This window comes from Girardinichthys multiradiatus, chromosome 13 (genome assembly GCF_021462225.1).
Source record: "Girardinichthys multiradiatus isolate DD_20200921_A chromosome 13, DD_fGirMul_XY1, whole genome shotgun sequence".
Taxonomy (NCBI): Eukaryota; Metazoa; Chordata; class Actinopteri; order Cyprinodontiformes; family Goodeidae; genus Girardinichthys; species Girardinichthys multiradiatus.
The window spans coordinates 6,957,460-7,060,043 of record NC_061806.1 but is presented as its reverse complement, the minus strand read 5'-3'; the positions used below and the strand labels follow the sequence as shown (position 1 = coordinate 7,060,043).

General features: G+C 40.3%; 1 protein-coding gene and 1 long non-coding RNA gene across 2 annotated transcripts; both read left to right on the top strand.

Annotated features, from left to right (window-relative positions):
• The first annotated feature begins 34,659 nt into the window (after positions 1-34,659).
• Positions 34,660-100,222, top strand: si:ch211-57n23.4 (immunoglobulin superfamily DCC subclass member 3). Its single transcript, XM_047383111.1, has 14 exons — positions 34,660-34,850; positions 48,245-48,550; positions 53,729-53,873; positions 54,197-54,327; positions 55,392-55,529; positions 55,644-55,802; positions 67,253-67,418; positions 67,817-68,067; positions 68,163-68,327; positions 89,390-89,578; positions 93,749-93,862; positions 93,966-94,092; positions 95,783-95,897; positions 97,245-100,222. Exons 1-14 carry the CDS (start codon positions 34,811-34,813, stop codon positions 97,317-97,319), a joined length of 2,121 nt encoding a protein of 706 aa, XP_047239067.1. The 5' UTR covers positions 34,660-34,810; the 3' UTR covers positions 97,320-100,222.
• A 1,179-nt stretch (positions 100,223-101,401) lies between these two features.
• On the top strand, positions 101,402-101,922 carry LOC124878829. Its single transcript, XR_007040865.1, has 2 exons — positions 101,402-101,789; positions 101,860-101,922. It is a non-coding gene; the product is annotated as an uncharacterized LOC124878829 (long non-coding RNA).
• Positions 101,923-102,584: the final 662 nt, after the last annotated feature.

Below are 102,584 nucleotides of genomic sequence, written 5' to 3'. Positions count from 1 at the left end.
TGTCCGAGCCACCTCAACTGGCTCCTCTCGATGTGGAGGAGCAGCGGCCGAGCTCCTCACCCTATCTCTAAGGGAGTGCCCGGCCACCCTACGGAGGAAGCTCATTTCAGCTGCTCCGGGATCTCATTCTTTCGGTCATGACCCAAAGTTCATGGCCATAGGTGAGGATAGGAACGTAGACCGACTGGTAAATCGAGAGCTTCGCTTTTCGGCTCAGCTATCTCTTCACCACAACGGGGGCCGCACCGATCCGTCTGTCGATCTCCATTCTTCCCTCACTCGTGAACAAGACACCGAGATACTTGAACTCCTCCACTTGAGGCAGGAACTCCCCTCCAACCTGAAGAGGACAAGCCACCCTTTTCCGGTCAAGTACCATTGCCTCTGACTTGGAGGAGCTGATATTTATCCCAGCTGCTTCACACTCAGCTGCAAACTGCCCCAGCGCATGCAATTTGTCAGCTGCTCTACCAGAAAAAACAAAACATTGGATTTGTTTTATGCAAATGTCAAGGACTCATACATCTCTACAGCAAGACCTCCTCTAGGCAAATCAGATCACAATCTTGTTTTTCTCTGCTCGAAATATAAGCCCCTTGTTCAGAGGCAAGCTGTAATAAAGAGGACTGTGAGAAAATGGTCACAGGAAGCTGAAGAAGCTCTGCAAGGTTGCTTTGAGGCTACAGACTGGGACGCACTGTGCCAGCCACATGGAGAGGACATCAATGCCATGATTGAGTGTGTAACCGACTATATAAACTTCTGTGTGGATAACATCATCCCCACCAGAACCGTGAGATGCTTCCCCAATAACAAACCTTGGATCACCAATGACCTGAAGGACCTGCTTAACAAGAAAAAAAGAGCCTTCAGAGAGGGAGACAGAGAATTATTGAGGAGTATACAGAAGCAACTTAAAGTCAAGATAAGAAACAGCAAGGAGGTGTACAAGAAGGAGCTGGAGAGCAAGCTCCAGCAAAACAATATCAGAGATGTGTGGACAGGGAGGAAGAAGATCACCGGCTTCAAGCAGAAGGATGATCTGACCGATGGAGGTCTGGACAGAGCCAATGAACTGAACACATTCTTCAATAGGTTCAGTTCAGAAACAAGCTTCACATCCTCCTCTCCTGCTCACAGCCAAACAGACATTCCATCTTCCTTTGACCCACAGGACCCACAGCTGTCCAGTAACACCTCACATTTTTTATCTTCCACCTCAGCCCTAGACCCTTCTGCTTCTACATGTTTGCCTTCAACCATATCAGAAGATGCTGATGCTTCCTTTGATTCCCCCTTCCACCTGTGTGTCTCAAGAAGTCAGGTGAAGAGACAACTGGAGAGACTGAGTAGGAATAAGGCTGCAGGTCCAGATCATGTCAGCCCTAGAGTCCTGAAGGCCTGTGCAGAGCAGCTCTGTGGGATTCTGCAGCACCTCTTCAACCTTAGCCTGGCCCAGAAGAAGGTTCCGGTGTTGTGGAAGACCTCCTGTCTTGTTCCGGTACCAAAGAAAACTCACCCATCAGTCCTCAATGACTATAGACCTGTTGCCCTGACATCTCACATCATGAAGGTCCTAGAGAGACTCCTGTTGGCCCACCTGAGTAAGCAAACAGTAAACCATCAGGACCTCCTTCAGTTTGCTTATCGCTGTGGAGTTGGAGTTGAAGATGCCATCATACACCTGCTTCAACAAACCCACTGTCATCTGGACAAGGCCAGTAGCACTGTGAGGATCATGTTCTTTGATTTCTCCACTGCATTGAATACAATCCAACCTGATTCCATTCCTTTTCACTCTGTACACCTCAGACTTCCAGTACAAGACAGACTCCTGTCATCTGCAGAAATACTCGGATGATTCTGCAGTCGTGTGGTGGATCATAGATGGACAAGAAGCTGAGTACAGGAAGGTGGTGGACCGCTTTGTGGCATGGTGTGGAAACAATCATCTCATTTTGAATGTGACTAAAACAAAGGAGATGATTATAGATTTTAAGAGAAACAGGAATAAGTCAAAAACTATTTCTATCATGGGAGAAGAAGTGGAGGTGGTGGAGGAGTATAAATACCTCGGTGTTCACCTGGACAACAGACTAGAGTGGAGATGCAACTGTGAAGCCATCTACAAGAAGGGACAGAGCAGACTGTACTTCTTGAGGAAGCTTAGGTCCTTTGGTGTTTGCAGCAAGATGCTGCATATCTTCTATAAGTCTGTTGTGGAAAGTGTGATCTCTTCTGCCATCATCTGCTGGGGAAGCAGCATCAGAGCCAGGGACTTAAAAAAGCTCAACAAGCTGATAAAGAAGGCTGGCTCTGTTCTGGGGACTCCTCTGGAACCTCTGGAGATCATTTTGCAAAGACGGATTCTTCATAAAATGAAGAACATTATGGAGAACTCTGAGCATCCTCTTCATGAGACTGTCCTACAACAACAGAGTGTCTTCAGTCAGAGGCTTCTTCACATCTGCTGTAAGACAGAGCGCTACAGGAGATCCTTCCTGCCCACAGCCATCAGCATTTACAACGGCTCTTTGAGGAAACCTTCATAATATGACCTATAACAACATTTAATTTCCCTTTGGGATTAATAAAGTATTTTTGAATTTGAATTTGAATTGAATTGAATTGAATTTCCACTAGGGAATGCGTGATGGCAGGATTGAGGAGATCCTCAAAGTACTCCTTCCACCGCCCGATGATGTCCTCAGTCGAGGTCAGTAACTCGAGGGGCACTGCTTCCCCCTCCTGAGGCACTGGGCGGTTTGCCAGAATCACTTCGAGGCCAACGGGTAGTCCTTCTCCAAGGCCTCAACGAACTCCTCCCAGGCCCAAGTTTTTGCCTCTGCTAAACTATATATTTTCCATCCAAGTAAATACAGCCACCTTATGTTATGGGTCTAACGCTGTTTATTAAATAAAAACCAATAAAGACATCATCATTTAAAAGTAACAGCCTATAACAATAATGACATCCCGTTTGCTGATAATCAGCATTGGTTTCCACAAAAACTGCGGCAACCGCTGTGGCAAGCTTTTACGGCCGGCTCCCTCCGGCATGCTGTATTCTGACATGCTTTTGCCGGCCTCAGCCACGAATTGAGCTTGGCCCTGCTGTCTCAGCGCCACTCCACAGATAAAACTCCACCCCCTCATTTGAATATAAGAACATGAAACAAAAAGAGCTTGAAATGAAAAACGGGGTTAAAAAGTGAAAGTCACTGAAATACATAAAGTAGCTTTACAAAATAAAAGTGTCACAAAATAAAACTGCATTATGAAATAAATGTAATTAATTAATAAATTAATTAATAAATCTTTAAGTAAATTAAATAAATCTTGAAATGAATTAAATAAAATAAGATGAACATTTCTTTATTTCTTTATTTCATGGACTATTTATTAATAATTTATCAATAGCAGTATTTATTTATTTTATTTTATTTTGAATGAAACGGCTCTCCACAGTGGTCGCCTTGGTTGATGCGGTTTATTACAATTACACCGAGAAGGACCTCCTGCAGCAAACAAAAAGGGGCGGGGACGGACCACACGACAGACCCATACCATGTTTGGAAATGGTACCATTGCACTCCAGGAAATGAAGGGGGCGCTATTTCCTATACCAGCTGCGTTATGTCACCTTTTTTTTTTTATCTTTATTGATTCCGGCTGTTAAAACATAATAATAATAATAATAATAAACATCTCACGTTTTTAAAGAAAATCTTGATTGATTCCGGGCATAGTTAAAAGAGAACTATGAAACAATAAAATACAGGAAAGGGCTGTTTAAATGTAAAAACCACACACAGTTTTTGGCCAATTTCTAAACATTTAGATTTTTACAAAGTCAGGCATGTTTTTTGTTTTTTTTCGAATACTAATAAAAACTGACGAGTGTAAGTAAAACAGTGTTAGCTATGCCTATATGGCTAGCCTATTTGGAAATGACTATACTGTTTCCTTACTGTAGAGTGTGTTTTCATTTATATATTTTTTAACACAAATGCTAAGTGTTTCTAAATTATAGTGTAAACACTGAATCAACATGGATCATATGTAATAAATTCCTATAAACATGTTTGCTTTACAAAAGTTAGAATTAATAATCAAAAATTACAACCATTCAACACAGTTTATGATAGAAAGAATGACTTTCTGATCATAAATTTATTTGAAAAATATGTCAAAATGATTAGATCTGTACCAGAGCTCTCACGTTTAACAAAAAGGTCAGAGTGAGATTATGTCTGCTGGTGTTAAAGTAACTACAAATTAGACGTTTTGCCCGCAGAAGCAGGATTTATTATTCAGTATGATAACATTTTCTGAATACAGTCATCAGAATATAACAAAATATTTCAGTTGGACATACTCAACAGCACTCTCTGGAATTAAAGCATCTAATGATCACAGAATTTGATTTACCACTCTTTGGCAGCTGTAAGCGCTCGCAATGCAGGGAGGGGGGCGTATTTCAGGCGGACAGAATGTCACGTCCTACTGCAGTCATAGTTTCTGATAGTCTGATTTTGTTGTAACACTGGCATTGGTCCCCATTGTAGCAACAAGTAATCATTTTAGCTCAAATTAAGTGTTCAAGCTTATACATTCTAGCCTGCCCACGGTATTTCCTGATGTTCGTAATAATAAGTACAAGGGGAAAAACCCAGATATCAATAAAATGTCATGATCTTTTATAATTTTATGTTTTTCCCTTAGGTTAGTTGAATATTATAATGATAAAACAAAGAACAAAGTGAAACATGTTTTTATTAACTAACTACATCAATATAAACGAATGTATATGAGAGAATTTAAGTACACCCTTTCATCAAACTTTTTGACTTCCGGTGGGGGCCATGTGGGCGCCATGTGGTTGCCATGTGGGCAGGAGGTCACGTGATCAAGCAGGTGGTCCAAGGGGGCGTAACCATGGATGCTGATTGGTTGTCGTCATTAGGGCGATACTTTAAATGAGTCAATTAAAACACAGGGGTGTGTTTGTTATAAATAGAACAAGACAAATATGGTATTATCGGAAACTGTTTGGCATCAGCACCAATTAAAAATAGAGGGGGTGTGTTTGTAAGCATCGTTAAACCTTGAATAACCCAATGAAAACAATAGGGCGTGCTTTAGTGTTTACTTTAAATACTCTGCACTTTAGATGCAGCATTCGTTGGAAAAAAGAACACCCGTTCAACAATGGCTAGAGTTAAGAGAGTTTATCGTCAAGCGGAGGAGAAACGCAACGCGTGCCAAGATGATGATGATGAACAAGCAACTGCATCATATACTTCCTCAACGGAGATACCTATCGATGATGAACAAGCAACTGCATCATATACTTCCTCAACGGAGATACCTATCGGAATTCCCATCATGACATACTCTACCGATGATGAGGATCCAACATCAACTTCAACAACCATGGTTGAAAATCAGACCTCGGTTCGGCCAAGAGGTATGTCAGTTCTGTGCGAAACCCCAGTGACCGTCTACCAGTATTCATCCCGTGAATTGAATGCTCCTAAGAAATCAACATACTACATCTGCAGGGTACAAAGACCCCCGTTCGACACTCTGCAGGAAGAATGGTCTTTGGAGCCATATGGCCTGGTTGGCAGCTGGGGTTATATTTTCATGTATGAAATAGGAGAGCTTTGCCTGTATCAATTGGATCAAGATGAGGTATTTAATGGATCACTGGCTCTGTGTACACTCACCCACAGCGACTGGGCTGTGTTAAAGCTTGCAATCCCGCACCTTAATGATAGCCCTGAAACAGTCTCAAGGCAGGAGAGGGAGGAAGAAGAAGAAGAAAATGAACTGTCTCCTCGACCTGTAAAACGGGCGAGAATGTTTCATATACCATCCGATGTTGAAATAGCTGAGAGAGAACCTCTTTTTAGCACAGTGTGGGGGTCAAAAACCACAGCAAATGGCCGCTGGACTTTTCGGGCAAGCAGACGCAGGAACAACCGGACGAGTCCCTCAGATCTGTTTGTGTTGGAGGCTTTCAATCAGGACTGCAGCGTATTCAAGACAATGCTGGCTCTGCCGTTTGAAGCTTGGGCAGAGAAGATGAGTGAAATTGGACATCGTCTTTCCGACCTTTTCCAAAAGTCACGAAGTTGGATCGATGTCATGTCAGTGAAAAAAACGCTGACGTTTCCTGTTTTACGTTTAGAACGAACCCTCTTCTGAGGACACGCCCCTTCCTATGATATATATACGGGGGGATAACTGCAAGCTCACAGACACTGAGAATCGTATCATGAGAATGAGTGGACCGACACCATACAGGGATCTCTACAACCACCGAGCAGAGATCCACTTCTCTCCTGAGCACGATGAAAGTTTCAACATTGGACCATATCATCCGCCTTCCCCTGACCTCTTCTCACCATCCACCTCAACATCCTCATTCTCAGAGAACCACTTCAGTCCTGCATCACCTAAATGGATACAACATGAAATATCTACCGCTTTCTCCAGACCTCTGCTCACCATCACCGCTATTCATGGCTGAGTCTGTAGACGCGAATGTCCTGCCAGAAGACATGAAGGTGGTCGTGGAGGAGGAGGTAGCCACCGGCTACTCACCCTCTACCGAAGCCCCTACACAAACCCTGGAACCGATGGAGGACCCTCAGCCTTCAGCAGAGGATGAGAGTAACCAGGAGGACGAAATTGACGGTTGGTTCTCAACCACCCTCATCAATACGGTGAAAACAGCGATACTTCATTTATTCAACATAACCTCTTTGAACTATCTCAGAGAAACCTGCTATGGATGTATAACAAACCACCCGAGCCAGCGTCAACACCATTGCCTGGAGGTATTGGGGGAGGATTATTACCAAGTCAACTTTCAACGCATCGTACGACGACTCGTAACCCCCAAACACGTTCCTGCTATTCAGAATCTTCTGGTACTTCGACGCATACAAGCGGATGACTTCAGAGTGAAGACGATTGCCAAGACGGTTTTATATGAACTGAAATCGGTACAAGGCATCCACAGTGCAATAGCGCACGTTTATGATCGCATGGTCGAAGAGAAACACCTCAAACAACTTAACTCTGTTTCAGAGTGCTATGGACTGACAAACTGATCTCACATGTTTGATGACTTGTTGTATCATTTTTTTTTTTTTTTTTTTAGTATTCTAGTACTTTAATTAATCTGCATTATATGATTTTTCTTCTTTTTTCTTTTTACTATTAAATACAATTAAAGTAGGAACATAGTAACCTTTCCTAAAAGTGTTGTTTAAAAAGCTAGTAGTGTTTGAATTCATCTGCATTAATCTGCATTTTATCTGATTTTGTTTTCTGGTTGTTTTTTTTTTATATATTAAATACAAAACAATAATAATAATAAGGATAAATCTACCCTCCTGTGTGTTTTTTCTCATTATTTAACAAGTAATCGGCAGAGTGAGCATAAGGCAGAGATGGCAGGAAGACGGCTGATGAAGAAAGTATATTATAGCCCTTCAAATCCGGGAAGTTTTGGGGGTGTAGATAGGCTGAGGAGGGTTATGCAAGATGAAACGGGAAAGAAGGTTGCGGTTGAAAAAGTTAAAGATTTTTTATCAGGAGAAGATACCTATACTCTACATAAACCTGCAAGAATAAAGTTCCCGAGAAACAGAGTTTTTGTCACCAGACCATTGAGGCAGTTCCAGGCTGATCTCTGTGACATGCAAGCTCTGGCCATGGAAAATGATGGTTATAATTATTTATTAACAGTCATTGACATCTTTTCAAAAAGGTACGAGTTTTGAAGAGGAAAACAGCCGCTGAGGTGGTAAAGGCATTTGAATCAGTTTTTACAGAAAGTCAGATCCCCAAAAAACTTCAGACTGATGCCGGTAAATAATTTTTTAACAAGAAATTTAAGGTTTTAATGGACAAACACGGTATTGAACATTTTGCCACAGCGAGTGAAGCCAAAGCTTCAGTGGTCGAGAGATTTAACTGCACATTAAAAACAAGGATGTGGAGATATTTTACAGCTAACAATACCCGGCGGTACGTCGATGTACTGCAAAACCTAGCTAGAAGCTACAACCATTCCTACCACTCCAGCATTAAAATGAGCCCTATGGAAGTGACCCCAGAAAATGCCTTTCAAGTGTTTCAGAATCTGTATGATGTCAAGTCCAACAGATATTGCAAGGACTCAGTGACAACGTTTAAACAAGGGGATCTTGTCAGAATATCCAAGGTCCGTGGAGTGTTTGACAAAAAATACGAAGTTTTACGGATGAAGTGTTTACAGTGTATGAGCGGATACCCCGATCTCCTCCTGTATACAAACTCAAAGATTTGGATGGAGAACCTATCGAGGGTTCCTTTTACGCTGAGGAACTTCAAAAAGTAAAAATATTTAACGACAAGATGTATCAAGTGGAAAAAATATTAAAACGACGTACGGTCAAGGGAGTCAAACAGGTTTTTGTAAGCTGGAAAAACTGGCCTGAGAAATTCAACAGTTGGATCAAGTTTGATGAACTTCGAAACGTATAAAAAAGGTTTGCACTAAACCTCACAGTTGACACAGCATCATGAACCGTCAGGTAGAGGATGATGGCTTTTACGTTACTCTTCCATCTAATGCTAGCATGGAAGTGTTTAAAAATAATACCAGTTCAAGTTTCCGTGTAAATTTAGCTCAACATATTGATTTAGAAGGCCAATGGATGGTTGCATTAGCCGAGATTTCATATCCTCATACATGGCATAATTTACCGGATTATGATGCCTACTTTGAATGGAGGAAGGTTGGTGATGTGGAGATCAATACGCAAAGGATCAGAAGTGGCTACTATAACAGCGTTATTCAACTCGAGACAGAGATGGAAATGTTTTTCAAAAAATTTAAATCGGGTTTACGCATTAAATTCAGCAAAGTTCAAAAGAGATTTGCATTTCAAGCAAACAGTCCGTATGAAATACGCTTCTTCAGCACTCTAGCTTATATGATGGGCGTGAAACCAGGGGAATGGATTCATGTTTCTGAACCAAAACTGGCTCCTTTTCCGGCGGATATAAAGGCCGGTTTCTATCACCTGTACTGTTACAGCGACGTGGTCAGCCCTCAAATAGTAGGCGACACTTTTGCACCTTTACTGCGGACCGTCAAAGTACAAGGCAAATTCAGTGATATGATTACTCTGACGTTTAACCCCGCCCACTACCTTCCAGTCTCCAGAAGACATATTGAAAATATCAATATAGAAATTAAATCGGACCAAAACGTTCCTGTAAATTTCGTCTATGGAAAGACCGTCATAAGACTACACTTCAGACCGGTGATATCACAACGTAGCCTGAGATAAATTTTATTTGTATAAACTATTCCAGAAATATGTATATAACCTCTAAGATTGATTGGTTATCATTCATATTACGCTGGTCATTCAACACTGCATCAAGCAGGCAAGAGAGAACATGGCACAGCTAAGTCTGAGACGTGATCCAAATCGCTTTGTAAATTACTATGTAAGTCAATCAGGCGGTAATCTGCCAGGGTTTTATGGGGCCCCGGTCATGTACGGACGCGGAATTAGATCATTATTTTCAAAATTATTCCGCTTCGTATCCCCTCTGGTTAAAAAAGGATTTGCAATTGCAAAACCCCATCTTAAAACGGCTGCATCAAATATCGCTTCGGATGTCATCGGTAGAGCCGTGAGTAAAATGAGTGGTTCTACACACACCGACGGTCAAGAAGGTTCAGGAATTATGGTTTTATCCAAAAGACCCAGAACAAGACCCCCTGGTGATCGTTTAAGGACGGTTAAAAAACAACGACAAACGCGAAAAAGGAGATCAGTCGCAGCTGACAAACGAAGAGGAAGGAAGTCATCCGCAAGTTTTGATATATTTAAATAATGGCTCTTTTACATAACAAATCATCAGAGTGCACGCTGGCAGAGTTGGACTTATTTTCTGCCCCGATGACGCAGCTATCGATTGAAGATAAAATTTACACCGAGATCCAGCCTTTATCAGCAATCACTGATGGAGGGCCGATCGAGTTTTTCATTCCGGGAGACGGAGAAAAGTATCTGGATCTCAACGATACGCTGTTGCATCTCAGAGTGAAAATTACTAACGAGAATGGAACAAACCTGCCAGATGATGCACCTGTAGGGCTCATCAACTACCCGTTAAACACCATCTTCAGTCAGTGTGACGTCACTCTCGGAGATTGAATGATTTCACAATCCAGCGCTACACATCCATATAGAGCCATGATTGAGACATTGTTAAACTTTTCTGAGGATTCTTTAAAAACCCAGTTTAGCTCTGGTCTTTTTTATAAAGACACTGCAGGTGCTCTGAACTCTATTGTTACAACTAACGGCCCTAACCAAGGTCTTAACAGCAGAGCAGGCTTTACGGCAAATTCCAGGGAGGTACATCTCCTAGGCCCCCTGCATGCAGACATATTTTTCTGCGAGAGACTTCTTTTAAACTCTGTTGACCTTAAAATTAAACTTACAAGAGCCAACGATGCCTTTTGTCTCATGGCAGCAAGAGACTCCACTTACAAACTCAGGATATTAGGAGCATCTCTTTTTATCAAAATGTTTACTGTCTCTCCAGCTGTACGACTGGGGCACGCTTCAGCTTTAATGAAAGCAAATGCTCTGTATCCACTTTCACGTGTGAATGTAAAAACATATTCCATCCCTGAAAATTCAAGGGTATGCAACCAAGAGAATCTTTTCTTAGGCGTCTTTCCCAAGTATGTGGTGATTGCGTTACTGGATCATGACGCTTTTACAGGAACACGCAATCTCAATCCGTTTGACTTTAATCATTTTGATATGGAATATTTAGCTTTGTGTAAGGATGGCAGACAAATTCCTGCTAAAGCCTTCCAGCCCAATTTTAACCAAGGTCATTCAGTGAGAGAGTATTACAACTTGTTTACGGCTACAGGACGACATCTAAAAGATCTTCCACTGAGTATAACACGTCAGGAATTTAATCAAGGATACTCTCTATTCACATTTAATCTTAACCCGGGCGAGGACACAGATGCTCTATCTCCAGTTTCCAGTGGGAATTTAAGATTGGAAATGCGCTTCAGAAACCCGTTGCCTCATACCACCACGCTGATCATCTACGCTTGTTATGATTCTATTTTAGAGATTGATTCAAAGAGGCGTGTGCTGGTGGATTATTATTAATCTAATCAGGCATGAATAATCATGAAATTGAGAGCCTGATGCGTCATCTGCTGGGAGATTTGTTTTGTGGTGTATGGCCGTGCGACCAGCTGCCGCTGCTAGCTGACAAATTCCCAGGGCCGGCCTACTTTATTGTGAACACACATCCTTCACACATGCCTGGAGAACACTGGCTAGCTCTGACATTGGGTGAGAATGGTCAATCCAGCTTTTTTGACTCTTATGGATTCTCTCCGGATTTCGAGTTCTACCCGTCAAGCATCGTAACATTTTTAGAAGACAGATCCTCAAAAATATTGTATCATAATAATCAGCTTCAAAACACTCTGTCCACCGTGTGCGGTCACCATTGCATTTTTTATCTATGTCATAGAGCGTGCGGATTATCAATGCAGCAAGTGTTGTCAAAATACACCGGAGATGTGATTAAGAATGATTTAATGGTATCTAACTTTGTGAAAAAATATCAGAAATGTGTCATTAATCAAAGTTGTACATTTTATACTCACAGAACATGCTCTTTGGAGATGTTTCTGGATTGTTATGGAATTTAAAATGTCTTATTTATTTTTTTTCATTGTTTGTTTTTTTTTTTTTTTATTCTTATGATTTAATATTTGTGTAATGATATCATATGTTAGTGTGTGAAGTAGAGAACAAAGCTAGAGTTGAAAATATAATCAATAAATATTTTATTGAATAAAAGAAATAGGCTACATGTTTCATTTTCTTATAACGGTTTATGGTGAAAATGTAATCCATCGGGGTGGTAGTGTCGTCTTACGAAGAGACCTTTTTGATCTCCCATCAGCATTTTTTGGATCTTCCAGCTCAGATCTCGACCAGTAGGGAGAATGAGTTATCTGCCTTCTTCTTCTTTTTCTTCTCTGCTTAACGCTGGGGGGTGTACCCCCATTTTCAATCGATGTACCTCTGTTTTGAAACGTCTATATTCTTCACGAGCATAAGGGTTAATGACTGAAGATATAGGGATGTTTACTTCTGACATGGAGTGTAGAAAATCAGACCATCCTCGGGTTTGTGATGCTCCAGATTTTTTAAACGGAAGCATGAGATTTTTCAACAGATCAATCATGTGGGACCCTTTTATAACATTTCCTTTAAATACAAATTCACCTCGCGAAGTCCAACTCTCACTTCTTTCGGATAATTTCTTCAAAATGTACTCGGCATTTTTACGGTTGTGTTTAGGAAGGCTTTTCAGTACTTCCGTAAGAACCTGATCCTTAGGGGCCTCGTCCTGCCCTGGGCCTTGTTTTTCTTGGGACCGCTCATGTTCAGGAACCTCTGTGTCACGCTGCAGCGTTAAACTGACCCGCTGTTTTTCTTCTTTGACACCTTGCTTAAGTAAAGTCGGATACCTCTGAAGAGCATCGTATTTCTTGATTTTTTCATAAGAAGTCAAACCCGGCTCGTTTAATATCGCTCTCATTTCAGCATCCAAATTCTCATCCGCCGTCTGTCTGATGGACGTGTCTGACTGGGTCAGACGCTTGAATTGATGAGGTGAAATGAGAAACATCTTCTGCGATGTTCTGAGAGACATTATCTCCTGATGATTCCACCCACTAGATCACCGATCAAGGGTGCAAGAGCCGTTAAGATGGGGAGAATAAAACCACCTCGTTGCTTTTTGAGAGCCAACTGTTTAGTTTTTATCCCGGTTCTTTTATCACCCAACAATCTGATGATATTTTTTTGTTTCTTCAATTGTCGGTGTTGAGAGGGTGATAGTTTAATGTTACCTTTTAGGATATTCAGTGCAATCTCGCACAGAGCCTGAATAAAGTCGGGAGAGCAGTGTGCGAGAATATCTTTATGTTTCTGTGGACAGGCCTGGTACAAAGCTCTGAATAATGGTAAATTTCTTTTTATACGCGCAGACATGATGACTTACTTTGTTCTGGGCACGTACACAGCAGGCCACTGCTGAGGAAGTATCCCCGTTCTCAGTCTGAAATGTTCTGGGCAGGTAGGCGTAAAATCGATGATTAAATATCTATGAGCTTCTCTCGTTGCGTCTTCAAAACTCTCCAAGAAGAGACCCTTTTGAGATGGAAACATTTGGCGGGCTAGTATATTCAGCTGCAGCTTATCTCTCGGGTTCTTAAACAACACCATATAATTACAGTTCAAACTAATAGTGCGACTGAACTTTCCTTGATGAAAAACATTCTGCATCAACATCATAACACTCATATTACGATGGTGACGAAACTGGGTAAAGACCTTCATCACGTTTTCATCATCTGAGGCTTGACATCGTCTAGAATAATCAGATGATTCTGATCAGGAGGAAACAGGTTTTCATCTTCAAAAGAATGAGGCAATCCTTCCACAAAGGTAATATTTTTATTTATCTTCTGCAATTCAGCATACATGGGTTGAAAAGATGTGTAAATCCATACAATATTTTCTGGAACAATATCCATGACATGATTACAGTTTTGTAAAATACTTTTTACAAAGAAAGTTTTCCCGCAGCCGCTGGGTCCAACTATCATACATGAGAAAGGTGCTCTAAATCTAGGATCAAAATCAATCTCCTGTAAATCCATGTGACTTTTTATTTTATTTCTTCTTCAACTCTAATAACCGAAAGGCAGAGTTGTCCCGTCAGAAAAAAGACATCTCTTATCATACACCAGTCGAAACTTTTTAAGAAATGTCGCGTTTGTCAAACGGAATCTCTTTTTATCCCTCCTGATCGTGTGTTGAGGGATTTCAATGACACCCTCACTTGACCCCTGTAAGTAGCCCTCGACCAGCCCTTTGATGCTGTCAAAATTGACCCTCTCGCTGCATTCATGCGTCTGAGTGATGCCTTTAGCACGTATCACTACTTTTTTACGGTTTTTAGTTTGGTATGCATAACTCTTGGGTCCTGTCGATGCAAACTCCGAAATGCTGTCACCATCTAACTCGTCAGTAAGATCACCCAGATAATTCCCCAATTCCAGAGGAGTTTCACCCCTTTTTGTCACATAAATCAAACTGTCCGTGTCAATATAAATCAATCTGTCCTGTAACTTCTCCACGCTGCTGAGAAGTTTTAAACGTGCATAAGCAGTGGTGAATGCTGCTATAAACACATTATTTGTCTTACTTGGTGGATATATGACACGTTTACTAAAATTCCACTGCACTACACACATTTCAGGGTTGAAAAAATGAAAATAGTTAACCCTGTATTTACTTGAGAACATGAAGCTGAAAAAGTCTTCAGGGTTAGTGATGACTGTGGTCTGAGACAGATCACTTCTTTGCGCAAATTTCCCCCAAAAACTGTTTAAACACAATTTTGCAACCTTCCTTTTGGCAGGATTCATCTCGATTTTCTCAGGGTCTAATTGGATGCCCTGATGCTGTTTGTAGTCGCTTATATACTTTGACTTACTCTCCTGATCCACTGCTTCAGACGGATAGCCTGAAGCCTCCTGCTTACCCTCTAAAAAGCAATGAATGTAACCTTTGAAAATTGTATCACTTCTCTTTTCAAAATGCCACACCTCTGTGATTTTAGCAAGACGATAACTACACTCCAACGTTTTACAGAGTTCTACACTCGCCCAAACTCCCGTCAGAGCTCTGTCCTGATCATTATGCATGCAGGGACCTGATTGGTTATTTATTTCAGCGCATGAGCGGCAGAGAGTGAACACAAGTTTACCTTGGGATGTTCTGTAAGGTAAAACAGGGAACAACAGGTTACGTGGTGGGTAGACCACAGCTTTGATTATACCGAAGTAGCTGCTGGGGTAATCAAAATCTTTGTAAATTATGGTGGGGTGTCCGAGGGGAAAAACGCAGTTGGCGTTTACATAAGGGTACAGAGATGTGTAATCCACATAGTGTACAGTTTCATCCGGTTCCGCTGTGTACCTCAACCTCATAGGACAGGTGCGTCCACCATACAGAGCATCCCGGGGGTATAGCGGTTCGGGTGCATTAACTTTCTCAAGAAAGCTGATCACCCCTGGGTCTGATTTTTTCATTTCAATCCACTCATGCTCCCATATGACTTCAAGACGAAGGCCGTACACAGTTTGTAACACCTTGCTTCTCTCAACAGTGGCTGCGTAAAACTGTTCAAATGTGATCCCTCTCAACGGACACTTGTCATGAGGCATGTAACACTTTTTACAGCCGTGGAAAAAACAGCCGTAAAATTCAAACGCAACTTTGACACCGTTAATCTCTGCATACCCATCCACTGAATATGGCCCGATTTTCTTTTCACCCCTATTTAATGCATGCTCGATAAATATGGCTCTGCTCTCTGCAATCCAGCCGAGCCATTGAATGGACGCACTGGAGAACGTTTTACTGCTACGTCTGTAGTCCAGAGGTGATGGAATGGCTAAGGTTTGAGGAGGAAGGAAATTGGTTACAAAAACCTTCATGCAGGCTGATGCTATTGTGATACTTTTAAACGGATCCACACTTGTCTCCTTAAAGAACTCGTCTCTGAATTTTAAGCATCCTTGAAAAAGAATTTCAACGTCATTTTTACAATAACGAATAGCTTCTTTCTTAAAGTCAAAGACCTCTTTGCTCGCTTCTCTGTACCAGCTGCTAAACACCTGTTGTTCTTGAAGACTCATGCGTTCTACAGCGTAGCAGGATGTAGGAGGAAAAGGCCCCACATACTGGAGACGTTGTTCAGAGGAAAATAGGTGGGGAAAAAAAACCTTGCTTTGATCGGTAAAGCCCAACGCTTTCGGCATGGCACTAAGCTTCATGCACATGAAGGACAGGCTATCAATGTATTTTAACCTGTAATCAGGGTCGGTTAAACAGAGAAGTTTACTTCCTACCATGACGAGATGAGGTTTAATGCCTAACTACAGCATTGCTGTGAGAATCAGGTAACCATCATACCCCCGCGCATTGTGCGCTATTAAGGTGAAGCCTCTGTACTTCGGCCTCCTGAAATGCAGGATACATTTTTGGGTGCAATTCAGTCCATAAGCGTACCATTCATCACCTTTCAACGTTTTAGCACAGACCAGAAAGGGGGTATGCACGCCGCTCTCATTGACGAGGCATTCGAAATCATTAAAAATCAGTTTATCATCAAGCTGATTAATTGCACTGCAAGGCAGAATGTAACACTTATGATCATCGTATGTAATGTCTAGGCTGGGGGGTACATTTTCACCGCAAATACTGCATTTTACATTACACACGTGTGGTTTATTCGGTTTACTGATTGGAATAACGTATATCCGTTTGCATACTTTACACAGTTTTACCAACTCACAGTCACTCATAGGTCTGTCAGCACTATTTCTGATGCGCGGTTCCCTGTGTCTGCTGAAACATGAGGAATTACGACAGATTCTTTGACAGCCTGCACAGCTTACAGGATTGCTAATCTCTTGCATACATTTATATGTTCGACACACTGGACAATAACCTTCACAATGGTGTGTATTTGCATTATCATAGCTGGTGTAACAGTAATTACAAATATATCTGCACCCCATAAAACCTTTGAGATTTTTTATCCCATAGTAATGACCTTGAAATAACAGCAAAAACAGAGGGTTTGAACGATCAGGGAAACTGGTCTCAAATTTACACAGAGCAGTAGAGCCCGTGGTTCTGTGAAACACTACAATTTTTCTCTTCAGAATGGTTTCAAATTTACCAATATCACTAAACGTAACTGCTGTTTGCTCGTCGAGGCCTGCCTGATGCTGCCATCTCCTCCCCAGTTCTACAGCACGGTGATCTGTGAGCTCAGGATCAGAGACGTGTGCGAGGCTGATTGCAAAACATAACTGATTACCGGTATTGTTTATAATATACAAATGACGCATTTTCTTATTAAACAGTTCACAGTCTAACGTTCCTGCAGCTTTACGCTTAGAACCTCCTGCTGGGTCATTAACAACCTGAAGAACAAATTCCATGTTATTATCTACAGGTATATTTGCATTCGATTGTACTAAATCGTCGAGGAAGTTTTCGAAAGCAGGCAGGATCATATTTCCATCATCTGTAACAGTAAATGTGATGTGACAATTGAGATTTTCACCCACTAATTCCAGCTGCACAACGCCGTTACGTCTGGTTAACGATCTCGCAGCGTCGGCTAATTCAATGATAATACGCACGATGTCTGTATAGAATGCGGCTAAATCTGGAACGTTACTTGGACAGGGCGGCGGTATGGTAAAAGGTCTCCTTATTTCATGGTTATTAAAATGTTCACGTTCAACCACGGCTGGAGGGTTTCGTCCTATTTGATCAGAACTAACTGCTACGTCCGTATTGAAATGACCCCCGTGCTGATCTGCGGCGTGTGACGTAGAAGGATTCTGATGAGTGTCAGGTGGATCATTTTGCTCAATACTGAGTGGACAAAATGCTCTATTTAAATCATCAAGAGCCTGATTGATTACGTTTAAAACGTCACCGTGCTGATGTTCATTTATTACATTTTCACTGTTAGCAGGAGATGCATTTAAAACGATGTTATCTGCTACTTCTGCATTAACGTGAATTTCGTTAAGTTCATTAACTAAATTTCTTATTTCATCCAGGGCAAGTCTGATTATTTGATCAGAACTAACTGCTACGTCCGTATTGAAATGACCCCCGTGCCGATCTGCGGCGTGTGACGTAGAAGGATTCTGATGAGTGTCAGGTGGATCATTTTGCTCAATACTGAGTGGACAAAATGCTCTATTTAAATCGTCAAGAGCCTGATTGATTACGTTTAAAACGTCACCGTGCTGATGTTCATTTATTACATTTTCACTGTTAGCAGGAGATGCATTTAAAACGATGTTATCTGCTACTTCTGCATTAACGTGAATTTCGTTAAGTTCATTAACTAAATTTCTTATTTCATCCAGGGCAAGTCTGATTCGGTTATCCATTTCTATGAACATAAGAAAAAAAAATAAAATAAAACTAACCTACAGAAAAAAACAAAAACAAAAACAAAACACAGTGATCAGTTCAGTTTAAAATCACCTTGATGTCACCAAAATGCTTCTTTAACAGAATCTGACATGCTGCCAGAAGCGTTAATGATGAGGCCTTATTACGAAGATTCCGTGAGGCTGTAGAGACTGTCTTCCTGCGCTGTCCGTTTCTGTAGCCAATCTGTCCTACCATCAACGTTACCTCTGTAAGGAGAATGAACAAAAAATAAATAAATAAATAAAAATATGTATATATATATATATATATATATATATATATATATATATATTGAAATAATCACATTAAAGCTGGAAAAAAACCCAAAGGAATTCAAATTAATTCAGTATGTATGTATTAATTAAAACGTACCGTTCATTAATCCACTCACTAGCGTTGCTCTGCTTTGTAGCGCAGAGAGTCGCTGTCTTTTGGCCGGGGTTAAATATTCTGTAAAAACAGAAGACAATAAAAGTTATCTTATGCTGCGCAGCACAGCGTTCATAAATAAAACGAAAAATAGTTTTTAAAATACACAAGTTTTGTTTTTAATCTTACTCCGATTCTTTGCGGTAAAACCTCCAGATTTCACTTCTTGTTGAACTGAAACGGTGCCTCTCTGCTGAAAGCTGTCTTGATCTTTGAAAAGCGACCTTCTGGTGGGCGGATTCAATGTGGCATCTTTGGATGTATCTGTAAACAGGTTTATATGACATTTTATTGAACTATGCTTAAAATACATATATATTGTTTTTATTTAATTTTTATTTATTTTTTCTACCCTGCTGCTGCTGCTGCTCGACAGCTGTGTCTTCCACAGAGCTCTCAGTCGAATCTGTAAACAGTTTTTATCTGAGGTTTAAAATACATTCACTCTCAAAGAAAAATAGCTGGTTCCTAGGACTTACTTACTTTCTGGTGGTGCCGGTAACTTATCCGGTGTGTCTTCAGGGGAAATGATGATAATTGACGGAGGAGTATTCAAAGAATCAGTTTTAATTTCGGTGTTAGAAGAAAGTTCAGTTGTGGTTGGGGTTTTTTCTTGTTTGGAAATAATTCGCCTTCTCAATTTTGACTGTCGATTCCAGCCACTGAACCCTCCAACTTGATCATTCGGGTTTACCTCTCTCATCAAATCTATAAATTGAAACATTGTCAAGGGTTAACTATAATATATATATATATATATATATTTTATTGCATTTAACATTTACTTACCATAATCTGATTGTGTCAAGATGAAATCATCAAGGTCATCAGCGGGGGGTTCTATGACAAAGAAACAAATATATATATATATATATATATATATATAAACAATATATATAAACAAAATTAGAGAACATTCACATGCATTTAATGATTTCTTAAAAATGAATACTTACTTACTTACTTACGTTTAAAGATGTCATTGTGCTTTTGTGAATTATCAGAAGTAGAAGCCACAATTTCCGGGTTTCCTGAAATATTTACCGACATTTTTTCTTGTCAGTACTGGTATTTTCAATGTAACAAGTGTTCAAAGACATTCAGCATTTGAAGACCCTGACCCTGAGGTTAGCCAATGAAACAGCCCCCGAACAACATTTTACACACAGTATTTATACCAGAACGTGACAGTGTTATCTCAACTGCAAAGACTATGTTTTTAAGACCAAAACCTTTCTTGAGTTCAAAGGTGATATGGTTATCTAAGGAACAGACCTAACTGCCCCTTCCTGACATCGCCCCTAACAGATGGATATAGTATAACTGTAACTCCCTGAAACCTTTTACTCTAAGATGAAAAAGTAAATGTTTTAGAAAAGCTACAGGTAACTAAAATTATCATTCCTTTTTTCCTAAAATGGAGTCTCTCATGATTAAAAAAACAAACATATCATTACTAGTCAATTTATAACTTGGAAACAGTATACTGAAGTTCTTTTTTTTTCTGTTAATCTCATATTTATCTTACCTCTTTCAGCTGCTTTTCCAGTTCAAAGGTGATATGGTTATCTAAGGAACAGACCTAACTGCCCCTTCCTGACATCGCCCCTAAGAGATGGATATAGTATAACTGTAACTCCCCTGAATAACCTTTTACTCTAAGATGAAAAAGTAAATGTTTTAGAAAAGCTACAGGTAACTAAAATTATCATTCCTTTTTTCTAAAATGGAGTCTCTCATGATTCAAAAACAAACACATCATTGCTAGTCAATTTGTAACTTGGAAACAGTATACTGAAGTTCTTTATTTTTTCTGTTTATCTCATATTCGTCTTATCTCTTTCAGCTGCTTTTCCAGTATGTTGACGCAGAAGCTGAAGGTTTTTCTCGTTCCATCGATGTAGTGAAGCACAATCTTTTAATTTACTTTTTAGGTCTTTTCTATTTTGAACTGATTTAGACTGGCTCATATATTCAACAAATAGGTCCTGCTGTAAAGCAAAATTAACTTACAATTCTGTCAGGTTACACAGTTCATTTATTAGGATTTCATGTGATAGGTCAACATTAAGTTGATTATACCTTTAAAATATAAAAGGATGCATGTCTTTTTTTGTTTTTTAGATGTATTAATGCCTGAAAAAACATACAGATTATTAATAACACCCTTAAACACACCCCTGTGTGTTTTAATTGGCTCATTTAAGGCCTTCCCCGTAACACCCTTAAACACACCCCTGTGTTTTAATTGACTCATTTAAGGAGTTTGCATGTTCTCCCCGTGCATGTGTGGGTTTTCACCGGGTACTCCGGCTTCCTCCCACAGTCCAAAGACATGCCTGTTAGGTTAACTGGTCTCTCTAAATTGCCCTTAGGTGTATGAATGAGTGTGTGCATGGTTGTTTGTGTGTTGCCCTGTGATGGACTGGCGACCTGTCCAGGGTGTACCTGTCAGACGTTTCCTGTAGTTTTTGACAAGAATTTGTTGGGACCCCAGCCATGGGTTACAACATTAAAGGCCAGTAAGAACTTTTCTGGAAATTTCAAAATAAATTGCTTTAACCTACTTCCAGCACAGATCAGGAAGAGGAGGAGTCAGAGCTGGAATCTTTAACCCAAAGACACCGTTTCCCCTCTGTTTGGACTCATTCTGGCTGTGGACAGCGGCTAATGGTGGGAGCAGAGAACGCATCAGCTGGAAGCCCTAAAAACACGCGGGCGAGTAAGGCTTCTCCTTTAAAGAACCCTTGGATCCAAAAGTGACTACGATCATGCCGATCGTATGCACCAAAGTAATGATTTGCTGTTTGAGTATCCGGCATTCATTCATATGAAGGGTGTAATAAGACAAGCGTGGCTTGACTTTTCTTCCTCCAGAAGCAGCGGATTTCCCCCATGGCCTGGAGAAGAAGCGTGGGTGTGAATGTTTTATGTGTAGACCTGAGGGTTGGAATCTGTGACTGTGGGTGCCTGTGTTTGTGTCAGGTTGGGTGTTGGGCTCTCCTGGATCAACTTAGGTCCCAAATCAAATGTGGAGCCTATTTCCTCCCCGCCACACTCCCTGCCGGTGGCTGGTGTCTGCCCGCCGGTGTACTTGTGTTTTTCGGTGTCCATGGCTGGGTCTTTTGCTGTGTGCCGGCTCACTCCCAGTGGCTGCTTGCCGGGGCATGGGCACCTGGGCTCTGTTGGGCCTCTGCTTGGGGAGTGATGTGTCCTGGGGTGTTGGGTCTCTGGGTCAATGGCTAAATCTGCTCTGGCGCAGACGGCTGCCGGTGAAGCCTGTGGGCTCGTTGTTGCAGCTCCCTGGGGCTCCTGGACTGTGGCTGCTGGGTGGTTCCCCTGGGACTCTCCCCTGCTCTTCTCTGGGTGTGTTGCAGTAGTCCCCGTTGGGGTCCTCCCGGGGTTCCCGTGCTCTGAGGGACCTTCAGATTTCTGTGGCTCAGATCTGCTCCATGTCCAGTGGGGCAGGTCTGTGGCTCCTCACACTAGCTATTGCATATTTGTATGGAGAAACCTTATATACACAAGCATGCTCACACCTACACCCACAGGTGTTTGGATTCAGGTGTTAACAGATACACAGATGTTCTATATTGAGCCAGAATTACCATCAAATACATCACTCATTCAGTAGTACCATGGACCTTTTGGTGTTTCTGCAGGTGTAGAAGCCGTCTTCTAGGGTGCTATCTCCTGACCTCTCTCTCTTTCTCGTTTCCGTCTCTGTGTCCTTTGCAATGGTCGCAGAAATAAAACTTGAATCTGACAAAGGTAATAATGACTAAAATTCTATGAAAATTAACAAATGAAAGTCAGACATTGCTTTTCAAACATGCTTCAGCAGAATTATTTTAAAAAGTAAACTCATGAAACAGACCTGGACAAAAATGATGGTACCCCTGAAAATAATGTGACCAAAGGGACATGTTAAATCAAGGTCTGTCCATTAATTAGCATCACAGGTGTCTAAATTCTTGTAATCAGTCAGTGGGCCTATATATAGGGCTACATGTAGTCACTGTGCTGTTTGGTGACATGGTGTGTACCACACTCAACATGGACCAGAAGAAGCGAAGGAAAGAGTTGTCTCAGGAGATTAGAAAGAAAATTAAAGACAAGCATGTTAAAAGTAAAGATTATAAGACAATCTCCAAGCAGCTTCATGTTCCTGTGACTACAGCTGCACATATTATTCAGAAAATTAAGATCCATGGGACTGTAGCCAACCTGCCTGGACGTGGCTGTAGGAGGAAAATTGATGACAAAACAAAGAGACGGACAATACGAACGGTAACAAAAGAGCCCAGAAAAACTTCTAAAGAGATTAAAAGTGAACTTCAAGCTCAAGGAACATCAGTGTCAGATCGCACCATCCGACTTTGTTTGAGGTAAACTGGACTTAATGGGAGACGACCAAGGAGAACACCATTGTTGGCAACAAATTATAAAAAAGCCAGACTGGAATTTGCCAAACTACATGTTGACAAGCCACAAAGCTTCTGGGAGAATGTCCTATGGACAGATGAGAAAAAACTGTAACTTTTTGGCAAGGCACATCAGCTCTATGTTTGCAGATGGAGAAATGAAGCATATGAAGAAAAGAACACTGTCCCTACTGTGAAACATGGAGGAGGCTCTGTTATGTTCTGGGGCTGCTTTGCTGCAGTTGGCACAGGGTGTCTTGAATCTGTGCAGGGTATTATTAAATCTCAAGACTATCAAGGGATTCCAGAGAGAAATGTACTACCTAGTGTCAGAAAGCTTGGTCTCAGTCGCAGGTCATGGGTCTTGCAACAGGATAATGACCCAAAATACACAGCTAAAAACATCCAAGAATGGCTAAGAGGAAAACATTGGACTATTCTGAAGTGGCCTTCTATGAGCCCTGACCTAAATCCTATTGAGGATCTTTGGAAGGAGCTGAAACATGCTGTGTGGAAAAGGCACCCTTCAAACCTGAGACAACTGGAGCAGTTTGCTCATGAGGAGTGGGCCAAAATACCTACTGAGAGGTGCAGAATTCACAACAAATGTAGTCTCAAGGCAATTTACAAATTCAATTCAATCGAATATACAGATTTCAAGTTGGGTACATACAGTCCAATTCATCCTAACTATCAAACATTGCAGTCAGATTCAATTGATTATTCAAATTGGTTAAAAAGTTTTTCAATCTAAGAAAACCCAGTAGATTGCATCGAGCCAGTGACTTACAGCATTCACTTCTCCTGGATGAGCATGTAACGACAGTGTGTAGTCACTTCCATTAACTTTGCAGCAATCCTTCATACTGAGCATGCTTGTAGCGAGAGTGAAGGGAAAAACTCCCTTTTGACAGAAAGAAACCTCCAGCAGAACCAGACTCAGTGTAAGTGGGCATCTGCCATGACCCATGGGGAGATTGTGTCAGTATCTGGGTTTGTGTTTGTGTTTTTGTGCTTGCTACATGTGCTCATTCTCAGGTGGTGCTGGAGCTCTCAGGTGTGCTGGGTGACAGGTGTGACTTATTCCACTGATTGCCAGGAGGAGTACTTAAGCAGGAGGCTGCCAGCACTTCAATGCGAGAATGTTTTGCCACAGTGATTATGAAAGCCTAAGCTTTGGATCTATGTCACTGAGTTTTCTGGACTATGTTTTTGAAAGTTACTCTGGATGACCAAGCCTGTCTTTACTCTGAGGATTCCAATCCTGTGATCTACCTTTCGTTGGATTCGCATCAAGCTGGCAGCTTCCTGTCCTCTTCGTCTCCTGAGCCAAGCCACAAGCGTACCCTGTCCACCCTCCAACGTAAGCCAACGCACATCGAACTTGTTTACTGTAACCTGAGCTCCACAGAACAGGACCAAGTGAACTCTCTATGGCTATACCTGCTTAAGACTACTGCATTCCTTGTTCATAGCACCAAGTGAACTCTCTACGGATATACAGGGATGGGGGAATGAAACTGAAACACCTGTCATTTTAGTGTGGGAGGTTTCATGGCTTAATTGGACCAGCCTGGTAGCCAGTCTTCATTGATTGCACATTGCACCAGTTAGAGCAGAGTGTGAAGGTTCAATTAGCAGGGTAAGAGCACAGTTTTGCTCAAAATATTGAAATGCACACAACATTATGGGTGACACACCAGAGTTCAAAAGAGGACAAATTGTTGGTGCACGTCTTGCTGGCGCATCTGTGACCAAGACAGCAAGTCTTTGTGATGTATCAAGAGCCACGTTATCCAGGGTAATGTCAGCATACAACCAAGAAGGACGAACCACATCCAACAGGATTAACTGTGGACGCAAGAGGAGGCTGTCTGAAAGGGATGTTCGGGTGCTAACCCGGATTGTATCCAAAAAACTTAAAACCACAGCTGCCCAAATCACGGCAGGATGACAATGCACCAATACGCACAGCGAGACTGGTGAAAGATTGGTTTGATGAACATGAAAGTGAAGTTGAACATCTCCCATGGCCTGCACAGTCACCAGATCTAAATATTATTTAGGCACTTTGGGGTGTTTTGGAGGAGCGAGTCAGGAAACGTTTTCCTCCACCAGTATCACGTAGTGACACGGCCACTATCCTGCAAGAAGAATGGCTTAAAATCCCTCTGACCACTGTGCAGGACTTGTATATGTCATTCCCAAGACTAATTGACGCTGTATTGGCCGCAAAAGGAGGCCCTACACCATACTAATAAATTATTGTGGTCTAAAACCAGGTGTTTCAGTTTCATTGTCCAACCCCTGTACCTGCTTAAGACTACTGCCATCCTCATTCATAGCCTTGTCACTTCCCATCTTGATTACTGCAATTCCCTCCTGTTCGGTCTTCCACACAAATCTCTTCATAAGCTTCAACTAGTTCAAAACTCAGCTGCCCGTATCATCTCTAGAACCCCTTCCTTCCATCACATCACTCCTGTTCTGTCAGAGCTCCACTGGCTCCCCATCAATTTCCGTATAGACTTTAAAATCATTCTTCTCACTTCCAAGGTTGTCCATAATCTCGCTCCACCTTATCTATCCCATCTTCTCAACGTTGCTACTCCCTCTCGCATTCTCAGATCATCCTCGTCTATTCACCTGATTGTTCCCTCTGCCCGTCTCACCACCATGGGGGGTAGAGCTTTCAGCCGCTCTGCTCCTCGGCTCTGGAACTCTCTACCAACCGATTTAAGGAACATAAATTCACTTTCTCAATTCAAATCTTCACTAAAGACTCACTTGTTTAGGACTGCCTTCTGCACTTGATTATTTCGCACTGTTACAGTTTAACTGCTTGATCGCTGTGTTTATATTTTTATTTTATTTTTTATTTGTTCTTGTTTTTAATATTGATTTGTATTCATTGCCAGAAAGGCGCCTATTAAATAAAATGTATTATTATTATTATTATTATAAGACCTGGATCCTGAATTTCATTCTCCCCTGGCAACCTGACCATCATAACTCAATAAGCCGATCTCAGTATCAAAATAACTATTTGCACTTAGTTTCGATTTTCCCTCCGTTACCCGTACTCATCCATTCTCTTCACTTCTCTCCTTACAGTGAGATATTTCGTTCGTTCCGTTCCTGACTATATCTTCAATAAACAATCTTTATTTTACTTCCTCCTCCTGAGTGTTCTCTGTATGTGGGTCCAAGCTATTTCGAACACGACAGAACGACAGAACACTCTCGCCATTTAACAGATAAATTATACAATGTGGGATGGGCAAGAATACATTTTTAGAATATAAACAAATTTAATCTATAATAAAAAATAAATTTACACTTAAAAACGATTGGTTACAAATTCCAACAAGTGTCAAGGGTTTGGCACCGGGGGCTGTGGCCCCTCACCAGGGTGGGTCTTTTGGTGGCTCTCGGGAGGTGACATCTGGTGGCTGCATGCGATGCTTTTGGGGGACCTGTACAGGCAGACATAGGTTATTGGCCTGGTGGCCGTGCTGCTCCTGGGTGGATCTGGGGTGGGTTTGGGGTTCCTGGGGCGTGTCGCCCCCGGGCTGGGGTCTTGGCTGGGCCTGGGGGGCTTGGGTCCAGAAGGCTATGTCCCCGGGGTTTAGGCCGTTGCATGCTCTGGCACCTGGCCCTGGCCTGGGGGCCGTCAGTGCATCGGTGTGCTTAGGGGCCTCCGAAACTGGCGGGTAGGTACCATCTTATTGCAGGTCCTCTCTCTTTCAAGGAGTGCATTCTGCTGGTGGGGAGGAGGGTCTGTGGGGGGTGGGTGTGGTGGGAAGCAAAGTCAACTTGGGTGTATAATGACTTATGTGTTCTGGGAGTTGTTCGAATGTTGGGGTGGGTGTAGGTTTTCTTTTGGGGTGGAGGTGGGTGAGGAGCGCATTTGCACAGTGTGGGCTTTGTGCACGGCTTTTGCTTTGGGTGCTCTCTGTTGCATGCATGCTGTTCTCCGCTGTATAGCGCGCTGTGGTGTTGGGGTGGTGGTCCTGTGCACAGTGGTTCCAGCCCTCGGTGTGGGTGCTGCAGGGCAGGCGCTGCTGGGCTCAGTAGTTGCATTGGGCTCCTCGGCCTTATACTGGGGTGGGGTTTGTTTGTCTGCTGGATGGTTCCTGTGGCGACTGTGGCTCAGTGAGTGCTTGTCTTGCAATCCGAGGGTTGTGGGTTCGATTCAAGCTTCCTCCTGCCACATGTCAATGTACCCCTGGGCAAGGCACTTAACCTCCAATTGCCTACCGATCTGTGTATCGGTGTATGAATGTGTGTGCATTAGTGAGTGCATCTGGGTGAATGTGGGTCTAGTGTAAAGCGCTTTGAGTAGTCAGTATGACTGGAAAGGTGCTATATAAGTTCAGTCCATTTACCATTCCTGGTGGGTGGTGTGTGCTTGTGGTTAAATGCACACTACAACAACACCACATTTGAGCGGGCGGTGGTAGGCTTGGGGTCTTTTCACACCCCCGTTCGCTGTTTGCAGTCTGGGGTCGGGTTGGGCTGGGGTTGGGGTATGGGTCTTGGGGGGTTGACTGGTGCTGGGACTGGTGTTTCGGCTTTCTAGAGATGCAGTCTTTTATTCGATTAAGATGTTCAAGCGTGTGTTCTCCCCTATGCAATCTGGTGAAGGCTACGGGCAAGTAGAAAGAGACACTACTGTTCTACGATGTCATGGGGATTTCAGCTGTGAAACTCCGCCTTCCTGGGAACTGTCATGGGGATGGGTTAATTCTGGACTTCAGAGATTTACAGAGTCTTTTTATTGTGTGTGAAGTTCAGTCTTTTTACCTCCCATGGCTGGACCCAACAACACCACACACTATTCCACTCCTTTGCCTTCCACTCCACTCCAAACAGAAATGCTCTTATCTGTTAGGGTTGACAGCTAATTGATATGGAAGCCAGAGAAATACAGTGAAATAGTGTACTGTACATTATTATGACTGTATGTTTTCTTATATTACCTTGATACTCAAGTAGAGCACAGTCTTTTTCCATCCTTGAGGCTTTATTTGCAGACTGACTGTTCAGCTCATCACTTATGTCTCCCTGAACATGGTAGCTCTCAGCATACTAAAGAAAAACATGTGAACATCAATTCAATTCAATTCAGTTTTATTTATATAGCGCCAATTCACAACACATGTTGTCTCAAGGCACTTCACAACAGTCAGGTACATACATTCCAATTAATCCTAACAACTGAACAGTGCAGTTGGAGTTAGCTTTTTATTCAAATTGGATAAAAAGTTTTTCTATCTAAGGAAACCCAGCAGATTGCATCCAGTCAGTGACTTGCAGCATTCCCTCCTCCATCATACATGATTTAAAACATAAGTCATCAACACATACATGTTTTCTGTGCTTGTGTTGCCCGTTGAAATATTTTTGTTAGATTATTTTCTGAAGTGATGGATAAAACTGTAAATAAACATTATTTCATTTATTTTATTTAGCGTATAGTGTCTGATGGACTGAATTTGTATTTGTGTCATTTGAGGTTCTTCAAAGTAGCCACCTTTGGCTTTCATTACTGCTCCGCACACTCTTGGCATTCTGTTGATGAGCATCAAGAGGTAGTCACCTGAAATGGTTTTCCAACAGTCTTGAAGGAGTTCCCAGAGATGCTTAGCACTTGTTGGCCCTTTTGCCTTCACTCTGCGGTCCAGCTCACCCCAAACCATCTTGATTGGGTTCAGGTCCGGTGACTGTGGAGGCCAGGTCATCTGGCGCAGCACCCCATCACTCTCCTTCTTGGTCAAATAGCCCTTACACAGCCTGGAGGTGTGTTTGGGGTCATTGTCCTGTTGAAAAATAAATTATGGTCCAACTAAACGCAAACCGGATGGAATAGCATGCCGCTGCAAGATGCTGTGGTAGCCATGGTGGCTCAGTATGCCTTCAATTTTAAATAAATCCCCAACAGTGTCACCAGCAAAGCACCCCCACACCATCACACCTCCTCCTCCATGCTTCACGGTGGGAACCAGGCATGTAGAGTCCATCCGTTCACCTCTTCTGCGCCGCACAAAGACACAGTGGTTGGAACCAAAAATCTCAAACTTGGACTCATCAGACCAAAGCACAGATTTCCACTGGTCTAATGTCCATTCCTTGTGTTCTTTAGCCCAAAGAAGTCTCTGCTGCTTGTTGCCTGTCCTCAGCAGTGGTTTCATGCAGCTATTTTACCATGAAGGCCTGATTCACACAGTCTCCTCTTAACAGTTGTTCTAGAGATGTGTTTGCTGCTAGAACTCTGTGTGGCATTGACCTGTTCTTTAATCTGAGCTGCTGTTAACCTTCAAATTCTGAGGCTGGTGATTCGGATGAACTTATCGTCCGCAGCAGAGGTGACTCTTGATCTTCCTTTCCTGGGGTGGTCCTTATGTGAGCCAGTTTCTTTGTAGCGCTTGATGGTTTTGCAACTGCACTTGGGGAAACTTTCAAAGTTTTCCCAATTGTTCGGACTGACTGACCTTTATTTCTTAAAGTAATGATTGCCACTCGTTTTTCTTTACTTAGCTGCTTTTTTCTTGCCATAATACAAATTCTAACAGTCTATTCAGTAGGACTATCAGCTGTGTACTGTATCCACCTCCTGTACAACACAACTGATGGTTCCAACCCCATTTATAAGACTTGAAATCCCACTTATTAAACCTGACAGGGCACACCTGTGAAGTGAAACTCATTTCAGGTGACTCTATTGAAGCTCATCAACAGAATGCCAAGAGTGTGCGGAGCAGTAATCAAAGCCAAAGGTGGCTACTTTGAAGAACCTAGAATATAAGACATATTTTCAGTTGTTTCACACTTTTTTGTTCAGTATATAATTCCACATGTGTTAATTCATAGTTTTGATGCCTTCAGTGTGAAGCTACAATATTCATAGTCATGAAAATAAAGAAAACTCTTTGAATGAGAAGGTGTGTCCAAACGTTTTGTATGTACTGTATGTGAAATTTAGCCAAATATAAAAACATATTTATAAAGAAGAAAGCATCACTATTGTTGTTATTAAAATTATGAAAACCAAAAATAACACCATAATAAAGGTGAAAATGGGAAAAGACAGAATCTGCAATAAATTTATGAAAGCCCCTCCAGAATCTTTAAGTAAATTCACATGACCAAAATAAGAGAGTTGATGTTTCAGGTTGCATTTGGCAGAAAGAACAATAAATATCCATATCATTCCTAAATTTTGATCAATGTTGTTCTCTGTGGAGATAAATTATGTTTGTAATCAAGTTCCATGCTAGAAGATCCTGTTGATGGAGTTCTAAAATTGAATTTCAGTTCCGAAATTCAGTTTTTTGTGTCACACATCCGGGTCCTTTAGGATAGCCACAGATTTATCGATCACAGATTCATTGATTTACAGTACAGACCAAAGGTTTGGACACACCTTCTCATTCAAAGAGTTTCCTTTATTTTCATGACTATGAATATTGTAGCTTCACACTGAAGGCATCTAAACTATGAATTAACACATGTGGAATTATATACTGAAAAAAGTGTGAAACAACTGAAAATATGTTTTATATTCTAGGTTCTTCAAAGTATCCACCTTTTGCTTTGATTACTGCTACGCACACTGTTGGCATTCTGTTGATGAGCTTCAAAAGGTTGTCTGGAATAGCATGCCGCTGCAAGATGCTGTGGTAGGCCTGATGGTTCAGTATGCCTTCAATTTTGAATAAATCTCCAACAGTGTCACCAGCAAAGCACCCCCACACCATCACACCTCCTCTTCCATGCTTCACATTGGGAACCAGGCATGTAGAGTCCATCTGTTCATCTCTACTGCGCCGCACAAACACACGTTGGTTGGAACCAAAGATCTCAAATTTGGACTCATCAGACCAAAGCACAGATTTCCACTGGTCTAATGTCCATTCCTTGTGTTATTTAGCCCAAACAAGTCTCTTCTGCTTCTTGCCTGTCCTCAGTAGTGGTTTCCTAGCAGCTATTTTACCATGAAGGCCTAAATCAAACAGTCTCCTCTTAACGGTTGTTCTACAGATGTGTCTGCTGCTAGAACTCTGTGTGGCATTGACCTGTTCTCTAATCTGAGCTGCTGTTAACCTGCAATTCCTGAGTCTGGTTATTCGGATGAACTTATCGTCCGCAGCAGAGGTGACTCTTGGTCTTCCTTTCCTGGGGTGGTCCTCATGTGAGCCAGTTTCTTAGTAGCGCTTGATGGTTTTTGCGACTGCACTTGGGGACACTTTCAACGTTTTCCCAATTGTTCGGACTGACTGACCTTCATTTCTTAAAGTAATGATGGCCACTCGTTTTTCTTTACTTAGCTGCTTTTTTCTTGCCATAATTCAAATTCTAACAGTCTATTCAGTAGGACTATCAGCTGTGTACTGTATCCACCTCCTGCACAACACAACTGATAGGAACAAAGTTTAAATCTGTTTTAGATAATAATAATAATAATAATAATAATATGAAATAAAGCTAAGATTAACATTAGATATTATCTGACTAAAATATATCTGTGTTTAACTTCCACCCATTGGGGAAACCCAGTGGGAGTTTGGAAACAATGTGACTGGAGTCAGCTGTTCTCTCTGCGTTTAGTGCACCTGAACCGCCCGGTCGGCTGACAGCTGGCGAGGCGAGCCGGATAGTGTATGGCAATTCAACAGCGCCACAAAACGCCACTTTTACCATGTGTCTGGTCAAAAGGTCACGAACAAAACGCAGTTTTTTCAGTCAGGACGCCGTAAAATACGGCATAAATACAACCGTTTAATGCGGCGTTTTAAGAACAACCTCAGAACGCCGAAAAAAACGCAGTTTTTCTGGTCACTGAATGCCGCTTTTTACGCGCGATGGTGTTCAATTTCCTGAGAAAACGCCATTTTTTCGCAACTTTGTTTTTTACGCCGTCTAAAACGTCGTTTTCTCAAATTAAGCAGGGCCCAGCCCACACTCTTCTTATCCAGTTAATTTAAACTCCAGCCACCCAATAAGACAAGTAGAACTGCAGACCGCACTAATTCATTACAGATCAAATCAGAAAATCAGAAAAGAGATCTGATTTTTTTTCCCTGATAAATGTCATATATTCTGCAGTACTCAGTGTCAGTGTTTGCTTCTGTTGCCATCTCAATATTAATTTTAACGTCTTTAAACTCAAAAGCAGACAAAAATCCGAGTTGCAGCTGTAATACTTTTCTCCTCCACCAGATGGGATTCGCACGGGAGCTAGTCCACAGAAACGTTATCTGCGGTTTTGTGGTAGCAATGTTATTAAATACAGGAAAATAAATCTTGTATGCTGTGTTTGGTGTAATTTTTCTATGAACAATTAGTTGAAAGATTCTTAATCTATGAGATGGCATGCATTAAGGACTGAACAAGAACCCTAAAATATACATTTTCTATCTAATACAACTCAGAAAAGGTCCTAATAAAACGATCAATACAACTATCTGGTGTTCTACAACACAACTATTTTTTTTAATATTTTGTCCTACTATAATCACAAATTCCCCTATCTCATTATATCATGCTATATATTTTCAATCAAAGCATACTGCCCAAAGAGGCATCCACATGTTGTTCCTTCTGCATGACACAGCCCTAAATAATTATCCAGGGGCTCTCTATCATTACTCATACATCTCTCTCAAAGTGCAATACAAATACAATACAGTACAGATATCTTTTCATCTACAGATACATTCCCTCACTTGTACAATAACTAGGCCTATTCTGTATTTGGTGGTTATAATCTGGTTAAATATAGGAAAATAAATGTATGTTGTGTTATTATTTTTCAATGAACAACTTTAGAAATATAAGGCTTTTTTGTTTTGCCTTTTTTATTTCCCAGTGTTTATTTCTATGATTTATTCATGAATTGTCAGAATCTACCAATACAGTGGGGCAAAAAAGTATTTACTCAGCCACTGATTATGGAAGTTCTCCTACTTAGAAAGATACGAGGTGTGTAATTTTCATCATAGGTACACTTCAACTATGAGAGACAATGAGAAAAAAATCCAGGAAATCACATTGTAGGATTTTAAAATAATTTATTTGTAAATTATGGTGGAAAATAAGTGTAGGGTAAAAGGGTATAGGGTAACAGGGTAACAGGCAAGAACCATGAGACAAGGAACTAGGGAGATACGCAGAGAATCCGACAGAGAACAATGAAAACCAGACAACTTAAATATTGAGTAAAGTGGAGTGTGAACCAATGAACTGGGAAAGGAGCTAATCAGGAGAATGTGAGACAGCTGGGGACCAGGGAACCTAAATACAGAGGGAAATGACTAATTAACATGATGAACATGGAAGCAGGGAGGTGACCAGAACACAAGTAAACAATGACTAGAATAAAGAACATAAACAAGAGGAAACCAGATCCATAAGGATATAACTAAACACATCTAACACTGGAACCCAGGAAGCAACTAAACTAAACAGAAGGAATCTAAATGAACCAAAATGAACAGAAAAGCACATGGCTAAGCCAAGAAGCTAAACAAACACATGCCTAACAGACAGATCCTGACAAATTGATGAGGATTTAGAGAAAAAAAACAAAAAAACAACTGAAAACATGACTGGAACTAAACAGATATACAAGGACAACAAATCTAACAAAAGGAAATGTCTGACAGATATAACAGAACTACAGAGCACCATGAACAAAATAGGTAAGAAACTAAACCAAAAGTGACCCTCCTGGAGAGCATAAACAATAACAATCAAAGGCAAAAAAACAAAACTTACACATCTACAAGTCATACTTCTATGGATTATTCACCCTTCAGTACTAATGGACTGTAGATAGTTCTGTAAGACGGGCATGGGATATTCTTCTTTGGGAAGCTAAAAACAGAGGTTGCACCCATTAATGAAGATTACACAAGCCAGCTCTGTAATATCGTAGTATTTATTAAATACCACTATATTACAATATTACAGGCATCAAGCATTTGTAAAGTTTAGGCAGATAGCAACTGAAAGATCTGTCTTATATTTTACTTTTAGACTCTTTAGGGGCCTCAAGTAAACCTGTGGTCTGAAATCTAAGTGCTCTGCTGGGAATATATGCAGTTGGTTTACAATAAGAAGAGGCTTGGGAATTTAGAAATATAACCACTCTGTTCTTGTCCTTGTTAATGTTGTTGTTCTTCTTCTTCTTTTTATTATTATTACATAGCATTAGTAGTAGTAGTAGTAGTAGTAGTAGCAGTAAAGCTGCTTGTGGTCAGCTGATGGGGTCAGATTTTCCGTGAAGCTTCCAGCCAAGGCCACAACTGGCCCAGCAGGAACTGGGGTGGGGTAGGTGGCTGTCTATAGGCCCCCTGTTTAAATGAATATCAATCTTTCCTCTGAGTCTCTGAGCGACCACCCCTCGATCGCTACAGCACCAGGATTGGTTCATAGGGGACTGACCTACCAATGGTCAGTGAGCTCTCCGTCCATTCACTGACAACAATGAAGCTGAATACTTACTGAGCTCTGGCCTGGCTTAGGTGTTTTCCTCATCCGACTCCCACATTAGCTTTGGACATGGTCAGCAGGGTTCTGAGGGCTAAATGCTGAACCACAGAGTACCAGATATGCTTTAATGAAAACAATATAAACTGTAGCTTTAACACAGAGGAATATACAAGTGAAGGCATAATTAACTGGCTTTCCTTCTGGTTACTTTTTGAGCTTTGGCTTTTGGTGGTTTTAAAGGCTAAACCCTTTAATGCCAAGGCAGCTGGAGAGACAAGGACCAAAATGAAACAAGTTGTCCTCCTCACATGTGTGTCAGTTTTAAGTAAGTACAATTTCATGTTTGTGCTATTTGTATTGGTATACTGTCATTGTAATTCATGATAGCATTACTATGGTCCTCATTACAAACATGAATTTGATAATGAACTTAGCCTAGTAGACTAAATAGAATTCTGTCTATGTAAAATTATAGGTAACATACACCATTTTTTATTTGGCAAAAAAGGCTTAAAACAAGTTTTCATTTTTAGATATTTTTCTTGTACAGTTAAGGTGATCTTCTCTAACATGGGATAATCATATCCTCCTCATTCATAAAGTACAAACTTAACTTTCCAAAGAACTTATCCAGATCCTGCACAAGCTTTAGAAATGTCTGAGGAGTAAGAGTTTTCTCTACTTTGATGATATCAAAACATGAAGTATATTCTTAAAGAGACACTTTCTGTGTTTTTAATTATCCTGCATGTAGACTCATGTTACAAAGAAAGTAAACCCTGCTTAATTATATGGCATTATGTATTTTGCAAATGTTTTTTATGCTACTGTAGTGTATGTGGTTTTCACAAACTTTACCATACTGGCTGTATTGTTGTTTGTTAAATAATATGTGGAATATTTGGTGTGTGGTTTTAACACTTGAGTTTAATGTTAACATGTTTAGCATTAAACACAACTCTTATGAAGATGTGATCTTTTTATTTTTAAGTTGTTTTGTATATATGCAGTGAAAGAGAATAATTGGTAGTGGGGGAAAAATAAAATGTAAGAGGGAGACCATCTTTGTATGAGAGAAGAAGTGCAGATGTTAGATGCTCTGTCTTCAACTCAGACCACAGAAGCTGCCTCCAAACTCTGACCTTTGCTTTTTTTGTTGGGTCAACAGAGCTGTCTGAGTCTGGACAGGGGTTATGGACACAATAGTAACTCTAAAAGTCCTCAGACCCAAGTGACTTGACCTTGACACCCTCATCTCCATGACATTGCCCCTTTTCTGAGCTTAAACCGAGACTTTATGAAGGATATGTGTTTATAGGGTAATCCCCCTACAGCTGCCCATGACTTTGTCCTCCTACCCCTCTCTGTCAGGCTTTGGGTCCATTATTGATTAACCCAGCAGATACATCTTTTAGTTTCAGTGAGACAACAGGTCTGGGGTCGCTAATGTTTCCTGCAGGGAAACAGAAAAGAGACAACATCTTAATCTGCACAAAGTTTGTTAATGTAAATTAGATTTAACATGAGTAAAAGTACAATTATGAAGATTCGAGTGCTATATGTGGATGTTTCATATCAAAATCAAATGCCATATTATTTTCTTTTCTTACCATGCCCACACTATTTTTTTAAGTATAATGGATGTTCTTTTTTTAGAGAGATTTTGACTGATATCATCGCAGGTTATTAACAAGTTGATATACATAATTATTTTTACATCAAGTTTAACTTTAGAAATATGAAATGCATGTCCACGACAAAATAGGTATGTGACAGTGGTAAATGACATTGCCTACTGGTACTGTTTTCATGTTCATGTGTTTCATGTTCAAACCTGGTGCTGCTGCTGGAGGGTCCTTTATGGTCCTTTCAAAAGTCTAAATGTCTGTTGAGAAGTGGCCATTTTATAATGCAAAATGCTGCAGAAGGTTGGTTAGGATACATTGATTTTAACTTGAAAATATATTGTTTTTATCTAATGCACTAAAACAGAAGCTCATATGGATTTCAAATGAACTTGTGGACATGTGCATGCAGGAATGTGCATGCAGTCAACAACAGGATACAATGGACAAATATGCAGAAACATTTACTGCCTAGGAAAGCAAAATTAAGATGGATTTCAGAAGTGTGAAAAAAACCTTCTGGAATGAAAATCTTTTTTAGATAACTTATGCAAAAGTAGCAAGTATACCTACAGTAACCTGGAACTTCTGAGTAAGTGTGAAATTGTGATCAAAAGGGAAATAGGACAAGACTTTAGGTTTTAAGCCTTAATCCATGATCAGAAAGGGTTTATCTTCTAAAACTAATTGGAACATTGGAACAAACTTGCACCTCACCTAAGTTGTTGTGGTGGTTTCCCATTCTAAAAAAATGAAATGTAGGATATACAAGTTAAACATTAATGCATAGCAAGTGAAATTTGGTAAGCATTTCTTTCAGCAGTCTTTTGAGAAAGACAGTACATTTATTCATCATTGCTAAATCAACTCTATGTAGTAATCCAAAGTTCAATTTAATTCAGAGTGTATTCAATGAAGAAAAAGGAAACATTTGCATAAAGTAATGAGGACCCCTACTCCCCCATTTTCTTTTTAAGTCTTTTTGTTGGGAAGAGGAGTTTGTGGATCAGTGAAGTTCAGGGCCAGCGGTCTCACAATGACAGCAGAGGGTGGGGAGAATACTGCAGGCTGGACACAACTGCGCCAATCCTCCCCAGTCTACATTTCCAGCCTTGACCTTGGGTGTCCTTATGACATCTGGGGGTCCTGAGGTCTCAAGCACTTGACACTATTGATATGGTTCCCTGGCAATTCTATCTCTTCATAAAACCTGATTATACTATTAGTCTGACCTTGTGAAAATACATTTTCTCAGTAAAATCACGTGTTTAGATATTCAAAAGTGCACTAGATTATTTTAGATTTTAACAATTTTTCTTTTACAAATTTTGGATTACAGTACATTTTACATCAAAAACACCAGGAATCTAGTTTAAGACCTGTTTCTAACAATAACAAGGATCTAGGCAATCAATCGAATGATGCCCTGTAAAGAAACATTTGCATTTGAAAACAAGCTTTGGAGAGTACTTTAAGCTCAAACACTAATGTTTTTAACCCTAACGAGTCACTTTGAGGTTTATCTAAGAAAAATGGTTAGGTTTTAAATCCAATCAACTTAATCTTAACCGACTTCTTATAATTCACCAAAATCCATAGTAAATGAATAAAAATGACACATAGAATAACTGTGTATAAAACCTTAACTATTCCTACATTTTCATTATTATAAGAAATTCATTAGACTATGCACCATCTCCCAGCAGTTGTTGGGTGAGAGGTGGGGTACACACTGTACAAGTCAACAGTCTACTACAGGACAACAAAGAGATATACATGACAAAAAGCATGCACACACACTCTCACATCTAAGGGTAATTTAGAGATACCACTTAACCTAACGTGCATGTTTTCTAGATACACATGAATAGTCCACAGTACTGAATATTTAGTAAGGCTTCATTGTCCATTATATTTGATTTTCATTAAAAAAATGTATTTGTATTGTTAGACTGGTAGTTTCTTTTAGTTTAACTCTTATTGAATCCCAAAGCACAAATAAAAGAGTCAACAATTTATCACAACCATTTTAAGAACATCACAATTTATGTGAGTGAAGCACACTTATTTCTTCTTCTCTACTTTTAGACTTAATTTTAGACAGCAGTACAGGGCTTTGGCCAGTTGGGGAGCTGGCAACTGGTACGGTATTCATGCTGCCACCTCGGTGCCTATCATCTCCTGCCTAACATATGCAGCACTACCAGGCTGGTGGTTTTCTGGTTGGTGACCTAAGGTTCACTGGGATGTTCTGGGCTGGCAGTGGACTGAATTGGGCCCTGCTGGGGTTTCCATACCCTCTACCTCCCTGGAGCTGTCCGATTGGGAAGGGGGCTACTGCTACTGTGCTTTGCTGCCGACCTGCATCCATGTCAATTGTATGGCTACTCTGTGGGGGTGCCTGGTGTCTGTCTGTCTGCCTGTAGTTGCTGCGACCCCCAGGAGCAAAGGCTATTTTCCCCTTGCTGCTCTTGGGCACTGATTGCTCCAATGAGATGTGCCAACTTATTATTCATCAACAAACCACCAACTCAAACCAACCAACCCACCAACCAACAAGCCAATTCCATGAATCCAAACCAACCAACCAAATCAGTCAAAGGTTTTTTGTATGGCATCTTTCATGCGACATGGAACCCAAAGTGTTTTGGAAGATTTAAAATCCAAGTCTCTCACTGCAACCAGACATACCAAAAACACATATTCTATACATTTCTACAAAAAAAGTGTAAAAGAGAAGAAACTCATGAAATAAAGAAGTGTCCGGAAGCCCGTCATCATAGTTGTCATGTGGCTTTCTTCAGAATGAAACTGCTTAGACAGTGCTAATCTAAATTACATGCTCAAAAAGCAATACTTTTAGAGTCCCTTTATGGCACAACCCAATGTAGAGATATACCAGCAGCATTGACAAACCTTCTCCAACAGAAATAAATTATGAATTCTGACCATATCTGATCCCCTACCCCCAACCTATCTGCTGACAGAGACATAAAATCTTCTCCTAGGGATGAGGAATTGGGGAATCAAGTGTTATGAGGCACTCTCAGCCCACCCAGACCTAGGGTGACCAGTGCTTACAACATCAGTTGAGTGGGAGGCTGCCTATTACAAGGAAGGCAGATGCTCGCTTCTTGACTGGAACAAAGAAGATGTTTTTTCAACTGCCATGCCTTTGTTAAATGCTGGAAAGTAGTCAATAAATATTCAACCTCTTTAAAAAAATAAAGCATGAAACAAATACATTTAAATGAATCAGTTTTGATCTTTTTTTTGGTAAAATTTAGTAAGTGTAAACAAATTATGATCCTATGAAGCAACTCATTAAAGCAACTCATTAAAGACCAAAATTGCCTTTTACTGTTGCTGGATCTCAGCCAGTGCAATGTTTGATCTCAATTGGGTCTTAGAAGCAAAGAACCTAGATCCTCTGCATGTTTACATGTAAGTGTCCCTAAAGGCTGTGGGGCATCTGACAGGGCAAAAGAAGAAACTGATGAGGTTGATACAGTACTGCAACATCGGTTTATAGACACAATACTGGAAGTCAAAAGAAAGTCATTTTCATAATTCATCTTTGCAATGAGCTCCAAGTCTTTGAGGTTGAAAGGCCTCCCGCCATCCCCCTAATCTTTAGTTCCCTCCACATACATTTTTTAATAAAATGAAAATGAATACATACATATTATTTACGATGCTTTGTTTTTTACATTGTTTTATCATCCTTTGAGAAATATTACAACAATTCTATGCTATAAGAATGGAACCAACTGTATTTTATTCAAGTCAATTGAAAAATCAACAAAACTAGAACTCATAATGATATTTTCATATTGTAATGTTGTTTAAGTCAAGTTATTTAATACATCAACAAGAAATATTTAAGATAACATTTAAGATAACATAAGATCCAATGTTTGATCTGTATCAGCAGTGGACCCACAAACCAAGCATCAGTGAGAATCCAGGAGGAATTCCTGATGATGGGTGAACAACCAGAATCTGCAGTGTGTTTTAGAATTCAAAACTCCACAGTGACATTGATGTCTCTCACTAGTTCAAGTGCAAGGTTGATACTTCACAGCTGGGAAGCTAAGCATCTTTTGTTAAGCGTTGGGGTTCTTTGAATTTGAGGACATTAACACCAAAAAAGACTGAGGGTGTCAATCAACATGGTCATGGAGAAAAGGGGACAAGGGTGAGGATGAGAGAGTTGGTAGCATGGGAAAGTCACCTCCGAGATGGATCTGAAAGGATGGGAAGAGATGGGAGGGCTTGACAGGAATTACAAAGAAGGAGTAGATGGTGCCCCTGGGTATATGATAGATGATGGGAACTTTAAATTAGGGTTGCTGGGGGTTGGGTGCAAATAACCATAGTCACAATACTATTGTTACCACTGACTCCTGATTCTAAAGAGGTTCTACTAACTTGACCCTGGCAACGCTTTTATTCATTCTCTTGTGAAGCCTAAACATTGTTGTTGTCCTCTAAGGCTGCTTTGTTTGCTTGCACTAAGGCAGATGAAAATTAAGTTGGATTTACCACCACTCACCTTACTTCTCCTGTGAGACAGGTTTTCTTCTGCACATACATTCCAGGTCAGCCCAACTACCTCTCAGTCAGTCATCTAGATAACATTTTGACACATCATTTTGCCTATTTGTGGGATTTCAGGTGGTATTGTATAAATCAATGTCTGAACATGCTTAAGTGAATAAATAATTTAATTCAATTCAATTCAATTCAGTTTTATTTATATACCACCAATTCACAACACGTCATCTCAAGGCACTTTACAAAGTCAATTCAGTCGAATCATATAGATTTCAAAAGCAGGTTCATATTTCCCAATAAACCCTAACTATCAAACAATGTAGTCGGATTCAGTTAATTATTCAAATTGGTTAAAAGTTTTTCTATCTAAGGAAACCCAGCAGATTGCATCGAGTCAGTGACATGTGCATTCACTCCCCCTGGATGAGGATGTAGAGGCAGTGGACAGTCGCTGGCATTGACTTTGCAGCAATCCCTCATATTGAGCATGCATGTAGCGACGGTGAAGAGGAAAACTTCCTTTTAACAAGAAGAAACCTCCAGCAGAACCAGCCTCAGCGTGAGCGGCCATCTGCCACAACCAACTGGGGGTTTAATAGGGTTAAACACTGAAAGACAAGGCCAAGTGTATTATATATAAGGTGAACATTAAGTTGTTAGCAGCAGCAGCTCAGCTGATGTCCTCCTTCAGGAAGGTGCCACAGCCAGGTCAAATGTAGCTTCTAGAAAGAGAAAAAAACAGAGAGAGAACATAGAGTTAAAAGCTGAAATAACAGCAAAAACACAAAATTGGTGAGTAGTATGAGAATTTAGCAGAGAGAGTGAAAGTGTTCATTATGTGCTCCAGCAGTCTAAGTCTATAGCAGCATAACTACAGAGATAGCTCAGGATAACCTAAGCCACACTAACTATAAGCTTAATCAAAAAGGAAGGTTTTAAGCCTAGCCTTAAAAGTAGACAGGGTGTCTGCCTCACGGACTAAAACTGGGAGCTGGTTCCGCAGGAGAGGGGCCTGATAACTAAAGGATCTGCCTCCCATTCTACTTCTACAGACTCAAGGAACCTCCAGTAAACCTGCAGTCTGAGAACGAAGTGCCCTGTTAGGAACATATGGAACAATCAGATCTCTGATGTATGATGGAGCTAGATCATTACGGGCTTTATATGTGAAAAGGAGAATTTTAAATTCTATTCTGGATTTAAAAGGGAGCCAGTGAAGGGAATCTAAAATAGAAGAAACACTGTGTGATCTCTCTTTTTAGTTTTAATCAGAACTTTTGCTGCAGCATTTTGGATCGGCTGAAGGCTTTTAACTGCATTTTGTGGACATCCTGATAATAAAGAATTGCAATAGTCCAGCCTTGGAGTAACAAATGCATGGACTAATTTTTCTGCGTCACTCCTGGACAGGATATTTCCAATTTTGGCAATATTACTGAGGTGAAAGAAGGAAATCCTAGAAGCATGTATAATATGGGAATTAAATGACATGTTCTGGTCAAAAATAACACCAAGGTTTTTTACTTTATTACCGAGGTCAGTTTAATTCCACGTTAATTGACTGACTAAGCAGTGTCTTTTTCAAGGATTCTGGTCCAAAGAAAACAACTTCTGTCTTGTCTGAATTTAGGAGTAGAAACTTTAAAGTCATCCAAGTTTTTATGTCTTCAAGACATGCCTGTAGTCTGTCTAACTGATTAGGCTCATCAGCATTTATGGATAAATATAGCCGAGTATCATCAGCATAACAGTGAAAATGTATCCCATGCTGTCTGATCATTTCACCTATTGGAAGCATATATATATTAAAGAGAATTGGCCCAAGCACCGAACCCTGTGGTACTCCCCAATTAACCTAGGAGTTTGAAGATGATTTATCATTTACATGAACAAACTGGAATTTGTCAGACGAATAAGATTTAAACCAGCCTAGTTTTAAAAAATATAAAAATATCTATACATAACCAAAGATATGTATTGTCAGTATATCTGCCCCAAATACTGATGACCCCCCATTCTTCCATTCTTTTTTTTTCTGCACTGTGTAAACACTTGGATTGCTCAATTCTTCTTGGGGGCGATCTCAACTTTGGTCTAAATGAAGAAATAGACAGGCGGAGTACAACAGGGACTCAGTGCAGTTGGCAATCAATAAATATAGTTAAACAGTACATGAGTGATTACGGACTTTGCGATGGATGGTGATCTCTTCACCCTAATCACAGAGAATATACATTCTTCTCACAAGTCCATCAATCTTACTCCCGTCTGGATTATTTCTTAGTCAGCAGCTTGTCGTTGACTGACATTTCAGACACTGAGATACACCCTATAGCTGTCAGCGATCATGCACCTGTCTCCTTAACTCTAGTAAATAAGAAATAAAACCCACAAAGCAAAAACTGGAGGTTTAATACATCATTACTTAAGGACGAATAATTTATTAAATATTTTAAAAAAGAGTGGACTTCATATTTGGAATTTAATGATATCCTGGGGACATCAACATTTGTTCTCTGGGAGGCTGGGAAAGCAGTGATGAGAGGTAAAATAATCTCATTCTCATCACATAAGAAGAAAAAAGAAAAAAAAAACGTATACAGGAATTTGAAGAAACCATTAAACTGTTAGATGCTTCCCAGGAAGAGGAAAAGTTGGGCAAACTACGTGAAGCCAAATTAGAATTAAATGAAATCATCGACTAAAAAAAAAAACAATTCTTAGTACAAAGACTACATATACAAAACTTTGAACATGGCAATAAATCAGGTAGCTTTTTAGCTAACCAACTAAAAATAAATTAAGAAAGAACAACAATATTTGCTGTAAAAGACTCGACAGGGAATGCAGTTTATGATCCTGAAAGAATAAACAGGACTTTCAGAGATTTCTACAAAGCTTTATAATCACCACATATAGACCAGATAATGACTTTGATCAATTTCTGGATAAAGTAACAATTCCTAAACTATCAGATAATCAAGCGATGGCACAGGATGTACCACTGGCTTCAGCCGAAATCCAAGAAGCTCTAAAAAGCATGCCCAATAAAAAGGCTCCAGGCCCAGATGGATTCCCAACAGAAAGAATTCTAGAATGTTTTGGCCCCAATATTCCAAAGAATGGTGCAGGAAACCAAAAAAAATGGCAGACTTCCGCCAAATATAAATTCTGCCAACAACACTCTCTTGTTAAAACCAGGAAAAGACCCAGTACTCCCTACCAGCTACCGACCCATATCCCTTATTAACGTCGATCTCAAAATAATCTGTAAAGCCCTCTCAAAAAGACTACAAAAGGTTACTCCTCTCATAATACATCCTGACCAAACTGGTTTTATTAAAGGTAGGCATTCATCCACTAATTCACGCAGATTACTTAATTTAATAGACTATTCCTACAGTAAAAATATTGAGACCAATATATTATCTCTAGATGCAGAAAAAGCATTTGATAGAGTTAACTGGAAATTCTTGTTTGCAACCTTGACTAAATTTGGTTTTGGAAGCTCTTTCATAAACTGGATAAAAATATTATACAGTTCCCCAGTGGCATGTATCAGAACAAATAACTCAGGAGGTCCTGTTGTAGGTGCGGTGCTCGGTGGGGTCTCCCCTGTTGCACCATATTATGGGGGGCCTATTTCCTGCCCGCCACGCTACCTGCCGGTGGTTGGAGTCTTTGCCCGCTGGTGTACTTGGGGTTCTCGGTGTCCGGGGCTGGGTGCTTTGGTGTGTGCTGGCTCACTCCCGGTGGCTGCTTGCCGGGGCCTGGCCCCCTGGGCTCTGTCGGGCCTCTGCTTGGGGGTTGGTGTGTCCCGGGGTCTTGGGTCTCTGGGTCCATGGCTGGATCTGCTCGGGTGTGGACAGCTGCCGGCGGGGCTTGTGGGCTCGTCGCTGCGGCTCCCTGGGTCTTCTGCACTGTCGCTGCTTGGTGGTTCCCATAGGACTCTCCACTGCTCTTCTCTGGGGGGGTTGCGGTAGTCCCAGCGGTGGTTCTCCTGGGGTTCCTGTGCTTTGGGGGGCCTTTGGATGTCTGTGGCTCAGATCTCCTCAGTGTCTGTCCAGCGACCATGGGGCAGGTCTGTGGGTTCTCACACTCGCTATTGCATATTTTTGTGGAGAAACCTTGTATACAAAAGCGCGTCCACACTCATACTCACAGGTGTTAAGCTTCAGGTGTTGACAGATACACAGATGTTCTATATTGGGCTGCACCTCTCACTAAGTACATTTTACATTTATAAGTACCGTGTACTATTTTGTTAAAAAAAACAAAAACAAAAACAGCTGCTGGTGTATAAGCAAGCAGGGTGTAATCTTGTATTCTCTTCATCCTTCATTCTCTCCTCCACTCTTTCCTTTTTTTCTCCCCATTTCAAAATATACTTCAATATAATTCAATATAATTCAAAAATACTTTATTAATCCCAAAGGGAAATTAAATGTTGTTATAGGTCATATTATGAAGGATTCCTCAAAGAGCCGTTGTAAATGCTGATGGCTGTGGGCAGGAAGGATCTCCTGTAGCGCTCTGTCTTACAGCAGATGTGAAGAAGCCTCTGACTGAAGACACTCTGTTGTTGTAGGACAGTCTCATGAAGAGGATGCTCAGAGTTCTCCATAATGTTCTTCATTTTATGAAGAATCCATCTTTGCAAAATGATCTCCAGAGGTTCCAGAGGAGTCCCCAGAACAGAGCCAGCCTTCTTTATCAGCTTGTTGAGCTTTTTTAAGTCCCTGGCTCTGATGCTGCTTCCCCAGCAGATGATGGCAGAAGAGATCACACTTTCCACAACAGACTTATAGAAGATATGCAGCATCTTGCTGCAAACACCAAAGGACTTAAGCTTCCTCAAGAAGTACAGTAGGCTCTGTCCCTTCTTTAGATGGCTTCACAGTTGCCTCTCCACTCTAGTCTGTTGTCCAGGTGAACACCGAAGTATTTATACTCCTCCACCACCTCCACTTCTTCTCCCATGATAGAAATAGTTTTTGACTTATTCCTGTTTCTCTTAAAATCTACAATCATCTCCTTTGTTTTAGTCACGTTCAAAATGAGATGATTGTTTCCACACCATGCCACAAAGCGGTCCACCACCTTCCTGTACTCATCTTCTTGTCCATCTCTTGATCCACCCCATGACTGCAGAATCATCCGAGTATTTCTGCAGATGACAGGAGTCTGTCTTGTACTGGAAGTCTGAGGTGTACAGAGTGAAAAGGAATGGAATCAGGTTGGATTGTATTAAATGCACTGGAGCAATCAAAGAACATGATCCTCACAGTGCTGCTGGCTTTGTCCAGATGACAGTGGGTTTGTTGAAGCAGGTGTATGATGGCATCTTCAACTCCAACTCCACAGCGATAAGCAAACTGAAGGGGGTCCTGATGGTTTACTGTTTGCTTACTCAGGTGGGCCAACAGGAGTCTCTCTAGGACCTTCATGATGTGAGATGTCAGGGCAACAGGTCTATAGTCATTGAGGACTGATGGGTGAGTTTTATTTGGTACCGGAACAAGACAGGAGGTCTTCCACAACACCGGAACCTTCTTCTGGGCCAGGCTAAGGTTGAAGAGGTGCTGCAGAATCCCACAGAGCTGCTCTGCACAGGCCTTCAGGACTCTAGGGCTGACATGATCTGGACCTGCAGCCTTATTCCTACTCAGTCTCTCCAGTTGTCTCTTCACCTGACTTCTTGAGACACACAGGTGGAAGGGGGAATCAAAGGAAGCATCAGCATCTTCTGATATGGTTGAAGGCAAACATGTAGAAGCAGAAGGGTCTGGGCTGAGGTGGAAGATAAAAAATGTGAGGTGTTACTGGACAGCTGTGGGTCCTGTGGGTCAAAGGAAGGTGGAATGTCTGTTTGGCTGTGAGCAGGAGAGGAGGATGCGAAGCTTGTTTCTGAACTGAACCTATTGAAGAATGTGTTCAAGTCATTGGCTCTGTCCAGACCTCCATCGGTCTGATCATCCTTCTGCTTGAAGCCTGGGATCTTCTTCATCCCTGTCCACACATCTCTGATATTCTTTTGCTGGAGCTTGCTCTCCAGCTTCTTCTTGTACACCTCCTTGCTGTCTCTTATTTTGACTTTAAGTTGCTTCTGTATACTCCTCAATAATTCTCTGTCTCCCTCTCTGAAGGCTCTTTTTTTCTTGTTAAGCAGGTCCTTCAGGTCACTGGTGATCCAAGGTTTGTTATTGGGGAAGCATCTCACAGTTCTGGTGGGGATGATGTTATCCACACAGAAGTTTATATAGTCGGTTACACACTCAGTCATGGCATTGATGTCCTCTCCATGTGGCTGGCACAGTGCGTCCCAGTCTGTAGCCTCAAAGCAACCTTGCAGAGCTTCTTCAGCTTCCTGTGACCATTTTCTCACAGTCCTCTTTATTACAGGTTTCCTCTGAACAAGGGGCTTATATTTCGAGCAGAGAAAAACAAGATTGTGATCTGATTTGCCTAGAGGAGGTCTTGCTTTAGAGATGTACGAGTCCTTGACATTTGCATAAAACAAATCCAATGTTTTGTTTTCTCTGGTAGAGCAGCTGACAAACTGTTGAAACATTGGAAGTGTAGCAGAGAGTGAAGCATGGTTAAAATCACCAGAAATTGCCACAAAAGCATTGGGGTTTTGTGTCTGTTGCTTAGCTGATGGAATCACCTGCAATGTCGGCAACAGCGGAAGGTGGAACGTAAACTGTTGCCAAAATAACACTGGTGAACTCTCTGGGTAAATAATATGGATGAAAACTTACTGCCAACAGTTCAATATCTGGACAGCAGAGATGACACTTCACAGTAGCATGTCCTGGATTACACCATCTGTTGTTCACAAGTACTGCCAGTCCTTTACATTTGCCGCTCCTCCTTAAATCTCTGTCTGCTCGCATGGTTAAAAAGCCCGGCAGAGAGGCACTGGAGTCAGGGATATGATCCTGCAGCCATGTCTCAGTAAAACACGTAATACTGCATGCCCGGTACTCTGGCTGGGTCCTTTGTAGAGTTTGGAGTTCATCCAACTTGTTTCCCAACGATCTCACATTGCCCATCAAAATAGACGGAAGAGATGGTTTGAACTTCCTCCTTCTCTCTCTTCTCTTAGCTCCTGCTCTGCATCCACGGCGTCTCCTTTCTAACTCATCAGGGATTTGGGGTTGTAGCTGAAGTATTATTTGAGCTTTTGAGATATTAATCAGCTGCTCCCGGTTGTAAGAAACAACCCCGTTGCCATGGCAATGCATCATAACAAATGTCCAAAAATAGAAAGTATTAAGAAAAATCCTCCAAGCTGCACAGCATCCGACACTGGAGTGGACAGTCATCCAAAAAAAATCAACTGTATCCACCACAAGAGGAATAGTTCCCAAAAAAGAATAAATCAGAATCAAAAGTAACAGAGCTAATCCAACCTGCTGCCACCTTGAGCGGCGCAATTCTAGAATACCTTTGTAATGATACCTTTCTGAAAGCAGATGAGATATAACAAACCTCCCCTTACGTATAACCTGCCTTTCCTTTTTATGATCTGCAGGTTGCTGTTTGGCCTCAGAACTGTCTTTCATGTTGGAGCCCAGTGATGTGATTGCAGTAAGGGACCGCCCTCTCATGCTGAATTGTCGAGTGCAGGGCGAGCAACCAATTACAATCACGTGGCGTAAAAATGGGTTGCCCTTACCCTCCAGCCCACGCAACCAGGTACTTGAAAATGGAACATTGTTGATCCAGAGATTCCAGAAACGCAAAGAGGGGTATAATGCAGACATAGGGGAGTATGACTGTGCTGCCCAGAATCGATATGGCATGCTGGTGAGCCGCAAGGCCAAAGTTCATTTGGCATGTAAGTACTCAACTGTGTCTGCCGAAAGAAATAAAAAAAACGTAACCATTTTATATGTCTAAAAATCACAGTTACCTGGCTACATTATTGTGTACCTGTTTATTTTGTCAGCTTTTAAAATTGTTTAGGTTTGTGATGATGATTATATAAATCATGTTTTTTAAGTTAATGATAATAAACTATAGGACGGCACGGTAGCACAGTTGGTAGCATTTTTGCCTTGCAGCAACAAGGTCCTGGATACCAATCCTGAGCCGGGCGTCCTTCTGCATGGAGTTTGCATGTTCTCTTTGTGCGTGTGAGGGATCTCTCCAGGTATTCTTCTTTCCAGAGTCCAAAAAATGACTGTTAGAATAACATATTACTGTAAATTGCCCTTAGGCATGAGTGTGTGTGCATGGTTGTTTGTCCTGTGATGGACTTGTGACCTGCCCCGCGGCAGCTGATGTCCTGTCCAATGATCACTGGAGATAGACACAATCCCCTCGCAACCCTGTAAGTACAAGGATGTATAGACAATGGATGGATGGATGGATGGATTGATGGATGGATGGATGGATGGATGGATGGATGGATGGATGGATGGATGGATGGATGGATGGATGGATGGATGGATGGATCTTAATCTTAAAACATTTTCCAGCCTTGTAATTTTGAAAGCAGTGTATCCTAGACTAGTTTTGCATGTTACCTGAAGCATTTCTTTAAAGTAGGTACATGTGGTAATATGGCAACACCCTGTTCTAGATAGTAGGTCACAACACAGTAGTGTTGCAGTCTCTACACTTTGATCCAACAAAATTACAGTGTGTTAAAATGAGCTGTGCCCATTATTTTTTCGCTTGGTCTCTAAAATAGAATATTTTTCAAACAATGTAGAGTAGAACAACTATTGCAACATCTGAAGCTGTATTTCCTTTTTTAGATTGAGTTTATACATCTCTAGACATACACAGATATTAAAAGCTATTGTCAATTATAACAATTTATGGCACTCTATAAAACTAGCAAAAACTGTTAAAGACCCAGTGAAATTGCCGGAAATTGGTGTAATTTGATGGCTGTAGGTTTATTTTCAATGTGTCTTTCTACCTAGCAGTTAACATTTCATTCAATTCAATTCACTTCAAAAATACTTTATTAATCCCAAAGGGAAATTAAATGTTGTAGTTCATTATAAAGGTATCTTCAAACAGCCGTTGTAGATGCTGATGGCTGTGAGCAGGAAGGATCTCCTGTAGCGCTCCGTCTTACAGCAGATCTGAAGAAGCCTCTGACTGAAGACACTCTGTTGTTGTAGGACAGTCTCATGAAAAGGATGCTCAGGGTTCTCCATAATGTTCTTCATTTTATGAAGAATCCGTCTTTCCACAATGATCTCCAGAGGTTCCAGAGGAGTCCCCAGAACAGAGCCAGCCTTTTTTATCAGCTTGCTGAGCTTTTTTAAGTCCCTGGCTCTGATGCTGCTTCCCCAGCAGATGATGGCAGAAGAGATCACACTTTCCACAACAGACTTATAGAAGATATGCAGCATCTTGCTGCAAACACCAAAGGACCTAAGCTTCCTCAAGAAGTACAGTAGGCTCTGTCCCTTCTTGTAGATGGCTTCACAGTTGCATCTCCTCTCCAGTCTGTTGTCCAGGTGAACACCGAGGTATTTATACTCCTCCACCACCTCCACTTCTTCTCCCATAATGGAAATAGTTTTTGACTTATTCCTGTTTCTCTTAAAATCTACAATCATCTCCTTTGTTTTAGTCACGTTCAAGATGAGATGATTGTTTTCACACCATGCCACAAAGCAGGCAACCACCATCCTGTACTCAGCTTCTTGTCCATCTCTGATCCACCCCACGACTGCAGAATCATCTGAGTATTTCTGCAGATGACAGGAGTCTGTCTTGTACTGGAAGTCTGAGTCGTACAGAGTGAAGAGGAATGGTGAGAGTACAGTCCCCTGTGGTGCTCCTGTGCTGCTGACTACCTGGTTAGACTCACAACCCTTCAGTCTCACAAACTGTGGTCTGTTTGTCAGGTAGTCTTTGATCCAGGAGATTGTTGAGGCCTCCACCTGAGTCTTCTGGAGTTTCTGACAAAACAAATCAGGTTGGATTGTATTAAATGCACTGGAGCAATCATAGAACATGATCCTCACAGTGCTGCTGGCTTTGTCCAGATGACAGTGGGTTTGTTGAAGCAGGTGTATGATGGCATCTTCAACTCCAACTCCACAGCAATAAGCAAACTGAAGGGGTCCTGATGGTTTACTGTTTGCTTACTCAGGTGGGCCAACAGGAGTCTCTTTAGGACCTTCATGATGTGGGATGTCAGGGCAACAGGTCTATAGTCATTGAGGACTGATGGGTGAGTTTTCATCCAGACCTAATTACATTTTGTACCTATAAGTACATCATTTTCTGTCAATGTACTTAAGCACTGGATATTACTTTGTTTTTCATGTTAGATATTTTGCCTGTAAACCATAAACAATCATAAAAATACATTATGAAGGTTTTATAGTACACATTTCCATTCATTTTAATTCTAATCTATGTTTGTCCAGTTTGTTCTTATAAAATGTTGGAGGGTATGACTGATGACAAAACAAAAATTACAAAATAACAAACAATTTTCATGCAACAGCCTTTTACAAAATAACCTGAAGGCAGGTATAAAAAGACACATGGGGAGTTAAACAAGTCCCATAAAAAACAACTCCTTTTCGTACTTCCTTTTCCATACCAAAACACAAATCATAAATGATAAACTGGCAAAATTAGCTGCACATGGCCCATTTGTACACTATTTGGTACAAATGGACCATGGACTTCACACTTGTTACTTAGTTGTGTTAGGATTTATTTACCGATTCCACTTATACTAGAATCAGCAAAACTATGGCATCATGGTCATCAAGAAGGAAACACAGCTATGATTTTGTTTCAGTAAATTAATTTGCCATGGTGATGCTATTTTATTGGTAGTTTCGTTGTCCAATGAGATAACCCCTCCCTCCTACTTCCCTATGTGTAAGGAGATTGCTCAATCCAGCTCTCCATCCAATGGGTCCAGACTTCCCTAAACCTGGAAGATCTTATTAAGCAGGTTTACTGAAAGTTCTGTTTAAGCTGGTGTCGGGAAATGACTCACCTAGCCTCTAACAGCCTTCATACAAAAGTCTTGTCCTTCTTCAACTGGAGGTCTGGACGACTGAGTAGCCCACAGCAGCCATTCACACTTCGAAAGTCACTTATGTTCACGGCTCCTCATTCCTAAATATTACAACTGGCTCTTGGTATATGGGCTAGGTTAATTTTAGTGGATCGGCACGAGTCCCAAGGGCGCTGTTTTAACAAACTTGGCTAAGGCAACCTTTAAAAACCTCCTAATATTTCTTAGAACCAGGCAACAAGACTTTTTACTACCAATGAAAGACCAAAAATATGGTGACTCAAATAATTGAATGTCCATGATTTAACTAGAATTTTATATGCTTTCTTTAATTAGTAATGCTTATGCAGGGGTCAGTAACAGCTTAAATTTGGCAACACATAATAATTTCAATAATAGAAATGAATCAATCAACTCAACCTGTCTTTCCCTGATGCTGAAACTAGTGAGTTTGGAGAGGCTTTGAAGACGGAGGCTCATCCATGCACCACAGGGAGATGTTTTTTCTTGTAACAACGAGTGATTTCTTGAAGGAAATACGACTTAATCTTCAGTTTTCTTCCTTTAAGTGGACATGCACTGATGCTCCAGGTTTTGAGGGTTAAACAGGAACTTTGTTGTCATATGTCTCAGAAGACAGTAGCTTCCAGAGACTGAAGAGTTGAAGGAAACCCCAATGACATAAATGAGGTTGATTCAGGACTTCCAGAAGCCTGAAACTTAGAGCAATCAGCTGTTCACCGATCAAGTTCACTTCTGTTGTCTGAATAATAAGGCTGTAGATGAAATCAGATTCTTAATTTTGAGGCACAGTCCTTCAAGGGCGCATGGGTTGATCCTCTTTTTTATGCAGTCGATCAGTGGGGCTGTGTCTCTGTTCCTTTTCCATCTGAGCGTCTTTTCTCCGTCCGAACTTGTTCGCTGGTCTTCTGAGAGGAAACAACCGCAGTTCCCTTTTTTAGCACTGCTCTTATAGTGCAGATGCCCTCACTGATCAGCCCTTTGTTAGACCTCTCAGTTATTGCGCAACATACTTTTGCCCAATACGTTATTACTCAATACTTAGTCATGGTCATTGAGACTTTCTGGTGCTGTTGTTCGGCCTTGGAGATGCTGGTAATAGCCACGCAGCTGGCTGTAGACCCATCCTCCCTTCCTTGCATTGGTCTTCAAAGGATTCGCTTTAAAACACAGTTACAAAACCATCACTTCATTCTTTTTATTCATACATCACAACTGATCAACATTATCTCTCTTTCATATATAGCTGATTTTTTTACTTTAATTATCAATCATACATCTTTTAACTTGATAATTGATAATCAAAGATTACTAATTTCATTTAATACTTGTAAAAGAATGGAAAATCATCATACATCATTTCTTTGGATACAATTGTTTATATTTCTTCAAAAGATAAGACAGATAATATGTGGCTCCACACAGGCCCCTCCAGTCTCTCAGTCCCAGAATATGAGAACATGCTTGTTTCACTCTCTACTGCTTCAACTGTGTATTTTAACAATTATTGCATGGATTACACAAAAGGATATTTATTGTACTTTTAATGTATTTAACTGCGAGCAGTTAATAAATATTGCATGGATTACATGGAAAGATCTCACCTTATTTTGACAGCAGATGGAGAATAGAGAAGGTTCCTATTGTAAGCACATATTGATTGTGGCCACCATATCATTAGAAATGTTGCTTATGTGTAAGCGGGTGCATTTGTATATGTATACAAAAGTCTGAGGGAATCACATTGGGACATTTGGACACAAAATCTGGCCAGAAAACTACTTTTATTTGTTCTAAAGTTTTTCTTTAAAAGCTCAAGTAAAACACATTTAATTGTTCAAATAAATGAATGAAATTGTTCTGTAAGTTAATCAGTCCATAGGTAATACACATCCTCTTTCCACCAGTGTCAAACCACTGCTAATTATGAAGCAGAAACTCACTTTAAACCAGTTTATTGTGTCATTTATGTATTCATCTATCCAGCTCTTCCAAAGTTCCACACTCACCCAGTATCCACGTCTGTGGATGAGGGAGGGGTCGCTCGTTTTCAGTGTCAAATAAATGGTGTTCCTGAGGCCAGCATTAGTTGGGAAAAAGATAGAGGATCGCTAAGCACTTCTGACAGCAGGTAAATTCAGCCACAAATATGTAGGCTACATTAAATCTTCTACAGGAAATGGACAATGTATTGTACCTTTAAATAAATCTTAGTCCACAAACTCATTACTTAAGACATATTATCATGCTTTTATATTTATTTCAAAGCAGAAAATAAATATTTAACTTCATTTATATATAAACAGAAACATTCCCATCAAATGCTTTCAAAAAGGAAAGCATTTGATGAGACCCAGCTGGTTTATTTCCTTGACATCAGTACACACTCTTAAACTAAAAGTGTTAAAATTAACAGCTTGAGGTGGCACATTGTTTTTTGGGCTCCTTGTCTAGGTACACTCTTCTTCCAATGGGTATCCTACAAGTAACAGGTGTAAGGAGGGCAGACACAGGGATTTTTCGCTGTGTGGCCACTAACATTGCCAACACTCGCTACAGCCATGAGGCCACACTCAATGTCACCGGTAGGTAAACACTTTTTGTTGTTTAAGATAGAAAGAGAGAGATCTGTGGGAAACAGAAAACACCAAATTGAAGAGGAGATAATTATTTGATTACCAGTATAAGCAATAAAAATATCTCAGTAGTTCCTAAGGAAGTTTTGTTAATGTGTTGACAGATTTTTTGTAGTATTAACTGAAGTAGTCATAAAGCAGTATTCCAACAGATATCACAGTCCTTCGGATAAAAAGTTATTAACCTTACATCTCAACATTTTATCTCTTTTTATCATGGTGGATTCTTCTAAAACAGGGATGAGCAATTCAGATCCCACATCTTTTAGATGTGTTACTACCCCAACTCACCTGAGCAAAATAAAAGAATTATCTCTGTCACCAGGTTCTGTATGAGCCTTCTAATGATCCATTCTTTTAAAACGAGCTCAAGCTCAAGCAAGTAAAGACTTAAAACATGCAGGACTCTAGCTGTCCTTTAAAGGCCAGAATTGTTTACATCTGCTATTTCTGTCAGTTTTGAGACAATCTCTTAAACTCATTTCAATGTTAAACTCTAAACTGTAATAATGCAAACCATGCTTACCATGGTCTGCTTTGAATCACTGTTCTATTAAATGATGAAAGGGTATACAATATATTTTTTTTCTTAATAGAAGCAACAAAATACAATATGCAAACGAATTGGTACCTTAAAGAAAAATCACTTATTATTTTACCATTTGTTCCTTTCATTGTTATGATTTTCTTTCTGACATGCCAAACTACAACCCTTTAACCTGTTTGCAGATCAGGTAAACAAGGGGTAGAGTTTATGCAGATTTTTTTTTCTTAATGTTTTATTTCTTTTAATTGTTGACCAAGAAACATATCTAGCTTAGTACATCCATCTTGGTTAACATTGTGGATTTTAACACCACTGGAGTGACACTGGAGTGCTTGTCAATTCCTTCAACAGCATTATTTCCTAATGGTTTGTATACATTACATACAAAACTGTATTATACAGTTTTGTGTCACTGTTGTATCTTACCTCAGGCACATTTGCTTATTGTGCTAACTTACCAAATAAGGTGGAGCTCCTAAAACCTATAAGGAGCCAGTCATCCTGTCTGGGCCCCAGAATCTTACCATCACTGTCCATCAGACTGCTATCTTGGAGTGCATTGCCACGGGAAACCCTCGACCTATTGTTTCTTGGAGCAGGCTAGGTAATATGGGATTCCTAAAATAGAATTTATTTAGGCAGAAAAATACTTTAAATCAACATTTTAAATCAAGCTTTACACACTATTTCTGTCTTTCCGTGCCTGTGTATCTATCAGATGGGCGTTCTATTGGTGTGGAGGGTATACAGGTCCTCGGGACGGGTAACCTGATGATCTCAGATGTTTCCCTGCAGCACTCTGGTGTGTATGTGTGTGCCGCCAATCGGCCTGGCACCAGAATGAGACGCACAGCACTCGGACGTTTGGTGGTACAAGGTGAGACAATGCAGATATTTTTAGCAACTTTGAAAATATGTGTCATGTAAATGAGAATTAAGAGCAATGAAATCTTCTTGTCAAGTACGAACAGAACCATATTCAGCATTAAACAACATATACATTCACAGTATTTTAGTCAAGCTCAAGTTTTAAGAAGTCATATTTTATCAACAGATAATTAGTAAAGTTTTCTCATTCTCACATTTATTTGTGGAAAGATGTGTGTTTGAATCTCTCATGCCCAAATTTATAAAGAAAATGATTATTCTTTGATTATTTTTAGTTGTTGTTGTGGACAAATCACCAATGTATGCTTTAGAGAAGCATACAGCCATGATGCTGCCTTAGCTTTATTACCTAAGCTCATTTGATCAGTGAGACATTCTGCATAGTACATGCTTGAACAATAATGGTGGCTTCTACAGACAAAAGGTGAAGTAGAGGGTCAACAGCAAATCTAAAAGTTTTTTTTCACGTTTGCCCCTGGCTTTTAGAGAGGGGAAGGACTCGGAGCTTGGGCTGCTGTAATGTCTGCTGTGGGCAGATGTGGACTCATCCATCATAACAATCAACCATTCATTTATGTCCATCTACTGGGTTTTAATTTGGTTTCTTTTTTAACCACCAAAGCTCATTTTTCAAAGTGTGTCTAGAAAGGAGCAGAGTAAGAATGTGTGTTAAAATGGTCTTTTTTATTGTTATTAGGCTATCACTGCAATGTGTGACCTGGAAATTTGGCTGGCAAGTAGAGTATTTTATGAACATTCATTTGACATCTTCTTTCACATTCTAAATATTGTATATAACCATAACCTGCATAAGGAATGTTTTAACAGTGAAAAGCTACATGCCTGTTACTATTTCAAAGGAAAATGCTATCCTTCACTCAAGGTTTGTCAAATCAGAACCAAAGTAATGAGCAAGACTCTTTTGAGTCTGTTTAGGGTTTAATCTACCAACTGCCTCACCTTGCCTGAAATGGAAAACCTAATGAGTGTAATAAAAAAAATATTTGCCTTTTTTCAGAAATAAATATAGTGTGCCATGCTGACTCAGCAGTTATATTTTTGTATTGAAACATTAAGAACTATACAACCGGAGATTGCTATGAAACCTTTTGATTACCCCCACAATATTGTAGCTGATGTAAAAATGTTTAGACATTTCTGAGCTTATTACCACCATTCAGTCAATACTATTTCTGATTATTTCTACAAAACGTTCATCATGCTAAAGACTTGTAAGAAAATACGGGAATGCATTTAATAATAAGGAATGTTTTGGTGCTACCGCATTTTGTTTGGGAACACTAGTTACATGTTGTCCTTCAGACTGAAAATTGTAAACTAATCATAATTCTTAAAAAATATCTCTTATATGAAGCATGTTTTTTCTCAATGTTTTTCTTGCTGTGATTTTTGTGGTACAATTAACATAATTTAGCTTTGGCTTCATGACACAATCCCTTTGTCCCTTTGTGACTCTTTGTCTAGATCAATCAATACACCATTCTGGTGACCCCAAACAGTGTTAGGCAGTACTTTTAGCATGGACAAGAGGAGACAGAATGATGAACTCTAAAATATTCATTAATTTATTGATCAGTCTTTCCTATCTGCATTAAAAGACTTGTTGTTTCGAAACATAAGCATACACAATGTAAGCATCAGCAAGTGCTAAAGTGAAATACATGGACATTGCACTAATGAAATCTGATATCAGTGTTATTGTATTCCTGACAGAAGGCAGGGATTATGATTGTGTCTAATTAGTATTTATTGCGTATTGCACTTCTTTTAAAGAAAAAAAAATAATTACAACAATTTTGAACATTGTATGATGTTAGGTATTATTTAGTCAACTCAGAGGTAAGAACGATACAGAGTCAGTTTTACTTGTGACAAGGGTAGCCCACTTTGCAGTGCAACTACAAAGTTGCACAGAAAAGAAGAGAGAGACAAAGTATTATTTATTAACTCGTACGAGGAGAACGGTCATGTTCAGTTACAAGTCCCCAACCATTCTGAACAACATCTCTCCGAACCCCCTTTTTATTTAGGATGGTCCCTAGTTACAATGAACATTAATTTCTAAAGGATGGGAAAACAACAGCTGCATCGTAAACAGGTCATAAACTCCTTTATCTTTTAACAACACATTTCCCACAGTCTCCTCCAACTTGCAGGGTCAGTTCTGCCCTCTTGTTCAGTGCAATCAGCCCCTCTTTATGACCTCCTCAACTGGACTGCTTCCTTTCTCGCAAGCTCAGCTCCATTTTATGACCTTTGCTTGCAGACAAAATTACTCACACACATCTTGAATGATTATAAGATAAAATAGTTAAAATAACACAAAAGGAACAGAATATAAGATAATAGAAAAAACTATATAAAATTTTTCCAACATCTCCCCACTGTTTGTCTTATATTTGCTCATATTCTCATATCACTTAAACAGCCACTTCTTTTAGATTTTTAACTGCAAGATCATTTTTCATGAGCACAAATATAATTACACTCAGAGGTACTTACTGACATTTAAATCACAGATCCATATAGAAATGGATCTGGGTATACATCAGAAAAGTGATCCGTCACATCCTCATCACCTCCATCATCCTGAGGTTTAAGTAACGGATACAGTTGGGTTATTTTGTCTTCCATAGGAGAAATAGCTGTGGTGATAAGACGGTTAAACAGAGAACGGAGGCAGGGTATACAACAACATCCACACAATGTCAAAATTGCAGCAAACACTGCAAAGGAAATTATTACTGATGATACTAAAATTTTATACTTCCCAAACATATCCAGCCAGGAGTCCCACATCGAGGTGTCTACTCCAGAATGCTCTTTCATTTTGCCATTTAGAGATCTCAAACCCTCTATGGATTTCGTTAGACTGCCATCAGCCGCCGTGTTGTTAGGTATAAATGTGCAACATTTTTCTCCAAAAATGGCACAAACTCCACCTCTTTCTGCTAACAACATGTCCAAAGCAATTCTATTCTGGAATGCCATCAGGGAAGTTGAAGCCAATTGGTCATGGACAGCTTCAAACCCGCTTTGTGTCCAATTTCCTAGTTTTTGTACATTGTAATGGATATAATTGATCCTGTCTACATTTCTGTTCAACGTACCCCACCAACAGATACTTGATTCAAATCTTGCAGCTACTTGATCAGTTAATTTATATTCATCTATAGCATCTATGTATGTAGAGTCTCCCTCAGTCTGCCAAGCTACTTCTCTGCACTTCCTATCACACCAATCATGTGGATTTAACACTAGATAGTCCATCTGTTACTTCATCTACTAACATAGGATATAACCATAACGTAATTAAGCACAGAGTCCTGTTACTTTTGAAGGTGATCAATCAAACAACCTGTCATCATCACACCACCACCAAATGTATCCTCTAGAGACTGGTTTAAAACACTTATTTACTTTTACAATTGTAATACACCATACTGCAATGAGATTTCCCAATTTATTACCTCTCTCTGTCATATTTATACATGTGTAGTTTCCAGTGGTGACCCATTTATGGAATACTGATTTATCCTTATCTGCTCTAATTACAGGAAAAACAGAATCCTTGTGCTAACACATTTCATTAGGATTAGTTTGATTCATTACTTCCATCACACAGAGTTGTGGTATCATAGCTGGAATTATTTGTAACAAAAGCCTGGAACCCAAACACACAACACAATCTCTTTTAGTCATGTTAGCCGCTTGCTCTACCATCAATAACCAGTTATTATTTGTTCCTGTTACTCCAGTAATAACCTGGAATTGGTCATCTGTGGTTAACTTTCCTAACATAATTTTTACTCTCTTCGCTTTGTTACCTGGATTGCATTATCAGCTTTATGGAACTTAAACAACTTCTTTTGATGACTAGCATAAGCAGTGGTGCCCCATTCTGGTGTCCAATTGTTTCTTTCATCAGCTACCATCATAGACCATGAGTTGTCTCTTCTTGTCATTAGTTAAGTACCATTTATAACTTCTATAATCCTGTCCTTTCCTTCCTCATTTGGTCAAGCTCATGAGTGGGATCAGCACCACAGCTATGGTTTTAGATTTCACACACACTTGAATGCCATAAGTATAAGAAGTTTGTTTAATGCACATAGTTAGGTTATCTTGCCTTGCTTGATTTAGCGCTACTTGTTTCATATGACTCATAACAGGTGTTACATTCTGTTTCATCTTGACTGGTTCCCAGAAGTACCAGAAAAATAAAAAAATCAATATGAGGAAAAATATAAACACCCAGCATCGGAAAGCATTGCTCATCCATCTAGAAATAATTTTGGCTGAAATTTTCACTCCTCTAAATGGTTCCAGTGTCTTAATTGTCTTCACTGACTTTCAGGTCTCTCCAGCCTCTAAATGTCTGGGTCCACCCTATTATCAGTCTATAAATCACTTCCCCTGACGGAGCTTTCAACCGAAATTATCTTTTTACAATGTGTAAGGTGAATCCAGGTTGATCTCTTAGCTATTTTTACTGCCCTGGCAGTGGTTAATAATACCTAATATGGATCTTCCCACTTAGGTGAATACCAATGCTTCTTCTTTACACTCCTTATTAACACCCAGTCTCCTGGTTTCACTAGTTAGTTTTCCTGCTGGGAAATAGAACATTTCTCATAGCTTAAATTTATTTCTGTTGGTTTCTAACATACTCCTCATATAATCAGCTAGGTTAGCTTCTTCATCTAACTCCCACTTATTTTTGAACTGTGGTCATCTGTATGGTCTTCCAAATAACATTTTATAGGGTGTTAGCCCTGAGGTGCTTGTACTATTTAGTTGGAAATAGTTCTATCCATTTAGAAAATGCATCTATAATGACTAAACAGAACTTTTTCCCTTCACTGTGATTTAACTCAATAAAATCCATATGAATTGTTTGAAAAGGGTATCTTAGTTTTGAAAATTGTCCCCTTCGTGGTCTTAACTTCCCTTGTGGATTATGTTTTACACATGCTAAACATGTTTTACAAAACTTTTTTTAATAAGACTTTTAGAATTTAATCAATATGTTATATAATATTAATATATCTGTCCTACTATTCCCCCCTGTTGAGACATTATGTAACACGATGGCTCAAATATTGCTTCCCTTTATAGGTTCTTTGGTAGGACAGGTTTATTATCTGGTCAAATATAGTTTTCATCTTTTAATGCAGCTCCATGTTTTTTCCACCTTGCTATCTCCTGTAGTGAGCTTTGTTGTTGCATCTTTTCTAACACTATATCCATTGTCACCAATGCATATCCTGTTTGTATCTTCTCCCTCTCATCTTTTTAGATAAATCATTCACATAAACTATTTTGTGATCCTGCAAATCACTTCTAATTTTTTCTTTCTTTTTTTTTTTTCTAATTCTGCAGTATTAATGCTGAAACTGCATGGGAAACTCTTAAGGTTAAAAGGTGAAACAACACTATTGTAGCACTGCAACTGTCATTTTAGGCTGCAATTACAGCTCTCACATAATATGGTTACACACACGCAACACTATCTAGTTTTGAAAGGAAATAGGCTATTGTTTTCATTTTATCTCCATGTTGTTGAACCAGAACTGAAGTCATAAAATGTCCCTTGCAATGTACCATCTGAACAAACGGTTTACTATAGTCTGGTAATGCAAAAGCAGTACTGGAAACTAGAACTTGTTTTATGTTGGTAAATGCTTCTTCAGCTTCTACACTCCATCTTAGTTCAGACGTCATTTTCAGCTCTTCCTCATACATTAATTTGTTTAATGGAGCTACTATTTCTGCATAATTTGGCACCCAGTTTCTACAATAATTAGTTAGTCCAAGGAAAGACATCATTTGCTTTTTTGTTACTGGTTTTGGAGCTTGCAATATTGCAGTCTTTCTTTCTTCTACAATTGTGCGTCCCCCTGCGCTAAGATTATGACCTAAGTATTTAACCTCATTTTTACACAATTGAAGTTTCTTTTTACTGACTTTGTGTCCCTCTTCTGCTAAATGTTTTAATAATGCTATCATATCATTTTTACAAATCTCCTCATCAGGAGAGGCTAATAGCACATCATCAACATATAGTAAAACCTGACTACCTCCTGGAGGGTCAAACTTGGCCATACTTGCACTCATTACCTGAGAGTATATAGTTAGACTTTCACAGTAACCTTGAGGTAGTCTGGTATAAGTATATCTTTGTCCCTCAAAGGTGAATGCAAACCAGAACTGACTATCTTTGTCTACAGGTACAGAGAAAAATGCATTGCCTATATCAACTACAGTAAATATTCTAGCATCCGGTCTTAGGGAATTTAATAATGTATAAGGATCAGGAACACACGGTGCTCTCTGAACAACAGCATTATTAACTGCCTGTAAGTCTTGCACCATCCGCCATCCTGTTGATGGAGCTTGTTTTTTAACTGGAAAAATGGGGGTGTTACGTGTTGAATCCTCGCATTTTATTATCACCCCTGCAGTTATTAAATCCTTTATTACTGGTTTTATTCCTTCACGAGCATCATATTTCAAAGGGTATTGTTTTACTCTGGGCCTGTATTCTGTTTTTGCTCTAATTTGAACAGGTAATGCTCCTTTTACTAAACCCACATCAGTAGGATCTGTTGACCATAATTTATCAGGGACTCCACTCAAGAACTGTTCCTCTTGTTCAGTAAGGAACATTTCTCATTGTTGTTTCGTATGCAAATGTATCCCTTCCTGCACCATCACTGTCCAGAATAATGGCTTCCTAGTTAATCCTGTGGATGCACTAGTTTCTGTATTCATTGTTGTTGCAAGCCAGTCCGTGGCATCTTTTCCCCTCTGCACGATTCTTCCCATGTCCTGCCACTTGAGTTCTTTACCCTTGAATAAAGATATGTGTGGAGTTCTCCACATTTTATAGAGCTTCTTAGTGTCTTCCGCTAACACTATTTCAGCAACCGACGTACTTTTCCCATCTGCATAAACATAAGTTACCATGACTTTTGTAGGGGTTCCTTTAGTTAATGCTTGTTTATCCTGTCCAGGAGTATTTTTATACCACATGGTAATATGTAGATCATCTGGTGTCATTTGATCTTGTAGTCGAGTAATGACATTTCTTCCTTCTGTTAGTAAAGCTTTCCCTACGTCTAGGGGTGGCTTATTTGGAACATCCAGTGAATAGTGGTAATATGGTGGTCCCATTCCTTTTAACATGAAATAATCTCCTTGACTGAGTTCTGCTTTTCTCTTTACTACAATATGTCCTTCTGAAGTTGGAATTAATGCTAACCCCAGATATAGTAATCCATCTCATCCCAATAGATTCACCGGATACTCAGGGAACATTAGAATAGATAGCTGGCATGACTGCCCATTGGGATCTCTTATCCAAACTGGTTCAGACTCACAGACTTGTGTCAATTTCCCACTAGCTGACCTTACTGTTATTTGCTGATCACTAAGTCTGGAATTTGGGATTGTTTCTCTACAGGTGGTCCTGCATGCTCCAGTATCACAAAGAAAAGTGATTGCTTTTCCATTCAACAGTAAGGTAACTTCAGGTTTAATGCTATCTAGGGAGAGAAGGTCCTGGAAATTTAGGAGGATATCCTGCCCCTGTGTTTTTAGTTTTTTGTTTTCATTGGTGTCTGAGGTACTAGGAACATTTTCACTTGTTATCTGTCCTAGATATGCTGAGTCATTATTTCTCCATTCAGGACAATCTCTGGCCAGATGTCCTTCTTTCCCACAACACCAACACCCTGAGGTGTATTGTCTGTAACTTCCTCTACTCACTCCCCCTCTCTGACCCCTGCGGTTTTGTCCCCTATATCTAAATTTCCCTCTTCCTCTATTGCTTTGATAATAAATCTGCTCATCTTCTCCTTCTTCTTGCTGAAAAAAGGTGTTACCTACTTTTGTTTTGTTTTTATCCTTCATAACTTTTTCCGCATGAAGGGCATGATTTACATAGTCTTCTAGATTTGCTGTGGGGAACCCTATAAAATGTCTCCTCACCCAGGTATTAATTGCATCCCTGGAACCAGCATGTAGCGCATTTTTTAACTGCTGTCGATAAGCTCCTTGCTCGTCTTCATCTTCTTGTAGACCACTATGTATTTTAAACACTTTTGTCAGTCTAATCCTATATTCTTCAAAAGGTTATTCCTCTTTTTGTTTCACTCTGGCTATTTCTGCATAGTCAGCTCTGCGTCTGAACCTGACTGTAAGCCTATTGATTAATCCCCTCACTCTGTCTGTTAGTTCCTGATCATTATGTGCAAGTACTGCGTCATTGTGTATAGGGTTCCAATTTCCCCTAACATGATGCCAGTCAGTTCCTGTGACTGTCATCCATACTTGTTGAACTTCCTCGCCATTCAAATGATAAGATCTCCTAAGACTCTCCAAATCTTCTCCACACTGAATGGGATCCTCTCTGGGGGAGGTTACTCCCTCCACAGCCTTTTTAACATCCTCCATTGTCCATGTTCTATATACCAAAATGGCAGGAGGTTGATTATTTCCAACGTTTGGATTGGCCACCTGTATCATGGGATATGCTTCTGTTAGACTAGGGTCCTCGTCATAAATTAATTTAGGTGCTGTTGGAACTATTCTTGGGGAGTGTGTTAAAGTTGGAGAAGAAGTTCTCCCAAAATGTCTAGACCATTTTAAAGAGATCTTATTTGATCTAGTCTGCGGTGGAGTGAGACACTCAGGTGGTGGATCCCGTGGGGACAAGCCTGGATACATAGATGAGTTTACAGCTGTTGCATGTGCCTGTGGTTGCTCATCTATCTGTGCTTCCTGCTGTTGTACTCTTTGTGGTTGTATAGCTACATTTCCTGGTTGTCCCTGTCGAGCCCCAACACACCCAGTCTCATTATCTTCTGCTCTATGAAACAATAATTGTTTCCTACAGCTTTCTTCTCCCTTTTCTTTCTCTTCCTCCTTACGCTTCTTTACTCCTTCCTCTCTCCTTTTAGCTACTTTTAACCAATAATCTACATCCTCATAACCTTCTTTTTCCATTTTTCTTGGGTCATGTTTTGTTTTTTTAATTATTGCATCCTGTAGATTAACTAATTTCTGAGAGTTTAGTCGACCATCATAATTATATGTGGTTATCCATTTATCTAAATATTTTAGTTTACTCGGATCCTGTGTTTCTATGAACTTCCAATCTTTGCATTGTAATTCATTTTTTAGTTTATTCTTACTAGCCCCTTTTCCCATGTTTTCTTTTTTTTTAAATTTAGTCCAGTATCTTAATACCTAGGGTATTCTAAATGCTGGATTTTTTGCTCAGTAGGGTGACAGAAAAATCTCCTTTTGTGGTATTTCTCACTTCAACTCTTCCGAGTGGAGAAATCTTGCCTTTGCATCCACAAAAGTTAGTCACTTTCAATCCCACTGCTTTGGTATGAGGCAAAACCTAGTGGTTTAAATCCTCCATTTATTTCTCACATGCACACATTTAAAACGCGGATTTTGCTTAGTATTTTCTGTTGTTTTTTTTAAAATACTTCTTAACACTCAAAGGACTCTGCCGTCCTGGATCACGGAATTTTCTGTATTTTTACTAATACTTCAAGCAGAACTCCGGCGCACTGCTGTTAAACTCGGAATTTTCAGTATTTTTTACTAATACTTTAAGCAGAACTCCGGCGCACTGCTGTTACCTGTTAGTGCCTAGGATTCACAGGGTTTGTTTACTTCACGCAATGATCCCCAGTCATTCGTCACACTTTTTAAATCTAGATTCAACTCACCACTTTGTCCTCTCCTCTCTCTCAGAGTTCCGTCAGCCGTCAGACCCCAGCGGGCAGGCCGAAATCCAGTCCCTCAAAGGGTCTCTGCGTGTCTTCCTGATGAAGACAGCCGTGCACACGGTCTTTCCTGGAATCTACCGACCCGCTGGAATCATCAGGCGTAGTTGGAATCCAGCTCGAAAGGACCAAATTAATGTCACAGAAAAGAAGAGAGAGACAAAGTATTAGTTATTAACTCGTACGAGGAGAACGGTCAGAGATATGTTCAGTTACAAGTCCCCAACCATTCTGAACAACATCTCTCCGAACCCCCTTTTTATTTAGGATGGTCCCTAGTTACAATGAACATTAATCTCTAAAGGATGGGAAAACAACAGCTGCATCGTAAACAGGTCATAAACTCCTTTATCTTTTAACAACACATTTCCCAAAGTCTCCTCCAACTTGCAGGGTCAGCTCTGCCCTCTTGTTCAGTGCAATCAGCCCCTCTTTATGACCTCCTCAACTGGACTGCTTCCTTTCTCGCAAGCTCAGCTCCATTTTATGACCTTTGCCTGCAGACAAAATTACTCACACACATCTTGAATGATTATAAGATAAAATAGTTAAAATAACACAAAAGGAACAGAATATAAGATAATAGAAAAAACTATATAAAATTTTTCCAACAGCTATATCCCTATTTTACTGAACAGATTAGTTTGTGAAGTTGTTGTTACTTGACCTTTTTCATAAACCACATATTCCCCTTTTACTGAATATTTTAACCACATTATTTGCTTCTAGTTTGATGTGCTTACAAGATCTGAGTTATTTTTGAAATTTTGTTTTTCCATATTTTCTCTAAAGTGCAATGTTTTCAGCAATTCATTTGCCTTGCCTTCTTCACTGTTTCGAAGACAATTTAAAGGGTTTGTGTGTATCGACTCAGTAATATCTCTTAGAGCTAAAGCTTTTTGGGCTAAAACAGATGGAGATCAAATCTATGTCTAAAATCATATGGTAATGTATTCAGTTTGGTCCCGAGGTAGCAAATAACTAGCTGTATGCGGACTAACAAAACATGTATTACTAAAAACAAGTGGAGGTTTCTATGTGGGCTTCTAAAGTAAACAGTTGTGATCTATTTTGTATATTTATAATTGGGCCCCCTTTAATTAGGTCTAAGGTAAACAAAGCATCAATTCACAAAAACACCACTGTTTGTAATGTTTGCAGGGTGTTCTCAAAAACACAAACACATGGAGGAGCTGGGGTCCGAATTAAGGATTTTGTGTGTGGTAACCAAGCACTTTACCAGCTGCTATTACTGTTTTGAAGCAATTTAACAGTGACCGTTTAAAAAAAAAAAAAACAATATAACTTGAATTTGCAAGGACTTCTTTCCTTAAAGCTCTCCTTCACTGCGACTTTTATTTTTTTATTCTCTGGTTCTTTTAGTTTTATTCTGCTCTTACTGTTTATAATTTAGAAACACTGCGAACAGAATCAGTTTCAGGGCTTCTGGTAGACTGCACATTCCAAAGACTTTGAGTATCCAATATAGAACTTTGCACTAAAACAGGTAGTAAAGATGACCTTACTATTGTAAAAAAAAAAATTTATATTTACTTATTTTTTGTTGTCTGTGCCTTGTTAAATCTCTCTCCTTCTGCCTATTCCTCCTAAGCTCCTCCTGAGTTCCTCCAATGGCCACAGTCCGTATCCAGGCCAGCGGGAGGCAGTGCTGTTTTCACCTGTGTGTCTCAGGGTGTCCCTGATCCCCATCTAATTTGGCTGAAGAATGGCAAAGTCTTGATGCCAGGGCAAAATGTCAAGTTGACAAATAACAAAAGGTAAGGAGTTGGTGTTTTAATAGTATACATCACTCGTGCTTTAACATTGCTTTAAGTTGTTCTGTTTTCATATTTTTATATCATTGGATGGGAGCAGTTCAGAACTGAGAAGCAGATCCAGCATTTAAAGACAGGGTAGAATCTGATAGATAAAGTATTTCACATCAACAGAAGAAAGTTCATAGACAGTTACATGTCACCCAAGCTTATCTGAGGAGAAGAAGCATAAGTAAATTTGCAGAATATGATTTTTTTCTATCAGCCATGGATACATTAAATATAGTAATATTTAAGCAATCGTGTGAATGTGTACAGTGCTTTGAATGGTTGGAACTGGAAAAGTGCTATATAGTACCTATTTACACTATGTACTATACTGAAAACGTACTGTATTGCAGTACTTTGGCTCTGACCCGAATAAGCTCAGATGATGAGGCTATCTACCAGTGCATAGCAGAGAACAGTGCTGGTACTAACCAAGCAAGTGCCCGTCTGGCTGTGGTCCAAGCTAAAGACCTGCCTGCTGCACCACAAGGGCTCATAGCCAGTGCTGTATCCACCAACACCCTGCAAATAACTTGGAGTAATCCGCCCACCAGCGTCACCAATAACATCATTGGATATATCTTACACATCCGCAAACTGGGCGGTGAGTGTAAGCACACAACTTGAGCATGAGTCTGAAGATTACGTTTTATAATCTAAATAGCTGTGTGTTTGCAAATATACATCTTTTTTATTTAGAGCCTGATCATATGGAACTGCAGGAGGCCATAAGTAAGGACACTTTTCAGCATGATTCAACCAACCTGGAGCCTAGCACAACCTACTCTGCCTTCCTGAAGGCCTACTCTTCGTTGGGGGCAAGCCAGCAGTCCAACAGTGTGGTTGCTACAACCCTAGGCAGTGGTAAGAACAAGGAGCCCTAATAAAGCTAGTGCTTAAAGAATATTATTAATGCAATGCAATAGTAACTTATATTAATTGTAAAAATGATAAGATGATGGTCAAATTGCTGTAAAAAGTAATCACTTGTGAGAAGACAGCTTTTAAAACTGGCAAATACCTGGAATGTATCCTGTTTAAGATAAAAGTTTTCCTTAATTACATAATTCATTTTTGTTGTAAATGACCTTATTCTCCAGATTTTTTGACTGATTGGTTTTGTAGAGGTGATTCTGTTTGGTAATGACACCATTTGATCAGAAGAACCTAGCTACTACTCACCTTCTTAAAACTTATTGAAGAATTAAACAAATGGTATCCACACATTGCTTTTGCATTTTTGCTTAGTTTTAAATTGTCATTCTGTATGTCATTTGCTGCTGCACTTCCTATGTTTCATTTATACATCCTTGAAACATTGATATGGACCATATATTATAGTCGAGTGTGTTAATATGGATAGTTGTTGTTTTTTACTCTGTATATCCTGACAATGCACACACCCATGCATTTCCATGATTTTACAAATCAATTTATCCAGCATCCGTACAGATGGAACCACAGACAGAACTGAACTTAAAAAATGGTTGTTATAAAATTGAGGATAATATTCATCATTATTTTGTAGGAACAGTTCTATTTTTAACAATTTCCCAAGATTTCTCAGATATTCAAAGTTATGTATATTCAATTTAATTCAATTCAGTTTTATTTATATAACGCCTTTTCATAGCACATGTTGTCTCAAGGCACTTTACAAAGTGAATTCAATCGAATCATAGATTTCAAGTCAGGTACATACATTCCAATTAATCCTAACTATCAAACAATGCAGTCAGATTCAGTTTATCATTCAAATTGGTTAAAAGTTTTTCTTTCTAAGGAAACCCAGGAGATTGCATTGAGTCAGTGATTTGTGCATTCACTCCTCCTGAATGAGCATGTTGAGACAGTGGACAGTCACTTAACTTTGCAGCAATCCCTCATACTGAGCATGCATAAAGTGACAGTGGAGAGGAAAACTCCCTTTTAACAGAAGATAAACCTCCAGCAGAACCAGGCTCAGTGTGAGCGGCCATCTGCCAAAACCGACTGGGGGTTTGAGAGAACTTCAAATCCTGACACCACCTCCCCCTCAACGGCCGCCTCCTGGCGGCCCAGAAGACGCTGCTTGGTGGGCCCGGAAATCCCGGATCAAAGAGGGATCAACAATGAAGGAACCCGGAACCTAGGAGCGATCCACCGGACCATACCCCTCCCAGTCAACGAGGTACTGATGTCCACGTCCCCAGGGTGGCCCTGAAAGTCCCGGGCGGGCGGAGGGGGCAAGGCCGGAGGGCAGAGCGTGCTGGTCTGAACAGGTTTCAACTGAGAAACGTGAAAAACAGGGTGAACACGGAGACTAGGAGGCAGACGAAGGCGAACAGATGCAGGACTCACGAGAGAATCAATTACATAGGGTCCGATGAACCTGGGAGAGAGCTTTCTGGACAGGGACTTGAGTGGAATGTCCCGTGCGGTGAGCAAAACCTTCTGACCAGGGAGGTAACTAGGAGCAGGCAGTCTTCGACGATCTGCATAGCGCTTGTTTCGGGCAGCTGTCTGGTGAAGCACCCGGCTGGCGGCGTTCCAAACCCATTTACATCTCCGTATGTGGTGTTGTACAGTAGGAACCGTGATGTCCTTCTCCTCCGACGGGAACAATGGAGGTTGGTATCCCAACGAAACCTCAAAAGGTGAATAACCGGTGGCTGAGGAGACATGAGAGTTGTGCGCGTATTCGATCCACCCCAAGTGGTCACTCCATTCAGCGGGGCAGGTGGATGTCACGCACCGCAGGGCCACCTCCAACTCCTGGTTAAGGCGCTCCACCTGGCCATTAGTTTGGGGATGATGACCAGAAGCTAGCGCCACGTTCGCCCCTAGGGTTTCACAGAAATGTCTCCAGACACGGGACGTAAACTGAGGGCCCCTGTCGGACAACAGGCAACAGGGGATGCCATGCAGGCGAAAAATATGTTTGACCATCAATTTAGCAGTTTGGAGGGCCGATGGCAGCTTTCTGAGAGGAACCAGGTGGCAGGCCTTGGAGAATCGGTCAATAATGGCCATAATAACAGTCATTCCATGAGAACATGGTAGACCCGTGACGAAGTCCAAGGCCACATGGAACCAGGGTCGACCAGGGATGCTGAGAGGTTGAAGTAAGCCTGCAGAGGGTTGATCAGAAGACTTACTTCTAGCGCATGTGACGCAGGCCATCATGTACTCCTTGATGTCTTTGTGAAGGGACAGCCACCAATAGCGTCTGGTGATTGCGGCAATAGTCCTACTGACACCAGGGTGAGCAAAGAACTTGGACAAATGAAATCAGCCAATCACTCTGGATCGCACTGATGCTGGAACATAGGTCATTCCAGGAGGTCCAGTTCCTGGCCCAGGATCATCAGGGAGAGCTCGCCGCACCAAGTCCTCTATCTCCCAGGTTAAAGAGCCCACAGTACAGCTAGGCGGCAGGATAGACTCGGTATGTTTCTCTGTATCTTCAGGTTCAAATTGGCGGGATAGAGCGTCTGGTTTGATGTTCTTGGAACCTGGTCTAAAAGAAATAGACAGACTAAATCGAGAAAAGAAAAGAGACCAACATGATTGACGTGCATTGAGACGCCTAGCTGACTGAATGTATGACAGATTTTTATGGTCTGTCCAGACCAACACAGGATGTTCAGCGCCCTCCAGCCAATGCCTCCACTCCTCTAGGGCCAACTTAATGGCCAGCAACTCTCTGTCTCCAACCTGGTAGTTTCGTTCAGCAGGGGTCAATCGACGGGAGAAAAAGGCGCATGGATGAAGCCTTCCATCCTGATCAGAAAGCTGGGAGAGCACTGCTCCCACCCCAGTATCCGAGCCGTCTACTTCCAGGGTAAACTGTTTCGTAGAATCTGGATGGATCAGAACAGGCGCTTGGGAGAACAGTCTTTTCAGCCAGGTGAAGGCGGTCTCAGCCTCCGAACCCCAGCTGAAGGTCGTCTTTGTGGAAGTTAGCGCATTCAATGGGGCCGCCACCTGGCTGTAATTCCTAATAAATCTTCGGTAGAAGTTGGCAAACCCCAAGAACTGCTGCAACTTCTGCCTCGAGTCAGGTACTGGCCAGTCCATTACTGCTCGGACCTTTCCTGGGTCGGCACGAACCTGTCCCTCTTCCAGAACAAAACCCAGGAAACTGATGGTTGACTGATGGACGTCGCACTTTTCCATCTTAACAAACAGTCTGTTTTCAAGTAGATGCTGTAGAACCTGTCTTGGTCTTCCTCTAGACTCCTGAAAAAACTTAAAATATCGTCCAGGTACACAAATATAAAAATATTCAAAAAATCTCTCAACACGTTGTTGACGAGAGCTTGAAAAACTGCTGGGGCATTACTTAGGCCAAAAGGCATCACCAAGTACTTGAAATGCCCCAGAGGAGTCTTAAATGCTGTCTTCCACTTGTCTCCCTGGCGGATTCTGACTAAGTGGTAGGCATTTCTGAGGTCCAGCTTAGAGAAAACAACAGCGCCATGTACAGGCTCAAACGCAGAAGCTAGCAGAGGAAGAGGATATTTGTTTTTAACAGTAATTGCGTTCAAACCCCTGTAATCTATACAAGGGTGTAAACCTCCATCTTTTTTCCCCACAAAGAAGAAACCTGCCCCTAAAGGAGATGTAGAGGGACGAATAACCCCAGCAGCTAAAGACTCAGCAATATATTTTTCCATTACTTTTCTTTCCGGCCCGGAGATGCTGTAGAGTCGGCTGGAGGGTAAAGGGGCACCAGGAAGAAGATTAATGGCACAGTCGTATGGTCGATGAGGCGGTAGAGACAGGGCCCGAGACTTGCTAAAGACCATCTTAAGATCATGATACACGGGGGGAACTCTGGTTAAGTCTGACAGTTCCTCCTCCATACCTTCCTCACCAGGGGTTGTAGGACAGATGGCTGACTGTAAACATGAATTGAGACATCCCTCAGACCACGCTTCTACCCGTAATTCTGCCCAATTTATGTGGGGATTATGGCGCTGGAGCCAGGGAAAACTAAGTACTAACGTACTCTGAGCTATGGGAAAAACAAAAAAAGATACCTCTTCTCGGTGATTACCGGACAAAACAAGCTCTAGAGGCAGTGTTTGATGGGTGATCTCATGAAGAGATAAACCATCCAAGGCCAAAACCCGACGTGGCTGGGTCAATCTTTCTGTGGAAATCCCTTTCTTTGAAACAAAATCAAAATCAATCAAGTTCAGATCACAACCTGAGTCAACTAGGGCAGATAAAACCTCAGAGTGATGGTTAACAAACAAAGTAGCCAGTAATGTGAAGCGTGGGGTCTTACTACTGGAAGATCGGTCCGTCGGTTGCCCCATCACAGCCGATGGACCCGCCCTTTTGGCCGAACCGGACAACTGGAAATGAAATGATCGGAAGCATCACAATAGAAGCACTGGTTGGCCTCTCGACGTTGTTGTTGTTCTCCAGGCAGAAAGCTAGCTCTCCCAATCTGCATAGGTGCGGTCTCGGGATGGCTGATTCGAGGCCCTAATGACACTGGTAACGGGGACAGAGGAAACGGAGAGGTTCGCTCCAACGCTCTCTCGGAGCGATTCCTCCTCCTTTCCCGTAGGCGAGAATCAATGCGGATAGCTAAATCAATGTACTCATCTAATTCTTCTGGTTCATCTACAAGGACTAGTTCGTCCTTTATGGGCTCGTTCAATGACTGGAAAAACGCCGCCTTTAACGCGCTTGCGTTCCAGCCTGAGGATACAGCTAATGTACGTAAATCGATAGAAAAGTCCGCTAAAGGACGATTCTGCTGTTTCAACGCCTACAATTTGCGGGCAATACAGGACTGATCTGAAGCTACATCAAACGTCTGTTTAAACTCCTTAATGAAATCCTCATATGACAACCCGAAACCAGTGCAGTTGGAAAACCTTGCCTTCACCCATCGGAGCACCCTTCCAGTTAACAAACTCAAAACATAAGAAATCTTACCCTCATCATGCGAAAAAGCTCGAGGTGACCGGTTAAACACCAACCTACACTGAAGTAAAAAACCACGACATCCACCCATCTCTCCGGAAAGCCTCTCAGGATGAGGAGAAGAAACATCTCGAAAAGGTGGTGGATGTTGGGCCTCCAGTGGCTCAGCAGCAGCCCCAATGGGGGCGGCAGACTCAGAACTACAAGCACCTTGAAACAGTGATACCAAATGCTCCAGCTGCTGGTTTGTTTGCAGCTGTCTATCTAGGAGGGTTTGGAGAGTAGAACTGTGCATATGAATTTGCTGACTATGTTCAGCTAAAGTTCTCTGAAGGTTCTCCGCTGGGTTAGGCTGGCCTGAGTGTTCTGTCATGATTTTTACAGCCGACTTAACCCACATGCACAGACTCTCAGAGAACTTTGTAAAAGGAATAAGTTTTTATTGAAAGATTGATCAGGAACAACAGGAGCGACGAGTCTAATCTTCCTTACTGTGAAAACACAAAGAGAAAAGATAAATAGCTGAACCTCAGAAACATGAACCAACATAAACGTATCTTACTGGAGATTCCGGAATAACCCGCCAGGGAGAGAATAAATGTCAGGAAAGGAGTTCAGCTTGCCATGCACAGACTAGATCAGGAAGTAGCCTTAGCCACTACGGAGGACTAGAACAGATCAGGTAGGATTCACACCTGGAACAGGTAACAAAGCAAGTTAGAGTTCGCAACAACAGATCCTTCAAAAGATATCCATGGTAAAAATCATGCAAAGATTTCAGAGCTGGCCAGAAATTACCACGGAGGCAAAAACACTCAGGCGCCGAGGTGTTGGCAACCTTCCTCTACATGCTTCCCAGCTGATGAGTAGTTGCACAACACCTGTCGCCTCAAGTACACTCCTACTGGCAGCACCTAGTGTCGAAAAGGTGTAAGCAGCAGGCAGCAGCACTCCAAATCCTGACACCGGTGTCCTCAAACCTTTAGATGTGTCCCTGGTCCAACACACCTGAATCTATGGCCGAATTATCGCCTCAGTATGCAGTCAAGTTCTCCAGAATCCTACTAATGACCTAATTATTAGATTCAGGTGTGTTGAAGCAGAGGCACATCTGAAGGTTGCAGAGAGAGTGAAAGTGGTCATTATGTCCCCCAGCAGTCTAAGCTTATAGCAGCATGACTACAGAGATAGCTCAGGATAACCTCAGCCATTCTAACTACAAGCTTTATCAAAAAGAAAAGTTTTAAGCCTAGCCTTAAAAGTAGACAGGGTGTCTGCCTCACAGACTAAAACTGGGAGCTGGTTCCACAGGAGAGGAGCCTGATAGCTAAAGAATCTGCCTCCCATTCTATTTCTAGAGACTCTAGAAACCACCAGTAAACCTGCAGTCTGAGAATGAAGTGCTCTATTAGGAATATATGGAACAATCAGATCTCTGATGTATGATGGACCTAGATCATTGAGGGCCTTATATGTGAGAAGGAGAATTTAAAATTATATTTTAGATTTAACAGGGAGCCGATTAAGGGAAGCTAAAATGGGAGAAATATAATCTTTCTTTTTAATTTTCATCAGAACTCCTACTGCAGCATTTTGGATCAGCTGAAGACTTTTAACTGCATTTTGTGGACATCCTGATAGTAAGGAATTACAATAGTCCAGCACTGAAGTAACAAATGCATGGACTAGTTTTTCTGCATCACTCCTGGACAGGATATCTCTAATTTTGGCAATATTACAGAGGTGAAAGAAGGAAATAAGAGAAACCTGTTTAATACCGGATTTAAAAGACATGACCAAAAATAACACCAAGGTTTTCTACTTTAATACCAGAGGTCAATTCAATGCCATCCACGATTGGTTGACTAAGCAGTTTCTTTTTCAAAGATTCTGGTCCAAAGATGACAACGTCTGTCTTGTCTGAATTAAGAAGCAGAATATTTTGAGACCTTATGTTTTTATGTCATCCAGACATGCTTGTAGGCTATCTAACTAGTTGGGCTCATCAGGATTTATAGATAAATATAGCTGAGTATCACCAGCATAATAGTGGAAATTTATCTGATGTTGCCTGATCATTTTACCTATTGGAACCATATATATATAGTGAATAGAATTGGCCCAAGCACTGAGCCCTGGGGAACTCCACCATTAACCCTGGAGTTTTAAGATGATTTTTCATTTACATGAACAAACTGGAATCTGTCAGACAAATAAGATTTAAACCAGCCTAGTTTTTTCCCCTTGATCCCTACAACATGTTCCAGCATTTCTAAGAGAATATTGTGATTGACTGTATCAATGCAGCACTGAGATCTAACAAAACAAGTACAGACACAAGTCTATTATCTGAGTCCATAAGAATATCATAAGTGACTTTCACTACTGCTGTTTCCGTGCTATGATGACCCCTGAAGCCTGACTGAAACTCTTAAAAAACATCATTACTGTGTAAATGCTCACTCACTTGATTAGAAACTAATACATACAGGGGTTGGAAAATGAAACTGAAACACCTGGTTTTAGACCACAATAATTTATTAGTATGGTGTAGGGCCTCCTTTTGCGGCCAATACAGCATCAATTCATCTTGGGAATGACATTTACAAGTCCTGCACAGGGGTCAGAGGGATTTTAAGCCATTCTTCTTGCAGGATAGTGGCCAGGTCACTACGTGATACTGTTGGAGGTAAACGTTTCCTGACTCGCTCCTCCAAAACACCCCAAAGTGGCTCAATAATATTTAGATATGGTGACTGTGCAGGCCATGGGAGATGTTCAACTTCACTTTCATGTTCATCAAACCAATCTTTCACCAGTCTTGCTGTGTGTATTGGTGCATTCTGGTACGCTTCTTTGGGGCTTCTCCACACCGTAACTCTCCCGGATGTGGGGAAAACAGTAAAGGTGAACTCATCAGAGAACAATACATGTTTCACATTGTCCACAGCCCAAGATTTGCGCTCCTTGCACCATTGAAACCGAAGTTTGGCATTGGCATGAGTGACCAAAGGTTTGGCTATAGCAGCCCGGCCGTGTATATTGACTCTGTGGAGCTCCCGACGGACAGTTCTGGTGGAAACAGGAGAGTTGAGTTGCACATTTAATTCTGCCGTGATTTGGGCAGCCGTGGTTATATGTTTTTTGGATACAATCCAGATTAGCACCCGAACATCCCTTTCAGACAGCTTCCTCTTGCGTCCACAGTTAATCCTGTTGGATGTGGTTCGTCCTTCTTGGTGGTATGCTGACATTACCCTGGATACCGTGGCTCTTGATACATCACAAAGACTTGCTGTCTTGGTCACAGATGCGCCAGCAAGACATGCACCAACAATCTGTCTTCTTTTGAACTCTGGTATGTCACCCATAATGTTGTGTGCATTTCTATGTGTTCTAGAATTGCGCCGCTCAAGGTGGCAGCAGGTTGGATTAGCTCTGTTACTTTTGATTCTGATTTATTCTTTTTTGGGAACTCTTCCTCTTGTGGTGGATACAGTTGATTTTTTTTGGACGACTGTCCACTCCGGTGTCGGATGCTGTGCAGCTTGGAAGATTTTTCTTAATACTTTCTATTTTTGGACATTTGTTATGAGGCATTGCCATGGCAACGGGGTTGTTTCTTACAACCGGGAGCAGCTGATTAATATCTCAAAAGGTCAAATAATACTTCAACTACAACCCCAAATCCCTGATGAGTTGAAAAGGAGACGCCGTGGATGCAGAGCAGGAGCTATGAGAAGAGAGAGAAGGAGGAAGTTCAAACCATCTCTTCCGTCGATTATGATGGGCAATGTGAGATCGTTGGGAAGCAAGTTGGATGAACTCCAAGCCCTACAAAGGACCCAGCCAGATCCAAAATCCCAATGCTTTTGTGGCAATTTCTGGTGATTTTAACCATGCTTCACTCTCCGCTACACTTCCAATGTTTCAACAGTTTGTCAGCTGCTCTACCAGAAAAAACAAAACGTTCGATTTATTTTATGCAAATGTCAAGGACTCATACATCTCTACACCAAGACCTCCTCTAGGCAAATCAGATCACAATCTTGTTTTTCTCTGCTCGAAATATAAGCCCCTTGTTCAGAGGCAAGCTGTAATAAAGCGGACTGTGAGAAAATGGTCACAGGAAGCTGAAGAGGCTCTACAAGGTTGCTTTGAGGCTAAAGACTGGGACGCACTGTGCCAGCCACATGGAGTGGACATCAGTGCCATGACTGAGTGTGTAACCGACTATATAAACTTCTGTGTGGATAACATCATCCCCACCAGAACCGTGAGATGCTTCCCCAATAACAAACCTTGGATCCCCAGTGACCTGAAGGACCTGCTTAACAAGAAAAAAAGAGCCTTCAGACAGGAAGACAGAGAATTATTGAGGAGTATACAGAAGCAACTTAAAGTCAAGATAAGAGACAGCAAGGAGGTGTACAAGAAGAAGCTGGAGAGCAACCTCCAGCAAAACAATATCAGAGATGTGTGGACAGGGATGAAGAAGATCACAGGCTTCATGCAGAAGGATGATCAGACCAATGGAGGTCTGGACAGAGCCAATGAACTGAACACATTTTTCAATAGGTTCAGTTCAGAAACAAGCTTCGCATCCTCCTCTCCTGCTCACAGCCAAACAGACATTCCACCTTCCTTTGACCCACAAGACCCACAGCTGTCCAGTAACACCTCACATGTTTTATCTTCCACCTCAGTCGTAGACTCTTCTGCTTCTACAGGTTTGCCTTCAACCATATCAGAAGATGCTGATGCTTCCTTTGCTTCCCCCTTCCACCTGTGTGTCTCAAAAAGTCAAGTGAAGATGCAACTAGAGAGACTGAATCGGAATAAGGCTGCAGGTCCAGATCATGTCAGCCCTAGAGTCCTGAAGGCCTGTGCAGAGCAGCTCTGTGGAATTCTGCAGCACCTCTTCAACCTTAGCCTGGCCCAGAAGAAGGTTCCGGTGTCGTGGAAGACCTCCTGTCTTGTTCCGGTACCAAAGAAAATTCACCCATCAGTCCTCAATGACTATAGACCTGTTGCCCTGACATCCCACATCATGAAGGTCCTAGAGAGACTCCTGTTGGCCCACCTGAGTAAGCAAACAGTAAACCATCAGGACCCCCTTCAGTTTGCTTATTGCTGTGGAGTTGGAGTTTAAGATGCCATCATACACCTGCTTCAACAAACCCACTGTCATCTGAACAAAGCCAGCAGCACTATGAGGATCATGTTCTTTGATTTCTCCAGTGCATTTAACACAATCCAACCAGATTTCCTTTGTCAGAAACTCCAGAAGACTCAGGTGGAGACCTCAACAATCTCCTGGATCAAAGACTACCTGACAAACAGACCACAGTTTGTGAGACTGAAGGGTTGTGAGTCTACCCAGGTAGTCAGCAGCACAGGAGCACCACAGCGGACTGTACTCTCACCATTCCTTTTCACTCTGTACACCTCAGACTTCCAATACAAGACAGACTCCTGTCATCTGCAGAAATACTCGGATGATTCTGCAGTTGTGGGGTGGATCAGAGATGGACAAGAAGATGAGTACAGGAAGGTGGTGGACCGCTTTGTGGCATGGTGTGGAAACAATCATCTCATTTTGAACGTGACTAAAACAAAGGAGATGATTGTAGATTTTAAGAGAAACAGGAATAAGTCAAAAACTATTTCCATCATGGGAGAAGAGGTGGAGGTGGTGGAGGAGTATAAATACCTCGGTGTTCACCTGGACAACAGACTAGAGTGCAACTGTGAAGCCATCTACAAGAAGGGACAGAGCAGACTGTACTTCTTGAGGAAGCTTAGGTCCTTTGGTGTTTGCAGCAAGATGCTGCATATCTACTATAAGTCTGTTGTGGAGAGTGTGATCTCTTCTGCCATCATCTGCCAGGGAAGCAGCATCAGAGCCCGGGACTTAAAAAAGCTCAACAAGCTGATAAAAAAGGCTAGATCTGTACTGGGGACTCCTCTGGAACCTCTGGAGATCATTGTGGAAAGACAGATTCTTCATAAAATGAAGAACATTATGGAGAACCCTGAAAATCCTCTTCATGAGACTGTCCTACAACAACAGAGTGTCTTCAGTCAGAGGCTTCTTCAGATCTGCTGTAAGACGGAGCACTACGGGAGATCCTTCCTGCCCACAGCCATCAGCATCTACAACGGCTCTTTGAAGAAACCCTCATAATGAGCTACAACAACATTTAATTTCCCTTTGGGATTAATAAAGTATTTTTGAATTTAATTTAATTGAATTTCAATATTTTGAGCAAAACTGTGCTCTTACCCTGCTAATTGAACCTTCACACTCTGCTCTTACTGGTGCAATGTGCAATCAATGAAGACTGGCTACCAGGCTGGTCCAATTTAGCCATGAAACCTCCCACTCTAAAATGACAGGTGTTTCAGTTTCATTGTCCAACCCCTGTATATATATAAGCAAGGTCTATTCCAGGCTTTGTGCTGATGACTGAAGAGAATTCTGCAAGTTATCTGTCAGGTTTAAACAACCTACAATACTTATAACAACACAAAAAGAAAAGAGAGACAAAGTATTAGTTATTTACTTGTACGAGGAGAACGGTCAGAGATATGTTCAGTTACAAGTCTCCCAACCATTCTGAACAACATCTCTCCGAACCCCCTTTTTATTTAGGATGGTCCCTAGTTACAATGAACATTAATCTCTAAAGGATGGGAAAACAACAGCTGCATCGTAAACAGGTCATAAACTTCTTTATCTTTTAACAACACATTTCCCACAGTCTCCTCCAACTTGCAGGGTCAGCTCTGCCCTCTTATTCAGTGCAATCAGCCCCTCTTTATGACCTCCTCAACTGGACTGCTTCCTTCTCTGCTAGCTCAGCTCCATTTACGATCTTTGCCTGCAGACAAAATTACTCACACACATCTTGAATGATTATAAGATAAAATAGTTAAAATAACACAAAAGGAACAGAATATAAGATAATAGAAAAAACTATATGCAATTTTTCCAACATCTCCCCACTGTTTGTCTTATATTTGCTCATATTCTCATATCACTTAAACAGCCACTTCTTTTAGATTTTTAACTGCAAGATCATTTTTCATGAGCACAAATATAATTACACTCAGAGGTACTTACTGACATTTAAATCACAGATCCATATAGAAATGGATCTGGGTATACATCAGAAAAGTGATCCGTCACATCCTCATCACCTCCATCATCCTGAGGTTTATGTAACGGATACAGTTGGGTTATTTTGTCTTCCATAGGAGAAATAGCTGTGGTGATAAGACGGTTAAACAGAGAACGGAGGCAGGGTATACAACAACATCCACACAATGTCAAAATTGCAGCAAACACTGCAAAGGAAATTATTACTGATGATACTAAAATTTTATACTTCCCAAACATATCCAGCCAGGAGTCCCACATCGAGGTGTCTACTCCAGAATGCTCTTTCATTTTGCCATTTAGAGATCTCAAACCCTCTATGGATTTCATTAGACTGCCATCAGCCGCCGTGTTGTTAGGTATAAATGTGCAACATTTTTCTCCAAAAATGGCACAAACTCCTCTTCTTTCTGCTAACAACATGTCCAAAGCAATTCTATTCTGGAATGCCATCAGGGAAGTTGAAGCCAATTGTTCATGGACAGTTCAAACCCGCTTTGTGTCCAATTTCCTAGTTTTTGTACACTGTAATGGATATAATTGATCCTGTCTACATTTATGTTCAACGTACACCACCAACAGATACTTGATTCAAATCCTGCAGCTACTTGATCAGTTAATTTATATTCATCTGTAGCATCTATGTATGTAGAGTCTCCCTCAGTCTGCCAAGCTACTTCTCTGCACTTCCTATCACACCAATCATGTGGATTTAACACTAGATAGTCCATCTGTTACTTCATCTACTAACATAGGATATAACCATAAAGTAATTAAGCACAGAGTCCTGTTACTTTTGAAGGTGATCAATCAAACAACCTGTTGTCATCACCCCACCACCAAATGTCTCCTCTAGAGACTGGTTTAAAACACTTATTTACTTTTACAATTGTAATACACCATGCTGCAATGAGATTTCCCAATTTATTACCTCTCTCTGTCATATTTATACATGTATAGTTTCCAGTGGTGACCCGCTTATGGAAAACTGATTTATCCTTATCTGCTCTAATTACAGGAAAAACAGAATCCTTGTGCTAACACATTTCATTAGGATTAGTTTGATTCATTACTTCCATCACACAGAGTTGTGGTATCATAGCTGGAATTATTTGTAACAAAAGCCTGGAACCCAAACACACAACACAATCTCTTTTAGTCATGTTAGCCGCTAGCTCTACCATCAATAACCAGTTATTATTTGTTCCTAACAATCCTGTAATAACCTGGAATTTAGTCATCTGTAGTTAATCTGTACTTTTACTCTCTTCGCTCTGTTACCTGTATTGCATTATCAGCTTTATGGAGCTTAAACAACTTCTTTTGATGACTAGCATAAGCAGTGGTGCCCACTCTGGTGTCCAATTGTTTCTTTCATCAGCTACTATCATGGACCATGAGGTGTCTCTTCTATCATTAGTTAAGTACCATTTATAACTTCTATAATCCTGCCCTTTCCTTCCTCATGTGGTCAAGCTAATGAGTGGGATCAGCACCACAGATATGGTTTTATATTTTACGCACACTTGAATGCCATAAGTATAAGAAGTTTGTTTAGTGCACATAGTTAGGTTATCTTGCCTTGCTTGATTTAGCGCTACTTGTTTCATATGACTCATAGCAGATGTTGTTTCATTCTAATTCATCTTAACTGGTTCCCAGAAATACCAGAAAAATAAAAAATCAATATGAGGAAAAATATAAACACCCAGCATCGGAAAGCATTGCTCATCCATCTAGAAATCATTTTGGCTGAAATGTTCACTCCTCTTAATTGTCTTCACTGACTTTTGGGTCTCTCCAGCCTCTAAATGTCTGGGTCCACCCTATTATCAGTCTATAAATCACTTCCCCTGACGGAGCTTTCAACCGAAATTATCTTTTTACAATGTGTAAGGTGAATCCAGGTTGATCTCTCAGTTATTTTTACTGCCCTGGCAGTGGTTAATAATACCTAATATGGGTCCTCCCACTTAGGTGAAATACCAATGTTTCTTCTTTACACTCCTTATTAACACCCAGTCTCCTGGTTTCACTAGTTAGTTTTCCTGCTGGGAAAGAGAACATTTCTCATAGTTAAAAAAAATTTATGTTGCTTTTCTAGCATACTCCTCATATAATCAGCTAGGTTGACTTCTTCATCTAACTCCCACTTATTTTTGAACTGTGGTAATCTGTATGGTCTTCCAAATAACATTTCAGAGGGTGTTAACCCTGAGGTGCTTGCAATGTTTAGTTAGAAATAGTTCTATCCGTTTAGAAAATGCATCTATAATGACTAAACAAAACTTTTTCCCTTCACTGTGGTTTAACTCAATAAAATCCATATGAATTGTTTGAAAAACGTATCTTAGTTTTGAAAATTGTCCCCTTTGTGGTCTTAAATTCCCTTGTGGATTATGTGTTACACATGCTAAACATGTTTTACAAAATTTTTTTTTTTTATAAGAATTTTTAGAATTTAATCAATATGTTATATAATATTAATATATCTGTCCTACTATTCCCCCCTGTTGAGACATTATATAACACGATGGCTCAAATATTGTTTCCATTTATAGGTTCTATGGTAGGACAGGTTTATTATCTGGTCAAATATAGTTTTCATCTTTTAATGCAGCTCCATGTTTTTTCCACATTGCTATCTCCTGTAGTGGGCTTTATTGTTGCATCTTTTCTAACACTATATCCATTGTCACCAATGCATATCCTGTTTGTGTCTTCTCCCTCTCATCTTTTTAGAGAAATTATTCACATAAACTATTTCGTGATCCTGCAAATCACTTCTAATTTGTTCTTTCTTTTTTTTTTTTCTAATTCTGCAGTATTAATGCTGAAACTGCATGGGAAACTCTTAAGGTTAAAAGGTGAAACAACACTATTGTAGCACTGCAACTGTCATTTTAGGCTGCAATTACAGCTCTCACACAATATGGTTGCACACACGCAACACTATCTAGTTTTGAAAAGAAATAGGCTATTGTTTTCATTTTATCTCCATGTTGTTGAACCAGAACTGAAGTCATAAAATGTCCCTTGCAATCTACCATTTGAACAATGGTTTACTATAGTCTGGTAATGCCAAAGCAGTACTGGAAACTAGAACTTGTTTTATGCTGGTAAATGCTTCTTCAGCTTCTACACTCTATCTTAGTTCAGACATCATTTTCAGCTCTTCCTCATACATTAATTTGTTTAATGGAGCTACTATTTCTGCATAATTTGGCACCCAGTTTCTACAATAATTAGTTAGTCCAAGGAAGGACATCATTTGCTTTTTTGTTACTGGTTTTAGAACTTGTAATATTGCAGTCTTTCTTATTTCTACAATTGTGCGTCCCCCTGCGCTAAGATTGTGGCCTAGGTATTTAACCTCATTTTTACACAACTAAAGTTTCTTTTACTGACTTCGTGTCCCTCTTCTGCTAAATGTTTTAATAATACTATTGTATCATTTTTACAAGTCTCCTCAGGAAAGGCTAATAGCACATCATCAACATATAATCAACTCTGACTACCTCCTGGAGGGTCAAACTTGGCCATACTTGCACTCATTACCTGAAAGTATATAGTTGGACTTTCACAGTAGCCTTGAGGTAGTCTGGTATAAGTATATCTTTGTCCCTCAAAGGTAAATGCAAACCAAAACTGCCTATCTTTCCTGTTGATGGAGCTTGTTTTTTAACTGGAAAAATGGGGGTGTTACGTGTTGAATCCTCGCATTTTATTATCACCCCTGCAGTTATTAAATCCTTTATTACTGGTTTTATTCCTTCACGAGCATCATATTTCAAAGGGTATTGTTTTACTCTGGGCCTGTATTCTGTTTTTGCTCTAATTTGAACAGGTAATGCTCCTTTTACTAAACCCACATCAGTAGGATCTGTTGACCATAATTTATCAGGGACTTCATTCAAAAAACTGTTCCTCCTGTTCAGTAAGGAATAATTCTCATTGTTGTTTTGTATGCAAATGTATCCCTTCCTGCACTGTCACTGTCCAAAATAATAATTTTCTAATTAATCCTGTGGATGCACTAGTTTCTGTATTCATTAAGTTACCATGACTTTTGTAGGAGTTACTTTATTTAATGCTTCTTCGTACGTTTTATCTGGTCCAGGAGTATTTTTATACCACATGGTAATATGTAGATCATCTGGTGTCATCTGATCTTGTAGTTGAGTAATGACATTTCTTCCTTCTGTTAGTAAAGCTGTCCCTACGTCTAGGGGTGGCTTATTCAGAACATCCAGTTAATAGTGGTAATAAGGTGGTCCTACTCCTTTTTAACATCAACACCCTGATGTGTATTGTCTGTAATTTCCTCTGCTCACTCCTCTCTGACCCCCATGATTTTTGTCCTCTGCCTCTAAATTGTTTCTCTTCCTCTGTTGTTTTAATAATAAATCTGCTCTTCTTCTTCTTCTTGCTGAAAAAAGGTGTTGCCTATTTAATTATTTATTTATTTATTTCCTTTTTTTTTTATCCTTCATAACTTTTTCTGCATGGAGGGCATGATTTACATAGTCTTCTAGATTTGCTGTGGGGAAACCTATAAAATATCTCCTTACCCAGGTATTAATTGCATCCCTGGAACCAGCATGTAGGGCATTTTTTAACTGCTGTTAATAAGCTCCTTGCTCGTCTTCATCTTCTTGTAGACCACTATGTATTTTAAACACTTTTGTCAGTCTAATCCTATATTCTTCAAAAGGTTATTCCTCTTTTTGTTTCACTCTGGTTATTAAAAAGAGTAAAATATTTTCTAAGGTTACACAGAAAAAACCATGTCATGCCATGAACCTCCATGACACGCTGTATCAACAGCCTTCAGCGTCTCAAAACAATAATAATAAAAAATAAACACAAATAAAACATACATGAGGTACAGCCATAGTGGGGATGGATTTATTCACCAAAGGGACTCATTTTAGCTAATCCAATCCTGTCGAACCTCATCAGATCTTTGGTACAAAACAAAAACTTTCCACCTACTCTTTTACTCCCTTTCTTCTGTCCTGCTATTCCACTTTGCAAATCCATCAAAAATTATTTCTTAGCCCTCTGACCTTTTCTGCTTTCAACAAAAACGTCCATTCTTGTCTCCTGCATCACATCTCTCTCTTTTTAGTTATTTTTAAGCAATAATCTACATCCTCATAACCTTCTTTGTCCATTTTTCTTAAATCACGTTTACTTTTAATGTCAGTCAGTCAGTCATTTTCTACTGCTTATTCCATAGTGGGTTACGGGGGAGCTGGTGCCTATCTCCAGCAGTCTATGGGCACGGTGGCGCAGTTGGTAGCTCTGTTGCCTTGCAGCAAGAAGGTCCTGGGTTCAATTCCTGGCCTGGGGTCTTTCTGCATGGAGTTTGCATGTTCTGCCCGTACATGCGTGGGTTCTCACCGGGTACTCCGGCTTCCTCCCACAGTCCAAAGACATGCCTGTTAGGTTAATTGGTAACTCTAAATTGCCCTTAGGTGTATGAATGAGTGTGTGCATGGTTGTTTGTGTGTTGCCCTGCGATGGAATGGTGAGCTGTCCAGGGTGTATCCCACCTCTCGCCCATAGACTGCTGGAGATAGGCTCCAGCTCCCCTGCGACCCACTATGGAATAAGCGGTAGAAAATGACTGACTGACTACTTTTAATGTACTTTTAATTATTGCATCCTATAAATCACCAAATTTTTTAGAGTTTAAACAACCATCATAATGATATGAGGTTATCCATTTATCTAAATATTTTAATTTTAATATTTCAATTTGATCCTGCGCTTCCATAAATTTCCAGTCTTTACATTATTATTCATTTTAGTGTATTTAAATCTCCCTTTTCCCATTTCTTTTATTTAAATTTGGTCCAGCATATAAATACCTAGGGTATTCTAAATACTGGATTATTCAGTAGGGTGACAGAAAAATCTCCTTTTGTGGTAATTCTCACTTCAACTCTTTCAAGTGGAGAATTCTTGCCTTTACATCCACAAAAGTTAGTCACTTACAATCCCACTGCTTTGGTAAGAGGCAAAACCTAGTGGTTTAAATCCTCCATTTATTTCTCACATGCACACATTTAAACGCGGATTTTGCTTAGTATTTTCTGTTGTTTTTTTTTAAATACTTAAAGGTGAATTTTTTTTTGGTATTTTTTGTTGTTTAAAATACTTAAACGCGGATTGTTCTTAGTATTTTTTGTTGTTTAAAATACTTAAACGCGGACTCCGCCGTTCTCGAAACACGGAATTTTAGTATTACTTTCTTAATACTTATACTTTAAGCAGAACTCCGGCACATTGCTGTTAACCTCGGAATTTTCTGTATTTCCCCTAATACTTTAAGCAGGACTCCGGCGCACTGCTGTTACCTGTTAGTACCTAGGATTCACAGGGTTTGTTTACTTCACGCAATGACCCCCAGTCATTCGTCACACTTTTTGAAATCTAGATTCAACTCACCACTTTGTCCTCTCCTCTCTCTCAGAGTTCCGTCAGCCGTCAGATCCCAGCGGGCGGGCCGAAATCCAGTCCCTCAAAGGGTCTGTGTGTCTTCCTGATGAAGACAGCCGTGCGCACGGTCTTTCCTGGAATCTACCGACCCGCTGGAATCATCAGGCGTAGTTGGAATCCGGCTCGAAAGGACCAAATTAATGTCAGGTTTAAACAACCTACAATACTTATAACAACACAAAAAGAAAAGAGAGACAAAGTATTAGTTATTTAGTCGTACGAGGAGAACGGTCAGAGATATGTTCAGTTACAAGTCTCCCAACCATTCTGAACAACATCTCTCCGAATCCTCTTTTTATTTAGGGTGGTCCCTAGTTACAATGAACATTAATCTCTAAAGGATGGGAAAACAACAGCTGCATCGTAAGCAGGTCATAAACTTCTTTATCTTTTAACAACACATTTCCCACAGTCTCCTCCAACTTGCAGGGTCAGCTCTGCCCTCTTGTTCAGTGCAATCAGCCCCTCTTTATGACCTCCTCAACTGGACTGCTTCCTTCTCTGCTAGCTCAGCTCCATTTACAATCTTTGCCTGCAGACAAAATTACTCACACACATCTTGAATGATTATAAGATAAAATAGTTAAAATAACACAAAAGGAACAGAATATAAGATAATAGAAAAAACTATATACAATTTTTCCAACATTATCTTTTAAAAAGACAAATAAATTATCAGGAACAGTGAAATTATACATATACTTTGTAAAGGACTATGTTAGTGCACCTTTATGGGTGGTTTGATAATGAACACAGATGTTACAATTTCACTCTGAGCTACAACGTACAGAAGATCTCAATTTGATTAGAGCCTTCCTTTAAGAACTTTAATCATAATCTCATAAAGAATAGTTTAGAAAGAAAACCTACTGTCTGTGAGGGTCTGGGAGACTCTGTCTCCTCATTTTTGATTGCCTGCTGCTTGACCTGCTTCACTCTAGGGGGCAACAGAGCATGGTGACTGGAGGTGTGACAAGTGTTTCTCATCAAGCCTCATCATCTGAGCACTATAAGAGAAGCCTGCTGCCAGTATTTCGGCGCCTGAGTGTTAATCATAAGTGGTGACTGCTGTGTCTTGGAGCTCCTTCCAGTTAGCTACCTTGTTTCCAGTCGCCTCCAAGTATACCAGAGAACCTATTCTGACAAACTCCAGCTGGCAGCATTCTGGCTCCTCTTCCGAGAAATCCTGCAATGAACCCTGCTCACCCTCTGCTGTGCTCGATAACCCAAGTGCCCTCACTAGTGACATACTTACCTAGCTCCTGGAAATCACTTACCTCAAGCAGACGGTTGACAGCTTGGCACCGATCCATCATATGCAGCAGTACTCCTCACTCCCAGACGCCGTGTCGTTTGTAATGGAATTTTCTTATCAAAGTGTGAGAGAAGTTGACTCACAACAAGAGAAAATCCGGACTTTGCCTTTTTAAGTTTTATTCAAAGGCATTTCAGCGTTTGAAAACCCTGTCACTGAGGTTAGTCAGTGAAGCAGAGCCCCGATCAATATTTACACACAGTATTTAAAGAGTATGTGGGTGTTACCTCAACTTCAAAGAGTCTGTGTTTTATGGCCCTAGACCCTCCTCGGGTCAGGGGTAACAAAGTTATCTACGAGCAGACCCATCTGCTCTTCCTGAGACATCACCCTAAAGCATGGGTTTTAACCATTAAACTTCTGATAATGGTTTTACAGACCAACTCCTCTAGGGTAACAAAACACAGAGGTCAGAGGGGAGAGAGGTAAGGGAAGTTCAGAGCATTAAAAAGAATGTTTCCACAACACCTTCTTTCCCCACTGGCGGTTCATCTACCTTCTACCTTCGAGGTGCTCCTGGTCCCAGATTCCTGCAAAACTTTATTCTTACTGTTACAATAAACCTGTTAAACCTTCTCCTGTCTTCTGGTTGTGTTCTGCATGTGGGTCAAAGCAGTACCTAAAACAATGACACTGTCAGCTGCGATAGGCAACCAGTCCCTGTGACACAGGATAAAGCATAAAAGAATGGATAGATTGAAAGAACATAAAAAAAGAATGCTGGAAGAACTTCCTCTTAAATAAATGTTACAAACCCATGTGGAAAAAAACAACTTTCTCCTCCAGCCAACAGTGAGTGTTGTATAAAGGAACTGTTTGGTGAAAAAATGAGTCCCAGCAATAGTTATTAAAAATGGCTTTTAAGACTTTTGTTCATTTTACCATGTAAATATATTTGCATGATTTCTTGCTGCTACGATATACATGTAAAAACCTCCTTTAAGGACACTTTGTAAATTTGATTTTTCTCTTATTTTGAAACTTTGTTCTGTTTATCTCAATTTCACACTGATCCAGTCCCAACCCCTCCCACCTACTTTACCAAGGTACTGAACTCCACCACTGTGCAAGTCCTCTGGGAGCTCCCTGGTAAGCCGGGGAAAGTTGAGGGCTTCAGACTGTCCTTTCACAGAGTCCCCCACACTGACTACCATGAACCAGTTGAGCTGCCTTTTCATGCCAGTGTTCACACCATATCAAGCCTTGGTAAGAATGTGTGGCTCTATTTATTCATAAATTAATTGTTTTGGTGTTCAACGATGGTATTTTGTGCTAAAGCATGGTTACATTAATGATGTATTGCTGCAAAGAGAGTATTTGCTATAATTGTTGCTCCTTTAATTAATTAATAAATTATAGGTATGTTGGCTTGGTGGAACTTCAAAATTGATATGAGTGCATTTCAAACAAACACTAACAAAACCTATCTACACAATCTTAATAATATGGCTTGACTGAAAGACTGAAACTTCCAAACCCAATTCCATTGTAACATGTTTTACATGAAAGTCATTTTCTAAGAAAACTAAGAAATCTCAGGAAAGTCAGGAGATGATCAGTCAGACATAGTCAGTTGCAACTGATTAAAACACATTACCAACTTTTAACTATTTGCAATCTCCAGATTTGCAGGTTGAAATATACATATTAAACATATAGAGGACCAATGAATTAGAAGACCAATGAATCCACGCCTTCAGCATTCGTTAAAACAACTGAGTATTTTGATCTAAACAGAGCATTGATCTCGAATTATTTTTTCAGATTGAACTAGATTTTGCACCCTCATAACAGGATGATGTGGAAAGGCATAAAACTATGTAGTATATATGCTGGGAAGACTGATAACGCAATGGGTAGTAGGTGTTCGGTTTGCAGATGCATTACTGGAAACCGAGAGAACTATTATCTGATTTATTCTTTTTTGGGAACTCTTCCTCTTGTGGTGGATGCAGTTGATTTTTTTTTTTTTTTTTTTTTTGACAACTGTCCTCTCCGGTGTCAGATGCTGTGCAGCTTGGAGGATTTTTCCTAATACTTTCTATTTTTGGACATTTGTTATGATGCATTGCCATGGCAATGGGGTTGTTTCTTACAACCGAGAGCAGCTGATTGATATCTCAAAAGCTCAAATAATACTGCAACTACAACCCCAAATCCCTGATGAGTTGAAAAGGAGACGCCGTGGATGCAGAGCAGGAGCTATGAGAAGAGAGAGAAGGAGGAAGTTCAAACCATCTCTTCCGTCGATTATGATGGGCAATGTGAGATCGTTAGGAAACAAGTTGGATGAACTTCAAGCCCTGTAAAGGACCCAGCCAGAGTACCGGGCATGCAGTATTACGTGTTTTACTGAGACATGGCTGCAGGATCATATCCCCGACTCCAGCATCTCTCTGCCGGGCTTTTTAACCATACGAGGAGACAGAGATTTAAAGAGGAGCGGCAAATGTAAAGGAGGTGGACTGGCAGTACTTGTGAACAACAGATGGTGTAATCCAGGACATGTTACTGTGAAGTGTCATCTCTGCAGTCCAGATATTGAACTGTTGGCAGTAAGGTTTCGTCCATATTATTTACCCAGAGAGTTCATCTGTGTTGTTTTGGCAACAGTTTATGTTCCACCTTCCGCTGTTGCCGACACTGCATGTGATTCCATCAGCTCAGTTGTTGCTAAGCTACAGACACAAAATCCCAATGCTTTTGTGGCAATTTCTGGTGATTTTAACCATGCTTCACTCTCTGCTACACTTCCAACATTTCAACAGTTTGTCAGCTGTTCTACCAGAGAAAACAAAACATTGGATTTGTTTTATGCAAATGTCAAGGACTCATACATCTCTACAGCAAGACCTCCTCTAGGCAAATCCGATCGCAATCTTGTTTTTCTCTGCTCGAAATATAAGCCCCTTGTTCAGAGGCAACCTGTAATAAAGAGGACTGTGAGAAAATGGTCACAGGAAGCTGAAGAAGCTCTGCAAGGTTGATTTGAGGCTGCAGACGGGGATGCGCTGTGCCAGCCACATGGAGAGAACATCAGTGCCATGACTTAGTGTGTAACCGACTATATAAACTTCTGTGTGGATAACATCATCCCCACCAGAACCGTGAGATGCTTCCCCAATAACAAACCGTGAATCACCAGTGACCTGAAGGACCTGCTTAACAAGAAAAAAAAGAGCCTTCAGAGAGGGAGACAGAGAATTATTGAGGAGTTTACAGAAGCAACTTAAAGTCAAGATAAGAGACAGCAAGGAGGTGTACAAGAAGAAGCTGGAGAGCAACCTCCAGCAAAACAATATCAGAGATGTGTGGACAGGGATGAAGAAGATCACAGGCTTCAAGCAGAAGGATGATCAGACCGATGGAGGTCTGGACAGAGCCAATGAACTGAACACATTCTTCAATAGGTTCAGTTCAGAAACAAGCTTCGCATCCTCCTCTCCTGCTCACAGCCAAACAGACATTCCACCTTCCTTTGACCCACAGGACCCACAGCTGTACAGTAACACCTCACATTTTTTATCTTCCACCTCAGCCCTAGACTCTTCTGCTTCTACATGTTTGCCTTCAACCATATCAGAAGATGCTGATGCTTCCTTTGCTTCCCCCTTCCACTTGTGTGTCTCATGAAGTCAAGTGAAGATGCAACTGTAAAGACTGAATCAGAATAAAGCTGCAGGTCCAGATGGTGTCAGCTCAAGAGTCCTGAAGGCCTGTGCAGAGCAGCTCTGTGGGATTCTGCAGCACCTCTTCAACCTTAGCCTGGCCCAGAAGAAGGTTCCGGTATTGTGGAAGACCTCCTGTCTTGTTCCGGTACCAAAGAAAACTCACCCATCAGTCCTCAATGACTATAGACCTGTCGCGCTGACATCCCATATCATGAAGGTCACAGAGAGACTCCTGTTGGCCCACCTGAGTAAGCAAACAGTAAACCATCAGGACCCCCTTCAGTTTGCTTATTGCTGTGGAGTTGGAGTTGAAGATGCCATCATACACCTGCTTCAACAAATCCACTGTCATCTGGACAAAGCCAATGCACTTTGATTTCTCCAGTGCATTTTAAACAATTCAACCTGATTTGCTTTGTCAGAAACTCCAGAAGACTCAGGTGGAGGCCTCAACAATCTCCTGGATCAAAGACTACCTGACAAACAGACCACATTTTGTGAGACTGAAGGGTTGTGTGTCTAACCAGGTAGTCAGCAGCACAGGAGAACCACAAGGGACTGTACTCTAACCATTCCTTTTCACTCTGTACACCTCAGACTTCCAGTACAAGATAGACTCCTGTCATCTGCAGAAATACTCGGATGATTCTGCAGTCGTGGGGTGGATCAGAGATGGACAAGAAGCTGAGTACAGGAAAGTGGTGGACCGCTTTGTGGCATGGTGTGGAAACAATCATCTCATCTTGAACGTGACTAAAACAAAGGAGATGATTGTAGATTTTAAGAGAAACAAGAATAAGTCAAAAACTATTTCCATCATGGGAGAAGAGGTGGAGGTGGTGGAGGAGTATAAATACCTCGGTGTTCACCTGGACAACAGACTAGAGTGGAGATGCAACTGTGAAGCCATCTACAAGAAGGGACAGAGCAGACTGTACTTCTTGAGGAAGCTTAGGTCCTTTGGTGTTTGCAGCAAGATGCTGCATATCTTCTATAAGTCTGTTGTGGAAAGTGTGATCTCTTCTGCCATCATCTGCTGGGGAAACAGCATCAGAGCCAGGGACTTAAAATAGCTCAACAAGCTGATAAAGAAGGCTGGCTCTGTTCTGGGGACTCCTCTGGAACCTCTGGAGATCATTGTGGAAAGATGGATTCTTCATAAAATGAAGAACATTATGGAGAACCCTGAGCATCCTCTTCATGAGACTGTCCTACAACAACAGAGTGTCTTCAGTCAGATCTGCTGTAAGACGGAGCGCTACAGGAGATCCTTCCTGCCCACAGCCATCAGCATCTACAACGGCTCTTTGAGGAAACCCTCATAATGAGCTACAACAACATTTAATTTCCTTTTGGGATTAATAAAGTATTTTTGAATTTAATTGAATTGAGTTGTATGACATGACAAAATAATTCAAATACTAAAAAGAATTACAGAAACCATGGCAACAAAATAATCAGATCAAAACACTGAACACAACAGAAACCAATACTAGCAAGAATCCAACCAAAAACAAAATACAAAAACCAGAACAAGTCAATAACAGCATAAACATATTTGTTTATTTCTTCAGAAATGAATTTAGATGAATAAAAAGGACAAACTCTGATTAGTGTGTTCGGTAGAAGTGAACCAAAATCTTTCTCCTGTCAGGAGCGCTATTACTAACTCATAAGTAACCCCATATCGCTCTCTTCATTTCAGAGCCAGGAGCTGTGTATGAAATCAAACTGGTGGCCTACAATGGAAATGGTGAGAGTGACTGCACCAAGAGGTTGGTGTCGCTGGCAGAGCAAGACAAAAATGACGAAATTAATGGTGACTGTTCAACTAGAAAACACAGCTCCTTTTAATACCATTTTAATACATTTATCAACCAAAATATATGACATGCCTTTCCTTTTATATGTATTTGTAAAAGGAGGAAACAGTCTATGTCAGTGCAGGGATGCTGAAGCCTCTCTGGGCAGCATCGTTATTGGTATCCATATTGGCATGATCTGCATCATCTTTTGTGTCCTCTTCCTTGTGTTTAGATACCGTCGTAGGTAAGAGCCAACATTAATGCCTTTCTTTCCTCTGTTCTCTAACTGCTATTTTGCTCTATATAATACTTACTCCCACTTATATAATCCGAATCAACTTTACTGGCCAAGTTTGTTTGCAAAAATGAATATAAATATACGAATTTGGAAGAAAATAAAAATAGAAATTGTTTTAAAGATAAATATACAGTATTACTACAAATCAAGTTTAATTAGTGCAAATATGTATAGCGTTGATTCCCAGAAGAGTACCTGGGTAGTCTTACTGTTAAATGTTTTCGTTTTTGCAAATAGCACTCTGTAGCGCTTTTTGGTTGAGCCAAACCACACAGTGATGGACAAACACAGTATAGACTGAATAATAACTGTGTAGAAAAAGACCAGCAGCTCCTGTGGCATATTATGCTTCTTGATTTGCTGCAGGAACTATAGTTCCTGCTGAGGCTTCTTCCAAACAGTGTGTTGTGATTATGAATATGAATATATTATTTCATATTTAATATTAATACTTTAATATTTTATTAAATAATATTTCAGTCTGTTAAGGGATGTCCTGTGAATACCAGCCCAATAAGGCGGTGGTATTAGGACAAAACTGATAGGGATGAGCCAAGCTCTGGCATTACTGAACAGCAAAACTCTGTACACACACAGAATGTCAAACATATTTCAATCAACAAACTCTTTGCTATGCTAAAACAACCTACCTAAACTACCAAACAAAATGAAAGAATAAGGAAGACCAATGGGCTATGTACAATATAACCAAGTGAATCAAAAATGGTTGAAAACCATGACCTAAAGAATGATGTAATATTACAATGCAATATTTTTGTCTGAGAACCAAGGATTATCTTGAAAAATCTGGAAATGAAGTTAAATTAGTCTTGGAACTAACTTAGGCAATCATTGGTATACCTTCAAACAACCATTCACAATGCAAGATCAGATAGAACATTATTATATATTTTAAATAATGATTTGCTGAATAAAACCAACCTTCTGGAGTCTGTGAGTTTTTCCTCTATATCTGTTATCAGGTCAGCAAGCTTTTTCTGAAGCCCTGAAATGCAAGCATGTAGTGGGATAAAAACACTCGCCAAGAAGAGAAACTCCTTTGGTGAATAGAAAGGTTCACAGCTGATAAAAAAGGACTCCAAGGGTAGATGACTTCTGTCGCAATGTGACATCTGTATGCCAACCTTCATTTATATAAAAACAGTTTCCACCTCCTCTTTTGTTCCCAGAGAGCTCCACAATGTGGTCTGCTCAAAGAAGCTGGATGCCTGGCATTTGTAGTACACATTCTGGGGGAGTGCTCTGCAACCCAAGCTGTGGCGAAGCCGTGGACAGCATGTCCCAATTTTTTGAGTTAGGTAGCAGCAGTTTGTCTATTTTGTTAGCCAGGGAGGGCAAGGGTGTGCACAGTTCCTCTTGTCGAAGATTCATGAGTCTGGCCGAAGAGTAGTAGCAAAGAATAGAATAAACACACAAAAGAACGCAAATACTACAAAGCACAGCACTGAGGCTGCCATGCATGGTGCCATCTTGAAGAAAGTATGTTATATGATTATACCATTTTTTATGACCTTGTACATTGAAATGGACCTGGTCTTAGCTACAGTAATAATAGGCCTATGTTATCAGTTATTCATTTATAGCTATTTATCCATGTTTCTATTTCAATTTCCAGCCTATTTTGCAGTAAAGGGTCTCAGGGAAACTGGCCGGTACCAAGAATCCACGCAGAACACAACAGAATCCCTAAAGATGGAGCAAACTACTACCAGGCGGAGTCTGAACCTCAGGTGCTTTCTTTTAAATTGTTTGAACACCTTTATATATGTTAGGAAATGGCCACATTACATGTGGAAGTATTTGTGTTGATGTTGGTGTTGCCTTTTAAAGCAAGACCCCTACGTTCTAGCAGGAGTTGTAAACAATATTGCTGTTTTCTGCAGCAACAACTGCAGAAAACAGCAAAGGTATAAAAAGTAAAATGATCACTGGCTTTGAGAAATAGATACAATTAAAATACAACTTCAGTTGTTGGTCCACGTTGATACTATAGTTTTAGTGAATGTGTGAGCTGCTTATGAGCCAAGGGCTTTTGTTATGAACTGCAGTATTGCAAAGTTTTATTGTGATTTAGTGGAGAAAAATTTAGAGATGTCTGATTGCTGATCTCAGCCAAAAGGTGATGAAGAACACTTAAGTTTGTGATATCACCAGATTGTATAGATAGGTAGTCACAATTAATAAGGTGATGTGATGGTCAGGTGAAAATGCAAGCAGCAAGCAACTAAATTAGAAAAAAAACTAATTAACATTAACCACAATTGTAATTATTAGCTTTTTAACAAAATGTGATCTGAAGTTTAGCATTACCTTATAGTTAACTAGTAAATACTCCCAGATTTATTCCTTTATGTGTTAGCTGCTATGTCAGAAAGCATATTTTTGGAATGTACTATGGATTGTTTAATCACCCAAAACGATGGGACCATGTGTGAGACACTATGCAAGTATCACAACTGAGTCCAGCCAGTGACAGTTTTTGATTTGGGCAATATCCTTTCTTATAAGGAGTCTAGGGAGTTCATGAAAACACCAGACAAAAAGTCATGTTTCAGTTCCCAAAAGGTTTTATATCCATATCTACCAGATGAAAATTATTTATATAAAACACAAGGCTAACGTGAAAGAGATCTTTTGTGTATTTTTTCAGTTGTGTGTGGTTAAGCTGGTGGAGGAGAGGCACCCAGGAAGGGTTTTCCTAAGACACCATTAATGCCAGAAATGCCACTGAGACAAGTTGTTCTAAAATTGGGATCCATCACAACTGGCTCTAGGGTTTTGTCTTATTTTCAGTACAAGCTGATTGTTGTCAGCCATATCTTTGTCAAATGAATTACTGAGATGTGTGAATGCAGCAGTAGCCATGCACTGAGACATTTAAAGGAATAAATGGAATGTATAAAGTGGGGTTATTTGATGCTTTTATCCATACTCAGGACCTTAGTTGTAGCAGATAGAAATGTTCTCAAAAGGATTTTGCAGCATTACTGTATGACTTGTAAATTTCACATATTTACAGTTTATAACTCAGTGTGCTCTCTTGTCTTTTGATGTGTTGTGACTGTCCATGTCAGCAGATTGTCTGTCCTGCACGCTGCCAAGTTTTCATTGAGCAGCATCCGTTGGGTGTGTCTGGCATGGGAACTGGCTGACATTGGTCAATATTTCAACTTCACCTTCATTAATTTTCTTACTTACAACTCTGTCATCCAAGTCCTGGTAAAAATTTGTATAAATTCTCCAAAATCTGCTGCTAGTAATCTGAGTGTTAGCTTGTAGATTAGGACGTACTCCGGACATTTACAAGCCAGACCCAGACTAAAACGTATTGCCTTTATTGCCTGTGCAGTACATGTACGTTATTACGAATTAACTTGCATGTATCCACAGAAAGTACTGTTAGTGCTGAATATGACAAAATTTGTTTTATCTGTAGGCCTACTACAGAGACACCTTTGCACTCACAGTTTGCTCTATAACCAAAATATTATATCCTGCAGTGGAAAACTGACATATCAGGGTATGTACTATGGTTTAAAACCACAAACTGAAGCCATATTTTTTCATATGCCTGAGACTATAGTTTATGTATGTTGTTACAGCTTTTCCTTAAGTTTCTCTAACATAAAAAGCAAGAAAAAAAAAACAGTGACCTCAGCAAACATTTTTTGGAAGATCTAATCAAAAATGTTTACTGATTTGTTTAACCCAAAGGCTAGGATAAAAGGATTGGAAGATTTTCTCCAAAGAAAACTATCTCATTCTGATGCAGTGTGTGATGGTAACCCAATAATACTGCTTCAATCTACAAATTCATGTTTATCTACAAAATAAATCTAGTAAATAACAGTTATTTTTGACCACTGCCAGTCACTCTACCATGCCAGTCACTGAGCATTCCTGTCCAGAGAGAATGACTACCATGGAGACCATATGCCATCTGTTAGCGTTCTTCAAAAAAAGCACAAAGCTTTACTGCACCAGAAGTTGAAATGAGCCTTTTCTCCTGCTCAAGCCAAGACACCTGATGTTTCCTTCAGTTTTCTATTATGAAGCAATGCCAGTGTCTGTCTTAAAATCGGTTCCACTAAAGACATCATTAGTTGTTTTATGTCATGGAAAAGATGGATTGCCAAGAGTGCTCTACAGAACTTTGAAGACAACAATTCAATTTTTTCATGAATTCATTTGTGTCTGCATAAACCTGATGGCATCCCAAAGCTGTGGCAGAAAGGCAAGTTTGAGGCACCACTAGCAAATTATCCTTACTGATTTTTAACAGCTTGCCAGTGACTAAGGGGGAAACTCACGAAGCTTTATGGTGAAATTAACCTGAATACCTGAAAAAAGACTGTGTATCACCAGGAAAAGCTTTTCCAAAAAGATCCGTGGAAACCAAGATGAATGATATCCAAAGATGTAAACATTAGATTGATTTACTTTTTGTTTCTTAGAATTCTCCATCAGATATATATACATTTTCTTTCAGTGTTATGTTGTAGGTGTTTGAATGGGGTCACCTACTGTCTCTATAAGTGCTTTAGCAGAACTTTAACCAAATGAACTTGATTTAATTTCTTGATTTGATTTTCCATATGAAAACCTTTAGTTTTCAAGCTATTCCAAGTGAACCCCCAAACGAAGAACTGTTTTTGTTTTGTTGATTCAAATATTTTACTTTTTTAAGAGTGACCAAATGTTAACATATTGGATATTTTTAAAACCCTATTTTAGCACATAAGGGAAGAATGGTGTTTTAAATAAATTAAATTTTTGCCAAATATTTGTATTCTGAAGAAACGTGCAACCAAAAACCTGTATTTCTTTTTTTTTTTACATTCAAAGCCTTTACCTCAACATGTTCTCCTTATCCAATAACCAGAATAATGCGTACATGAAGAACAGTAAATATAAATGGCTCACATAGATAAATAATTGCAAAAGGAGTTGTTCTAAGAACAGTTTTTGGTAGCAAGGACCACACCAGAGGTCAATCCTTGGTAGTTCGCCAAAGAAAACTAAGCAAATCACCTGCCAAATAAAGATCATATTATTTCTACATGTTTATACACATATGTATGTAAATATATACATGTATACACACACACACACACACACTCACATATATATGACTTGCAGAATAGGGACTCAAAATTTTAAAGGCCTCAGGGTTTCTTCTTGCCATTTCTAAGTGTCTGAGGTTAAGCAGACCATTGGGAATAAAATCTATTTTCATCAGTTCCATTTTGTAAACAACTGAAAAAGCTGTCAAGCTAATGTGAAACCAAAAAGTAAATTTTAGGCATAAAACCCAAAAATTCTGTTTGTTTGTAGTATGAAGAGGTGTATTGGTTAAACTAGTTGTTTAAATCAAAAACATGTTTTTGAAATGTTTCTTTTCTATGTCTACTTCATTTCAGCTAATTATTCTGTTTCTTGTGTTGTGCACAGAATATCCTTGTAGAAATTTATGTCTTCTTTTAAAGATTTTTCATTCTCAAATTTATTCTTGGAGTTGTAAATGTTTTGTAAATATGCTTAAAAATCACTGGTGGTATTACCTTGTGAGTTTTCCAGAGACACATTATAAAACACTTTAACAATTCAGTTAAACTCACATTTTGTTATGAAGAACCAGAAAATTAACAAAAAGAACAAAATATCTATAAAAAGTTAGAAGATTATAGAAAAGTAGAAAGAGACAGTAAGAAAGAGCTTTGATTATCCTGCTGCATGTTTTCTAAAAGTTACTTGCTCACTAAAGCTTTAAAACTGTGTCACTTCTTCCCAGTTTTTGCCCTTTGGCATAATTGAAAGGGATTTGGAAAAATAAAAATGAGGCTTTAATAGAGACCAGTGTTTAGATTTTTCTTTACAATATAGAACTTTGACACTTTAAACCTTACCCCATACATTTACCCCTTACCCCAAACACAGGTAGGCAGGTCTTCTGAATCAAAAATATTTAATTTCCTCCAAACTGCTAGGTGTCTGTATGAAAACAAAACAGCTGTATCGGAATTTCTGTAATATGTTTTGATTTTTTAAATCTTATTCTGACATGCTTAAAACCAAATAAAGAATTTTTGCTAAATCTTTTTTGATTTGTTGTTTGTTAAAGGATTTAACATATTACCTCAAGTAGGAGAACAACATGAAAATAGTTAATTAGTTAGAGGAGATATATTTTCAAACATTTTTAATTTGTTGAGTTTTCCCAATATTCTCGTGCTCCCTTCTCTGTGGGATCTGCTTAATGTATGTTGATGATTTGAAGGTAGATTTTATTACACTGGACAGGCAGCTGCTGTGGCCAACCTACTTGAATCTTCATGATGACTACTTATCTGGCCTATGTAGTACCATGTCATCCCAACTTTTTTATGAGCACTTTACAACAGCTCCACATAAATGGGTACTACAAACGTATCTAAAAATACAATATAAAAAACCACCATAACTTCAAAATGGGTCATATTGAGATTGAAAGTCAAAAAATAAAAATCGGTTTTAAGTTGAGTGATTAAAGTGGACAGTGAAGTGGCCTCTCTAATGCTACTGCAGTAGGTTAATATATTTCTGTCATGTTTTGGTTTTAAAGGACTCAAATCAATAGCAGAGCAAAAATCTGTTTGGATGGTTTAATAAGAAAAGTTAAGGAAAAACTTGAGTTTTGCACAAAGAAACATATAAGATTGAAATCCTGTAGGCTCTGGGAACACTGAGTATCAGAGGCATGAATTGGAGGATCCAGTGGAGAGCAAAGGGAATCAATGAGTATATATACACTGAGGCAGTGGTAGAGAAATGACCACCAAACCAGAAGAGCAAGTCAGAGCGAATGAATACAGCTGAGGTAGAGAGAAGGCAGAGTAATGAGGGAATATGTAGAGTAGCTGAGACAGAAGAAAAGAGCAGAGTGGAGAAGGGGGTACAAACAAATAAACATGAATTGAGCTAAACAAGAAACACCAAGGATAAATGTCAGAGATCAAATGGGGCCCCGTTTCAGGAAGCTGGGTTAACAAGCTCCGAGTAGAAAGCCCATACCTGTTGTGGTGGCCACACGGCAGTGTGTGTGTGTGTGTGTGTGTATGTGCTTGGTTTTTTAACAGGTGCTGGAGTACTGGTGGAGGTGACAGGTGTTCCCTATCTTCACTGATGAGCTTCGGTGTATTTAAGCAGCAGGCAGCCAGCATCTCACTGCTCGAGTGTTAGCCCTAAGTGGTAGAGATCCAGCCTTCTCATGTATAGTTAAGTATTTCTCGTTTTGACTTTTTGCTGACCTGCTTGTCTTCTTGTATCCCAGATCGAGACTACCCAGGCTGGATCGCCGCCTTGCTTTGTTAAAGCATATTTTTGGAGTACCTTTGCTTCACAGTAGCCATGTCATTATTGTCCTACTGGACTACCTTGCTGGCTGCCACCAAGTGCTTCCTGCCTCACACCGATTCCACAGAACCTGTCCACCCTCCACCTCTCTCAAGCGACCCAGCTCCGGCACCGTACTACCACTCGTTATTGCACACTCCTGGTTTGGAAGCCTTCGTACTCACCGCACTGTGTGCTCTTTTTGGTCAGTCTGAATCCCTCTCCTCCTGGCGGAGAACTCACCCAGCCTAGTAAGGAAATGCTTATTCATTAATCCGTCCTTAGTTTTACTCCTACTTACTGCTCGCTTCTTCTTTACAGCCTACCCCTCCATGTACCAGAGCGCCCAGTATTCCTGTATTCAATAAACTCATTGCAAACTTTCCTGTTTTCTCTTGAGCATTTCCCGCATGTGGGTCAAGTCGGTTTACTAAACTATGACAATACCCTGGGTAGACCTACTCCACAGTATCATTCCCAGGGTTTTCGGTTTCAGAACATGGGGTAATGCTTGGATTACTCGACTCTGAGTCAAGTTCGCTCGGAGTTAAGCACGAGCAAGAGTAAATAAGAATCAATGGAAGGCAGAAAACACAAATCACCATGGCAACGTGAGGAAATAAGAAGCCTCTTGACCATTTAATTAGAAATATTAATGACAGCATATGGAGAATATTAGCACATATTGAAGAAGAAAAGCAATACTGTTGCTGCTGCAAAAACAGCGAGAGTTAGTGTGGCAGAGACCAAGTCCATGCGTGTGATTTTTTTTTTTTTTAACCGTGTCCTGTCTGGCAGAGTAGCGCTCAGAATTGTTGTCTGAGTGTCAAGAAAAAGCCCGACAGATAACCTTTCACAAGTGGAGCATTACAGCTAACGCTTTAAAGCTCTGCTTGATATTTATAAAAAGAAACTTTATTGGAAACTGCTTTGGGATTATTTCAGTTGCTACGGACACGGAGACGGAGATGAAAAGAGAGAAAAAAGAATGAAAGAGAGAAAGGGTGGGCAAAAAGGAAAAGGGGCTACCGCACTCCTTCATCCCC

Excerpts from the sequence above, each read along its gene's own strand:
- si:ch211-57n23.4 (XM_047383111.1), top strand. The coding sequence starts at position 34,811 with ATGAAACAAGTTGTCCTCCTCACATGTGTGTCAGTTTTAA. Across the intron at positions 48,551-53,728 it reads GGCCAAAGTTCATTTGGCAT|CTCTTCCAAAGTTCCACACT; the intron begins GTAAGTACTCAA and ends TCATCTATCCAG. Across the intron at positions 93,863-93,965 it reads CAAAAATGACGAAATTAATG|GAGGAAACAGTCTATGTCAG; the intron begins GTGACTGTTCAA and ends TATTTGTAAAAG.